Source organism: Macrosteles quadrilineatus, unplaced genomic scaffold (assembly GCF_028750875.1).
Source record: "Macrosteles quadrilineatus isolate MER2022 unplaced genomic scaffold, UCM_ALF_1.0 Scaffold_9__3_contigs__length_116548681, whole genome shotgun sequence".
Lineage (NCBI taxonomy): Eukaryota > Metazoa > Arthropoda > Insecta > Hemiptera > Cicadellidae > Macrosteles > Macrosteles quadrilineatus.
Genome location: NW_026542602.1, coordinates 19,929,460 through 20,073,638, shown reverse-complemented (window position 1 = coordinate 20,073,638; position 144,179 = coordinate 19,929,460). Strand labels below are relative to the sequence as shown.

Genomic DNA, 144,179 nt, shown 5'->3' with positions numbered 1-144,179 from the left:
CCCCTCAACTACAAGTGTAACCAATCCTATCATTCTACTACATTTCTTAGGTCTGTTCCACGGTCATAGTGCTGGCCACCTACATTAATATTTCTTGAATTCACTCAACAACTTTTTGCAGTTTTTAATCCCTCTGTACCCCCTATGTATGTATCCCTTATACAAGCAAGATAAGTAATTGATATTAAATGTATCAAACGATTTGCCTCAATCGTGACTATTGGCTACAATTCCACCAATCACCTGTGAGGTGATCTTTGGTAACGATCTTGATTACCGCGTCTTCTTCGTAATCAACTCAAATACTCAGTCCGCTCCACGAGACTACGTTCGCTAGGTTAGTTATAGTTTATTGATCCGTCATTCCGTGACAAACGAGTCCCTTATTAAGCTTAGACGTTTCTGTTGACAACAAAATATCTATCAAAAATATATGTATTAAATGTGAAATCTAATAACATCCCTATAAGAGTCAGTATCATCGTTCGATTGCCAACATGCCAACAACGATGTGAACTGTTGTCTATGAGTATATATCAAACATTTATTTACTGTACTTTCATACTTATTGTAGGGTTTACAATATAAACCTAAATATTATTCTATTATAGATATCCAGACATGGATTTAGAAGCCCAATCCGTGAAGGTTTAAACTCAATCTTCTCCAAATTGATGACATTTATTCTGGAACGACGCATTCCGCTGGGAACCAATTATGGAACACTCACCGGTGTAAGTAAACAAAACAAGGTTCTTTAGGATAAGTTCACATATTGAAAGTGTACATTTTTGTTCGAAATCTTTAAACAGAAATCTGTGATTTATATTTCGTGGGTTAGTTGTTAATTTTATTAATTTCCTTATCAGTGAGGTAGGTAGTGGGATAATGCGTGCCGTAAATTTTAAACAAAACACCGTGAAATGGTTGTATGCGTTAAAATAAATAAAGAATAAAGTGTTATTAAATTGATTTTCCTTATTAGATATCCTTCATTTTTTCCCTTTTAGCATAAATATTTCTATCCTTGGATTGTTAAAACGGATCATTATAAGCCTAGTAGTATTTATGTTTAGGTAGAAGAGTACAACGGTGTCATAAAATAAATTTACATAGTCAAAATAAAATTGTCAAAATGGAGCCATTTTAGTTTTTATAATTTAATTTTTCTAAACAATAAAACAATGACTAATTTCTACAATTGTGTGAACTTCGTGGGGATTTATGCTATGATCCTTAGGGCACATAAATACGAAAACGCTCTTAATCCAAATGGACGCCATAATTCAGTCCTTATTCATCGATTTTATGAAAGATCCGACCAAGGAATATTGAGAATAAGTCAAAGTTCCGGACAAATAGAGTGGGTGTGGGAGGAGAGAAAAGGTTTAAACTATGTCTGTGACCGAATCTTTAAATATAATCCCTCTTAAGTTTCGGTTCCCAGAGAGGTGCAATAGCGGCGTTGAATGAAAATCATAATTTTAAATATTTAAAAACAATAAAATTAAAACTGATAAACACAGTCAAGTAAAAAGGGACTTGGCCTTTTGCCTAATCTAAGATCTATATATTCTTGCTAGTCTTTATTTAGAATAAACCCAGTTTAGCTATTATAGCAAAAATACAGGAGTTTTTGTTTATTTTTTTTTCAAAGTATACTACTAAATGTTATAAAGTGTTATACAGTATAATTATTAATATGTTTGTTTACGTTGTTATGCTTTACAATTTAAGAAATACAGTATAATATGTTAATGAATTTGTACCATATGCCACAGAATGAATATTGTGAAAAAATCGAGAGATTTGTTTCTACATTGAGTAAATTTATAAAATTCGTGGTTATTTGTATTCCTGATAGCCTAAGTCAAAACAAAGCGGACACACGTCTCTTTCAAGTTGTTGTCTTTTTGACTCTCGTTGTGTCGGTGATGTGGCATGGCCAACTACTCCCACCACCCTTAGACGACCTGTCGCTGAAAAGTGCATTGCAGAAAATAGAGAGTTTTTTCCGTACCCTGTTTTTTATAAAATGATTGACATATCTTAGTTAATCCCTTTGCACGAAGAAAACTGATAACACTACTACATCGGGTACAATGGTTTTTAAAATTAAAAAGTGTTCTTTCTAAATCTGAAATAAATATGTCTTTAAATGTTTTAATTAATCCATGGTATATTGGTAAAAGTTACCACCAAATTAGTAATAGCAAAAGTGCGATTCTGGTGAAAATAAAATACAGTAATAAATACAACTCAGGCGATAACCAGCCCTTTGGCTTCATATTTGGAATACTAATACAATAATTTACTCTTGATGTGTTGGGTTGTGGGAGATTAATTTAATGGTAATAGCAATCCATTAGCTGAAACAGGAGAACGAGTCTATTTAAAGAGTCGCCCTGAGCCAAGATTTCAGTCACCCTCCTTTGGCTCAAACTCATATGCGCCCGGAATGTCCCTGGTCCGCATCTTTCCGGACATTGTCATAGAAAATATTTGTATTTGTTCGACCTAAGAATTACGGAAAAGTCTCATCTTCAGTCAATTTAGGTAAATTTTGTAATAGTTTAACTATACCGTGTGGCTGGTTTATAGCTTCAAAACCATTGGCCTATAAGTTTATACAACATGCATTTAATGCGAGGAAAAGGGTCTCACGTTTTGAAAGTTACCGTTATCCTTTTTAATCTAAACCTTCGAATATATTTTTTGTTTTAAAAAATCACTTAAGATTTACATTGAACTTTTAAAGGGGTTTCAATTTTTTAAACCGTAGACATTACTCTTTTCGATTAATATATAGATTTAAGTCCAAGTCATTTTTGTATCGTTTGATGTGATTATTACAGCTTAGCTTTGTAGTTAGTATTTCTATTATGTTAAATATTTCGTGTAACAGATGGGTGAAAAGCTAATGTTTCACATTGGAAAGTCACTTGGTACTCGCTACAAGAAGCTAAGTTCCTTGAGCACTGTCGAGACACAGTTTTCATCTACCAAGGAGTCTGTAACCATGCAAAGCACAAAGTGTCTGGCATCAGGATTCTATGCTGATGAAAATCCTACAAACTCAAAGGAGAAAGGCTCACCATGCAATAGACACCAATATATCGCACAGGCTGACTACGACAAGTTCTATGTAGGTTCCAAGTAATTGTATTTCTTAATTAATTCATTAAATTAAGTTTTTGACAAAGTACTCAAAGTAGAATATTTAGTAGTTCATTCGTCCTTGGAATATTTTGTGTATAGGAATGCATAAGATCTAGTGGTTAAATGGGTTTCCAAAATAATTCTTCAGGCCAGAAGCAACCTGACACAATTTGATGAAGTTGTTGCTGCGATGAATTAATCGGACTATTTTGAAAAGATATAAACAATAGACCCACCAATACACACATGTCTACAAAAACAACATAGCCATGTGAAGAAAAATTACTTTCCACGCTGTAGCCCGTTCAGGGTAGATGTCTAGACTGACCAGCGGCCGTCATCATGTCATCCTCCCCCCCCCCCAATTTACCACTTGCATTTAGGCGTCTGCGTGGTAGATGCGACTCGTGCCGCTAGCGACCCAGCAATTTACAACCGTGTCAATAGCGACCCAAACATTTGGACTAGGAGGTTAAGGGATGTAACTTTCATTCTTGATATAATTCTTGATTGGCCTGCTTCTTTCAAAAGGAAGAAATACTCCAAGTAAGAAGATAAACATAAATTTTGTTCAAAATAACGTGTAAAAAGTGTAACAAAATAAGAAGAGTATTATAAAAAGTTCGACTAAAGAATAAAGTTTTTTTTTTAGTTTTAAAATAATTTTGAAATTGTCTTTAAAACTAGTAAAATATAACCAGCTGTTCCCTTTAATTAATAGTGCAGATTCAAAAGTATTTAAGTTGTTTAAACGTAAACAAATCTTTTCTCCATAAGGTTAATATGGGAACTTTAAAAGCCACTGGGGCAAAGCTCTGATGGAATATCTCGGAAAATATGGGGTCACGGAGCTGAATGTAAACAAAATAATGCAGGTTCTCGCCTAGTTATAACCTTTTAGTATGATGAAATAACAACAAATCTGTAAAAAGAAATTAAATAAGATGGAAACAAATGCATTTGTCACAAAATGATTCAATACAGTAAATATATATTTTTTTAACACAAGGAATATTAATTAATTAAACTTTTGGTTCTAGATAGCGAAAGAAAGTCTTTTAGGAAGGTTCAAATGTCCAGTGTATACAAAACTGAAAAAAGATGCAAGGCATAAAGAACTCAAAGAGCTGCCTTCAACAGAAAAATATGACGAGCCACTGAAATCTCGGATTAATAAGCTTTACAAAAGAGAAATACTCAGCTCTAAGAAATCCAGCTACTCTGTCTATGACACGTTTCTTGCATGGGTAAGATATTTCTTTCTTTACAAAAAACTATTGTGAATTCATACCTGTAAAGAAAAGAAATTAGATTGCATCTTTTACGATTCCACTGATCTTTTAATCCTTCAACTTAGCTTAAGAGTTTACAATTGTTTCGTAATATTATAATGCTTTGAAGTTTTATAATTAGGATTATTTTTTTACTAATGTAGATTTTTTCTGCAGGTTCTTTACAATCACAATGATGTTATTCAAGAGTGCATTTCCAATGTGCTGCCAGTTATGCAAAAAGCGTTTCAACTCCGCTTATGGAACGACATTCACGGAAAACTCAACATGGCACAGTATTTTACCGGTAAAATACATGCATCCTTAATTGTTGCGCTAAGTGAGCTGGAAAGAGGAATCTTTTTAGGAATCCAGTTAATAATACATAGGATTACTGTGGTTGAATGAAAGGCTTTCTTAATAAATGTAAAGTATTTTTTTTATTTTTCCTCCATTTCATTAATGTATTGATTTATTTGTTTGAATTTTAATTTAATTTAAAGCGTAATTTTATAAAATAACCTCTATGTAACTATAAATATTAGAATAACTATTATATGCTACACAATGTAAAAATTGTCAAGAGCAATAAATAAATAAATTAATTAATTAATCTAATCATTTTGTGATCAATAACTCACAGTAAAATATGTTTTTCTCTATCTGCAAAAAAAAAAAACAATACATCATCTAAATAGGATAGTATCATGCATATGTTTATATAGCATTTCCCATCTTTTTCTCATTTTTAAGAAGCCGGCGGCCTCTTTCAACCATGCATTTGCCGTACATATGGGTCACAGTTTCTGTGCCTGGAAAGTATCCAGAAAATCAAGATGTGAGTCGGTACAGTGCCAGGGTGAACTGTACTGATGAAAAGAAGTGACAGGTACCAGGATGCAAACCCACGACATCGCGTCCTTGGGCTTACAGTTCGTGGCACCACCGACACACCTATTGACAAACCATTGTGCAATATTAGTTCTTCATAAATAGGTATAAACTTGTACTAATCAAGCTTTCACATTCTAAATTTTTTTTTTTCTACGACAGGGCCAATTCTTACACAGATTTTTGATGAGATATATTATGCGCGGGAAAAAAGATGGTTGAACTCAAAACTGTCCAAACTTCATTTCCACGGATCTCATGATAACACGGTCAGTCCTCTATTTTGGGTCATCAGCAAAGAAGAGACAAAATTAGCACTACCAGGAGACACACTTATCATAGAGGTGTCAAATGATGACTTTATCAAGGTAAGTGTGACGCTGTCCGGGAAGGTAGTATCAGAAAATAAGGGGATCAGAAAATCAAAACATAGCAGGTTCCACACACTCAGGTGAATCCAAAGGCCCGTCTCAATCTCAAGGCAAACCCAGAAATAGGGGGGTCTCCACAGGCTCCGTAATATACGTAGGCAAGCATTGAGGTGCTTCTGTTTAATCGTGCAACATTGTATCAACGGATGATGATGCTTTTGCTGATGTTGGTTTGTTGTTGGCTATAAGCTCAAGCTGTAGTGAAAATAAAGTGAGAATGAAGTCAAGGAAAGTTAAGTAGTTAAGGAAAGTTAATAATGCAAATGAAAGTTTATTCACATGTTACTTTATTTAATGATGTGAGGTGAGGTGGTCAGTTATCAAAATAAAATATTATCAAATATTACCAATTCTCAAAACATTTTTATAATAGTTTTTGGCAAGCCGTATTCATTCTCCCCCAGTCATGGTAATCGTTTTATGTTGGCAACCACAAACACGACGATATTGCGGAAATATTGCAATAAAATCCTCCAGGCTTTGTTTTGTTTAGGACAAAAAATAAGCAAACAAACGACCAACGCACTGTGTTCCATTACCATATTCTATTGATTAGAAAACAAAATTTTAGTAAAAATAAGTTTATTATTTGTTATGTTTCAGGTTTACTATTACAGTCTTTTTGGAGCAGAAAACACTGATAGATTCAAGCAAATATCCTTAAAACCTTTGCTTGGTAAAGAGGATTGCAAAGTGGCCGAGTTCAGAACAGCATTAATGGAATTTTTTCTTAGTGAGCTGGATTGGGAGAAAAAGTGTAGGGATAAAGAAATGCTGAGCGGTACCTCCAGAACCTGGCCCCAAGCTGTGAAAAAGGAAGATTTAAATATAGCGAACACAGAACTGGATTGTTTGCAACACAAAGTAAATGTAGTAGAATGGTGACTTCAACAACTTTAATCGTCAAAATGGATACCGGGTGTTTTAGATTAAAGCTTATTACAGAAACTGCGACATACAGTTCTTGTGGATTTTTTAATTACTAACATTGAGCATACTTAACTACATCTTGTCCTTGGCCAACGCTTTGCCTCATTCCGTCAAATTTCCCATTTTACTCATTTAGCTCTAGAATCATTATTTTAGAAATTACGATTGCATTATTTTTTTAAGGCTCTCTAAACATTTATTTATATTCTTGTTTCCAACAAACGCGCGATTCACTGATACTGTAGCGACTGAGCTTACGCACAGTCGTGCAGCCCATGTAGGCTTATTTCCTAAACATCCATTTAACTCAGCTTTCTATGAAACCTACTATTCTTTGTCATTATTATAAAGTTTATATGTATTTTTATTATTTATTTAATGCAATAGTAAGTAATATTGAGCAGTGACTATGTTCTACCGACGAATGTCACGACTCATTTTGTGTTTCGAGTGTGCAAGTGCTTCAAGTAAATTTTGTATAGTACGTTTTTTGCCAGTGTCTATTTTAAGACGTCCCCAATGAACCAGTGCTTAGCTGGCTCGGGGAGATTTTCAAATTACTCCTGCCTATCAATGTGCTATAGTAAGGCACCACTTCGGTACCAGAGTAAAAAGGTAAAAGGTGATAGCCCCTGCATATCCAAGAAGAATTGTGGGCTATGGCCGTTTTTTATAAATAAATGGTTTGCGATTACTTTATTAAAAAAAAAAAAAAAAAAAAAAACGTTTCCTTCATTTATAATAATTATTTATCAATTTATCTTGTTTTAAACTAAGCAGGCTATACCATGATATCATCCAATTCCCATTCCTCATGTAATGGTCATCTTCCAAAATTCATTGGATCGTAGAAATTGGGCATAGCATTTGTTTAAACCCAATAAATCTTTGGCTAATTTGCCGTAGATGATCATCGTTGTCAATTATATATATAGACCATTCAGTTGGGTTCTCCCACACTGACTAAAACATCAACTCTTAAGTCAATTACAGTGCAATAAATACAATATAATTTACGTCATATAACATACATTTTTGTAAGTAAAGCTATAATTTAAAATAGTGGTGTTTGACTTTAAGCTACCTGTAGTTTAAATTCATAAATAAATTTGAAGCTACGCAGGAAACTGTGTTTATAAAAACACGCATAAAGTATATAAAATAAAATATCAAAACTGTCTTCAGAACATCAGAATACTATAACTGTTAATTATTTGCACTGATAGTATTGATGCAAAGTTTTGCTTGATCGTTGACCTGTGAACTGCTAATGTAGAGTTGGTCTAATTATAACTTTGCAAACCAACTCCAACATTTAGTTAACTGTGAGTCGCAAACTGCCACAACGTTTAGTTTTCTCATACATTTATGGCAATTTCCATAAACTTTAAACAAAGTTTATTATTCTTTGATTATTCTTATTTTGCTTGGATACTACACACTTTTCAAGAGAATATTTAGAATTTTACGATAGGTACTTATGCTTCACCAAAAGCACTTGGATGACATTTTACTTTAATCCTAAATGCATAGCTTTTAAATTTATTGAATATGGTTGTTTACATGCTTACTATGAAATAAAATATAAAAAAATGCTCCTTTATTGAGGATAACAATATTGTATTAGCTGATTAGTTAATTTATTTTAATTGTAGTTATATTTGACTATTTTATAGTTATACTAGCAGTTACCCGGCACGCGTTGCTGCGCTTAACAACTATTATTTTAAATGTTATTTGTTCGTTACAATAAATTATAAAAGTGTATACCAAAAATAAAAATAAATATTTTATTTAATTGTCAGTGGAAAGACAATGAAACAATGTTTTTTTTGTTTTTTCATTAGGTGTATAAGTATAAAAAAATTAGGCGTATCTACCACCTGAAGATAGTCTGGGATTGCCCTAGTGCCCTTTAATAGTGGTTGCGAAAGCAAAACACAAAGGAAATTGTACTTGCTTAAATTCAGAGGGTAATTCGGATGAAATCATCAGTATTCTTGGAATTAAGACTATTTCTCATTTAAACTTACCACTGATAGTTTTTGCTTCAATAAATTAATTTTGGTGTCATTTTTTTAATCGTCAGTCTGGTTCTGTTGCTAAGTTTGGGTGGATTTAAGTTTCGCAATAGGCCTAGTATTATTGGAGTTTCTTCTTTTAATGACACTATGTGGTGAGTTGATGACAAATTGATAGGAATTTGATTATCTGAGATAGCACACACGATTATTATTTACTTAATAATTTATGTTAGATTGTGTGGGTATAGTACAATAGATGAAAATACTAAGGAATCGCCATTCCTTTTATTGTTTATAATTACTTTGATAAAGGTTTTTATGTTTACATATCTGACATTGGAGAATTTAAATGTTGTTGAGTGCACAGGTCTGCTGTGATTGGGGTTTAATATATTTTTACATATTGAAAAGTAAAAAAGTTGTTTGTGCCGTATACCACAAAACATTGTGGCACTATTTCAAATCATGACTAATACAGCATGTTGTGATTATTCAAACCCACAAAACTGTTGCCGGCTAACAGCTAGTTTTATTTATTTGTAAACATTTTAGTTCAAAAAGTCTGACATTGGCCCACTTTAAACCCTCTGGGGCAGAGCCATTTTGAAGGATCTGCACCAAACTTCACTAACTCTCCTTAAATAATTCTTAACAACGCCTGAAAGTTTCATTACAATCTGCCAAGCGGTTTCAGAGTCCGTAAGGTAAATACATATATACATACATACATAGTCCCTCTTTTATATATATAGATTTAAATATATTTGAAATTTTTTTAGATAAATTTAGATAGATACAGTAGATACAGTAGAAAATAAAGTAGTGATGTATTTCCCAACTAAAGGTTAAAGGATTGCAAAACACAATCCCTTTCCCTAAAAAAACAAGGATAAATAACCTATTCGTAAGATCAATAATATAAAAAGTTGTATGTGACATAAATGATGAATTGAATAAATACTCCCACTGCAGAAAAGCTGCAGACCAAGTGAATTTACATTATTGAACTAATTGTATTCTGAATAACATATCTCCTTAAAAGGTTCATGTTTACTACCTACATAAATAAGATTAGTTTAGCAAGTACTTACATATATTGCTATAAGGAAGGTAAGAAAATGTTTTTATTGTTAAATGTGAATGGTATAGTATAAAGTAAATAAATTTTCCAAATGTTATAAAAATATTTTTATAAACAAGTAAACTAGCTTTTTCTCTATAAGATTAACTTGGGAATTTTAAGTTTTTCAATTTTCTGCTTAAACATTTAGCGCAAGAAAACACTACTAAATTGAATACTGAATTTAATTGAGTTTTCTTTTTAAATTTGGGGACCTCAAAACAAAAAGGTAAATCAGTCTTGGGTCCAGATCTCAGCATGAGCCCTACGAAAATAGCGCATTCCCTATTTGGGAAATTCGCTAAACAGACATATATACAAATGTATTTATATAGACTATTCAAAGACCTAAAAGGGATGTGAAATTTGTTAAGGTTAAAAAGGAAAACAAGATCGTTTTTTACATTTAACTTCCAAACTTAGAGGTGGAACAAATATCGTATCCTTTATAAATAACACGGCTTTCATTTTGCAGCATTTACCTTTGTATCTGAATTTAACAATTGAGTATGAACAATCTATTTTTTTTATAGGACGCTACTTTTAGGCATTGCAAATTTAAGTGTTTGGCTAAGGCTACAGCAATCGAAATAAATATAGTTACCTAATCCAAAGGTTTGGATACTACACAATGTTATAATTTTAAAAAGTTGGGGGGAGTGATTACCTAATTTCATGATAATAGTTTTGTATGTGTGTCATGGAACTAAATCTAAATTAAAAGCTTAAGGTATAGTTGTAGAGTGTATTGGTTATATTTTTGTATTGGTTGAAATTCAATTCCAAATTACAATTACGCATTTTATTTTAAAATTTCCCCTATTTGATACTTGTTATTAGAAAGTCGAACATTCTTTAAGCTACATTTCAGAAATAACTAAAACTAAGCTAACCGAAACTCAAAGCGTTCCGTAATTTTTTGTAAGATAAGTTTCAAATGTAGTTATTGTAAACAAAATTATATCTCTACTTCATTTCATACTCAAAGTTTGCTTATGGAGCATTTAGCATGCTAAAAATAATTTATGGATATTTAATGAATACTAGCTAAACGTGCTTTTAGCCTTGTAATTTTTACAAAGGTAATCAATTTATTACTTTAACTAAATTCAGCGTGATATTTCAATTAGCAATAACTTACTTTAACTTACTACTATATACCTTGGTAAGTTTTACTTCTCGTATTTATATGACCCAATGGAATAGCATTGTAACAGTATACTTGTGGTTTGTTGGCTAACTGTTGACTGCATCAAAAGACTACGTCAATGAACGGACATCATCAAACATCGATGTTGACTCTCTAGAGGCCGTATACCTGCATACACTTGCATAATGTATGACATGGAGCTCAAACAATCTATATGTGTCACCTTTGCTGATAAATAAATGGGATGGAATATACTATTTCCAGCGATGTATGACAACTATTATTAACTAAACAACCAGTAAACCTTAGGTGTTTGGACCCAAAGGTAATAATGTTAATGGAGGGTATGTCTCAAGGAAATTTGCAAAATATTCTAATTGCTAACTCTTTGGATTTAAAAGAATACAACTATGCTGAGAAAATGAAGATATTAAGCACATTTCGAAATGTTTGAAGTGCTTATTTTCATATCTTATTTCTTGAGGTTTAGTTTTTCATAAGAAAGTTACCCTACCAGTTATTGCAATTACCCTGACTAATTTAGTTTATGTCAAATCTATGACAAGTGTGTCTCCTAATTCTGCTCCTATGCTGATAATTCTGATTTAAAAGGCGTATATTATGTCTTCGTCAAAGTAAGGACTAAAATGGACTATTTATAATTCAGATTAAATTAATAATAAAAGCTATGTAAATCATACTTTTAATCATGCATCAATGACATTCAATATCTTTCAATTGTGTTCTTTACAATATACCTTAAAACTATGTTGAATATCTGTTTAGCTTCTCGTAATGTAAAACTCAAATGTAAAATGGTTATTGCCATGTACAAATAAATAAATAAATAACTGTAATTTATAAACTACGAGACATAGTGCTATCAAGATTTAATGTTAAAACTAGCTACTGACCTTGAATGTTATGAGCTTCGGTCGTAGTTTCAAAAGTAAGAAGTTGTTGGTAATTACAAACTTATAAAAAACTATATCTGGTGAAACATTTTACAAAACTTAGGTAAGAAAATCGTGCAAATCAAAACTTAGTAGTTTCGAGCTTTTAGTGTTGAAAGTGTTCTGATATACAGGGTGAATAAAAAGTCAAGACCCCCCCCTCTAATATTTTTCCAAGTAAATATACAGAGATATCCTTTTGGTGGTCGAGCAATCTTAGCAGGAAGTTTCATTTTATCATTTTGAAATTTTTGAGTGTCCCCCCAAAAGGGGGGATTTGGGGGGCAACTCAAATATTTTAAATGTAAACCCCCTTCAAGTGACACCTCATTTTAAAGTGTTTACAAAAACTTAAAGAATGGTGAAAACTAGAGGTCGCTATCTCTTCTCTATCCAAAATGGTAGCCCGTCAAATGTTGTGGAAAATCAATGGTAAAATTGTTGATATTGGCTGCCATTTTGGATAGAGAAGAGATAGCGACCTCTAGTTTTCACCATTCTTTAAGTTTTTGTAAGCACTTCAAAATGAGGTGTCATTTGAAGGGGGTTTACATTTAAAATTTTTGAGTGTCCCCCAAAAGGGGGGATTCGTGGGACAACTAAAAATGTTTCAGTAGAGACCCCCATCAAGTGACACCTCATTTTGAAGTGTTTAAACAAACTTAAAGAATGGTGAAAACCAGAGCTCGCTATCCCTTCTCTATCCAAAATGACAGCCAATATTAACAATTTTACCATTGATTTTCCACAACATTTGACGGGCTACCATTTTGGATAGAGAAGAGATAGCGACCTCTAGTTTTCACCATTCTGTAAGTTTTTGTAAACACTTCAAAATGAGGTGTCACTTGAAGGGGGTTTACATTTAAAATATTTGAGTTGCTCCCCAAATCCCCCTTTTTGGGGGTCACTCAAAAATTCAAAATGATAAAATAAAACTTCCTGCTAAGATTGCTCGACCACCAAAAGGATATCTCTGTATATTTACTTGGAGAAAATATTAGAAGGGGGGGTCTTGACTTTTTATTCACCCTGTATAGTCAAGATGAACAATGGGTTACTCTGCTTCAATATCTTAAGGCTACGTTATTGATGAATCAACAAACAATTGGTGAAAAAGTTATTACGGTTCTTGGTACAGTACTATCAGATATTAATACAAAATATTTTTTGACTGTTATTTAAACAAGACTTCTAATGCACTAGTCCTTACATATCAATTTAAATAATACATAATAAATTTAAAGAGATTGATTGAATAATTATCTTTGCAAATGATTCGGTAATTTCTTCAATAGTTCCTTTATTATTTTCATTTTCAAAAATTTTATTTTAGACATCATGCCTATAGTATTTATATTATAAAGTTAAACCTATTACTTTTAAAACAAATTACTCAAACTACTTTTAATATAATTAAAATATTTGTTTTATACAAAATACAATGTTCTTTCCAATCGCATTTAACGTTTAATCTTATGTGCTATCAGTTTTAAAACTGCAAGAAAATGAAACTTTCAAATTCATAATGTTATTAGGTTTACTCTACAATTACCTAATCAGTTGGTCTGAGATAAAACAGTAATGCATTATTGGCCAATTGGTCCGTGACAGTTATCGTTCTAATTGAATAGCCTTAACGAGATGCATTAACGTTGCGTTTATAATTCACAGAAATTATACGTTTAGTCTATGTGTATTCTGATACAATTATTGGTTTTAGCGAATTTCCCTATAGGGAAGTAGCTATTACCGTAGGTGGCACGGTAAGACCTAGACCCGGGACCGATTTACTTTTTCATTTTGATGTCCCCAGAGGCCAAAAACACTATTCGATCAAATTTTTATATATGTATATATATATATATATATATATATATATATAGACTTATATATATATATATATATATATATATATACGTCCGTGAACGCGATAACTTGAGTAATTTTTGTCCGATTTTGATGAAATTTGGTTTAAAGGTGTAAAGCGGGATAAACTTGAATGAGTTCGCGAACCAGCACGATCGGACCATGGGAACTGGGCTTTATGGGGGTTTTATGGGGTAAAAATTGGTTTTTCTCACTTTTGACCCTCAAAACACAAAATGTACCGATTTCTCTTTAGACATTTTTAAAGAGCTTAAAAAAACAAATAATTTAGTATGTAAAAGTATTTTTGTTCGATTATTAGTAACGGAGAAAATAAAAAAAAATTGTAAATTTAAAATTCCCATGTTAATCTTATGGAGAATATTGTCAAATGTTGTAGTTTGCTTGTTTATGGATATATTTTGATCAAACTTGGCAAATTTATTTATTTTGTACTAAGCTATCAATATTTTACTCAAAAACACACTTTATTAGTTTCCTTGTAGCAGCAAACCTAGGTACTCGTTAAACCTAATGTTATTAAAATATATTTAACTGAAAATCAATTCAGACAAATGGAAATTTGCTTAGTCGGCAGGTTTGCTGCGGCGGGGGTATTTAATGTATTTAATCGAAATAAATATCATTACACTACATTTTTTGCTACATTTTTAGAGTTGTGTCGTCAAGACAGATAAAAATCAGTTCAAATTACATTTGATCACATATTTTTTCATATTTTTAAACCCCATCGTAATTGAATATTTTATTGTTAGTTAGAAAAATTATAATTCTAAGCTTAGTTGAGTTATTAATTTATGGTACAGATACGGAATATTTCCTAGTCTGTGAATTTGTTCATTGTAATATTTTACGAATAGTAAGCTTGGGCCCAATGTTCTTTGTATTATTATGTACCTGATTTTGATAAACCGTTGTAGCATTATAACCAAGAAATAATTTGCAAGGATGACACATTCTTTCGTATCATCTTTTTAAATTAAATAATTACAACACTTTCTTTCAGCCGATAGATTAATTGAAAGGTCAATCTTATAATCCTAAAGAAGCAACATCAGAGCCAGAAACATACGCCAAGTGATAGGAATGTATATTAATATTAAAAAAAGACCGAGTTATATTCAAGTAATGTTATTTTTTCAACTTTCAACGAACATTCAATCGACTTCTAAAAGCGCCAAGAAATAAATGCTACCTTCTTTTAGATGTGTTTATCACGTTAAGCCATTTGTTGAATGATTCATGGATAGATAAACTTTTAAGATATTAAAGCAGAGTAACTCATTGTTGATCAACCTGTACATCAGAACGCTTTTAGCACAACAAGATCTGAACTACAAAGTTTTCTTTTCATTTGTTAGCTTTCCATAACCAAGTTTTGTAACATGGCTTCACCTGTACGAAGTTAATGTATTAGTCTATTAATATTACACTTAAGAAATAATTCTCAAAATAAGGTCGGAAACTTACCACATTCATTATAAGATCCAGGTGTGTTAACTACGGTTTTACGAAATTTTTTAATATAAAAACGAGAGAATTTTTAAGAAGTATTTTAAGGTTAAAAGAGAGAAAGTTCAAAATAGATGGTTTTCGATATTAACTTCGTTTGGTATTCCAATGAGAATCGTCGTTGTAAACAGAATAATAAATTCAAATAGTCGTTTGAAGATTCTTTATAAACCACTTTATCATAATTTATATACATCTTAATACTTTCTTGTTAAGAAGTTTAAATCTACATAATTCTAATACAACGACTTTTTTATTCAATTTGCACCATATTTTATTTGATAGTTTTTATATTGCGAAACAGTTTTGTTATTAGAGTTTATTGCAAAGCCTGTCATTGATATAATATGATAATTTCCTTGTACGTTCTAAATGTAAATTCCTTTACTAATACCTAATGCAATAGGTATTTTAGAGTGATTATTGTAGTCACAACAAAAGGCATTACTTTTTTCCATGGAATGCTTAAGAACGGACAATTGTGAACTCAATCATAATGATTGAGTATCATTATTTAGTTAATATTTGGAAAATTATTTTATTTTTATTTATATGGACAGTTTTGACCGATGACTAATGAAAACAAATAATTTTTCATCAACTACAATTTACCGTTACATAGTGATCAAGGCTTTTGAATCACGCCTATATCAATAAGTTCTGATTTTAAATATCCTTTTATTTCCAATATCCCAAATAATAAATAACATATTCAGTATTTAAAAATAAATTTAAAAGTTAATTCATTCACAAACATTTTTTTTTACGTCACATAATCATTATAATATATTATTTTTAACGACAGTAAATTATTGTATCTCCAAAAATAAATAACAAGTTTAACTAATACATGTGAATATTCCAATCAATTTAATAGCGGTAGAGTAAAGCAAATAAGGAAACTTTCACAGCACGTGGTTATTCTATTTACTCTATGTTTAATTAAACCTTAGAAACAGGCTGCAATTTATTTTATGAAGTTGCTCATCAAAATTAAAAAGTTCCGTAAATATACTTAAAGAGTTTATAAAGTCGGTCGTAGCTATGTTTTATCTATATACAGGGTGTCTCACGAGAGGTGTCTCAAATCGATTACGGAAAAACGGCTTAACGTACAAGGATGAAATTAAATTATTTCCCACTAAATCGACCCCAAGGAATAACGTAAAAATATTTTTAACTTTTTCCCAATACAGGGTGTGCCACAAACTGAGGGTCACTAGATCGAATCTCGGAATTTTCAAATGTAAACATATGTCATGTTATACATCATTTTAAAGGTATTTGATAGACAAACATTTTGGCGAAACAGAAATTAGTTATCTTTTTCCGTTTCAAAATGGCGGCAGTTTTTTTGGAAAAAATCTATATTTTTTTCATACTCTGTGTTTCCTATACCAATGCATTTATCCCTTCTCCGATTAAATTTTCTTACTCGTTATGAAATTAGCTTTACTTTGATATGCTACAAGTAACGGTTTTTTGAAATTATAAAAATGAAAAAAAAATTATTTTTGAAAATTTGCAAATGCTCATTTTTAAAAAATTTCAAATAGCAACATTTGTCAAGTGGCACATCATTTTATAGGTTTTTTAATTCCTAACAACTTTGTAATTTACACTAACTTCGTATCTCTTTTAGTGTTTGCGTAAATAACAAAAAACCTAATTTTCCTATATCAAATGCATGTTATTTGGGTTTGACGTGGTTTAACACTTCATCAAATTGGACCTTCAGTGTTAAACCCAAATAACATGCATTTGATATAGGAAAATTAGGTTTTTTGTTATTTACTTAAAATCTAAAAGAGATACGAAGTAAGTGTAAATTACAAAGTTGTTAGGAATTAAAAAACCTATAAAATGATGTGCCACTTGACATATGATGCTATTTGAAATTTTTGAAAAATGAGCATTTGCAAATTTTCAAAAATAATTTTTTTTTCATTTTTATAATTTCAAAAAACCGTTACTTGTAGCATATCAAAGTAAAGCTAATTTCATAACGAGTAAGAAAATTTAATTGGAGAAGGGATAAATGCATTGGTATAGGAAACACAGAGTATTAAAAAAATATAGATTTTTTCCAAAAAAACTGCCGCCATTTTGAAACGGAAAAAGATAACTAATTTCTGTTTTCGCCAAAATGTTTGTCTATCAAATACCTTTAAAATGATGTATAACATGACATATTTTTACATTTGAAAATTCCGAGATTCGAACTAGTGACCCTCAGTTTTTGGCACACCCTGTATTGGGAAAAAGTTAAAAATATTTTTACGTTATTCCTTGGGGTCGATTTAGGGGGAAATAATTTTATTTCATCCTTGTACGTTAAGCCGTTTTTCCGTAATCGATTTGAGACACCTCTCGTGAGACACCCTGTATATACCCTTTTATTGTATGAGTTTGTTTTTTTGTGTTTTATTGTTTGCAGTTTAGATTTAGGTTACAGCAAACATACATAGGGCTTACGCTTAATTTATGGAAATTAATTTATATGAAAAACGTATTCCCATAAAAATAGTATTTGCAATATTGTACTAACAACAGCATTGTGTAATGTTTAAGCTCTTGGCATACTTACTACTTTTCATCTATATTTACTTTTACATTACTTTTTTCTTCTTTTTACCTGTACCGAAATAACCAACATGGAAATGAAACTAGTGTACTCAGTGTAGGAACGTCCTTTAACCAAAAACATAGCTCATTAGAGTTACACGAAAATAAATACCAATATTAAACGGTCCCATAACATGAGATAAGAAAAGCGGTGAAACTGACATGATAGCAGCAGGACTACCATAGAAAACTAATAAAGAGTTAATTCACCTCTGCAATACACAACACCGTGTACAATGCTATTAAAATATTTTAGAGTGAAAGATATGAGACAACAAAGTGGGAATTGGTTTTTTCTGTCCAACACAAGTTGTCGACAAATACAGGCTATGAAGAAAATATGAATCAAACCTATAAGTGAAATATTTTCTTCCAGGTAAAAAGCTATATCCAATGTTTAAAATATTGAGATTCGCTTTCACCTACCATCCCAAAAATTTAATTTATCCATTGAAACTGTTTTGGTGGCTTCCAGACCAACCCTTTTGACAGAGAAAACTGGACAAAAAGAAAAAAAATGTGTTATCGAGTACTGTACCAGACCACCGGAGTATGAAAGTAAATGAAGGTCAAGGGTTCGAATCTTGAAATTTCCTTATTTCAACCTATATATCACATTGTACATTTTTAGAAAGGTGAGCAACATTTTAGTGAAAGCAGAACTCAACTGTTATAATTGGTAGGCTCCCTGAATACAGGGTTAGGCAAAAGTCTGGAACCCCCAGTTAACTTGTTAACGCGTTGCATTTTAAAAACCAAACTCGGCTCATATTTACAACATAAGATATTGCACTTTTTCATCAAAGTTACAACTTTGCCCCAGCCCCCAAAATGGAGTATTTTGGGTGCTGCCAAAATTTTCAAATGTAAACACCTATCATGGGACCCCTCATTTTTAAGAGGGTTTATCAAGAGAAATTGAATGGTGCAAACCAGAGGTCAATATCGCACATCCAATCAAAGTTGCAGCCAATTTAATTATTTAAGATGAGCAAGCAACATAAAGTCTAGAGACCCCCAGTTAACTTAAAAAATTTAGTATTTTAATACCTACTCACCAAAAGGTGAATTCTCTTTTTTATAAGAGTATGCTGAGTTTAGATTTCCTGCTATAACTTGTTTAAAAGGTAATAGGGGATATTTCAAAACGACTGTCATTTTGATTAGAGGTGCGATATTGACTTCGAATTTGCGCCATTTAATTTGTTTTGAGAAACCCTTTAAAATGAGGGGTCACATGATATGTGTTTACATTTGAAAATTTGGGGCTGCCCTCATAACACCCCATTTTAGGGGCAGGTTACAAGTTCTGACTTAAATGAAAAATCGCATTTTTTATGTTGTAAATATGAGCCGAGTTTGGTTTTCCTACTGCAACGGGTTAAAAAGTTAACTGGTGGGTTCCAGAGTTTTGCCTAACCCTGTATAAAAAAATAAACGGCAACATATGTCAAAAAGCATACCATTATAATCGTCTTGTAAAGATGAACAGCTTTCCCATTTATCTATTATTTTAAGTATTTAAGTAATAAATCAATAACTTTCTCATATAAAAAACATCTTACTTTCAAATCCTTAGACTAAAAATAAAAAATAAAATATTTTGCATTCTTAAGTATACGCAATGTTAACTGCCATTTTGAAACGAATTGAGATAACTGAGTTCTATTTCTCCAAAATCTTGCTCTAAGCAAAACCTTACTAAAAATGTACATTAGGTTGACATAAGGAAATTTCGAGATTCGAACACCTGACCTTCATTCCTGGAACACCCTGTGCTTGGATCATGTTCTAAGTATTTTAAATGGATTATTCGTATGTGATTTAGGTGGATGGATTATATTATTTCGCGTTTCTAGGTGAAAACGTACTCGCATAAAAGTATGTGTACGTTGTGATTCACAATGGATGAATGATACTGGCCTCAAAATAAATTGTTATCGTCTGAGGTAAGGAGGTTTTAATTTAACTCATGATTACGACATATTTTTAGGATATGTAGCATTAAATAATTAACAATAAGGACATGGCTTTTTTAAGCAACTAACGCCTCTGAAATGGACAGGAAATTGATAGCTGTGACTGTCAACCCCAGACATTGAAAATAAAATGGTTTTCCATTATTACAAGTCAACGATTATTTACTTTTCCACCTCTATATTCTACATCAAAATATAATGTGCTGGATAATATGCTATCTAAGAAACACGTACAGAAAAATATATTTTAAAGAAAGTGAGTATAAATTCAAAAAGCTAACAAAAAATTAAATCTGTACCTATTTAGTTAGCTCCATATAGAATTCCCCTACAAACCAATGTGAAAATAAAGTAGGTACAGATAATATCTTTAGATATTTGCATACTTTTATTTAAATTCGTTTGATAACTCTAATAACACCTTTAAGGATCAGTTCTATTCTAATTTCTTTAGCAAATACAAAGAGCCATAGCTCAGGCTTGTGAATTATTACTTGTTTAGCAATTTCATATTAAGGCGATGTGCTATATAATTGTAAAATAGAGCAAAGATAGGTCACTGTAACATACTACTACTACTCACTATTTTACTTGAATACTAGGAGATAAATGTATTGCATATATGTATGAAAGTTTAGTTGATAAAATGAAAAATCATTGCTTCAATCATCTCATTCCTACGAACTATCACAATTCCCCTAAAATGATGAAAACAATTCAAAATAATAAACTTTAGTTTATATTTTATTATTTCTTTTAAAAACTTTCTTTGAAAGTTGTAAAACTAAGTTACGAATTCTGATCAAGGGGAAGCTTACAGTTTATAACAGCAAAGTGCTGAAATCGGTTTGGTTTCTTGGGTTAGCGTTGAGTCAGCTGAATTATACAGTTCTCCGCAGTTCTTTTTTCAGATGGGCGGACAACAGCAAATCCACTATTTCGAATGTTGAATTATAACTTACTACACTTTAGGTTGGTTGATAAACTGTAGTAATTTACTTTACTAGTTTTAATAATAAACCTATTGATTAATTAGGTCAAAAGCTTAACATTGTAAAAAGTTGCTAAAAGTGTTAAAAATTGTAAATTGTGTTTTTAAGTTGTTGATATAAAAAAACTGATTGATCAACTATTAAAAATTTCATTAGAACTTCACTCTTACTATCTTTGTTGCTTATATGTCTCCACACATTAAGACTAACTCAACAATTCATTTTTCACTATGGCATTCTACTTTATTTAAAAGTTATTAGCGTCAGCTTATGAATTTAAAACGATTTTGGAAAAAGACCTAGCTTCAATAATGTACAACTTTAGCATATTAGTTGTTATTTTTTCATCATAACATTGAGAGCTATAATCATACTGTACTAATTGTGCACAAGAAATTCAATTTGACTTAAATTAATATAGCGTATATAATAACTTATCCCACCGAGCATTTGTCGTTTTTCACTATATATTTGTACTACATATTTATTGTTTAATATATTTTATTCGTCATAACATTTAGTAAAAAAATATATAAATAATACGTATAATTGTTATCCACGTTTAAACAACTGTAATGCATTAATAATTAAGTTATTAGCAACTGAAATCATCAAATTATGTAAGTAAAACACCATTATAGTAATAAGTTTCGTATAGTAGGTTAATACGTACACAATGAAGAATTTTAAACCATTTTATTTGTATTATACCTTCAAAATGGCCAAGTGTATTTGATAATTTCCTGTAAACTGTATTTAGGAGTCCCCTTTCATATTCCCAGAAAGATATTATTTCATAACCATTTGTATTTTTTTGTTACTATTATCGATTTATGATATGATGTTCTTTGGATAGATTAGTACGATATATTGGTTGGACGGAGGGCAAAAACTTTAAGTATTGTTAAGCTTCAATATGTTTGCTCTTTCCATGGACAAATTAACAACTAGTTTTAGTGAGCTTATACTACTTTTTATTTCAACGAAATTTTTCTTTTTTGTTTGTAAAGGTTGAGTGAAATGAATGTAGCCCATGAAACCTTCTGGGAATACCTCGGATTGGATAAAGTGACACTCTGTGAAAGTCGGTGATGTATCCAATTCCTATCTCAACTTTTATTCCACATTCTCTAATCGATTTAGAAATGTAATGCTCAAACATTGCAGTTCCAAGCTGGTTCCAAGAAGGTTAAACCAATGTGGTTAATATTAATAGGTATTAATAGGGTAATAATTAGCTACAATGATTGTTCATATTATTAATTGCTATTTTAAAAGGTTAAATTCATTCTAGACAACATAAAACATGTCTATAAAGTGGAACCACCATCACTTATTTGATATATTATTAACTTTTGTGACTTGTACGTTTACTTAGCTGTATTGTTGTTGAAAAGATCCAATAATCATGGACTAAAACAATGTTTTTTTTTTTTTTTAATGAAGTAAAATTAATTTTATGTGATGCTTAGAATTCAATATTAGCAAGTATGCATAATTCAACAGTAATTTTTTGCATGTGGCTACTTTGCTACTCAAGCTTTTTATTGGGAGTTCAGAAGTAAACGTTATATTGGTACAGTAATTTAATGTATGTAATAGCACGCTTATAATTCTTGGTCTCTCTAATATGTTAAAAGTCAAACCATTATTTTTTTAATACATTCATCCTATGATGCATACATTACTTCCCTTAATATGTAACCCATTTAACATCTTGGTTGCATTACTAAATTCTTTATATATGAATGTTGCTTATATAATGATGAAGTGTTTCTCTTGACTTCCCAGTAACAATTCGCTGAAAACGGTTATTTTTTCATGATGCTAATTCCTTCCTATAGCCTTATGGGTTGAACTGAAATCGGAAATGCAAGTGAATTTTCGTCGGAAATTGGATGAATGCTAGATGATGTCGTAAATTTTAATAAGCAGGGAAAAGTATGAAATATTTAAATCAAAGGCATAAGAGTAAACCGCTGCACCGTACATGTATCGAGCTAAAATCCCTCATTTAGTGGTTCTACATTTTTGTTAACTTTCATAAAACTCTCATAGACAAATTATATTGAGAAGACCAGGGAATTTATACCCATGTTTATTAAGTATTTTTTACCGTCTCAATCTACGAAAAATATTTTAAGAGTTTGTATACCCCTTTATATGGCCTACCTATGTGCACACGACTTATATTATATTGTCAATTATATTTTATTATGTATAACAATGATTTTTAGTCATAGAAAATGTTTTTGAACAAACCTATCAAGGATGGTTAAAATTTTGAGTTAAACGAATCTTTCACTACCAAAGTAATTTTTGAAACACCCTGTACATAATGGACTATAGAACAGAACAACAGTTACTTCTAACACGCATCATAAACCTGAGGAACTTCCGGTTGGTTTACCAACTTTCACCGTAATTTGAGGCCAACTTTACAATTCTATTCTGGATACAAATTAGCCATCATGTAAGGTAAGAGTTTTAGTCTGTATTATTTAATGCGGAAAACATTTAGTTCCCCTTGAAACAAACTGTGATACATTTTTCACAAAGCGTTTTGGATTGGTGTTCAAAGCGAATTTGAATTAAATGTTTTAAATATGGTTTTAGAATGAAATGTGTTATAAAATAGAAATGTTCTATAAATAGACTTAAAAACGACTTTAACAAATGTTATTTTAATTTTATAAAACGAACAAATCAGTTATAAATAAATGAATAATGAATTTGTTTCCACAAAACAAGCCTTTGACAAAAAGCAATTTAGGAAACGATCGCGTAAGGCTAGTCTTTAAAAATTTAAGCTACGAACCTTGGCAAGTGCCTTTAAAACTTCTACGAGTGTCGTAAAAGATAATTACGCAAGTTGGGTACACTACTTTACCTTAATTTAGAAACAAATTTCTAATTAATAAAAAGGTTTCTAAATTAATAAAACCCACTTCTCACAACTACCAAGAGAGGTTACGTTTTTGGGTACAACCTCTTATTGCCACCAATTGTGATGCAATGACTTATTTTCCTAACAACTCACTCCTCGTTTAACTAACTGGTTATAAAAGCTGATAAGTTTACGTTTGGAATATTACAATTTTACTTCTTTTCCCCTATTTCTTGGACGTCATTGGTCCAAACGTGACCTGTAAAGTAACAAAACAATACTGTGAAGTAAGTAAACGTTACTGTAAAGTGAATCTTCTCAATTCTAAGAACTGAATAAAGAGGCTGGTTTAAAAAACGGTCGTAAGTAAAAATATATATAAAAAAACGGGGAAATTTCTGAACCACTTAGTCAATTAGTCGTATCTAATCCTCATCAACGTAAACATACAGTTTATGTTTTATCATCCCGTTACTAAGATTGTCACTCCTGGTGATATCTGTCGCATTGCATAAATTAATCTATTTAACGAATTAACTAAATTAATTTATAAATACATTTGTTAAGTCTACTTGTATAATCTAAAAATTATAATGTTCCGATATACTTGGTGTACAAGTCATAATAGGTCTATTTCCAATATTTGATTCAGGTCTAAAAAACTGATTTTATGTGTATGTCATTTTTATGTGGCTGTATACTGTACGGACTAATTTACCTTATTCATTTCATAAAAAGTATAGGGTTAGATACAGTCTTTCTTAAAATTTACCAAGCAAATACCAAATTTGAGAAAGCTTTCACAGGTGTTCAATGTGAATGATATGAGAAAACTCAGTTAGGAAAACATCTGGGTTCCATCGATGTAGAGAAAGTAAAAACATTACCTTCGTAGCTTTGTCAAAGCCATTTCGGTTTAAATGAATGAAGCAATTTAAATAAAATGAATAAATCGTGTTTAAAATATACATCAGGACTACCTGATAATATTGATTACAGTAAAAACAGTAAACAGCTGATAGTATTCTTCACACCTAAAGTACGAGCAGGCAAATTTAGTCCTTTTAATGAAAATAAAATAAGTATCTTTTGAAAGTTGAAGATTATTATATATATTTAACAATAAAATAATATAAATATGAGAGGATTTTTTTAGTTATATTTGAAATAATATTTTTCATTTATTCCCATATATATGAGAGGATTTTTTTCATCTGTAAAGAATGAATGAAATATATCATTTCAAATATAACTAAGGATTATGTAGGTATGAGTAATAAATTAATCACTTTATATACTAAAAATACATTTCAAAATATCCTTATGTAAGAGTCTTTATCTAAATCAAATAAACTTTAGTCGACAGAATAGGAATGCGACAGGCTGCAATATTGTCCTGGGCTCGGAAATATATTGAAACTTAAGCTCATAAAAATATATGGATAAATGAAAATAAAAATGAAAAAAATATCACCATGAGTTATTATCGCATTAACATCAACGTTGCTTGTCACAGTTATCTTTCGGTAGGACTCAAGTTCTTTTAAACTCCGAAAAAGCTACTAAACTTAAAAATAGCTCACCAAATTTATTAATATTTTAATGAGAAATGAAAATTGAAATAACTATGTGTATACAACCGCAGTTGAAACACGTGGCTTTATCGTTTAGGAAAACATTTCTTATGCTAATTGGCTGTTTTAACAGGAGTATTTTAAATCTACCTTACAATAATGCCAAAACAGTTAGAACCTTTACTCATAGAAATTTTTAATCTTGCATATAAATATTTTAATAAACTACTATTGTGTGTGTTTTAATATTTTTATTATAAATAATATTTAAATGTGAAGGTTTGACTTAATAATGTTATTGTTCAAAGTATTTACTCACTATCACAAAAAATAAGTTTAAATAATAGTTTTAATACTGATAAAGAAAAAAACACTCTGAAGTCAGTAAAACGTTTCTTTAAAATCAATATAAATCAGATAATACTATGACACCATTGTTAGCCATAACCAAAAAAGAAAATTGGTGAATGTTTCCTAAATTGTTATACTGAATTTCGGGTATATTTATAAAAATGTATTTTTTCCTACAGTTACCTAACAATGTACATGTTCTCTCACTGATTTGAGAAAGCAAAGTGGCCAATTCGCTCATCAGTGAGACAATTTTAACATTGTCTCACTCTAATTACTTTGTCTCACTCCAGATTTGCAACGTGAAGGCACGAAATAGTTAGCGCGTAACATGCAGGCCACGTCGTATGCGCGCGAAATACGTTGGCAGCACTGGCTGTAAATCAGCTGGTCAGCTGTTGTACTGTTGTATTTGTCACTTCACATTAACTGTTTTATTAAAAGTTCACTTCTGTGTAAAAATAGGTTATGTTTCTTCACCAATTTATTTGTTTTATGGTAACTGTAGGAAAAGTATAATGTGCAACTCGAGTTCAAAGTACAATTGCCTCACTCGAGAAACCATTCCTCACTCGCCTACGGCTCATGAGTAAGGATTTCTCTCGAGTGAGTCAATTGCTCACTTTTCTCACTAGTTGCACAAATAACTATTTTCCATCATATGTATTTTTTTAATTCATACAATTTAAACCTATAGTAATCATAAATATCTAATAAATCTATAGTAAATCCTGTATTGAAAGTTATATAACAAAAGTTACCGGATTGTTTTTGTCAGTGTCTTTCACCATAGATATTTACATCATCTAAATAAATAATCATTATCTCCTTAAACTTAATTATTCAGAAAACCTCTTGTGTTGAATAGCAATTGACACAAATATTAGTACCAAAATATGTCCATGTTTTTTGTTATTGTTACAACTTTTGGATTACTACAGAAATAAGTTTGCCTTTGAACCATAAATATCATGAAGTCGGAAAACCTGCCTAAGAAGACGAGGATATTACAAACTTCAAGAGGACTTGAAGATTACTGAATGTGGAATCAACCTTTGAAAACTTGAAACGGAATGAAGTAAGAAGCAGTGAACTGTGCACGCATTCAGCTTTCCTCTCTTTGAACTGTATACCATCCATGCAAATAAGTTTACTTTTAAACATGTGAAGAAAACCCCCTTTAGAATAGTGCCAGAACTAGAGATGTGTTAGTTTGCGTAGAAAAATGATTACTGGTTTTCTTATGATTTTGCAAAACATTTAATCAAATATATTAAAGATTATGTCGTAGAAGTGACATAATACAATTTATTGTTTACTCGAAACAATAAATAATAGTTTAATAGATATTTATATACATTCATGAACTACAACGATTGTCAATCAAATACAACTTAGCCAAATTAAATGTTTGTCTATAATTTTATTAGATGTGGATAAACATCCAAAGAAAATTCTGCATAATCTAAAAGCTTGTGCGTCAGCTTGGTCCCTATCGATCACTTGCTTTATTTGTGAGAAAATGTAAGAATATGGAAAACATTAGGATTAACACTCTTACAAACGTGTGGTAGTTTGCATATTTATAAATTTGAATCTAAATGTTTAAACTGAAACAACTATTTAAGGGGAATGAAGTAAGTCGGATAGGCAAAAGGACGTTGACAGATTTTTATTACTCAACAAACCTGTATGTGATCCGCGCATTTACACAGTAGTGCTTAGAGAATAAAACAATTGATTAGAATAACAACAAACAGTAAATTGTACAATATGGAAATTTTAAAAAGTGAGATGTATTGTAACTTTTTGATACTTTGACTTTTGAAAGACAGTTAGGTATTCCTGTTATATTTAGGGATTATAGTAGACCAAATACTGCTTTTTAATGATAAAACATTACATTAAAAGTAAAATAAATTGCTAAAATACATTTGACGTATAATAATACATTTTTATTTACCCACAAACATGATAGACGGTCAGATGATATTGAAATAAATGCGGCACTGATATTCCTTCCACTATAATATACTAAGGGTGTAATGTGTTAGTTTGTTTACAAAAGTTCTGATCTTTCCCAACTCTTAATGATGTAAGTTTCTGTTTTTTTTGTAAAGAGTTACTTTTTTAACCCATTAACTAAGTTTGAAAAGGATCCATTGTTTATGGCATATCCCTATCGTAGCTACAAAACAAGGGAAAGTTTTAATTAAGTAAAAGTAAGAGAAGCTTTTTCAACTCTATTATGCTTGGGCCTAGAGATTAATTAAAGATTGTTGCACAAAACATACCTCTGTTATATTTTGCTTCTAAAATCACTACTAATTTCATATTCACAACCAGGGCAATGTCATGAAAACTTATCTGTTATCATTCGTGAATATATTTTCAATAACGACCGAAATGTTGAAGCGGAAACGTAGCCCAAGTTCCGACGGAAGCTGGTTGCCGATTATTGTGGACAGTTGGAAACATGACTTCCTACGTTAATGGACGGTTTGTACACCAGTCAACACCATTCTGAAATGTTTTAATTTGGTTCCGTGTAAAACCAAAGATAATTTGAGTGAAATTAGTTGTTATATATGCATGAAGGAGTCTATGTGAAAAATGCTCAATTTAATACTGTTAAAAAATAAATTCTAAAATAAAAATATTATTTATATAAGATGTATTTTGTTCTACACTGTTAACATTTTAGTCAAAAAGGATAGGTGAAAGTAACCTACTAACTTTTACTTTTCCTTTGTGACTAAAAAGTTATAATTGTAGAAAAAAGATCATCACATTTAAATGATATGTTTGTTTTAGAAACTTTCTTTTGAAGAATAAAACTAATAATTTACAATATTTAATATTTAAAATACTGTTGATTGTTGATCCATACATAAAAAAGTAGAATCACTGAAATCAATTTTTGTGGGGTGAATGATGGGAATCAATTATTTTAATTATGTCTATATAAATGTACAACATCAACACAAATTTTTAATTTACATCTCCAAAAATAAATAGCAAAAAAACAACATCATAAGTGACAGACGGAACTACGCTCCGGGAACCTATTAGCGGGCATGTAGCGCGAGCGGTACACTGCCCGCCATCTATATAACGAATATTTCACAAAAATAAATACACCCGGAGGTAAACTATGTTGTGGCTTCTATGCAGGGTTTTAAAGAAATATGGTCAGCAACACAGGACTTTTGAAAGTGCTCTCTAAAAAAAATCAAAGACTAGACCAGTGAAGCCCTTAACAAAATTACGGATTTTGCTTGCTATTCGTTCTTGCGCTAGAACATAATCTTCAAATAAATTACACTTCGTTCGTAAAATCTGTTAAGTACAACGATTGGAAAAGGAATTTAATAGAGAACCCCATTTTTGTATTGAGTATGTGTCATTTTATCAACCGAACAAAAAAAGGGTTCTTCTTTTTTATGTAATTGAATTTTTGTCAATAGTAACCTAACCTAAAAATGGTACCTAATAGCGGCCATTTTGACGCCATCTGGGATTCAAATAAATACACCCTAATTGTTTTGCGGTTGCTATATCATCTTTCAAAAAATATTAAGTTTTTGTCTTTAACAAACAAAATATAAAAAATAATAATTTTATTACAAATGAGCGAGCACTATAAATGCTTATCTTTTCTTTTTATTTATACTTACCTCCGTTTCGCTAAGCCAAATTAAATTACTAAAGAGGTTTCACTTTATATTATACGTTATAGATTTTAATTAGGATATGAAAGTTTCAAACTTTTGAAAAGGAAGAGTAAAGAGTAATAATATTAGCCAAGATCAAAGGATTGTTATCTGGATTGCCCAGCATTTTAATTTAATTAAAAATATCATTTCAATTTTTCAGGATCTTTTTAAATCTTTCGAGAAATGACTTCAACTATGAGCTGTAAAAGATATCGCTAAATAAGCTAAATAGGTTTTCTTTGACATTTTAATTAAAATTTTTCGGGTTCTTTTCGTATATTCACTATTCACAACCATTACTTTTTATTGCGATTCCGATATGTTTAACAGTTAGGGAAGTCTTTGTGTATATCAATTATTAAATTAAACTGTTCTAAACTAACCCACCAATCAAACTTGCTGATTATTTAAATACAGTATATTCCGGTAGTGATTAAAGTGAACCACAATAAAAAATTAGTGATAGTGAATTAACGGAAAAGGACCTTTTTCGTCTCAATCTAAAACTTTGCCAAATCAAAATAAAACAGATATGCTTCATCCTGTTTTATCAATCTGTGATCTTTAAAAGTTCGATGTGCATTAAAATATACTTTAATCATTCATTTGATTTGTTTATGGATTAGAATGGGTTTGTTATTTTTTGACAACATTGGACATTCGCGGAAAATTAGGCCTATAAAGGTATGTGAAATTTTCACAACGGCAGTGTACAGTGAAAGGGGATCCATTTAACAAAAAAAAAATTTTAAATCTCTGTCAAACATATATTTGTTTAGTAAGTCTTTATTTTAGCGAATTTCCCATTTAGGGAATAAGCTATTACCGTAGTACTCATGGTAAGACCTAGACGCGGGACCGATTTACTTTTTTCGTTTTGAGGTCCCTAGAGGCCAAAAAAACTATCCGTTCAAATATATATATATATATATATATATATATATATATAAGTGTCTGTTAGCACGATAACTCAGCAAAAAATTTCTGATTTTGATGAAATTTTTTATAAACTTGTAACCAACATTTATTCGAACGAGATCGCGAACTAGCGTAATCGGAATATGGAAACGTGAGTTTATGGGGGTTTTATGGGGTAAAAATTTGTTTTTCTCATTTTTGACCCTAACACCATAAAATTTAGCAATTTATTTCCAACCCGTTTTGTAGAACTTAAAAAACAAATAATTTAGTATATTGAAGTGTTACTATGTGCCTAATGGTTACGGAGAAAATAAAAAAAAATGTAAATTTTAAATTCCCATGTTATTCTTATAAAGAATAAGTAAACATTAGTAGTTTGCTTGTTTATAAACATATTTTGATCTACTTTAGGCAACTCATTTATTTCATACCAAACAACTAAAGTTTAACAAAACAAAAAAAACACTTTTTTACCCTCCCTGTTTCAGCAAACCTAAGTACTCGTTAAAGTAACGTTAGTAGGGAATAAATGTTACATTTTAAAGGGGACATTGAAATGTTAATCCAATCAGGCAGATGGAAATTCGCATAGTTAGCAGGTTTGCTGCGGCTGGGGTATGCCTACTCCCATCCCTCGAAAATATGTAGAACTACATTATTTCTGTAGGCCAATTATTAATTATTAAGTACCGGGGGACCGAGCCTTGCTCGGATTGATCAGACACATTTTATCATTTACAAAAATATTTGTATTACAAACCGAAAAAATGTAATCACTGAAATAATATCAACTGTCTAAAGTCCCGTTTCATAGATCATAGCATTTAGATTACTGTATTTGCAGTACCGTGACTTGAGTTATAACATTTCGTACCACTAACGTAATAACTGTACACTTGTTTAAACTGAAAGCTCTTAGTTTTTTTACGTTTTGAATTTATGGGCAATACTAATTAAATGCTACGGAATAGTGTGCTCAAGACTACCTGTATGCTACGGGGAGTAGAGGCCATCCTCCATGCCTCGCGGATAAAACTGGATGTTTCAAGCGAACCCATTTTCTACCTGCCACATTTCAGGATCGGTTGGATGTTGAAGAACTACCCTCTGACCGCGGATCAGTTCGGACACACGTCGTGTGCATTCATGCTACGTCAAACGGTTCCAACTGTGAATATTCCAAATCCGCTGACATGGCAACTTTAGAGGGTTGAGGAATTGTAGTGCGCTGACGTTCTTCCAAACGTCGAGCAGCGGTTCGTCGACACTCTTGCTCAAGATGATCGGTCTGTTCTTCATTATTTTGCGCAGCCATAAGTTCTTAAAAAATTCTCTCATTTTATTATTCGATAAGCGACTTGGTCGAGGTTTTGAGACATTTAATGAGACGTATGAGCTTGTTTGAACTGGCTATGTTGTAGACGAAGAGGTGAAATTTGTTTCCTGATGATCTATTCAGCTTCTCTCCCTTTCGGATCATGTATAGTCGCTTAAGAGGTCTACCGCGTATCATTCCTAATATTGTAAATGGACCTTGAAATTATTTAACAGTAATAATGTGTACCTTTGAATCATTAAATCATTAATCATCATATCATTTTATTTAGCCATTAAACACACATTGTACAATAGGCTAAGTTATATCAAGCATTACAATTTACCATGCACAAGTCAAACTACATCAAATAATAAAAAGCAAACACGCAAGTATACAGAATAAAATCAAGATTATAGGTTTGGTTACCTATGTAAACCAAACTGAATATAACTATTCTTTAAAACGTTTAGTCCAAACTAACCAATACAGTTATTTTTGTTTACAAGTAAATCAAAATGATGACAGTAAAAATATAATCTGTATCAGCTTTTTTTGTTAAATTGAGCTACAAAAAGGTATTGTCGATAACATGCGCACTTGCACGGGCTGTAGGACGAAAACTGGATTTTTCTCAGCCTGGTGACCAACTCCAATTGATTCCCTGTAGCCAAATACCCCACATTGAATAAAGAAATAAAAAATCCTCGGACAGAAAAAAGGTTTTCTCGTGCATACACTTGTTTTAGATTATAGGATTAACAGATTCAAAAATACATTGACCAGTTATCGGTATGAAGTGACAGGGATTGTAACAAACAGTGTACCAGGGACTGAGCAGGGTACCTCCCTAAAGACAGGAACTGCTTTACAATATCTATTTATGGATTGCAATGCGGTCACTCCACATCCAAAAATATTTTAATATTGACTAAAACAGACATATTTTAGTGTTTTATAAGGAACTGGTTTGCGACGAATAAATAGACTGACTTTCTCATTGATGCATTTTTTTTCTGCAATCCTGATGTTTGCGAAAACCCATTGTTGTGTTCATTGTTGTGTTTTTGCTGCGAACCCATAAAATGCAACTGATCAATCCTGAAAATTATAGAAACCTGAAAGTATATTGCTTGGGTGCCTAAGAACACATTTTATAAGAGACAACGTGTTTTTTACAACTTAAAGTTAATTTGGGTGTTAAGAGGCATTAGGAACGAACTTATTTAGCTATTTTTTTTATTTCTAGACCCAATAGTTTCGACCACAGACTGGTGACGCACGACGCCTGTCCGGTGATGTGTGACCAACCCTGCCATATGTCTCATTCTCCTAGATATTAATTACAGTTAGGGCCCTATTACACTAGGTCACCAGGCGACGTCACCGGTGGCGTCACAGGTGACGTCGCCGGTTACTGTACGGGCAGCCAGCCTCAACACCAGAGAAGTCACCAGGAGTGAGACCAACCCCCAAATTTCCTCCACTCCATTGTCTGCATACATTCAGCGCTGTCACCTCGTCGAAGGACAAAAAGTACCTTCGCGTCTTCTGTTCTCTTAAATTACCCTTCAGTTTAAGTTATATAGTTATAGTTAAGTTATATAGATATTTCAGTTATTACTCTTCAGTTTAAAAAATGTGTAGTGCTAAAAAATTAGTGAATAAGCGGGGAAGAGATGGAGGGAAGGGAAAAAGGGAAGACGACTCAGTGAAAGAAAGCCAGTCTAGTATAAAATGTAGTGGTGAAAAGATACCAAGAAAGGGAAAAACCAAGAGGATGGTGTTAAAGAGCTCTGCTAGTCTCCTCCTTTTCCTCAACAAAAGAGCAATAAGTAGCATTTCTTCATATTTTTTTACATTACGTCTACTCACTACACTGGCATTAAACAATCTGAACTTGCAGAACACAAAAATACAGTGGTGACGCAACCGCGGTGACAGTGTGTAATATGTGCCATTTGATTCAATACCCAGCGACAAATCTTGGTCACCAGTGGTTACTCGTCTGGTCACGGGGCAGAGTCACCGGTCAGTCACCAAAGGCTGGTGACGCAACCGGTGACCCTAGTGTAATAGGCGCCATAAGAACCAATGCCCACCAACCAGTCAGGTCACCGGTGACGCCACCGGTGACGTCGCCTGGTGACCTAGTGTAATAGGGCCCTTAGTGTTCAAACTTTTTTGGTGACTCCTTTTAGCATGAATTGCCATCCATTTGATTTGACATATATTACATTATTCACAAACAAACGCATGATAGTTTGTATTATAAAGAAAACTCAACATTCTTTCAGTCATAATTTATAGCCATAATAAACTTGTTCCTTCAACAACATATTTTCTAATTACAGTATGTCAATTCATTCAGATTTAATTAATTCATTAATAAACTTTCACATAACCCAACACAATGAGTTTTTGGCGTGTTTTCATGCGTGTTTATGTTTGAGAGTCCTGATGTTTACTCTTATTTTAATTTGCTTAGGTTGCACTTGAAATCACATTTTTTCATAAATTTGAGTACTATAAAATATGGCATGGATAAAGTGACACTTATTAGATGTAATATATTAGTATAAAGGAGCTGTTCGTATATGTTTTTCTGTATGTTTTTATGGCTGAATTATTTTTGATGAAAGGGTTGTCTTAATTGACAGATTATACGAGTATGTGTTTCATAGAGGAAGTTTTGTATGTTCAAGACTGTAGTTAATAGTGTAAATATGCGTGTGCGTAAAAATATTCCAAATCTCATAGTTTTCAAAAATAGTCTGGAATCTCTAGAATGTTACATCCTTCCAAATGAACTATACAAATGCACAATTGTATTTGGTTAAGAAAGTATATTGAAGAACTTTCTAGAATTTTCTAGATGGTTTTCTACAGTTCTGTTGATATTTTGTAATTGTGTTTTAGCTGTCATTGGAAGGTTTAAAATACTCTCGATTTTTTCAATGACATTCAAGATTATTTGAGAGAGATTAATAGTTTGAAAAAAAAACAGCTATAATACTAAATGATTAAAAGTCTATGTTAAAGAAGTTATTATTCGCACAATGTTATGTGAACTTTCAGAAGAAAAACCAGTGTGTACAAATGTAACAGAAGAACATTGACGGCTTTCGATTTAATATATGGTAAAGGAGTGCAACAAATAAGAAGATATCAAAGTGAAGAGCTAAAGAGGTAACTAACAGATTATTAATGAAAATATGCCGAATAAAATAGGATCTATTCAACGTCCTCATCCCCAATCACCTAATCGAACGAAATAAGAATTAGACAAAATAGTAAAAAAGGATACACTATGCCAACAGCCTTTTCCCCTAAATATGGCTACTTAATCTATTTTAACCTACGAAACAGGTTAGGTAAATAACGAAGTAACAATTGATAAAATACAAGATTCTGACTATTTATTCAATATATTAGACATAGTTTAACAATAACAAATAACAATAAATATTAACTAACACTTGTTTACTATTAGAATGGGTAACTCGATAAATTATGTTTTAACTAAATTGCTAAAACTTACTATGACGTTTTTAATTCACCCTGTATAATAAAAATTTCTGATCAATTGGTTTTACGGTGATGTTTTGTTGAAATTAAAATAACAGCTATTAGTATATACAGTGTACAGTATTTCTAAATAACCCTAATAATGGAAACAAACGTTTGTTTTCTATAAAAACTCAAACAATAAATGGATTATTATTTTTTCTTCAATTCAAAGTCTTATATAACATTTATTTGCAAGGAGTTGTCATTAAAAGTTTTCAATCAATCTTTTAAACGTGTAATCACAAAAATACTAAACATATTTTGGAAAGTTAAAATGAAGTAAAGAGTAGTGTATATAATAGTCAAGTTATAAAATGTTTGGTTTAATTATTCTCACGTATGGACCAAACGTTGAAATGTTGTTATTACTTTACCTCCAGGTAACAAATGCGTAAAGTAAGAGAGTTTTAAAATAAACTTGTTTGATAAAATTTACATTGTTGCAGCATTAAAATAATAGATAATAGTAAGTATACAAAAGGTTTACAATTACCTAAGAAAACCCTAACGTCTAGTTTATACAAGTACTAAAATACAATCACAATATTAAAATTATGTTTCATGTTTGTATAAAAAAACTAAATCTTATATTACAAATATCTCATGGTGTGACGTGATCATGTACAAAATGGCTTGTAGAAATCAATAAGGTAAATCTGAAATATTCTCCTCAATCAATGCCTTGGGTGTACAATTTTCTTGTTTTGATTGGACTCTACTTTTGGTGATATAATTTCAATTCATCATGGATTACATTTTTACAGCTACAGAACTTAACTTTCAACATACACTTTCACTTTAGTTTCCAGCATTTACTTGTCAACCACGATGTGCTTTGGAGCATTCACTATATACACTAGAATTATGTAGTTAGATAGTGTACGGAAATTCGTTCAACCATCCATTACCCTAATCTAATACGTAAGCTATCATGGTCTTTTTCAGGCTACCTTCAAAGTTCAAGCTTCTGCAAAACGAATATTCTGAACTATCTTTTGCATTTTTCCACACAGCTACCGATTTTATGATATAAAAGCTGCGTTTTTATTACAAAAACTTGTATACATTCAAATACAGTTGATATGGATATGAAGTCATGAATTTTAAAAGAATGTGTCACACATTTAGTAAACCATTGCAGTGCAAGCAAATTGGATTGATAAAATATTAGCTATGCAAGAAGCATAACAACTTGAAGAGCCACATTGGCACCATTGTAAGAGATATATAACAACTTATCTTTTGAATCTTACAATACTTAAATACAGAGGTAAGAAATGCGAGAGACAAAGTAGAAGTTGGCCGATTTAGCCAGTAGAGCCTCGGTCAAGATAGAGGTTCGCGCGTAGTGTTAGGTAAGAGCAGACATAGTAGTCCTCCTCCTGTAAATAAAACACATGATAGTTTGAGAAATATAATGTGTCAAAAATAAAGATGGTTTGAGGTAGCTTGGAGATGATTAGATAGAAAAGAATTTACAAGAAGGCTTGGATGAGAGCAGGCATAACAGTCCTCTATCAGTAAATGAAAAACATGGACAGATAGAGAAATCATTTTGATAAAAGTAAATTTAGCTTGGTTTTCTTTGAGATATTTTGCCAAATAGAGTTTCTTGAGTAGTCTTAATCAAGAGGAGACATAATACTCTTCCTCCTTGAAATGAAACATGCGAACATTTGAGAAATTATTGTGACAAAGTCAAAGTTGGCTGTTATTGGAGATATTTGGTCAAAAAAGGTTCACGAGTAGTCTTAGCTGAGAGCAGTCTTATAGAAACACATGAAGATAGATTTAGTTGACACCATTCAATGTACAACACTGTACTTTATGAATAAAGCATATTTGATTTGATTTGATTTATGTTCTCCTAATGTAAATGGAACAAGTGATCAGTTTGAGAAATAATGTGGCAAACTTGTAGTTGTCCGAATTCGCTACTATAGTCTTGATCAAGAAAGGGGTTCACGTTTAACATTAGCTAAGAACAGACATAATAGTCCCCCTGTAAATGAAACAAGTGATTGGTCTGAGAAATAATTTGACAAAATTGTAGCTGGCTGATTAGCCAGTAGAGCCTCGATCAAGAAAGAACTTCACGTTTAATATTATTAGGTAAGAGCAGACGTAACAGTCCTTCTCCTGTAAATGAGCCCCATTCAAATTTCGAGGAATATCAGAGACAGAATATGATATGTTGACTTTAAGGTGACGGTCACCTAGTATATAACAAACACCAACTACTGTACCTATTATGTATACACTTAAAGCTCCTCTTTTGTTGCATTAGACAGAAGGGGTATAAGGGAAATACACCATAGGCTTATTTTTACTCTTTATGTTTATCTTAATACCTACCTATGAGAAGAGCCGCCACTATAAACGTAGGTGCAGGGCAGTACAAGTCCAGCAGAGTTGCTATAACTATGTTTCCCACTATACCACCCAGTCTGGCTGCCACCATGGACACTGCCACGCCGGTAGCTCTGGATAACACAGGTACAATATGTTATCAACGGTTCGAAACTATTTAACCACCTTAAATATCAATAGTTTCAAATATCTTTATTATGATCTGAATTTGTAAAACTCCAATTAAATATTGTAGTAGGCAAGATAGTTGCGCCTAATTTCTTGCCGAAAATTAGAGTTGTACAAATTAAACAATATCTCATTGTTGCGTGGTTTTTTGTGGAGAAAGATCTACAAATCACAGTCATTTTTAGACGGATGAAAGAGTTGTTTTTTTATGACTACTACTATATAAATGATAAAATATGTAATATTTTTTAAACAATTTAATACTATTTATGGCACACGTTTATTATTAAAATCATTCAATTGTTTTTATCATTATTATTTAAATACATTTATAAATTGACCTAATCGTTTGTACAATAAAAGGTAAATACTTTTTTCACGTACAATCTGTTAACATAGGTATAAAACATTACATTTCAGAGAAATGAAAAAAGAAATTCTAGGTTTTAGATTATAGAGGCCTGTTAAATATCTTCAATTATACCTTTTGTAAGATATAAAACAGTAAATACATTTGTATACATAGGCCTATACGATTTAATCTAAAAACCCAATATGGAACCTTAGGCTTAGCTATATTGTAATTGCCATATTTTTGTTTCTCATTTTACTACCCTGCATCTTGCCTTGAATTCATTCATGCTAGCACAATAGAAAGCTTTTATACCTTAAGTTTGTTGGGAATATTTCCGTGATAAGACAGTCCAGAGCAGCGTTACCGCAGCTGATGACACCGCTGAAGACTGCAGAGACAAACAGATTCTGCTCTTTGCTGCGGACGAAATACATGGCGGTGGAACACAGGCCAGAGAACATCGTGCTGAATACTGGAAAGAATATAGTATATTTTATCACTAGGGCGTAAAAGTACTCTTTTCGACACGAGCTTAAGTTTAACGGAAGATGCACTAGGGCTGTAAAGACACTTTCTTTACTCTGTATTTGAAAATAGTCCATTTCCATACATCTGGGATCTTCGAAAATCTTCAATTTCCATACACCAAAAACAAATCGGGATCAGCTGACTTTTCATTACATAAACATTTCCTTCGCTAAACAAACAATACTTTTCCTGACATCAACAAAGTTATAATCAGCAGAATTTTTTACTAAAATTACTTGTACAGCCGTATTGTGTTTAGGTTATAAAAATGAATAAATTACGAAATATAAGATATTTTTTTAAAGTTTGATGAAGTAGGTTTTTTCATCGTGATAAATGGTATCGTTCAATACCCGTCCCGAAAGTCCCATTTCGTGACTAATAGTGAAATATACTATTTATTGAAATTCTTAGATATTCACGGTAATCTTTTTCCCTTCTTCTCAGATGCAAGGTAATAGTATATTTCGTACCTAGGGCCGAAAATGAGGTTTTGCCGGCTCGAGATAGTATTTAAGTTCGAAACGAAGTCGAGAACTTAAATCGATCGAGAGCTGCAAAACCATTTCGGTCCGTGGTAAGAACGCTATTTTTCACCACACTATACCCTATTACCACTATTCACCACTATAATAATGCACACTGATAGTCAACTCAACTACAACTTTAAGGTTATGTGAAGAAATCATTTGAGGAATCAGCAAAAATAAAAATAAATAGTTGCTAGGCAACGGTGACAATAACACAATTCTATTGCAATGCTATGGATTTTGATTGTGTATTTAAAATGCATTCATGTTTTAAGTAAGTAAGCAGACAGCTGATTTTGCGGCCCCGGCCTGTAAAAACCTGCTCGGTCCCCAAATTACGATGACAGCTGGCATGGCCAGCAAAACGTAACTTTCAGCCACCAATTAACGTATGTAATACAGCCAAAAACATCATAGTGTGGTGAAAACTAATTTAATATCCAGTCACAAACTATGAAATAAATAACTAAATCGTTCTAAAACTTTCGATACAACCAATATTTTCTAAGTCATTGATTTCTCACAATCGAGGTTAACAATTGAACCAAATGAACTGCTGGACTCATCGAGTCTAGCTCATTTTTACTCCCTACGGTATGCATTGAAAACACCAGCTTTTGCTGCAGTATGACGAATAGTTATTTTAAAAGTTCAATGAAAAAGAAGATTATGCAGGCTAACTAAATTTAGTGGTTTTGTCAAACATTTTCCAGTTTGTGAACATTCACCATTTTGAAGAAAAATACGGGTCACTCACGAACATATAGGTTCTTTGGAAAAAACAGAGTGGGAACACACTACTAACTAAACGAAACCTATTCCTCCCCCAGAATTCATTTAGTTAGTAGAATGGCTTTTGTATGTTTAAGTGACTTGCAATCATTTTTACACCCTCTTTCATAGAGTTCGTGAGAAGAAGTTACATCAGTTACTAAGTTAAACTTGTGTTTGTGAAACAAATGAAGCCCTCTTAAATGTAGAGTTAAATAAAGACTTTTACCAAAATGAGAGTTTTGAACGTAATGACCAAATTGCAGCATTTTATAACAGTGAAACCACGTTGTTAGTCACATGGTAGCTTTCCTATTTTAATCTAAAACATATTTTCTATTAACGAATTTGTAAAACTGGGTGTGGTTTAAAGTTTTAACATTAAAAAATGTATTATTGTCACCTACGTTTAGAGATGAACCGCCTTAAGTTTAAATTTAATTTAATTAAACTAAATCAATATGGTTTAAATAGGTATCTATAAATGGAAACGATCATCAAAGTTGCAGTTTCAACAGTGTAAATAATTGGGTGTGATTTTTTTTTTATCGCATGGCGTAGCAAACTCGGGAAAATGTATTTGTATGTGTTTTAAATACTTCAGTTGAACCCTTTTTAGTTTTAATGTATAGTTTATTTTTATTAGTATATTTTTAATCTGCAACTTTATACAGAATGTAACGGAACTATTATCAGAATTATTATAAATTCAATAATTCATATATTGAATATGAATATACAAGTTTTAAATTATTGACTAAAAATAAATACAGATATATTGAAAGTTGTGAGTACAAAAATTAAAACCTCCCAACACAAAGTGTAGTATTATTTTGTTTAAAAATACCATTGTATCTCTGAAAAACACGTAATAATTCCAAGATTAATTTGTTAATGTTCAAGGACTGTAAGTATACAAACCTAGGAAAAACTTGCGGCCAAGCTGGTCCATGAAGACTACCGCAATGATATTTCCGGGAATGGCTGCAGATACTGTGATGAGCGACTCTAGGAAGACAAAGCTTGGTATCTTATCGTTGCAGGGACCTCCTGACTTGGACCCCTTGGTGACCACGTACTCTGTCACTTCACAAACCGAAGCCGAGATGTTGCCTTTCTCTCGCGAGAACTCGTCAAAACGATTAAACAACTCAGGGAACCACATGAGCAAACCGTAGTATCTGGAAATGACAAAAATGAATGGGTATGCAGTAGGACATTACATGAACTATAAGTAATTAATTTAACTAAAAGGCGTTAATTAATTGGCTTAGATTAACCAAGGACACACCTGTTTACTTTTGATTTCAAGCATGTTACATGTTAAATGCATGTTAAATGGCAATTTAAAACAATATTACTTGAATTTAAGCTCGATTCATGAACGCTGTGTTTTAAAAATGCATCATAAATGTAGATATATTACGGATATGAGAGCAGAAAGCAATATGTATCATAAACATAAACAAATTACGCCACTGGGGCGAATCTTACTCTTTTACATCTCGTATGGAAGTTTTTTTTCCTATTCCATTGAAATACTAATACAAAGATTTTTTTTACTTTCTGACCAGTGACGTCATTTTTTATTTTTCTAATTCATAAGGTTTCATGTTCTAATATCCCTGATGTAAAGTAAGTTATGTATGGATACCAAATCGTTATTATATCTAGACAAAAATTAAAATAAAAAATATATTTAACCTTGTGAAAAAAATGTTTGATAAAAACTATTTTATTTTGAACCAATTTGAACAGTGAATACTTACACGATAGTAAACTACTAAAATATAAGAAAAGATCAGTCGAATTATTACATTTTCTATTTCTGTCTGAAAGTGAACGAGGAATACCCAGCATGAAACAGTCACTTACCCGATGTGAAACGTGAGGTTTATGCTGACGGAGATGAGTGTTAAACGTAATATCGGAGACACAAACAACGCCTTAGTGTTCTCCCCAATCTCCTGCATCATTGTTGTAAAAGCGTTGAAGTGCTTGCTCGGGTCTCCATTCCGTTCGTTGAATGAATCCATTTGAATAAGTTGTTTAACCTGAAAATGTTATCCAAGTGTGAAAACCTAGTTGAGAAGTATTGTTATGTGCTTTTCTTCCTTCAATTTAATACACATGTTGAGTTTATTATTTTCTTAGTGGTATTACTCAGTATGTTGTGATATGTTCATTATCATATATTTTACGTAATATAATGAATTTGACTACAGGAATACTGAAAAATGTTTATTTAATGGTATTCAAAGACTTAAGTGCTTACAGTGACTTATAACATTAGGCCTGTTTTTAAGAATATCATTTTCACTTTTTTTAAATCAATTCCGACTAGCAATAATCTTATATTATAGGCCTACGTTTTCCAAAAATAGTTTGTAGCATATAGGCTACTGATATAAACTGCGTGGTGATTTGTAGTTCAACAATGTTTTTGTGGTTTGAAAGAATATTAAGTAATAGCAAACACCTAGGTGTAGGTTGACTAAGGTAAAAATTCTATATTATAATATTTTATAATTTATAAACAAACTTGGTTGTCCATTTCCGTTCTTAATCATTTATTATTAAATGTATATACATCTCCAATATTTTTTACTGCTGAACAAACGTTTGCTTATAGGATGAAACAGGTTTTTGGGAACTCTAGTCAATGAGAGTTGTTTTTACAAGATAACATTTGATAAATATTGAATTATTTCTGGTTCTACTACGTGTTTTATCATAGAAATTATATTATTTTTTTGTTAACGTCTTAAACATAGTTTTGATATCCCACAGTCACATCCTAGGCCTGCACTGTGTATGTGATACTCTCTGGTGTAGATTAATGTCCGCACTAACGAGTACTACGACTATCCACAGTACTATCCTGATAATTAGACAAATTATTTAATTACAATGTCAAAAATTTGGTTCTGATTCCACTATCAACTGTAGTGTAGGTCCCTTAGTTGTCATTGGCTGTATGGGATATTAATTAACAGTCTTGTCACAGGACAACAAGATCGCGCCACTCATCCCACACTCATCTCCATTCATAATCTTCTTCAAATATCTACATTCGATATGCTTGACATTTCAAAGTAAAGTATTAAAGTACAGTATCCAAAATCCCTGTTTGCATTACTTCCGGCTCACAGTAGCACTTAGCCTATGTGATTGCAAGGATTTTAACTGAAGCTCTCAGGGACCGATGTAACATGTATTAAAACAATAGCAACTCGCTCCCCAAACGCATAAAGATAGCAACTCATTATTCAAGCAGAACATTCATCACTATTATTTATACCATAGAGCTCTTCATCATCAGATAATCTACCCACCGGATATTCTTCAGGACTCCGGTTGGTGTTGATGGAGTAGATCCTCCGGAAGACGGCCATCGCTTCCTCTTCCTGTCCATGAGCCAGTAAGAACTTCGGACTCTCGGGGAGGAAGTAGAGAAGGATGGCGACGATGAAGGAAGGCATTGAACAGATCATCAAAAATACTCTCCATGAGTTGTACTTAAACGTGGGTGACGTGTAACCTATACTACTAGGTATCACCAGCCACGCAAGACCTGTTAGAAATTAACTACATTAGATTAATGGGTTTAAGGACTAGGAATACGGTTTCTATTTAGTGGTTTTTGAATTCTAATAACTTCGGAGCTGTTGAAATTATGGACTAATTAGGCTTTGTTGATATCCATCAGACAACAATTTAAAACTTCTAGTCAAGATTTTATTACTTAATATTCGAATGGATTTACTTTCTGATTAGTCTATTTAGAATATTTAGGATATCTGATTAGAATATTTAGTCTATCATGATATGACCTCAAGGACTACTGTCTTCCTCATCCCATTAGATGCCCTGGAATTAATATATTAAGCAACTGTATTTCATTGAATTTGTTTGTTATTGTAAAATCGTAAATTCTAAAATACGGAAGTAAATTCAAATCATAACATTGCCAAATAAAATCCAATTAAAACACCATGTGTATAATCATGATTAAACTTAACTTGTCACACTTTTTCAGTTGAATATTGTAAATATGAATAGAGGACCATTGAATAGCACAGTACAAATGTATTAAAAAGTTTGTCATAGTAAATGAAAAAGCTTATGTATGCTTGTTAATATACATGCATATAATTGTAAAATACAATTAAAAGGCTTCCTTCGTAACTCATAGTAAATAACTCAAACTTTCACTAAAATACTACAAGTATATTTCTTCATCTTATAATGTTTACTCTACTCACAAGCCACGAAGAGGTTTCCAAGAGTCCAGAAGGCAGCCATAGAACTCAGCATAGAGCCTCGTTTCTTTTTAGGTTGGAACTCGGCAAAGTATGACCAAATCACAGGTCCACTTCCACCTAACCTACAAGTCACCAGTTTACAGTTTTTAAGGGAAGTGGTATATTCGTATGACTAACTACACTATCATTATTATAATTAGTACCTTCTGGTGAATATTGGTGACATTTCTCACACGAATATATACTTTTTTACCTAGGAAGCTAGGCACGAGCCCGGAATTGTTTTTCGCATTACTTCAGGCTAGACCTAGGGTTTGCGGCATTATCACATAGATAAAACCCATTGGTGATTTGGTTGGATTCTAACCCGGGACCTCTGGAACCGAAGTCCCACGCTCTAACCACTAGACCAGCTCGCTCCCCACACGAATGTGTACTAGTAAATAGGTCAAAAGGTGTCAATTATAGATAGACGAGTGGTTACAGTGAATGTCTAGTAATCAGAAGGATGCAGATTTGATTCTGAGTAAAGTCAGTAGATTTATAGTTCGAAAATGAGTCCAACTATCCTTGGTTATTAGCATTTAAAGCTGTAAAAGTAGCATTTCACAGTTTAAAATATGTAAAACTTTTTAATTAAAGAGAAAGCTATACATATTAACTACCCACCTTATCTTAATTCCATATTAAGCCGTAAATGTTTTGCGAGCTACCTTGGTAAATTGATTACGTGCCAAATAAACAATAAAATGCCACAAAAGTCAAGGGTGTAATAAAACATTTAATTTCACTCAAAATGTTTCCATCAAAAGAAGACTCAAATATCAATTAACTTTATAAAAGGAAAACATTAATTTGAGTGAGAACAAATTATACAATCCAACATCAATAGGATCAGGCTTAATGATTTGTCTCATCAAATCAAAATTAATTAAATTCTTCATACAATACAGTTTATCAGTGAATTTAAAGAATTCTCAGTTTGGGTGAAGTGGTTAAACACAATTAATTCAATTACAGATAAGTGACGTAAATTGTCCAGAGATTTCCCCTTGCTCTCGCTGCGATTAATAGTGAGTCTTTTGAAAAATAAAATCAGCTTAGGTTAAAATAATCTGTCACCTTTTCACCGGGAAAGATTGTTCTATTTATTCACTTTATGCTTGTTTCAGTAAGTAAGGATTATTATTAGTATGTTGTTTTACGGGTTATTTGTTACCAATATTGTTGGAATTTATTTACTTTTAATTAAGTCACCAAAATAAATTATAGCCAATATCATACAGTGAACTTGCATTAATTACTGACTATAGGTACTTAAATCAAGCCAGTTTCTTAACAGTCTTTACTTAATAACAAGATACAATTAGTTAAAATTAATCTTTTTAAAATGTCTGCAATTATCAAAACTATAAAAGACAATCCTCAAACCTCAAAAGACCGCAAAAAAGGTGGATCTGTGGCATAATTACTTGTACTATAGGTTATACATCATAATGATAACCCCTTTGTTAGTTTTCATGGATACTGTATTAGCTCAGAATTCTCTTTTATTACAAATATTTCTAACTAAGATGTATAAGAATAATAAACTGAACATTAATTGTCTGTGATAACAAAATAATATCAATGATTACAACTTACGCAGCTCCGTTGAGAAACCTGAATATCATGAAGAGTGCGTACGACTGACTAAAGCTCGAGGCGACTATGCAGAGGGCGTTCATGAAGGATATGACTATCAATACTTTTCTCCTACCAAGCGTATCGGCAACACTACCCCACACGTAGGCACCAGCCATCATACCTAGAAAATAATATTGATTTATTAATGTTTTCATTAACAGCTGATTGCAGACATAGCATTTACATTGCACTATCTTATCTATCCGCCCTACTGCCAGTAGTATGTGAAAATTTAGTATCGGTTCACTATATGTTACTTCATTTTCGTACCCCTAATGCATGCACTACGGCCAGGAACAAAAGTAGACACTTCGATGCACATTTTTCTTTTATTTTGCTAGTACAGTAGACCCTCTCTAATCCGGTACAGCACCACTCCGGCACCCCAGTAATCCGGCGTCTTTTACCGGTTTACTGAGAGTCTACTGTATAGAGTTTGTGAGTTCCAATGTCTATACGTGCATATAAAACCCAATAGGTTGTACAATAATGTATAGTAAAGTTGGTTATTTGAAACAATAGTTGATTATTTGAAACAATAGTTGATTATTTGAAACAATAGTTGATTAACAAGTTGTATAACATAGTCTATAATGAACGACACGAATTTATTTCTTACTAGTGAACATGTTGCTCGAATTCGAGCAATTGCAAAGTATTACAGGAGTTATTTCAAAACGAATAACAGTCATATTTATAATGAGTTTAAAAGATTCAACTCAAAGATTATCGGTGTGTAACTCAGACCATGTTTATCTTCGTTATTGATAAACCTAAAGCATTCCGGTCGGTTTTCTGCTTCTCAAAATGCTTCGCTGTACACAGATCATTGATAGAGGGCCAATTGAGAACGAAAAGTCGATTTGGGGTAATGTTAGGTCGCATTTATAACCTAACAGTTGAGATTGACCATGGTCAGGTACTGACTGTGATGAGTTAAGCCTATTAGGTGCCACTGTTCTGTAGCTGCGGTCGTTATTACGATTACGCCTCCTGTCTATGTTTCGTTGTCGTCGCGTTGGAGGCATTTAAAAGAAAAAACATCAAATAAACGAATTATAGCGACAAAAAATTACGATAAATACACAAATTTAAGATACAGCCATACTAACACGATCCGTCTTGGGGGTTATGTTGACAAAAACTCAAATAGTAAATAAATGTACTGAATACGTTCAAGGCCCCACTAGAAAAAACAGGCCATGCTGCAGCGCGGGTAGCACAACACTACATCACAGTGGTGGATAGTTGTACTAAACTCTTACCATCACAATCTTACAAACAACCAGCTTGTTTATTTACCTAAAACATATGGGAATGGTGACGGCAATGAATTTATCAATGAAATCTATCCACTAGTGTGACGTCAATACGTTTCATTGAATCGAAAAATAAATAACAGCAACTAAATTATACAGCTGATCAAATTGTAAACAATTATGTTCTCCATAAGGATAATATAGGAACTTTCAAAGCCACTGGGGCTGTAAGGTCCGTTTGCAAATCTACGCGACACGCTCTTTCCAATGAGACGTCAATGGATAAAATCGGTTAAGAAATGGCGGAGGAGTTCAACCGACAAAGTTTCATGTAGCATATTAATTATATAGATAGGGAAATCGTGAAAATATTTTTATCGTGTAAAATACAATGTTGGTTCGCCCTAATATGACGGGCTGTTTGAAATACACAGAATATCCAGGAGTAATTAGAATACACAGCAAATCAGACTGTTTACTATAAGAGAAAATTACTTATAACAGATAAGAAGTAAAACTATTCAAAACCCCAGACGTAGTGGGTTTGCCAAATATCGAAAAGTACTCGTATATTTTAATGCGGTACAGTTACAAAATATTTAGAAATTCTATTACTGCCACTCTATATATTAGTGTTTCTATTGTTCGTCAGTAACCGGGTTATTTTATTGTAACCATACAATAAATAACTTTTAAATTTTAACCTTCAACGGATTACCTCGGCGGTATCTTTAGACCATAAAAACCTACCTTAATTAGTTATAGTTGATACAACCTATAAGCTTATGAAACTTTGAATAAAAATCATATCATTTTATTTTAAATCAAATACCTTAGTATTTAGGAATCACTATGAACAAGTTCAAGAGCTGTACTGACCCACAAATATAATACTGTTGAGCCAGCCCTTGGTGTGAGTGTTGAGGTCCAGGTCGCACTGGGAGGAAGGCAGGATGAAGGACATGGAGATTACGTCCATCTCCTCACTGGTGCTGACAAAGCCACACACGGTGAGCAGGAAGTAGTGAAACTTTCCATAGCCTGTAAACCATCGTCACAATTATAGGCTACTATAGTCCGTCCACAAAACGTAGGTAGTTTGAAGGAAAGTTCTCCCACCTACACATGTATGTTGCTGCTGATTGATATTTTGGCAAACCTTATCAAGTAGCCTTATACCTTATTCAAAGGTAGGATCACGTGGAGGGGATAGATTTATTCTCCTAAAACCCCCTAAATTTTGTGAATTTTGCGAGTTTTGTGAATTTTGTAATTGGTATAAATGAAACGAGGTGCCAAAAAGATAAGGAAGCTTAAAAACCCCCACTGTTGTAACTCCGTCCCCATGTAATATCTGTTATGGTCTAATCATGAAATGTTCGATTCCCTAGTTGAGTGTAAAACAGTTTAAATATAATTTTATAATGATTCAGTATCTTCAAGAGGTACTCATTGTCATTTAAACAATTTATAAAACTCATTATCTTGATCAAGTATTTTTTTCTGGTTCAACATGCTCTCATGTTTCTAAGGATCTATTTGAGGGTCAATTTAGTTTTGTTTAAGGTTTGCACTATAGTAATTAGAATTTTCTTTCTTACAATATTTAAATATAAATTACCTTACCGGTTTGTTCAATGGCTCTTTCGAAGTCAGCCCGGCCTGTGCTGTGAAACTCAAGATCTGCTTTTTCTTGCAACGCAGCCACCACTGTAAAAGCATATCGGAAATCAATTATAATACACAAATATCAGACTATTTATTTTGAAATTATACATAAGATATATGAAACATTAACATTCAACAACTAAATTGAACAAAAACACGTAATATTTATATTTAGACATTTGGACACACTCTTTTAGTTTGTTGTCAAAATTGAATTGAAACAGCAATATCGCATTTAGTCACCAAGTATTCTAAATATACAGGGTGAGTCTTCTAAGCTATCCTAAACAGATTACAGACGAACGGCTTGACATACAGAGATGAAACAAAACTTTTCCCCACTAATTCATACCCAAGGAACAACATAAAAATGTTTTTACCATTTTTAAAATACAGGGTATTCAAGAAACTGGGGGTCATGGGTTCGAATCTCAGAGTTTTCAAATGTAAACAAATGTCATGTTATGCATCATTTTAAAGCTCTAGACTAGACAAACAAATTAGTGAAAACAGAACTCATTTATCTTTGTCCATTTCAAAATGGCGGCCATTTTTTTAAAAAATATTGATATTTACAGAATACCCTGTATCTTGAAAACCACTAAACTTATTTTCGTTCTGTTTGAAAATTCTTAATCCTCGTAGGTTCAGCTTTAATTTGATATACGACAAGTCAACATTTAAAAAACGAAATATTTTTTCTATGATTTAATTTTTTTTTAAAGTTGGTAGCCTTGTAAATGAACATTTTTAAATGGCAACATATGTAAAAGTGTGTATAATTTTGAAGTTCTTGTAAAAACAAACAACTTTTAAATTTAAACCTACCGTCTATCTTTGGTCGGTTTATAGTAATTAACCAAAAACTTCAATTGCCCATATAAAACCCATGTTAAATGTGCAGTACTGAAGATTAGTGGATGGAGATACACTATTCCCATGGTACTGCGCGTTTAACATGAGTTTTATATGGGCAATTGAAGTTTTTGGTTAATTACTATAAAACGACCAAAGATAGACGGTAGGTTTAAATTTAAAAGTTGTTTGTTTTTACAAGACCTTCAAAATTATACACACTTTTACATATGTTGCCATTTAAAAATGTTCATTTACAAGGCTACCAACTTAAAAAAAAATTAAATCATAGAAAAAACATTTAGTTTTTTAAATGTTGACTTGTCGTATATAAAATTAAAGCTGAACCTACGAGGATTACGAATTTTCAAACAGAACGAAAATAAGTTTAGTGGTTTTCAAGATACAGGGTATTCTGTAAATATCAATATTTTTTTAAAAAATGGCCGCCATTTTGAAATGGACAAAGATAAATGAGTTCTGTTTTCACTAATTTGTTTGTCTAGTCTAGAGCTTTAAAATGATGCATATCATGACAATTGTTTACATTTGAAAACTCTGAGATTCGAACCCATGACCCCCAGTTTCTTGAACACCCTGTATTTAAAAAATGGTAAAAAAATTTTTACGTTGTTCCTTGGGTATGAATTAGGGGGGAAAAGTTTTGTTTAATTTCTGTATGTCAAGCCGTTCGTCTGTAATATGTTTAGGACAGCTTAGAAGATTCACCCTGTATACATATAGTTATAAAATAAACCTATAAAGTTAAAACAAAACAATAGTTTTCAATCCAGGGGGTCAAAGAATTTACTTATGCTTCCTTAACAAAGGAACAAGCTTTAAACCTAAATTCCTGTGAACTTTTGTGAGTACTAAAATTCCTTTCTATATTGTTAACAAGCTATGAGGTCAGTCGTTGGGGGTTTTTCCATTGTATCAAAGACTATGGGAATTGAAGTAGACATTAAATTTGTATCAACCGGCTTTAAATATCTTTATATGTACTAAAAAAGGACATGAGGCTCTCATATCAAGTGCTTGCCATTTTTTAACATCCCTTTCTATTTGGCTGCATAAAAACCAAAGTATAACTCACTCATTTTCAGCGTGGATCTAATATCAACAAATTTACTGTGAATTAATAGTTCTATTCACTGTATAACTTTTCTAAACCAAGATAATCTTAAAAAGCTAAATGGATCTTCTTCAAAAACAAGTTTTGCCCCCAATTAAACTGCACGGTTTTGAGCACGGGTCCCCTCTTCAATTATATTTCACGTTTCTGGATAATAAGTCTTTTAGTTATTAAACTGCCAATCGCTACAAATTAAATTACAGCTAGTACTTAATACAGCAGATTATGCATTGAACAACGGAATGTCGGTTAATAAGTGTCTTACCTCCAGTTTCAAGGTCCCTTGCTGCTTTTCCATTTAGAGATTTTCCACCTCCATCTGAAAAATAATACTGTTACAGATTTACTGTGTAAGATAAGATCATACATTGGACAATCGACATACAAAGCATGTATGTCCCACTGATATTTACGTACGAAAATATTAAAAGAATATCTGGGAGACCTTTTATTACTAAATTGTACCCAGAACACCAATAATTAATGTTTACCTGTTAAACGTAAACATAAACTTTTAAACTCCTAACGATTTACCTTTAACCAAGCTTACCTTATGTTTACTGAAGTATTAAGGTTATGTTTTGTAATAAAGAAAGATTCTGGATCCACAACTTATGAACATAAATAACCAGAAATTTTTACAGCCCTAATTTAAATATGGAAATGTAAAATAGTAAAATCTGTTAGCTAGGACAACTCATCGATGTATAATAACTCCGTAGAGTTATTATACATCGATAACACACAACAACTAAACACACGACAACTAAACTGCACGGAAAAATGTTATACAAACATTTTTTTTACGCAACTACAACGATTGTTGTTCCGTGCCGCTTCAGCGACAGCGTTTTTCCTTCTATTCGTTGCACCTATTGAATATTCAAGGATTCATCCGGTTTTGCACTTGTAAAAACCTTAACAGTTTACTGCTCAACTACGTGTAGATTTACGTGTAGATGTGTGAGATGTTTACCCTACACATTTTATAGACTATAGTGTTTTGTGATCGGCTCTTATTTCCATGTTGTATCATGACTTGACTGCTATACAGTACATATTTGTTACTGCTACTTTTTGTAGTGTATTCCAGGCGTTTATGTATTGTTAGTTGTAATGCGTTAGTTAAGTTTTTTTATCGCCTAAGGGCGGGATCAGATTCCAGTTCCCGAAGCGTTGTGTATTTTTTTTACCATCGTGATGGAAAATGTCCGCAATAATTCTTTGAACAACAAGTAAGTATGATCCTAATAAAATGACAGCAAATACAATTATTTGACTACAGTACAAATGAAATTAAAAAAAATGCAAGTTATGTAAGAAGCTTCAGTCAACATGTTTGCTTATATATTGTTGTATTTTAAATAGTGTATGTAACATGTTTCACACAAAGTTTCAGATTACATGTGCGCTGTGCATGAGGTATGATACAGAAATATGAGTACGTAGGAATGTGCAAGTGATGACAAGGCCCGGCGCCATCTCTCATTGTTAAACTACGTCTATTAACATGACACAGGGCCTCCTCTAATCCTGCATCCTTTACTGCCAATCAGGTCATGTCCTAGTTAGTAGACATCTAATTGCATTGTGTAGCGTGAAGGCTGAATTCTATCTAGTCAGGGAGATAAAATAACTTCAGAATCTGGTTGTGTGGTGTAGATTTACTTTAAGCTATCACAGACTGTTCGATAAGTAGAACAAATATTAGTTCCAAATCAAACAACTGAAACCTTTGCAATAAAAACACCACAAGAAAATAATTCCAAAATCGATATGTTAAAAAAGTCAATTTAAAGTTAATAACAAAGTATTCATTCTGATAGCCCCTGGACTACATATGAATTGTATATTGTGGCTAACTTCAATTATTATTCCAAGCTGAGATGTTTCGTTGTGATGCAGCATCTTCGGAGCTTCACGTCAAAAACATCAAAATGTACAAACAAGACAGTTCTTATACACACGACACGGGACACGGGACTTAAACACGAAGCAACACGATATCGCCATCCACAATTTTTGACTACTGATGGAGATAAGCCTATAAAGTTAAATAACATTTTCAAACCACTAACGCAAGGATCTGGTAGTAAAGCTATTTTGGAAATGTTTTTATTTAATTACGAAAGCCTTTGTAATTTCTAGCTTTAGTTTCTAAAGTACATTACCTTCTTCTCAAAACTGATCCAACTAAGCGTTACTATATCATCATACGTTAAGTCGATTTTATCTATGAAACGTCTTCTTTTCCAAACAATAGCCTCCGGGTCAACGCTCTTGCTTTTTAACTATGGACTATCTTATGTGGATCCATTTTTTTAAGCATTGGGAAAATTAAAGGACAAAAGTCTGTTTCCATTTTTTTATTTTAATTTTTTTATTTTTATTAAATATTTTGACTGATAACATTTGATTTTACGAAACACCAACAATACTAACAGTTTATGTCGATTGTAGCATTTAGGGATGGAATTTTTAGTGGTAAGAATTCTTGAGTGTGCTTGCCATGTTCTTCCTGTATTGTTGGGATTTACAAATTTCAAATTAACAACTAATTTGAGTAGTGGCGTTTAGTTATTGCAAATTCTTTAAGATATTCTCAATGCTGTGTTATTGTTTTCAGTAAGCAAACCTAAACACTGGATAAGGTATCCCAAATACATAATAACTTAAGACATCACCATATTACTTTGTATGGACCAACCTTGTATTACCTTGAATATCTTGCTAATTTCCAGATTACATGGACAAATATTAGAAACCTTCACGAAGCCTCTAAGAACAATTTGTATACTTTGTTATTTTCATAGTATTACCACTTCAGTTATAACCCATTTACCATTGGCAAACAACACTACGGACCAGAGCATTACCTGGTTTCCTCACCTATTTGTTTCTTAGCCAGGTCGCTTTCCACCATCCTCCGACTCTGTCCTCTCTTCCGCTTCCTGCTGGGGCTGGACAGCAGCTCCGTGTACTCGGTGTCGTGGTGGCGGGTACCTGGAACATCCGGTCAACTGTTAGGAAACAGTACATAGATCAGAGGACAAGGAACAGTATGAGATTGAATATCTGCCTGGAGGGGTGGTCTACCCTAGAAAGTGGAATGGGAGGATAAAAAAAAATTAAGAGGATGGGATGACCTAATCCAGGGGAATTGAAATCTTACTAATATTATAAATGTGAAAGATTGTGTGTTTGTTTGTTTGTTTGAAGCTCAATCACGCATAAACCACTGGACGGATTGGGCTCACATTCCCGATTAACATATATAGGCATATTCTTATCTCAAAAATCCTTTCAGGCTCCACCCCAGTGGCTCTGTAGTTCCCAATGTTAACCTTATGAGTATTCATATTTAAAGGTAATTAAAGAATTTAGTCAGCTGTTTCAACTAAAAAAGATGGCTCTGTGATATGCAAAAGCATTAAAAAGTTATAAGGTGCTGCAACAGAGTGCAGCACAAATTTTTTTGCATTTATTTAATCAGCTAATTTGAACAAAGCAGCAACAAAAAACTGTGATACTCAATGAGAACTGTCAAAGTAGGATTGTTTTCAGTTATGTTTATGTTTTTAATCTTTAATGTGATTAATAATTTGTGATTTTTTGAAAATTTTTAATAACTTATTTTTCTTTATTGTTTAGGTGAAGTGGTAGAACATTATGGCTATAGTAGATGTGTAACACCATAGTATACCGTAAATTTAAAGAAGCAAATTTTATCAAACTGTGTCCTCCCCCATTGCAAACGCAAAGCTTGAGTATAACTGCAATAAGCATTTTACCAACTTATTTATCAAACCCCGTACGAAGGACGGGTACTCTGCTAGTTGGAAAATAAATCAGTAACTGCAAATAGGGTTGTAAAATCTGTGAAATGAGAGAATTTACAATATAATACCTCGTATAAAATCTCAATGAAAGGGAATGACTAAATGTGGCAAAATATAAATGAACTAATGACGAATTAGACTGGAATGCAATATAAAACGAAAGAGATATAATAAGGATTATACATAGTGAAGTAGATTGTTTCAAAGACAATGAAAGCAATATCAGAGGAAAATTAAGAATATAGAGATCAAAGTGATTAAATGGATAAAAAAATAAAACACATTAAAGACCATTACTGAAGGAAATCTGATACTTGATAGAAAAATAATGCAATGTGATAGGAAAGATATCTAATCGTAAGTAAAGTGAGTGAACCATGAAAGAGGAACAGTTAAAAACCTAACAAACTTGGATAAGTGAGAGTCTAATGAAATCGAGGTTTGCAACGAAAGATTCGTTACCGATTATGCAATTGATATAAAAAATAGGTAACCAGAAGAACGGAAGAAGAATATATATATATATATATATATATATATATATATATATATATATATATATATATTGGGAGGGGGGGTAAATCTTCAGAGGTTACTTAAAACCCTGAATTAATGCATTAATTTGACTTGCTGACATAAATATATGCGTAATATTTTAATGAAAATCTGCCCCCTTCAATTTGTACAGTATTTGAAAAAAAAAAGTTTTCTCCGGAACCCCATTTTCCAATTTGTGTTTAGTATTCTGTTTGTACAATCTTTAAAAACTGCGTTTGATACATCTTAAATAAATAGCACGAAGAGTTTGTGGTTAGAACAAGTCTAAAAACTCAAGATTAAAATTAATAATCCATCATGATCATTGATAGAAGCTATTTTAAAAGGAGAATTATTGACCTCGAGTCCCTCTAAATCGATGTATTTAAAACTCACTCACGACATAGTTGCAAATTACTTTCAACCTAACAACGGGTAATGATACAATTAAAACTGCACGTTTAGCACACGAGCTGACCGCCGCGCCGACCACTTGACTGGGGCAATTGTAGACCAATCAGAGACCAGCTGATGTTCATCAGTCAATATTACGTCACAACTCCCAGCTGACACGATTGTCGCGAGAGTAGTTCACTGAAGATAGTTTAGTTTTAACGTGTATACAACCTGGGTTGAATATTATTGAATTACTCTAACCATTGACGTTTGCATACATTATACATTCTTACATTGCATTATATTATATCGCTGACCCTTAAGGATTGAATCCAGTGTCCAACCATCAAATAGCTACTGCAGTCAGCATAGGCCCATCTATAGCCAATAACTAGTTCAATAAGCTAATTAGTTTATACCATAAAAAAATAACTACTAAATTAATGATACAATAGTATATTACGTTACTAGCCCAGTAAGTGGTGTTTTACCGTGTGAGCACGACATTTTCGTGCGAGTACGGTAAAACTTACCGGGCGAGTAACATACGATACTTTACATCATACATTCTGTGTATACTACACAGAAAAATTAGTACAAAACTCATAACTCGATTTATTTATGACATAAAATAAATTATAATATTTTTATATTTCAGGAAATAAAATAGGTAAAAGTAACAAAATATTATGTAAAAACACTTTACGATTCCTACTACATGTTTTATTTACATTATCTAACCAAATCCGGAATTTCTTTGACTGATAACACACGATGACGGAAGTAAACTCTAGTCTGCAAACGCAAACGTTGTACAATGATAAGTTATCAATAGTACACAGCGATGTTGCAGTGACAAGCAAAGAGGTTGTACTGGTGAGGACTCACCAATTGCTGGAATGGACGAAATGGACGAGACCTTAAAAATGTATTTTTGGTTTGAGCCTAGTTGATGTATTAACACATTTTCAATATTATGGACTTTACAAAAAGTTTTCTTTGACCGTTCAGAACTCCTCTTTAGTTTATGTTTTCATAGCTACAAAACTAAACCCGAATCTCTTAAGCAGATTCTTTTCTTCAAGAAATAAACCTCGTTTCTCAATCTTAGCACATTTGCACATTTAAATCAATGAATATCTATTTCATTCTTCAATTTTTTGTTTGTAACAGAGAGTTTGAAATGATTCTATCGCTGTGACTGCATTAATATTGCTACAAATGTTTTCTGATTGCCCATACATTATTACAGCTAGAACCATCTAGAACGTGATATCTGATTAATTTTTACCGTAGTAACCTAATAGTGTTGAATGTGGACATGCCCCAAAATCAACCTAACAATAAGACGTAACCCTAAAAACTCTGTTTAAAAAACTAAAAAGATTCTACGTGTACTGTTTATTTGGAGCGTGAATTAATACATTTTTTGAATTAATATTTTTTTTTTTATAAGGATCAATTCGTGCAGTCAGTAGGTACAAGACTGTAGACCTTGTTTACAGGATCTTCGTTTGACCAATGAGTTAAGTCAAGAAATGTGCAATGAGTCACTTCCAAGTTGGAAGTGTTAAATGACTAATTCTTTAACTACCAGAGTCCACACGTTTCTTTTTATTTTAAAGTTTAAATTAAACGGTTCAACGTTATAGCTTATTTGAGTTTAGAATGTTTAATTACAGCTTCTTCAATCTACCGTGTGTGTTTTAAGAGATGAGATCTAAGTAAAAAAACATATAAATAGAAAACACCAAACTACGATGCATTCACAATTAGAATTGAATTTCAGTGAAAATATAGAGCTTGCTTTAAATCCTGAGGTGTAATGGTGCAAGAATAAATTAAAATCTTTCCACTAGACAGAGCTAAAATTGAGTTATATATGTTACACTCAAACTCCAAATTCGGACAATGTCCAAAATCTCTACCCACTTCGCGACGCGTAGTAGATAGTGTGAAATACCCAGTCACGGAGTGAGCATGTTATTCGAACATTGGCCGAAGCGAAATGCCCGGACTGCGGTGATTAAACTGATTTACCCAAATGCCGAAGTCAAAAATTTATTCGGCGTTTGAACAAATCCAAAATGTTTACAATGCGATGTGAGGAAAAGTGATCGCCCACGTGAGGGGAATAGCCTGAATAAAATGCCGCATTTAAAAAATCTACATATTAATTCACAATCACTAGATAAAATAATAGTTATTTGTACAACTAGTGAGCAAAGGGAGCAATTGACTCAATCGAGAGAAATACTTACCAATATGGTTTCTCGAGTGAGGAAATTGCACTTTGCACTCGAGTTGCACATTATATTTTTCCTACAGTTACTATAAAACAAATAAATTGGTAAAGAAACGTGACATATTTTTACACAGAAGTGAACTTTTAATATGACCATTACACAACAGTACAACAGATTTACAGCCAGTGCTGCCAACGTATTTCGCACGCATACGACCTTGTCTGCATGTTACGCACTCACTATTTCGTGCCTTCACATCTGCAGTGAGTGAGACAAAGTAATTAGAGTGAGACAATGTTAACATTGTCTCACTGATGAATGAATTGGCCACTTTGCTTTCTCAAATCAGTGAGAGAACATGTACATTGTTAGGTAACTGTAGGAAAATAAATTTTTTATTTTGAATCATATTTATCCATTGTACGAGTATAAATAACATTTTAGAAAATTAAAGGTTAACACCGAATTACCAAATAGGAAAAATATATAAAAAAGCCCATTACAAATACACAGACATAATTGTTTCCCTTATAAGAGCAATCTTAAAATGGCCTATTATACAGTTCTTGTTACATTTGTATTTTACTTGTTGGCACAAGATGTGCTAAAGAAGATGCCGTATAGAATTGCATTTTAAACAATTTATAACTTAATACATTTTCACGATTTATTTAAACAATTCCTCTTACTCCTCTTACATCTAATGAAACCTTTTTTCGATCCGGTTGACACAATTGCTGTTTTGCGTACATTTAGTTGGTAATCAGGTACATCTTTGGTGCAAAAATTTATTTGGTGCCATCTGTATAGCTGTTTTTGAGAACTGTTTGTACAGAACTTCATGTTTTGTATCAGTACCAAGGGCAAAGGCGTCATTGGTCCTATAAACAACAACTGCTATTACAGTTCTAGGAGCTAGTCGTCCCGGTCAACATAAGGAGAACTGACCATCACGTAGTCTCCGACTAAAAATGGGGTTAATTTTCTTTCCGTGTTCAGACTGTTAAGTCTGTTAAAACTGTCAAACAGTTTTCCCGTGTTGCATCGATAGCAGATTGTCTAGAGCAAAAAGTGCACAAGGGTAGGCCCAACCGCTGTCTATTTAGGTCTTCATAATGGATGTCCTATACCGTTGTAACTTAACGTTACTATAACGTACTAAACGTAAGTTACTAAAGTTACTAAAACGTTCTCCAGTGAGAACGAGGATTTGGCATTTGCGCAAACTAGAACTACCCATAACTCGACGTGGGCAATTTCTTTTGCTCACATTGCACTCTGGATAGTTTTAGACTACCCAAACGTATGTAGCAATGACGATTGTATGACTTTATATGAAACAGTAGGTAAACTATTGAAAATAGTAAAGGACCTTAACCAAGACCATATCCAATTATATACAAAAATGGAATCATTATCTCAACATAACATTAAACTTGAATCTCGCCTAACCTCAATTTTGACAACATTACCGGAAGTTCCAAATCAAAATATTTCTCAAGCAGACGACAACGTCCAAAACGGCAACTGCGACCTGACCACAGAAACTGAATCCACTTCAGACGAAGAAACTGACGCGGGTGTAAACCCTAAGATCATGACCGTAGAGAATGATATGACGAAGTTAAATGGCTCTGACATGGACAAAGCCAAGAAAAAAATCAGCAGACGACATCGCTCAAGCAGAAGAATCTCTAGGCACAAGGAAGAAGAAGAGAACTAACGAATCATCAATCCCTTCTACCTCTACGACTAGTCTTCTAAGCTCACAAAGAGGTGACTTAATCCTAACATCGGATGTTATACTTGACGAAACATCAAAACTAAAATCTTCTGAAGGAAATCTACTGTACAGTGAAGTTTTATCAAAAAGAAATAAGAAAAATTCTTTGAGAAACGTACTATCGAAAGAAAATACCTTCACAAGCCAACAAAGACGAGTTTCTCAATCTAGGCCTTCATCTAGAAAACCGCTTGTTGCGATCGGCTCCGGCGGTGATGACCTAGTTGGAGTAAAAAGAGCGTGGTTTCACCTAAGTCGACTAAAATCTGAAACTACTGAAGACAATATAAAGGCTTATCTTACGAAGACTTTTCCAAACAACAAGAAGTTATTGTTGAAAGATTTCAAACCAAAGGGTTAAACGCAAGCTTTAAAGTGGGGACGGACTTCCAACTCAAGGATGACATGATGAACGGATCCTTCTGGCCTAAAAACGTTGTAATAAAACGTTTTTTATTCTGGAGGGAGAAAAACCAAAACCCAAACTAACACCTAACCTAACCTCTGACCAGGTAAGCCTAAGCCTGAACAACTCTCCGTTAGATATAAACATAATAAATACTATACCTCAATCAGCAAATGATAGCTCTATGAACATTTCTATGCTAAGTCTGAATGTGCAATGCCTCAGAACTAAGTTAAATCAGCTAATCTGTTTTATAGATAACTCACCTCCTGACATTGTTTGTTTATGTGAACACTGGTTGGATAAAAATGAAATAGTACACTATGCCAACATAGAACATCTTAATTTAATAGGCTCCTGGTCGAGAGAGAAGCACATCCACGGAGGTGTAGCTATTTATGTAAATAATTCAAATACTTTATTCGAAGCTAAGGCCTTGGATTTTGATAGTTACTGTAAAGAATTAGACATCGAATTAACAGGAATTACTCTGATTAAATTAAACTGGATTGTGGTAGCTGCCTACAGGTCACCTAGCGGCTCAGTGGAGACTTTCTTCACTCAACTGAATAGCTGCTTGGCATATCTTTCTAAACAAAACAAGAAAATACTGCTCACAGGTGATTTCAACCTCCATCTCAATGAAAACTGTCAAACCACTTTAAATTTTATAAATCTAATGCTTTCTTATGGTCTTTTCGTAGCGAAAACCTACACGTGGAGAAAACTGCCTGGACACTGTTGTGACCGATTTGCTGCCATCTGAATTCAAGGTAAACATCGTAGATCCTTTAATATCCGATCATAATGCCATTATCATGAAAATGAAGACTCCATTGGTAAGTGACAATCATACATCTCATCCACTGTGGTATAATTATTATAGTTTCTATAAGAGGCCTATTGACGAATCCAACTTTGACGTCCTCAATGAGGAATTATCTAACATAAATTGGGATGGAATTATTAGCGATAAGTTGCCAACTAATGCATTTGAAGGTGTTTTCTTAGCTTTTAAGGATGTGTTTGACAAGGTCTTCCCTGTAGTGCCAAAAAAGCCCCCGAATCATAATTCAAAGAAAATTCCCAAGACTAGAGTTAACAAAAGCTAGTACACATCTGACCTGGCCAATCTGAGGAATAGAGTTTTATTCCTAAATGACATTCATAAATCTGCAATAAATCATACTGATAGGCAGCACTATTATCATCTCTATCTTTGTGCCACAGGAGTAAAGCTTACCAAAGCTACTTTACTACAGGAGTCAAGTAACCAAAGCTAAAAAGGAATCAAACTCAAACTATATCACGAATTCCCACAACCCGAACAAAGCGGCTTGGGACCTTATAAACCCAAGCAGAAAAATCAATACAATTTGCAAAAACAACAATAGCCCAGATAAATTCAATACCTTTTTCATTAACAGTGTTACTGACATCGCTTCATGTTTCACCAATTGCAATGTTGATCCAGCTGACAATATCCCTCTAAACCCCATGAACAAATTAGAAAACTGGAAACTCGTAACCCCAAGTCAAATTGAGTCTATTGTTAAGAATTTCTCAAACTCGGACAGCCCTGACATGTATCGAATAAATGTGAACATTCTAAAGAATACCATCCACTGTACGTCCAACCCTCTAGCTACAGTGATCAATATATGTCTTAGAGAGGGATCTTTTCCAAGTTTTCTAAAAATAAGCCGAACAGTCCCCGTATTTAAGAAAGGTGACCAGGAAGAACTATCTAATTATAGGCCTATCTCCCTGATACCAATGTACGCTAAGATTATGAAATGCATAGTCAAGGACCAACTGGTTGAGTTTTTTGAAGGCTCGAATCTTTTCACCAATGATCAACATGGGTTTCGAAAGGGCAGATCAACAACCACTGCGTTGCTAAATCTAACATCAAAAATAAATTATGCTTTTGACAACAAATACCTGACAAACCTTACCCTATGTGACCTCAGCAAGGCGTTCGACTGTATCTCACACGACGTCCTGCTGAGGAAAATGGAAAGATACGGGATAAAGAACGTTGCACTAAAAACTTTTCATGACTATTTGAGAGACAGAAAGCAAGTGGTATCTAAAAGGGGAGCTCTCTCCAGTGACCTGAATGTCAGCTTAGGGGTCCCCTAGGGTTCTATCCTGGGGCCTGTTCTCTTCCTGATTTTTATCAACGACCTGGGGACTGACGGGAGAACCCTGTTCTTTGCTGATGACACCACCCTCATCACGAGCAATAGTCAATTGGACCAACTAAAACTCGAAACAGCTGAAATCATGGACGAGGCAAAAGCCTGGTTTTCAACGAACAAACTTAAAATAAACAACGACAAAACCCAAGAACTCATATGCAGTTTAAAACCCCAAACTCTGCAACAACAACCTGTCAAACTACTAGGTTTTTGGCTGGATATCAGGTTGACATGGGACAAACATATAAATGAGTTGGAAAGCAGACTTTCCAGAACTGTTTTCCTCTTAAGAAAATTAAAAAAATCTGGTCACAGATGCATACTTAAAGCTGGCCTCTTCCACAGCTTGATGAGCTATGGTGTCATTGTCTGGGGACACGCTTCAGAGACTAAGAACATTCTGATAGTTCAAAAGGCTGCCATAAGAGCCATAACGTCCAGCGAAAGACACGAACATTGTAGGCCACTTTTTCGAGCCCTAGGAGTAATGACTATCTACAGCCAATTCATTTATAACTGTCTGGTGCAGACCAAGGAAAATATAGATAACCTCAGCTGCAGAAACCAGCTACATCGTTATAATACGAGAAAAGGAGAAGATTTAAACGTTCCTTTCAGCAGGCTTAGTAAACAAAAAGACTGTTATCCGGTCCTTGGCATCAGACTTTATAACCACCTGCACCAGGACATAAAGTCACTCCCTCTTAAGAGCTATAAAAAGACAGTAGAGGAGCTACTCAAGGCGCGGCCCCTGTACTCCATGAAGGAATATTTCACAGAGGAAAATGGTGAATGGACCTCGTAATCTACAGCCATGTTAACCGCATAAATATATAAAGTATCATAACTTAAATGTTTTAAAATGTTTTTTCTTTGACGAAATCTATCCAGTCTACTACTGGTCATCGATGGATACATGGTATAAAGTTATAAAGGTATAAAGGTATAAAGAAGAACGTGTTGATTTCGGCAACTGAGTAAATCAGTTTAGGCTACCCACAGCGCGGTCTAGGCATTTTGCAGGCCAGTGTGTGAATAAAATGCTCACTCCACGACGTTGGTATTTCACACTGTCCACATCGCGAAGTGGGTAGAAATTCCGGATGTCCGAACTCGGGGTTTGAGTGTATATGTATTTATTTTGTATATATCAAGTACTCATGTACTCCTTAGTGTCTAAAAATGTGTCATATATACCTATTGTTCACAATGTTTACAGTATAATCAATGCTAGCAAATTTCAAGCTAGAGTTAAAATTAAACAGTTTTACAAGACTATGCTGTAACAAAGGTCTTAACTAACCACCTAAGATTTAATTCAAGACATAAAATTTCCCTTTTTTGTTACTCTGATAATTATGATACATGTGTTTGCAACGAAAGTTTTTTTTCGACAAATATATTATAATATTAACGATAGAAAATCAAGTTAACAGTTCCATTAGTATCTTTTGTGCAACTTAGACGTGACCTATTTATAGTGTCTCAGTTATACTGATATTTATTTTACATCAAGGTAACCTACTAACCTTCCTTTCCCTTAGCAACACTGTAAAATGCATTTGTTTCTTAAGATGTTTTGTTTCATTATACTTCAATACACTGTTTACAATTATAACAAATACACTCGCCATGTAATGTAATGTACTAAGTTAATTTGGAGAAGGCATCGAAGTCAGGAAGCATATTATAAAATATATTCACTGATCTTAACGGCTTTACAAATCATCAAAGTTTACTAGCATCAGCGCATTACCTACCAACTGTCTCTTTTCTTTGATATGTGTAGAATTTGTAGTAGAATCATCCAAAGTATTACAATGTAATACTGTAATACTATAATACCGCATATGTAACATTACCGTAATAATAAAATAGCACTGTTCTTAGATAAATTAATTTTGAAATATCAGGTAACATTGTTGGTTATTTATGCTATACTATATATAATCTGCCTAATTACCACTAGTTTTTGCTACTAAAACATACAACTATCTATAGTAAAACTTTGCATCTACTAAAATCTTTACTATCTATTAATTGCAGTTTTGAAAATTAAACGACTTTAAGCCCTGTAAACTTGCTAACAACGACATTTTAAATCATAAAAAAATCGGTTTCTCATTGTCAACGAACCTTTATAAATAATACTTACAAGATAAATCATAGGGGTTGAACAATGCCGAACGAAAACAACAATGGAATACTGAGTTAGTACTTGGAAAAAACGTACCGACTTTCTTCACGTCTACATCAACAATGGCGCTTTTTCTTGCGTCGGTGATGTTTACTTTGCGAATGTAATCAAGTACCATTTATAATTCTCTGGGAAGGTGTACTGTAAATATTTCAACTTTTTCTGAGGTGAATTGTTCCAACAAAATTGCTTTGCAGGTAAAGTATGCAAATTGCACATAGGGGTTTTTTATTGTAATAAGATATTTCAAAGCTAACACCTAATTAAATATAAAACCAATTTTAAAATGTTTATAGGACTTGGAATTATCAAAGATAAAATCTCAAAATAACTAAGGATCTGTGTGCCATATAAGTATCGTATTGTACTAAAAACATTTTATGGAGGTTATGGAGGTTTTACTGAGTTCAGATCGATACATATCAACTTTATGAAATAATTCATCATTGCAATTTGCCAAAACTGTTTTATAGTTTAAACAATGGTTAGCGGTATATTTTACTAATCGAACAAAAAAACTCATTGAAATTATAACTCAATTGTGATTAACGCTAATATCTGTAGGCATTTCTCAATGAATAACGTGTAGACTTTATGGCCGTAGAACGATTGGCACACATTTTTGGCCGATTTGGAATAGCACGTCTGGCACAATCATTAGAGAGGATTAAGAAGGGTCAACCTGTAAGGTTCGGAAAGGCACAATTGGCACAACAGACCGGTAAGAAAGTAGCAGGCAGGTAGCCAGAATGCGGGAAAATGTAAATTTTTTGTCCCCACAATTTCCCTGCTGTAGGGCTTATTAGAGTAAGCAAGGTGTAAGTTTGCGGGACAAATCTGCAGCTACGGTCACTGCACTTGCTGGATCCAAATAAAACTACACTAACCTAACCTAACCTAACCTAACCTAATCTAACTTAACCTAACCTTACCCAACTTAACCTAACCTAACCTAACCTAACTTAACCATTGAAAATGCGCGATATTACTGGCAAATGACTGTCGTAGCAGAGATGACGGGGAATTTTAAACTTCCCGTTTTCCCTCGTTCGATGGCGTCTACCTGGTCGAACGGTTGTGCCAATCGTGCCTTTTCCAAGCAGGCGAGTTGTCCCTACTTATTCCGCTCAAATGATTGTGCCAATACTGCCATGGGCAGAAGATCCAAATATGTGTGCCAATCGTCCCGTTCCCGACTTTATAAATTCACTCGTGTCAATCGGGTGCTCAAAATAAATGTTTGATTGTCTTGAATTGAGAAAAATAGTATATCCATTTCCAGGATTGCTTTATTTAGAATTGTATTTGATCCTAAAAATGTGGTAGTAATTGAAAAATTTCTCAGTAAACAGTCATGGATTTTACAAACGTACATTATTGTTATCATCCATTGTATCCCATAACATTAAGTACCACGTCTGTGTAAAACTTTGTTTGTTCCAGATACTGTTTTATACTGCATTGTGTATAAAATGAAATTGTTTAAATCATAATAAGAGTAATATTCAGTTATTTGGAATGGTATCTGAAATAGCCGTTGAACACTACTCTTGTTTTATTAATGCATTGTGTTGACATATCGCTAACAATCCATGGAGCTTAGTCAGCATTAATAGTTACACAACTACTTTGAATCGATAAAAATGGCTTATTTTTGAAGAAATGATGTAATAAATATTTGTATACTATGTGTCCGTTTAATGTGTGTTGGGATGAAAATGTAAATTATGTTTTAACTAGCAACAGAAACAGAGCCCGTTGTGGTTAAATACAACGGGCTCTAGTAAAATGATGGTTGTGAAATCCATGCACCACTTTACTCACTAATATTAATGGTACAAATTAAGCAGATAACAGTGGCGGTTCCAAGGGGGGGGCTACAGGGGCTAAAGCCCCTCCCTTGGACCCTGGAAAAATAAATTTAAACGTACATTTCGTCCTTAAAATACGTAATCTCATAAAACAGACATCAATGTAATTTTCATTAAACTTAAAAACGATGGCAGGAGTAGTATTAAGTCCCACATAGATAAACTTTGTGGACACTAGCACAACGAATAAAATAATATTACGCTTTGGAAAGTTCTACGCATCATCAAATTTTACAGCAGTCAGCTGCAGGTCAGCTGTTGACATGCTAGGGCAAAGGCAAGCGCCGAGCGTACGAGCGAGGACGGGGAAACAGCTGATTTCCTGATGTTCCATAGTTAGCTGTCAAATTGTCTGCTAGCCACTAACTTTACACAGGCATCAATCAGCAATCAGCGGTAGCACCAGTAGCCTATTACCATTGACTATATAAACACTAATGTTAAAGTTTATATATTCAATGCTATTACTGAATTCGATACTATACATATTGTGACAGATCTATAAAATGGAGAAAAACGTAAAGTTAAAAAACGTGTCTACTTGCTTGCATGACATTTAACAGGTAAAATGGGAGGTTTTAGGACAATTGGGAACAGTTCTAGCCGTTAGAAATGGCTTTATAAAGTCACCAAGCGGCTTTTAGGAGATGGCTTCGTAGTCTACAGTAGGCCTATGTTTTGAAATTCATGAATGCAAGTTCGTCATAGTTTGAGTTTAAAATGTCTACTTGCTCATGACAAAGACAAATAACAGGCGAAATGAGAGGTTTTTGGACAGTTGGACAGAGATATAGACATTAATAATGGCTTTAGAAAGTCAGTAAACATCTTTTTTAGGAGGATATTGCCGTAGCCTACAATATGTTTGAGATTTATGAATGCAATCGTCATAGTTAGTTTTGAAAATGTCTACTTATTTAATATTCATGACAAATAAATGGGGAAATGTGAGGTTTTGTACACAGTTCTAGACACGTTAAAACAGGCTGTAGAAGGTCACCTAACGGCTTTTAGGAGGATATGGCCGTAGTCTACAGTGTGTTTTGAAATTCATGAATGCAATCGTCATAGTTTAATTTTTTAAATGTCTATTTGCTCATGACAAACAACAGGTGAAATGGGAGTTTATGGACCATTGGGCACGGTTTTAGGTGTTAAAAATGGCCTTAGAAAGTCACCAAACGGCTTTGAAAATTCCAAATTTCAAAAACCCCGGACCCCCCTACTTTATTGGGGGGTGCTCCCCCTAAGCCCCCCTTGACGAGGTCCTGGAACCGCCACTTTCAGATAACATTAAAATGGCACACTTAACATAAGAAAAACACTTTAAACACAAATGCAAATTGTTAACAACAACATTTAATCAAAGAAAGATATATTAAAAAAATAACAATAAGCTGTAAAATTACGTTTCGTACGATTATATTATGCATACTTGTAAACCACTTATTGCCATCCATAAAAATTATTGGTTTTTCTTTTCCGATTCGGGTTAGCTCTTCTACCCGACCGATTTTCATAATTTTGGCCATAAACTAAAGGTATGGGCGCACCACAGATTTGCCATCAAGCATCGGCATTCTTATGCGTATATTTCGTGGTATATTTTTTCGAGTTATGCACAAACTGCCTCTCTGTACAATTCTTATGGGAGTTAATTTTTTTTCGAGTTCGTTTATATTGTTATATTTGTTTATGTCTCTTCTACCCGACCGATTTTCATTATTTTGATCTTAAAATAAAGCTATGCAAACACATATTTCTCATCAACCATCATCATTAATTTATCTAATGTATTACTCGACAAAGAAATTTAAATTAGATATTTTAGATTTTTTACTTCAATTAAAGATGTATTCCAGCAGGTCTAATTACATTACTCTATATGTTTTGGTATAAAAACCTTAAGTGAAATACCAGCTTTTATTTGAGTTATTGATTATTAAGATCGGACACTGCTGAATCACGAATCAACACTAATTATAATCGTTTAAATACTTATCTGCAATTATATGTTACTCTATTATTATTTTGGCTATTTTATATGTCTTGGTCTTAAAATACTTCTAGAAATCAAGGTTTCAATATGAGATGTTGATAGTTTTAATCAGTTAAGTTCAAGATACTGTATCATTCAATCATAAAACATAAATTTGATTATATCTTGGATATGGAATTTAGTTTTATATATATTTACTCAATTTTACGTAATCCTTAGTTTTGACCGAAGAACCTTCAGTTGTTTCCATTTAAATTATTGATTATTAAGATCGGTCGTTCCTAAAGCTCACTGCTAAAACACGAACAACCCAAATTAGTTAAACAAATTGAATTATTTATCATCGATTTATAGTCAAACCTCTTATGCTTGCAACCTCAACAGCAATTGTTGACTTTGGTGGGTTATACCATGGTTATACCTTGTAAATCTTAAACTAATGAAACTTTCATAATTATTAGCTATTCTACATGAATTAGGCTTTCCAATAACCAATTAATTAATAAAATCGGTTCAGTAGAACTTTTAATTGTACAAAGGTTAACAATAACGTCTTTAATTCGGGATTTTCTCATCAATATACATTTGGAGGTTGCTTATCGTTTTTGCAAATATCATTGAAATGGTGAGGAAATCGACGAAAGTGGAAGGTGATATTCTGATAGAGAATAAAATTTACTACAAATATAATTTAATGTATTTCTTGAAAATACTCAATATAAGCAGCCCAAAGTTGGCTAAAAATATAAATTTGAAAATATAAACTTGAGAAAAAAGGTGTTTTAAATGTAATATTGTTTGTTTTGTTTCACCTCAAGTATGTAATTAAATCGAATTTTCATAATTACGAACGGTCTAGTAGAAGTCTAGATTTAGTTGTATAAAGTTTAACAAAAATATCCCTAACTCAGTATTTCCTCATTACTATAAATTCGGAGGTTGCTTAGCTTTTTTGCAAATAACTTTTAAATGGTGAGGAAATCGACAAAAGTGGAACGTGATATTCTGAAGGAGAATAAAATCTTCTACAAATTGATACCATGCACTTCTTGTAAATACTAAAAAAGGCAGCCAAAAGTCACACCCAATTAAATTGTGTGAAAAACGCCGTCTTCAATGTATTTCTTATGGAGAGATTTTTTTAATTATTTATTCACCATAAATCATAATAAAACAAACTATCATACCTATTTGCATATCTGCACGACTTAAGCTTTCCAAAGACCCATTAAATAATGAAATTGGTCCAGTAGAACTCTAGATTTAGCTGTACAAAGATTTTTAAAACTGAATAATACATAAGTAGATAAAATAATATATTTTGGGTAGAACATAATTTACACAAGGAGTAATTCGACTATTGAATGGTTAATACAAATTTCATAACTAAGGCTACAATAGACTAAAGATCATGTCAATTATATAGATGGCATGTCGGATTAGTACGATAGAAACAGAAAAATTACCCAATTTCCTTCACACTTCCTATAAGTATATTAATTAAGATCTCATAGCAACTTTACATTACAACAAAAGCAATATTAGTTGCGAAGCGTTTTGATACACTTGCGCATCCCGCTCTCCACTGTAAATAGTACAATATTTTATAGTCATTATTTTACAAGCTTCAGTATTACACAATGAACATGTAAATGAAGGTACTTCCAGTAAATATTACAAGTAAAATATACTAACATTATAGCCCAAACCAACTAAAAATGTAAATAATACTTGAAGTACAAACTTTCATGTAGCCTATACTCAATGATAGGATCGTTAGGTAGACTTATTTATTTACTGTTTATACCATCCTTCACTTTCCTTTCCTTCTGTCAGTTCAGAACGAAGAGAGCTGGGACCATTTAACTTTTCTAATACTCTAAAACTTTCCAGGATAACGACTTTCTTTTTATTAAATTTTATTGTATTAAATAAATATGCAATGGTATTCCATAATTCGTTGAAGAAATCTGCAAGAGTGATATTGCAATTGCACAGCGTCGCGTTCAACAGAGTGTGAAATTGAACATCGCTTCAAAGTGTACAATAAGGTGTGACGAGGCATGCAGCTACGACAGAGGTATAAATGGAAATCTTCCGAATTAAAGGGTCATTGCTTTAGGGCTATTCATCGTCATTGGGAATTATAAATACCGATGTTCTGAAATATAAGTTATTGGCGATAGTACTTATTGTTATCGATATAATCTCTCAACTCAATAAGTTAAGAATTCTCACAGAGAATTTTGTGATAATACTCACACTTCCATCTCTCTTTATATTGGAATCTGCATTGCTCGTTGAAGAATCCTAATATTTTTGTAACTAACAGCATGGTCCACAATTACAATACAAGAAGAGCAACAAATCCTCATGTACCACAAGTAAATTCCACCCTTGCAAGCAAGAGCCCTTACTTCAATAGTATAAAGATTTACAATAAATTGCCTCAGTACATCACGCAAGAGCCTTCTATCAACAAATTCAAGAACCTGCTAAAAACATTTTTAAGTCATGCGGCCTACTACAGTGTTGATGAAATATATGTCTAGGCCATGTGCATCCCTGAAGAGGAAATGAATCAATTTTATATAAATTAAAAGCAAGAAAAGTATAAAAACCTGACGACCACGTCGCTGATGCGATACCAGTGGGAATTCTCCAAGTATCCAAGTATTCAAGTAAGTATCCAAGTATTCAAGTAAGTATCCAAGTACAGTGTTTTGTAAACCTAATTTAGTGCGAAGTTGAAGGAAGGCTATATTTCACAAAGTATAAACTTTTAAAAGAAGCTATTCTTTTAGACTTTGATTCGTAAACGATCGCTCTTGCTTCCAAATAAATATCACCTCACATTTATTTAGAAAATGCAATATATAATGTCGATAAGTTGAGTAATTGTGTCTGCTACTTTGCTTTTGATAAACGTTTAAAATGTATCATTCAAATGTTTCTATATCACTGGTATCAGTCTGAACCCCTTTTTTAATATAACGTTCAAATTGTTAAATTGCTTATAATCTAATATAACAAACCTTTATTGTGGTCAAGCGATACAGTAGAACATTGATAACAAGACTCTCATGGGGATTGTAAAATAAGACTTGTTATCAAGGTTGACTTCTTATCGAGGTATGTAATAACATGTGATTAAGGGTAAAATAATTTTAAGGGGATTTGAAAATGACACTTGTTATCAAGGGCAGCTTGTTATCGAGGGGCTTCTTATCAAGGTTCCACTGTAGTCATATTATGTAGTAATACCTCTCATTTACTCATGCTTCGACGTAAAATAAACGCCTTTGTGGTACGTAACTTCCTCCTTTAACTAACGTCACATGAGCGTTGTTTGATGTTTATTTACTTTTTTCGCTGTCACTGTTGCGTGGGTCTTTATAAAGAACGTGGTTAATATTTTGTGTACTGCAAAAAATTCCCCGGTGCCTGTATTGTATATGAAATGGTTTCATCAACCTATTCATTAAAGCCTATAGGCCTAATAAATGACCTCTTTATTATAAGTAAATCAAAAGGAAAATCTTTCAGATATCAAGCTCAAGGGGTATTGAAGTTTTCAATAATCATGGTATTCTTTTACCAAAAGGTTGATCTTTTTTAATTTGCTGGCGATTTATAGAATTAACACAACCGATTGATAATTGTTTAATGTTTTTTCTGGTTTTCATGAGTATACAAAAGTTATACTTATATATTCAGGACACGCTATTGTTATTGTCTAAAAAACATTTTGTTCTTCAATGAAGATACACAATTGATGATGGAAAAAAATAAAAGGGATTTACAATCAGGGTTTACAGTGTGAGGAGTTTAATTAACTTGAAGTTGCTTAGAGCTGTAGGCTAATACAATGTTCTCAATTTAGGCTCAGGGGTTTGTTACATACATGTTCTCAGGTTGGGGTGATCGGGTGGAGGTGGAATTTAATCTTGTGATTTGGTTATTTAACATTCATCAATTGTCCTGGAGAATAAAATATCTAGGCCTAATAAATAACAATAAATTGTAATCAATATTCAATAGCAAGTTATGGCTGAAACTTGAGATCAAGTTGACTGTTCAATGTTCTCGTTGATGTAGTAGTTGATCTTTGGATAGGCTATCTTCACATAAGGATAAAAAGTTGAAATTAGGTTTTGATATAATAGATTATTTTAAATTCTTCTTCTAGTGAAATTGATGTTCTGGGATTGGCTTCAAATAGTTTCTTCATGTTAAAATTTAGTATGAAGGTTCAAAAGGTTATGACCTAAAATGTTCTAATGGCTTCGAGGTAAAGGTTTTACAGGAGTAATCACACCCAATTTAGATGTCTTCTTCAATGGTCAAAATACTCTTTAAGGGTATAAAAGGGACATTATATGACCGTGATGTGAATCTTCTTTTATTAAATTTTAATCACTTTGTCTAAATATAATTGTATAGGAAAAACTTTGATGTAACAAAAAAGTTCCACTTTATAGTATGTTGACAGCCCTCTTGGAAGTGGGGAAGGTTTAGGGCATTGTTACACTGAAATCACATGTCAATGCTGACTATATCACTGTAGACTTGTAGGTCACTGTTCACACACCTACTATAACAACTTACATCTCCTAAAGAGCCAATTTTGAATTTGGAGAAGTTATTTAAGTAAGTTATATTCAATTTGAAGACATTTTGTTACAAAAGGCTATAAGCTATTACGTATTTACATAATTAGGCTATTTGAAAATGTTCTATATTACATTATATTGAATTAGTTGTCTATTGATCTACTTGGATAATGTATTAGACATCGATTGGAAAAGGGAGATGAATTATTATATTGATATACAGATTAAAAGATATCAGTATATGAACAAATATCAGTACAAATATGCTGAATTAGTACAGTTTCTTGATTTGTTAACTGCGTTAAAGTATTGACACTTTTTGTTAAACAGCTGTTAAACCTACTGAAGTGTTGAATAATATAGCTTGCACCATAAAATAACTACTTTTTCAAGCGCAGTTTCCTAAAACAAGAGGTCAAACAATGAGTTTTAATATTAAACAAAGGGTGAAGAGCTGTGTGTGGGATATCGCTTTTATTAACGTTTCAGAATTGGTTGGACGAATTCAGATTGCCTACCAACGTGTTGAACGACCTAGTTGTCCATCAGTAACTACCGTAAGTGGACAAAATATTTTATTGAACTGTATTGTTACAAAAAAAGATTCCTGCGACAACGTTGCCGCAAGCAACATCCCTGAACAACACTTAACCTTTATATTTAACATTAGAATTAATTCATCGATCTTTAGTTTAATAATAGTACACTTCAGAAGGTTAATTTAGTCTTTTTATGGTTTAAGCAATACTCTTAAATTAAAAAGCTTTTCAACAATAGGTGTCAAATGTTATTGCTGTAAACAAAACAAATCATGTAATAAATAAAGTATAATCTTTATAGGAAGCAAATTAGTAACATTTTGAATGTGCTACTATTTAGTTTGAACAATCTTTGGCGATATATTGTGTAAATTGTGTAAAATATCAAATCTCTTGTTAAATAAATGAGCAAACATAATATATTACATATATTGTTGTATATTTATTGTTAATATATTGCAAACATGAAAGATTTTGTAATATATTATCGTCCAAATGAAACAATATCACATTTCTCCGCATTTACAAACAGTACCTTTAAATGAACCTAGCTTTGAGTTTTGTTTACATCACATCAAAAGGTAAAATATTACATAGCTTCAATCAAAATAGGTGTGAATTTGTTAACACTTGAAAGTGGAGGAAATACGTCAATGATAACAGTGGTAAACCATATTGTTTACAACATTGAAATTCTCTTACTTTTTAATCGCTACGAATCTAACTTGTTAAATGCAAGGACGGTTTCATAAGACGGTAATGTAATATTACGTTACTAGTCCGGAAAATAAATGTTTACCGGATGAGTATGGTTAGTCGAGTTCGGTATTGACTTACGAGTACGTAAACCACATTTTAGACGAGTGACGTACGATATTTATTGTCATTCTAAACTAACATGATAGTAAAACATCCGTACAAATCCGTTATACACCCACTAAATAATGGACTAATCACTACTCATGACTTCTAAGAGAGGTTATGTTTAATTTATAATCTCTTATTCTCATTGCAGCTTAGTGTGATGCAACGATTCATTGTACCAATCACTCATTGTATAATCAGCTGGTCTCTGGTAAAAAATGCATAACAGTAAAGTAGTAAGTAATGAAATGCATTTTGATATTTAGTTTGGTGTTAAGCAGGTGGCAAACAGCTGTTTTCTGGACTAGGTACTTGTGGGGAAAGTCCGTTAAAACAGTGTAGTGTGGAGGAAAATATTTTATACAAAACAACTTGTTAAGCATTAGTTAAGGTTTTAGTATACTTCGATGCGAATAAATGTTAAATTTTCCATTGAAAAAAAAGAACATTGTTGAATACACAACCCACAGAGTGCACTAGGGTCTAATGTAGAATTATATATTATGGATTATTTTTGTCACCAAGAAAGATTATGTGACGTAAAATTTGGTATAGCTTACAATTGATCTTACCAGTTGGATTTGGTAAAAAGTTGGAGTATTTAACTGAAGATAGTTATTTAACCGAAGTAAGTTAGTAATCTACATCAGCACACCCGCTCGGCTCGCCCAATCTGACTTCCAATTCGATTCGAAATTTGATTGGCTCAAAAACATGGGAAATAAACAATGTCTATGTATTTTCAAGATATCTTCAAGGTAAAAAAGATAAAGGATTAGAGGCTTACTGGAAGAGGTCTTTTTCCTTCCCCACATCCATCTCTTCAGCCTTCTCAGGAAGGACGTCCTCTCCCGAATCTTGCGATACGAGGCCATCATCCTGCCCCCCATCTTGCCACCGACACTTCACTACTTCTACTGACTTTATCTCTCTTATCACAGTTCAGATTTATTGTCCCTATAAACGATAGCATCTGCCAGCGACTGGGTGAAAACAACGTTACCTTACCAGAGCGCTCGGTGTTTTTGTTTGTACTCTGTTGGGTGAATTTTGGACAAGAGTTCGATGGGAAACTCTTGATTGTAATCGGGGATTGGGAAAGTTTAATAGTGCATGTGGGGGTTTTTAAGAACCTTTACCGCTTTACTTGTGTCAGCAAATAGGTAGTTTTGCTTATTAGTCGGCCAAACGAGAAATTATGGTAAAATGTTTTTAGCGTAGTTTTCTAAATATTTCTCTTGTTAAGTATACCATGAATATGTACTCGATCGATTTTTGTTTGTTGAAATCGAAAAATAACCGATTTGATTACCTTTTTTATTTCCTAGATATGGCAACTAACTGGAAACTAATAAATTGAGTAATAAAATTGACTAACAAATTGATCTTAAATGAATTAACTTTTCAGGATTATCTCAAAACAGTAAGAAAGTCTTTTAGTAATAAAGACTATACAACCCTTGAGAAAATTATAGCAACAGTTTCTGATTTGAATTGTTAGAAATCTGCTCATAGTGCTAAAGAAACTTGAACAAAAAAATCATACTGTGAATATTAAATGCATAATAGGGCACTTTTTTACGAGTATTTCTTACAAATATCGGCTGTGCTAGCCTATTTATTAAGCTGCAAAGATTAAACCATCATTAAAGAATGCATATACATAAGCTGTTAAATTTTACAATTAGTTACGTAAAACTTGCTATTTTTGTCCCAACCAATTATGTTACTTCAGAAACATTATACTGTGCAGACCTTCAAGAGGTAATCCATATTCATAAGAGATTTTTCGTCGCAAAGTTCATTAAAATGTCAAATGCACAACGTGGGTGCCACAACCAGAAGTGGGGACCTGTCTGTTTACTTAACATGGTAATAGACTTTACTGGTAATACATTTTACGACAAAAGTTCATTGCAACAGTAAAGAGGCTGATGGCGTGAGCGAAAATAAAGTGAAGGGTAGACAAATATGACAATTATTTATTGAAAATTCAATTAACTGACTGAAAATATGGACCTATAACTTGATTAGGAGCAAACTGTTCCTAACTGTGGTTTACACACACCTAACTGTGGTAACACACTGTTAGTTTAGCGTTAAGGGTTAACTATTAACGCTGTCATCAACGAATAACCTAGCTTGAAAATGAGAAAACAAATATAAAATAACATAAGCAATAAAAAAACTTAAAACATTCATTTTTGAAAGTTAGTGTTACGTATCAAATAGCTTATAACATTCATTGTCACTAACTTTTTACTGAATAAAACTTCTCATCATTGATTCGTATTAAATATTGGTATTGTAGCGCTTAACACATTTAAGAGTCACAATAAAAATCAAGACAAATGTAATTTGTTGTCAATAAAGTAGTCTATTTTTAACAAGGTAGGTTATATTTATTTTGTATTAGTATTGGTATTACTAGTGAGTTTTCTAAGAAATTATTAAAAACATTAAGCAAAAAACTAGCATTAAATCACAATAATTAGAATTTAGAAAACATTCAAAGGTTACAGTATGAACAATACTTAGTTTTCTATTTTACCTATCTAAAAATTCGCGAAACTCACAATGAAAGTTAGGTTATGAATGAAACAGTGAGAGAGAGCAAACAATTGATGCTGAGACTTCATTAACACTTGTTGACGGTTGCTTGTAAACCCTGAGCTATGTTAACGGTCTCTGTAGTGGGATTGTGTTGAAACTTAGTTCACTCTTAGTCCACACAAGATTCAAACGTGCTATCGGTATATTGTGAAAACTATGTTAGGAACAGTAATCAAAGTTCTTCATTTTATAAAGTTGTTTTAGTTCCATTAATTCTACACAATTCTATTACTCTCCAAATATCATTCATTAAACATAACTGTTTTTTTTTTGTCATATGTCACAAGGCCTTTATTCAAAATGTTACAAAATGTACGTGGTAAAACTACTTCAAACCACGTGAATAATAAAATGAAAATCTGTTGATCTAGGTAAAAAAAGTGTTTGGTTAGACCTACGGCAGCCGATTTGATTAAATTTGTTGGACAGCGAATGAACGAAATTGATTTAAAGTGTACCAAAACAAAACGCTAACCACGAAAGGTGAATACATTTGTCATTGGATACATTGTACAGTACATACCCCCACCACAGCAAACCTGCAGACTAAGCAAATTTCCATTTGCCTGATTGGATTTAGAATAAAACGTCTCCTTAAAAATATCACATTTGTCCCCTATTTAAAAGAATCAATTTAACAAATGCTTTAGTTTGCTGCAACAGGGAAAGTAAGAAATTATTTGTTTTTGTCAAATGTTAATAGTTTAGTAAGAAATTAATGTATTTGCCAATGTTCATAAAGAAGCAAACTACAAAAGTTAACTTACTCCATAAAATACATGCGAATTTTAAATTCAAAATTTATTGGAATTTTCTCCGTAACCATTATGCGCATAGTAATGCTGTAAAGTACTAAATTATTTGTGTTTTTAAGCTCTGCGAAATGGTTTGGAAAGAAATTAATAAATTTGATGTTTTTTTGTCAAAAATGGGAAAAACCAATTTATAACCCATAAAATCCCCAAATAAACCCCCGTTCCCATTTTCCGATCATGCTGTTTCGCGAACTCGTTCTAATAAATGTATGTTCACGCGTTTATACCAAATTTTCTCAAAATCGGATCACTTTTGCTCGAGTTATCGCACTAACGGACACACACATAAATTTGAACGGATGGTGTTTCTGACCTCTAGGGACCTCAAAACGAAAAAGTAAGTTGGTCCCGAGTCCAGGTTTTACCAAGAGTACTACGGTAATAGCTTATTCCCTATATGGGAAATTCGCAAACAGTGTGAACTACTTAACTGTGTCACCACGGGAATCTCATAAACTATTATAGCCTATTTAGAAAAAAAAAAAAAACATTAAAGAGAACTTTAACTTGTTATAACATTAAACGAGTTTACATTCCACTTATTCAAAATTCCTCGTGATATACCTCGTACTTAAAAAAACTTAAAACTACTTAAATGCTTTAAAACTACTTAAACGGGTGTTCCGTAAGAAGTTATAAAGTTTGCTACAATTTTAAGGGACGTTTTTGAAACGGTGGAATCCATATTTTATGACATTCTATGATTGTTTTGAAGAATGTGTATGCAGTGTTAACAGTTATTTTACTCTTAGCACTTCCTCTCCAAACTTATTGACTTATTAGTGGCTCTCCGTGATAAGAATGGTGCACAGGTAAGTCGTTCACTCTGTATATTAAACGCATTCAAAAGAAATATTACCTATTAATACGGCATAAACACCCGCTTGACATTGAAATGTTTCCCCAGATGTTTTTTGCAGTCTGATTGAAGTAAGATCTAGTCATTCTTCTTTCAAATTGAACTTAATCGAAAGCGTACTACTCATTTTATTCTCGTGGGTTATGTTATCGTTAATTAATTTTATTGTTAATTTTAAGGATATTGAAACAGGTAATGATAGAACAAATATAATGAACAGTACTACATACATTTCACGTACACGATTTGTAAGCTATATTAAACTAGCTGTTACCCACGGGCTCCACCCCATTTTACTACATTAGTATTAATAAAACAATTGATTGGTTAAGTTAAGATGAAATAAACAAAGCAGAATACAAACAAATAATAACAGCTGAGGTATTTTTAACATTAGGTAAATGGAAAGTTCCCTTTGGAAAGCAATTACGACCTTATAGGGCAACTTATGAAAAAATGGATAATTTTGCGCAAGGTTTCTCGTCATGACGAACATTTTAATTATATGGTTTATGGGGGTGTGACTTGTAGTTTTCTCAAAAGTTCATGGGTACTTTTGGCTTTATATAGATTACCTCTCTAAAGAAACGCATAAACATAAAATCGGTTATTTCTTGACTAATCTTTTTCTATCAAATTGTAAGGTGAACTTGATTACGAACACCATTGTTACAAAAGCTCTGAAATGAAAATTCATCCAGAGTCAAAAAAAATATATTTGTACGGGAATGAGAAGAAATATTTGTCAACACTCATATTGTGTTTCTGATCAACAGGTAGCACAGTCAAGTCATTAACAGTTCTCACATCTCAAATCAACGTTCAATAAACTATCTACTACACAGCAGTCATTAACTGAGACAACAGTGTTGTAGTTGGAATCACAGTAGCAACAGCAATTAGAAGTTCAGGTCTAACATGAAACTGTTTACAGGACAGGCTCAATCTGTTGAAGCAGGTGGTACGAACAAACGGACGTGAGTACACATTTCAATACAATAGCTGGTTCACATGGGCTTGTTATTAAATGCCTGGAACAAGCATTGTCAAGGGCATGGTCAGGAGAGCAAGGCGCTATAGAGTTTGTACGAATGAAGATTATGCTGAATGTGTCGCTGAGTTGATAAACTGATGTTTATAAAATACATGCTGCAGGAATCACTATCACATGTTTATTTTATATCATGACTGGAGATAATTTTATGGTCCAAGCTATACGCTACATTTTTCTTTTTTCTTTGATCAATGCCAACCGAGCCAATGATTTGATATCAATGCACTAAATGTTATTTTGGGCCCAGAATTCCTTCTGCGTGTTCAACCGATTTTAAACGATAATATTTGTTGTAAAGCTAATCAAGTGGAATTTTGTACTTAAATCTTATTAAATTAATTAAATCATTATTAGCCTATCGTCACTTAAAAGCCGGCAACAGGACTGGGAATATCACAAAAAAAAAAAAAAAAACAGGCTAATTACAAAAAGTGAAAAAATTATGGTATATAGAATAATTTTAAGATCGGATTGAGCAAGTGCATGTATTAGCTAAATGCGTCCTATTTACTCAATATCAATGCGGTATTAGCTAAATGCGTCCTTAAGTAAGTGTATTTGCTGAATAACAATGCAATATGAGGACAGAATGGAGTTTGATGATCTTTGAGACTATTTTACTGACTACCATTAGCCATCTATTTAGGGATGACCATTTTTTCCCCATTGATTAAGGAAACCTGTACGTAGTTTAGAACCATTGATACAACACTGACTTTTTGCAGGATCAAACACGCAACGATTGTCTATTCATTCTCCCAGTTTATATGGTTGACCTTGTAGTTTTGCTCATATTTTTATGATTGGTCATCATAATACGAAAAGAAATTTCGCATACTATAAGTCGCCCAGTCGAATGCTTACGTGCTGAAATTTTACTGTAAAGAACAGATGTATTATCTACCCATAATTTGATGTTTTATTCGTAAACCAGCGCATCATCATCGCAGCCTCCAAAGTAATCAAGCTGGTTATGGCTTCTATCCAAATCACCTGATGAGGCAAGCATTGTGTTCAGAATACCAATCGACTTGGCTTCCGAAGGCTCGTTGTCTTCGCAATAAAAATTGCATGCAAAATAGATTTGTAAATTTATAAAGGGCTTTTCCCTAATAGGCCTCATAAATGAGTCGGTATATGCGGCCTAATAATAATTATTTATTAATTAATTAACTAAACAACCCAATTAAGTATAAAAAAGGGAAAAAAATTATTAACAATAGTATTATTATTTTTATGAGCTGCTTTCACTCCTAGCGATGAAAACTACTATTATGAAACGTATTTGTTTTCCAACGGTATTAACTGAGCAGCTGTCATAAACGTATTAACGTAAACGTAACGTATAAACGTATAAACGTATAAAAAAAAAAAAAAAAATAGGCCTAAATAAAAAAAAAAATAAATAAAATACGGTTATTTGTGTAACTAGTGGGCAAAGGCAGTTTGCACTCGCGTTACACATTATATTTTCCCTACAACACTGTCAAACACTGTAAAACACGTTTTAGGTTAGGTAAATCCAAATATTGAAAGAAATGAGAAATTTTGCACCAGCTGATCGTAGTCGTAATATCTTTTTTTGTTTCCAACTTATTTTCAAGTGCTATAATCAGTGCAAGGAAGCCCACTTTGTCGGTTGACTGTAGGTAAATATATAGTCACTGAGTTTGTTTTAATGAAAATAGGATTTCAACTAGTGTTTACGAGCTTGAATTTGATTTCAACATTAAACTTGAAACATCCGTGTAAACCCCACTTCGAGGCTACATTTTTGAATTGTCATTCGATTGGGCATTACGATGAACTTACCGGTACTACTAAATACACGTGCAACCACTCGACTGCAATCATTAAACTAATGTTGACCTATCGATGCTGTAAGTATTATTGTTTTGTATTAGAACTTAATTTAGTGAATTCCTTGCCAGTTGATTGTATTGTTTATTTAAAACCGCATTTAAGAAGTGAATATATTTTAAATCATCAATCCAGCTTCATCTTTAAATATTACCTTAATTAAAATAAATAAATAATTTATTCTCTGATATTGGCATGTTTAATTAATAATTAATTAATTAATTAAATAATTATCCAAGAGACATAATAAATGCCTAATCTTTCTGCTACGGAGGATAATATTTCTTTAATTTCACCGTTCTATTATAACTCAATCGTGATAGTATGTTTATGAAACATATTGAGGTATCTAAGAACAAATTTCTTTTTTTTAACTCGATACGAGTACTTCATCGTTTATGTTATGAAAATGTTAAAGGCGTAATATTTCCTAAAACCCAGTGGATACTGAATGATTGCGCTTGGCAAGCAGCACAAGGAAGTATGTGTGTATATAATTTATTGAAGAAACTCAAGATCCACTCAGTAAATACACAAAAGGTCAGGGAAATCAAACAAAGAGACAAAAGATAAGCCAAAGTTGTCTTTGGAACGCTGCCTGACGAGGAAGTATAATATCTGTTGCTACATACAACCACTACTTAAGTAGACTAAAGGACAGGATTCACATTAGACTTTAGGTTTCTTTCAGAGTACTTTTTATCAGATTCCGATTCTGAAATGGAAAGTGTGCTCGATACGACGAATAACTGAACAAACCCACGTTTAATATTATTTGCTTGGACGATTACTCTTTGGTAGTATTAAAGGCATTTAAGGCATTCTGCTGACATTTTCCGTCCTAAAAATTAAATCTTGGATCCTTAACATATCGGGATCATGAATCTGGATAAAAAGCCGATCTTAGTCAGTAGCAAAAATACACGGATCATCACACTTCCTTATTCACTCATACTTCACTCATATTCGGGTTCGAAACACACCTATGTGGTGGTCCACAACTGAATCGGTAATAATTTGTCAATACCAATGACTATATTACGAGATAAAAGCTTACATTACACACGTACGAAGAATATAAATATGATGTTGTAAAACATAGACAATAGAACATAGTTAGCATGAGCAAAGCATAAATTAGCTGAAGTATAACGTTAGCTATGGTAACAATTTAAAACTAAAAAGTGAAATCGAAACAGCAACTGAAAGTTAACTGTGGTATGAGTTATGCATTTATGTTGTTATGTATACGCTACATTTGGTACGGGTTCTTAAATTTTCATCCGTATTTATTTTTGGATGGATAATGTAAATGGGACTATAGACTATAATAGAGCTCTTCCCAAATTAAAGTTTGCCCCACTGGGTCAAAAAGCCTGTGACATTTACACATTACGTGTTAATTATGTTATTCCAATATTTGAAACCCCTATGTAAGAAGTAATACCAACAAAGAGTAAACAAAAATGTGTATATCTATTATATGTTAATTTTATCAGTATAATGTACTTGTTTCATAAACGTGCCAGGCAAATAGAGAACATATGACACTGAATTTTAGAGTTCAGTTACGCATCAAAAGTCATGTTAACTGCAGGAAAAACGTATTCTGTTTCTCGTGTTTAACCTCAAACATATAAATTTCACCGGAAACATTGTTTTTGAGCAAATATTTGGTGTACACTCAAAACAACTAATTTGGAGAAACCACAGAGTTTCCGGTTGACAAATATACGACTTTCATGGCTTCGGCTCACATGAGAGTACTTACAAGTTCTCAACAAAGACATTTGATTCGGATTAATATCGCCTCGCAAAAGAGAGACTGATATCGATGTGGGTTGTAAAATTGTTTTCTTCATAAATATTTTGCAAACCAATCTTAATATAATAGATAACACTTGTATAAATCACTAAAACTATGGAATAACCAACAAAAGTAGACCTCCCATCCCATTGTAAATTTTGATGCTCGATTTTCGTGTCTAGTTCACATCCGGAGACACTTATCACTAGTGTCGATGAAATGTCGTTTCTGCGATTTTAGGGCTAATCTAATGGTTTGTGCTTTACTGTTTGGTTTTATAAATAGGACACGAGTTATTGTTTATGATTAGATCGTTTTATTTGGTTTGAATGGGTTTTAAATTACTGAAACAACCAGAAACAAATTTTAAACAAAACACGAATCTACGGTGCACCGGGCGGAACGAACAATATAATGGTCTTCATCTGGTCCAAAAGCATGAGTAATCTACTGAGGGAGTATGATGTTTTGTCTATGCTAAAACCACGAATACTTATAAAGAACCAGTATGAATCATAAACATAAAAAATAACGTTTTGGCAACTATACAATAAATGTAACTAACATGAGATTGCTTTAGAATCGTTAAAGAATTAGGAAACAATACATTAAGCAAAACCGAAATCATTATTAAGTATTTTTTTGTATCACTTAAAGGTTATCAAATCATTACGAGTTATTTGTTCTAGGTGAAACTTAAATATGCTAACTTAAGCATTTTCAGTCTGTTAAACCCATTCGTTTCCAAGAGTTTTTATGTCTCAATACAAAAATATAAGGAAAATGAGCACTCGAACTTTCATCTGGCGATTACATTTATTATACGATTTAAAGTAAGCCGCTTGGATCTCCCAGTACTAAACCATAATTATTCGAGGTATACTACAGTTTATACTGGTATATGTGATAGTAAGTTTTTTGCAGTTTTGCTAACCTATGATTCCCTTGTGGAATATAAATACATTAGTTCTAGTTTGTCTTTAAGAATTACATTTATGCGAATTTGTATTACCTAAAGGATTTTCTTTAAGTGGCCAATCGTAAAAAAACAATTTGTTAATTGATAGACTTGAGACATCATTATGCTGGTAATGCATGATTTAAATAATGAATGCCCAATGAGTAGGATAATCATAATGAATTGCCAATGAAGTATACAAGCTTATTCCTGAGATATTATCATCAATAGAGTTCAATGTACAATAGCATCATCTGTAGTGGCGTAAATTCTTTCTTCGGTAACACTGGTATCATTTGAACCTTAAATACATAAATCATTAAATTTTAAATTAGATAACGTAAGTTTGTTTATCACTACATGTGGATGTAGGTATCGTGGATGAATGTCGATACTTTCAGGTATAGTTATTCAGTTATAGGTATATTATTCAGGACAGTTACTCTAAATGGGTGTACTATAATTGGGGCGTCATATAGCCGGATAGAACGAGTTGAAATCAACTGTTATAGTTATGGTGTTATTATATGAAAAAAAAGATTACCAAATAATTTATTTATTTACCTTTTGAGTACCGAAGCACATTTAAAACCATTGAACATGTAGATGTATTCTACTCCCAGATGTCATTTGTCTTTGAGCTATCAATCAATGATTTTATCTAACCTAAGGTCTTAAATAGCAACAGAACCTTGGTTTGGACCGTTCCCTTGTAAAAGAAAACATAAAAAACACTGGTATGGCTTAAACAACAATAATAGAACGTCCCAAAATGAACATGTGTAATTTGATAGAAGATATGCTAAAATCACCGCCTATAGGGTAAACTTTGCTTTCCTTTAGAGTGAGATGAACTTGGATCAGTTGATGTTTTCAGCTCTGTCAGACGCTTGTCAGCGGCGGCACCGTCAGACAGCGGCTTGTCATCTTGTCAGCTTGTCAGCTTACAGCTCTTCAATTGGATGAATGGTTGTGTCAATCTTGCATGAGCACTTCGTTCCCTTCTTGTGTTCATCATATCTGGGGCGTCAATTACTAAACAGTCGCAACGCGAAATAAACCGCAAAAACACACATAAAATGTGCAACCGATAAGTGGGTAGCACAATAAACACGTTCACAACGTCTTCCACTGTAAACAAGCTGCAGATGTTATGTTTTACCCTCAGTATTACTTGAATCGGTGGAAAGTGATGCTGTTGAACGCTGACTGAAATTGAAAACGTATGTGGGTTTCAGGAAATGATTGGTGTAAGTGTACGAGAAATTGGTTTGGAAACACTTCAGCAGATTTACGGGTTCCATACATTTTCTACTAATCGTTCTTGATCTAGTATTAGATCACAACAAGATTTATATGAAAATCTGATCAATGTGGAACCCTTCAAGAAACTACATGGCAAAATCTTATGCAAACTCTATCACTTTTATCTGCAGAAAAACTATTGAATCGCGTGGGAGTTCACTTTTGTTTCAATACATAAAATATTAATAAAGCTTATAAGTAAAAACTCAACGCAAATATTAAAAAATAACAACAGGTTAAACCACGCCATGCTGGCTTGTGAATAATGTCCTAAAAACGACCCCTTGTTCAAAACACTACATTTCCATCGACGGATCAAATATGGTAAAAAATGGTTAAAATAATCTAAGATAATTGAAACATTTAGTTTCAGGAATGTATTCTGTTAATAACATTTTCAGTAAACACTTTTGCACACCAAATGTAACTCGTTTAAATCGCATATACTATGAGGTATTCCACAACCATTTGAACGGCACCAATTCTTTTAAATATTTAAATAAATCATCATAGTTTTAACAGTTATGAGTGGTTCATTCCAACCGTTCCTTTATTATTTTCCAATATGCAATAATTATAGATACTGTTTCATTGTTGTTTACTATTAACGCATGTTATGTAAGTACATACATAGCCTCGCAAAAATTTAAATTTTGTAAATTATAAATAATGGATTGATCAAACGAACGAAGCATGTGAAGAGTAAATAGATGGTTTTGATGTTAAACAAATATAATTGCTTAACGAACTGATATCTTGAAACCAAGAAGAAGATAAATGTTATTGACTGATCAAAGAACAAAAAACTCTCTGAGGCTTTCATTTCCTTTGCTCGTCGCTTAGGCCTTCAGAGAAAATTAAATTTCCCTTCGTTAGTAATTTTCAATGTAGAGGTTAGGTAAAAGATCCCTTATTTCAATATTTTCATGCCAACCTTTTGTACAATTTGTATAGCACTTATACGTTGAACTATTAAATAGAACGTTTAATTAATAATACGCCATCTTTAATTTTGAATGCATTTGCTTTACATTTATGATAAAATTTATCTCTGCTGTAATTGAACAGTTAGTGCATTGTTGATTCACATGTAAAACCCACGTTCAATGGCATTATAATTCTGACGTTCAAATCACCACTTTCCTGTTGTTTTAAGTACATCCGTTGCAGCCCGAAATAACTTAATAATGTCATCAAGCGAAATGACAACAAATTATCCCTCAGGCTTTTAGCACGCTTTTAGTCACAGGTAAAACTATGTTTACAAAATAATTGTGTACTTATTTAAAATATTTTAATCGACTATGAAAATAGCTTGTATTATATTGTAATGATTTATGCTTTCAAATTATATAAATGGTATAGGTATATTATGTATATTCCTTATGAAATAAACTTACACTGTTAACTTTTAATATTAAATATATTACATAGTTAATTAAATAGCTTGTTCCAATATTTATTTTAAATTAATACAACTACATGTATTTATGAATCCATGAGTAATAAGATGCGTTCCTTATCTTAGCTATCACTAAACTTAGTTATAATATATGATATATAATCATTAAGTTTAACCATCCCTGTAGAGCAAGATTTTAGTGTAAACTACTAATTGATGCTCAATTTATAGTCAATGTAATGGTATCAGCATCAAATGTTTATCCTAGCAACAGAATAAATGGCAGTTACTTTTCGATTAAAGAAGCTGTAATTTACAACAGCAAACGAAAATGAAGACGTCCCCATTTGACTAGAATCACGCGTGAAACTTGGATTTATTCAAATTGCTCATATTATAAACATAGACTAAAACTTCCTTACAACTGAAAAATACCATAATTGTGTTAACTAAGACTAAATCAAAACTATAAAGCCTTTCACAGAAAAAAAGAGTTTTCGTAAGTTTAGAATATAACATTATCTATTTAACCTTTACTTTATGATTTTAAGCACAATAGTCTAGTCTCTCATAGAAAACCTTGGAGGTTTCTAAGTTCAAAAAAGTTGATTTTCAATGCGAAATAAAGGGGTTTTAAATATTAAATTATTATATTATATTATTAAAATAAGGGGTTTTAGTGTATATTGGACACTGTTGCATGCAAAAAACTACCACGTCATGTAGCTACGAATGTGCTTTAAGAGTTATGGCAGAAGAAATCATAGACATTTTCTCACATTGAAATTTTAAACAAATTATAAAATTTCAATTATTTTTAGATTTCTTTATTCACTAAATGTGCAAACTAATTTCTTCTCTAACACAATTAAACCGTATTCTACCCATATCCTTAATTACACCAGTACATAATTAGTCAACAATTCAATATGTGCATAACGTAGAGGTTGAATGGTTTGTTTATCAAAATACTAACAAAGTTGTGAACGCACAATTACACAAAATTAGCGCACTTATATTAGGAAGTCAATAGTCGAGCGATAGACCTATCGGTAACGAATAGTTAAATAGTTTTTCAGGACAAAAAACTTACTATTGACTATCAGAATCCATAAAGGAAGACCTTCGCAGGAGATAGCCTTGTTCAATAACGCGTTTGTGATTATGTGAGTAGGATAATAGAATGTGTGCGATAGAATAGTCCGTGGTCATTACCTAGCTATAATTGAAGCAGTGTAGATATGTTTTTACGTTATAATTAAGCGTTAGTAAGTAACTGTTTGCGAGCTTATCATCTGTTTCGGGGAGCTAGCTGGTCTAGGGGTAGAGCGCGGGGCTTCGGAGCCCAAGGCACCGGATTCTTATCCCGCCAATTACCAATAGATGTTTATCAATGTGATGATTCCACGACTCTTTATGACTAGTCTGAAGTAATGTTCAATTTTGTGGCTTGACGCTTGTTATTCAATGTGAAATTGTCACGCAAGCTTATTAATTAATTATTATTATTACTGTATTATAATGATAAGTGAAGCAGTTCCAGGCTAGAACATAGCGTCCTAGGATGAGAATGTGGTACAAAAAAATATAAAAAAATACCTGGTAATAACCGTAAAGAGCTTTTATTGGCTTAGGTTAAATCGTCATTTCATAATATCATCTTTAACCATGCATAAGGCTGTGAAAGTTCTATCGTATGAATTCTTTACAGAAAAATTGCTCACGGAAAATGTTTATATTTGTTACGTAATGTATTTAACAACGATATTAAGTAAGATTTTTCTAGTCGTCGTTTGAGTGCGTAACTTCGGTCTTTGAGTAGGATTTAGCCAGTGCTCGGTTTTGGATCTGCACAAAAAAATTTGAGGCACAAGGACCTAAATAATTTATTTTTTATTTTTAGTTTTATAATACATTACAACTGTAAAATGTTTTATATTTGCCATTTTTATACTATATACTACCCCCATTGTCAACCCCGTTGAAGAGCTAAGTAATAACGTAAATATAGCGCTCGCCAAATATCAGAGAGTCAATGGTTCGATCCTAAGAGAAGTCATACAGGCATCGGCCTTTTATTGGTTCGAAACTGGAGCGACGTGAAATAATAGTCCTGGTAAGAGAGCAGCTGATCTTAGTAACACATCTGTCTTCTCACCTACTTCACTCATCTTTGCCGTATAAAGCATCCCAATGTGTTGGTGGCGTATAAACCGAATCCAATCTACTCCGGGTGTGATAATGTTCGTACAGTAACATAACTACTGTAACTCTGATTTTACTAACAGCACTGTTCAATGATAAATCAAGGGATTTATCTCAAGGATTTGGATATGTTAAGATTACCTAACAACATCCGAAACAATGGCTTTTACTCTAACATTTGCTTGAATCCACTTTTGCATGAATGTAGTGTGACGCATTCATGGTTTTACCAAGTCTTGATAATGTTAGGCATATCATAGGACGAAATACCAGCGCCGATAACCAAATACCTGTGCAGCTTTATGATCATTAAAACTGTTATCTTAAATAGTCCCCAAGGAACGCGATTATGCTGCTGGTTTAATTACAATAATTTCGCTATTCTGAGAAAGTAACAATAGTCACTAGCCAGAATCTTGGGTTAATTAACATAGTTTTGATAAAAGATTAACAATCATGTTAAAGGCATTACGTAATAGCATATTTCCGATGTGAAATATGCGGTAAAACTATAAAAGTACAGTACTGTACTTCACCAAAAGCTACTCTGTAAACAATTTGGAAATGAGCATTGATATATGTGTTAGCTACATGGTCTTCTGTCATATCCTATTTAAAGGTACAAAAAACTGACCATTTGATGAGGCCGATGAATTTACTGTTATAAATTAATATATCCTACTAATATTATAAATGAGAAAGTTTGGATGTATGGATGTATGGATGTATGGATGTATGTTTGTGACAAGTGAACGCAAAAAATACTGGTCGGATTGGGCTGAAATTTGGCATGATGATAGCTCACATTCCCGATTAACATATAGGCATATTCTTATTTCAAAAATCCTTTCGGGCTCCGCCCCAGTGGCTCTGGAGTTTCCCATGTTAACCTTATGAGAAATGGAATTATTGAATCTTAACAGCTGTTTCAATTAAACAAGTTGGTTCTGTTCTATGATGTTCAATAGCATTAAAGTTACAAGGATTGCCAACAGGGTGCAGCACTATTATTTATTTTACATTTATGACAACAGCTAATTTGCAACCAAAAGGTGAGTGAGCGTAGCGAACGAACGTCAACCTGGAGGCAAGTTAGCGTAGCGAACGAGCTAACCTGAAGGCAAGTAAGCGCAGCGAACGAGCTCCAACCTAAAGGTGAGTGAGCGTAGCGAACAAACTTCAACCAGGACGTGATTGAGCCATGCGAACGAGATAATCTTGAAAATTAAGAGGTTAAACGGGGCAAAGCCCGCGGGTTACAGCTAGTTATTGGATAAATTTCACACTCAAAGTAACTCAAATCAAACTATTTAACTTAAAAAAAATAAACAACACTGGCATTATTACTAGACCCTAATAATAAAAAAAACACTATGACTAGTGACACTGCTTCAAGGTTAGGTGTGTTGAAAATAAAAAATAAAACGCAGGTCTAAAGGTGAATTAAGCTTCAACGACTTGTTTACAACAAACGATTCCAAAGGATTGCAGACTGTAAGGGGCTCGAGCTAAACTGATGACTGTAAGTCCAGTTGATAAAGCTAATAGCTCACTTTTCCCTCAAGTAGCCTAAATAAAAATAGCTGAACCTCCCCTTTGGAAGTCATCAGCTGTGGCTATTGTTACATGAGAACCTGACAAGTAGCATCGACAAAAGCCGTGAACATCGCAGTTGTCTGAAGATTAAGGACAAGGTCAAAGTTGAAGGACGAAGGAGAACGCTGTTGTAGGTCAAGGATTTCGCATCCTGCCATCCTGCATGCAGTACTAAAGGCGTAGTTACAACTGCATTCTCCAGAGTTCGAGCAAGGTTCAACTACGCCCAAGATAGAAAGGCTTGAATTGCATAACCCATGGGACACCGAGTGTATTTGATAAAGGTGAAACGGAATATTTGTAAGGTTAAAACAAAATACATATAAACATTGCTGTAAAACGAACGTAATAAACATTAGAAGACAGTGTATTATAGGCGTGGCCAAACAATAGTCAAGAGACTATAACACGAATAAGATGTAAGTTACAGAAAATTAAAATGCTCTCCATTATTTCAATTTTATGTGTTATAACTTTTTAGGGTAAGTCAAATTTGCATCTATAACCCCAGCTCATTTTATTTTGACCATTTCTATGACATGTTGTCTATACAGAAAGGAATATAGCTATTGCAAAGCTTTTACTCTCCTCTCTTACGAGAGACAGATTAATTTCTTTGGTAGTTGAACCAAAGCTTAAGGTGGGCTCCAAATAAGTTGGTCAAAGCATTATCAACTTAACTAGGTTTTTGATCAACACGAGGTCAACTGATATAGTATAATAATTATAGAGTTCTAAACACTGTACAAGTCATGCAACCGTTTTGAATCTACGATTGACGAGACTTACTTCCTTAGCCTTTTAAGTGTTGAAAGGACTTCAAATTCGAATAATCAGATACTCAGGTTAGTGTTTAAAAATAGAACATCGCTCACGGGTGAAAGCAAACTCACAGTGGTAATCTTAGAGATTACAAGTCATCCACAGCATTGGCAAGCTTGTAGTACATATTAAATTTATCAACCTTTCCCTATTCAAGGCTTTTAGTTCGATGAACTAATACTGTATTTTATTTCTTGTATATATTTTTACAGCACATAGGTATTGATGGTGCAGACTTACTTTGGGCCAAGGAATAAGCTTTATCTAAACATTGGTATAAAGGAAAAAGGCTAGTTGTGGGAAGTGTAACCCCACCACCCTCACAACCTAAATTAATAGAAAACCTACACATTATTCTACTCTTGAGGTAATCAATTGCATTTTTATCCAAGCAAGTACCGGTAAATAATTCAAAATAAGTGTAAGCTGTTCACTTAGATTTAACAGGTATAAGACGAAATTGCATCAATCCTTACTGAAATATACAGAAACTGCAACTCGAAAAGGAATAGTTTTGGTAAACGTGAAAATGATATGGTGGATTTTAAAACCAATATCCATAAACAAGCACTCTAAAGCAACGACTTAATTCTACCTAAAACTAATATAACTATGTCTTTTTCACTTTTAGTTATGGTTTCCAATAGTTGTGAAATACCTAATGTGAGTATTTAATTATTTATCTTTCGAAGTCATTTTAACAGAGAGCAAAGACTTTTGGCAATTTCTTATTTGTGTTCAAATTAAAACTGAATTTTTTCGTGTGAGCTCTCCTTCCCATGATTGGATTGGAATAGTATGTACACTTTTTCCAAAAAAGATGTTGGCTTACATGTTGTTGTTTTTTTTTATGTTTCATAAAATTCGGCAAATATCTAAATAACTTACTTAATAACGGAACATTGTTTAACTTATAATATTCTATCATATTAATGTTTGTACAAGTTGTATTACTGTATTCACATGGAATAGCCTATCAAACTTTCGGTTTTAAAACTAACATTACTTATTACAGACGGAAATCACTTCAACAAAATATTCAGTTCAAAAAGAAATAATTTGCATTTGTTAGTGTGAAATGTATTACAGAACTAACTACAATAGCTATAGCAATTTTCATGTTTTTTAACTTGAGATAATCTTTGGACACCTGTACATTAGTAAGATTACGTTGTAATTAAACGCTTCTTTGAACCAACTAATGATACTACATGAATGATTGACTGTTCACTTTCCTCATTGTCATGGTCAGTGTTTTATTGCAAAACCGGCCCTTGCATTTCAAATCAAGTGGATAACGAAGAGTTTTCAATTTTTTCTACTTAGTAAACAAATTTACCTGGAATGTCATAGACGTTTCAACAACCATTTTTAAATAAAGTGAGTAATAACATACTTTTTACAAGGTGTTTAGGCCTGCCAGTTACCTGATTCGTTTGAACAACACAAATCCAAACGAAAAATGTGTACAGGGTTGGTATTTTCTTCGTTATTTAGTTGATAAAACAAAAATCTTTAATACTCTATAACTAAAGATTCATTACGTGTGCCTTTCTTGCTTTTAGTATCTGTAAGCAATGTACGTCGAAAAATATTGTACTGGTCTCCAACAGCTGCATCACCAGGGTTTATTGCCACAAAAATTATTGGCCTCAAGTGAAATATATTTCAATAAGCCCTTTACCGATTCAACAAATATTTACGAGCATTGGTTGTTTCATTCAAATTATACAGATTTCAACACGTAAAATATACACACAGTAAATTACTACTTGGACGGATGAAAAGTCTCATTGACATTGTATTGGTTCAGTATGGCTGCTTTATAAGTCATTTCAGATAAATGAGGTTACGCCTGAGTGAAAGTATAGTCAAAGGTAACACCGTTGTGAGGGCATTGAGCCCAAATACTTGACTCTGCGAAGGTCATCTTCACGTTTAGGTCGAGATTTTAAACTACAGTATTAGTTTTTTTCTTATCTACAAACTTGTTTTGAGAAAATAATTTCAGAATTATTCTATGGTTTGTCAACGTAGATAACACCATTTATCTTCTTGAACTAAAAGAAGTCCCTTTTACAAATAACTAGTGTAAACTACAAAAGTTCTACTGCATACATTTTCTGGAGTGTGTAATTGTGGATTTTATTCAAAATTCTTAGCTTCTGATATTATAAATTAAATGTTTAACCTTTTCTGCCTTTGTGGGAAAATCTCAGCGTAGTGTTTTAACTGTGACCAATGATAAAAATAGAATTCCTGGAAATGTTACTCTACTATCCCTATCTTTAAAACTAATAATTATGAATAATAGTTTAAGTTTTTATCATTTGGTTAATTTACCACCTAAATACAATATGACCAATCGTAATTCGTCAAATATGCCAACGGCAAACATTTATTTAAATAATTAAATATTTGACGAAATGCACGTCACGGAATTAACATCTCATAGACCATATAACATCAAATAAACAATTTATTGTAGTCCTGGCAGTTATGGAGTTTAAAGGTTATGCGTAAATTACCACACTTACTATTACATAAGCTATATTTAATATTTGAACTAGTTACCTTAAGCCTTTGTTCTTGCAGGTAGTACAAAAATTTAATATTCTAGTTCTTATTGCCACTGGGAAAATACATAAAATCATCATAAGCTATATGTTCATGTTTGGTAAATATATCGTACGAATTGACACTAATATGTTTATAACATCCAATGTTTGCTGTAGGAAACTACCGGAGTCAAACAATAGAATACAAACATAAGAATGATTAGTGTGTGTACTTAGTGACCAATTTCTATGATTTGGATAATCTGCTTATCGAGGTTTCAATTTCATCGTAGAGAGGTTATTTATTGAATACCAGTATTTTCTTATTTTTTACGTACTAATGGAGTAAAATTTTAACAGTTTTGCAACCTCAAATACCTTAACAAAATATTTTAACAAGTGTGGACTCAGTTTAAATTGAATTGAATTTACTTTCGAAAATAATTATTGAAGAGAAGCTTGCTTGTCCGTCTCAATAGCAAATTGTTAGTTATCATTCACGGGATTTTAATATCTGAAAGTACGTATGTTGTGTTAATGATTTGTAAAGCGAATTATTCTTTATTATCTAAATAACGTCTTGATCAGCATTGTACAAGTTATTAAATTTACGGAAAGTAAATAAAAGAAACGTATTATAACACTTAAAACATATATTTACGCTTATACTGTTGCTCACAAGACGGTAAATATGCAAAAAAGATAGTAAGTGGTGATCGATTTCGATTGAACACTCCAATCATCATCAAACCCAATAGGCGAATGTTCGAAAATAATTATCATTCGCCTATTGGGTCTGATGATGATTGGAGTGTCCAATCGAAATCGATCACCACTTACCATCTTTTTTGCATATTTACCGTCTTGTGAGTAACAGTATAAGCGTAAATATATGTTTTAGGTGTTATAAGACGTTACTTTTATTTACTTTCCGTTTATTATCTGTAGGCTAATTAGTGTCGTGTCTATTTAACATTAATAATGACAAATACAACGTAAGCATGTGCACGCATCGTGGTGGTTTCTGTCAATACATACTTCGTAAATGTAATGAGTTTTGTGTTCGATATTACCTTTAAGTGTATTTAAGTATCTTTCTTCGAGGATTGACCTGATAATGTGACCGTCATCACGAAACCGGTCGCCAAAGTCATAACAAAATAAAATGATTTATAGAACAGGTAACCTAGCAGTTTATTTAATTACAAAGAGAACAGTGGTTTTTAACATTCAAACAACACTCAATCGTAAGCAGAATCCAAAGCAAGCGTCACTCAAACAAGCAAACACGCTGGTAATAGGTCTATGTGTGCACTCAATCCATGATCAAACAAGATGGACTAGTTGCATTTGATCTTATGTCCATAAGGTTGGATCATATTAGGGGACGTGTCCTGAAATGATTCAAAAATATGGAACTTTAAACGATATTAGGAATTGTTGTAGTGTAACCTACTTAGACCATCAGCTAAAGCAATAGATGGCAAACCCCCCATGTCGCCAAAACATAGAGCATGATAAGTACTGTACTTGAATTCAAGGTACAGTACTACGAGTAACCAAAAATCAAATTTTCTAGTATTACACTCGAAAAAATTAATTTAGAGCAAACCCGTTTAAGTGTGTGTTTTTTCTGTGTTACATCCTATTCCTAAGTCTTGCCTGAATCCTAGGGGAAAATATATGACCAAACTTATAAAAAAATATATAAACGGTAGTTATACGAATCATTCTGTGTTAACTGTTATTGATAATACATAAACTTGTATGCTGCTTGTAAAATATGCAAATAAATAATCAAGAACGTCTTTTGAACAATCCTGATACACATTTATTTGCCAAATAGTTTATGCGTAAAATTGATGAAATGAAATTACAAAAAAATAAAAATAGCAACTTAAAATTACTGCGATTTTATTCCCCTTTTGAATCATACGAAAATAAGCAAATGCTGATAGGGCGACTCGTTCTTATTAAAGATTGCTCGAAATATTTTCAGGTTTTTGAGTTATTCCCAACTATTTCCTGTCTTTCATTATTTTACAACCCCACAGCAAAACTTACAATAACCTTATTACAATCTAAAAACATAAATACGACCCAAAATATGTCTAACTGAGGCAAAATCGAAGCAAATTAAAATGCCCAACTTGGCCGCTCCTCAACTTTCCCTAAGTTGACAATACTTTGCATACTTTCACTCACCAGGAGTTGCGGTTATCCAGTAGCAGTAGCACTGATGACTGTTGAGGTTATCCTTGTACCTAGGACCGCGCGGTTACCACACTGACGATCTACTGGGCTACTACTGGACTACAACACTCCCCCCACACTACACTCACTGCCACTTGACTACACAATTGTACTATAATAGCGATCAAAGAGGCCGTGACAAACTTATTAATTGTCATTAAGCCCGTGCGGTTTCTGCAAAACAGTTTCATTTACTGGACGGAACCGGTTGGTCCCCCCACCACGCTTATCGTTTCTCTAATGTTGTTTTTGTCCAGGGGTCAAACTAGATACGCTGTAGGGAAATCTATAAGGGTTGACGTCACGTGGTTGATCGTGTTGATATAGAAACTTGGGAATGGGATTGAAACTTTGACTTTGTCCCTTCAAACATGATTTTATGCATTATTTGTTTTCAACCTCAAAACAACGAATACTGGTCCTTTTTTGTGGTTGTTTCGTTACTCATTTTTTTATAGGGTATTTTTCCTGGACACATTTTGATTAAAATATTTTCTCAAGTAAAAAAATATCAAATTGGTCCAATTTACAGTTTTCCTGAAAAATTTTAATTTTATTTGATATATTTGTTTTATTCGTCCCTCATAAATATCCTTGTTATAACACGCAAAATGTGCATAATTTTCAATATTTGTGGAAAATGTGTTCTACCTCTAAGTCCGGCTAGAAACGTCTTAAGGTTATAATATTCCTACTACGTTTGTAGAGTGGCTATGCTCTAACGTAGCCATAACTGTATGTAAACAAAAATGACGATTCTGAGTTGTTTGGTGTTGTCTAGCACCTAGAGTTGTGTATTGTTGGTGTTCTATATAACCTAAAACATGTAAACTACTGGTCTACTTTAGGAAGTATGAATATTTTTAGTTCTTCTTCAAAACATTTAAACATTTGTTTAGGCAGTCACCATTACAAACTGTGTCCTTCCGTTGAATTCCTGAAGGTAATCACACAAGATATTTCCGCATACAAACCGAGACAACTGACATTTTTTATAGGAACCGGTCCTCACTCCTTGACCTACCGGTACTTCAACTTTATCCTTTGTCCTTCAACTTTGGCCTCGTTCCAAACCCCAATCAAGTACTGCGCGGTCGTCCGCCTCGTATTTTCTAAGTCGTTTGCAAATATTTGAAATTTTACCTTCCGACCTTCGATTCTCGATTGCCTCTAAAGTAATAAGATTTACCTCGATAACCTCAAGGTTTGATATGCAATTTGTCTTTTACTTATATATTAAATGATCGATAAAGTTCTTCACGCTGGAGAACGCATGCTTAAAATGAATTAGGATTGAAGAAATGGGAGGGGATTGAAATGTCTTTAAGTGTTCAATTTTAAACTTCAATAAAACACATCAGCACGTATGCTAAAATAATTTACATTATCAGATGGATGTTGCGTCAAAGTTTTAAATCTGGATTATTATCAAGACGTTCAATGAGCCGGCAATGAATATTTTCAAAAATAAATACTCAAAGTTAAATAGACTTATATGGCTCAAAACAGCTAGATTTGTTATATAGTACTCGTAAACGAGTTGTTAAGCCCACTGACGTTAACCTTTTCATAATGATTGTTTAAAAAGCGAACTTTAAATATTACCAACATATTACCTACATTTATAACGTAAAATTATGTAGCGAAAGTGTAAATACATCGAATAGTGTTTGAATAGATATTTCATTGAATTTTAGTAAAACAATATCTTCTAGTTTAGTATACAACAAGATTACATCATAAACAATGTGCGGTAGGGATTTTAATACTATAATAATTAATTGTTAATCGTACATAAAAGATAATACATATGTTTAAAGTAAACGTCTATCTTGTATGCAAGCTGGTTATGTTATATTTACAAACTGGACGTTATAACCAAATAGCACCCTGTATCATCAACGATAAGTCATAACAGTGACGTTCCACGCTGCCAACGTCAGCTGTGATAAGCGCTGCACCAACTTTGTGATAACAGTTGGGGATGTTACCGCACGAACCACCGTTATCAATCCAGCCGTGCATGGGACGAGGGTAATAAATTTGGTGATGAATTAATCTCTACAAATGTTAAATGTATATCATTGCTGTCTAGCCAGGTTTTGTGGATAAGAGGTGTGGTTTCCAGCAATTTATCATGAATAAAGTAAAAATATATTTTCCTAACACTGCATGGAAATGATCACATTACCAGACTTGTAAACATAATGCAAACGATCTAATTTCCTTTTTATTGATTCTCGCTCGCTAAAATCAGCTGATTTCACTGATGGAATGTTTATAACATTAGGTAAGCAAATAATATAACGTGAAAACACAAACATTATATAAATAACATTTTATATACAACTAAAAATGTTGTCTGCGTGTTGTTATAACAACTTAAATATGGTATAGGAAAATCTTGTGTGTATAACGATCACAAACTGTCTCTCTAAAATGTATATCTAACGGTAATCACGTGCCATAGATTAAACATACTTTTTTAGGCTTTGGACGAACTTTGCGCTCTTACACAAATAGCTGCTGGGACATCCAAAATTATGTGTAACTAATACAGTAATCTTGAGCGGGTGGTAAAATTATTTGTTTATACGTTGGACATGTAGCAACGCTACTCATTTCTCTACTTAATCGATACTTTTTCTTAAAGAAAATTACCTTAACGCAAGTCATTCGTTGTATGCGTTGTTAAAGTAATATTACATTCATAAATTAAAATGGTATATTTTTATATTAAATAGCTGTATTAACGTGGATAATTTCAATCCAAATATTCAACTCGTTGGACCCAGTTGTCTGATTATGAACTGTTAGCAAAACATTTAACTATTAAAAGTATACACCGTATGAAACGGCTGAAGCCAGTTATAACTAATAATAAACCTATGTCGATAAATACTAAAAAGTACTTATTTAACCAATGAACGAGTTGTTAAGGCTGTTATGGAGCTTGGAGGGTTAAAATAGTAATTTAAGTTAATAAATAATACCAATAATAATAAATATTAAATAATTAATAATATAATAATAAATAATAAGTTTCCATGTGCATATTATTCCAACTTCTTTGCCCCGACAAGTTATTTTGATTTCCGACTTTTTTTATGTTAACGTTCACAAAATAATTGAAAATTTAATTGGCGAGTCAACATTCTGTTTAGACGAAATATTAGTGAATAACATTGACTGGTAAGTTTGGTTTACGAATTATTGTGGATTCCTCTCTCTGATGCCATCACGTCGTTGACTTACGATTTAAGTGAATTAGACTTTTACACGAATGGCATTTTTCGAATCCAAACGCAACGATGTCTTGGATGCAACTCCTATACAAGGAAAGAGGGACTATAATACACTGCTGTAGAGAAGGCTTCCAAAGAAATTACGAACTAAGTTCCTGTTTCTGTAAGCTACAAGCAAAGATCCATTGACGTTAGCCTCCATATATCCCAAGGGTAAACACCTGGTAACATCGGGGCCATCGGGACATCAAAACAACACCCGGCTCATCAGGAAAAGGCGCTAGTAAATGCATCCTTCCTTAAAAGCCTCAACTTTACTGAATACTCGTATTTGTTTATATTTTATTTTAAGAATACTTTAGCCAATATTTCTATCCTCGCCACGTTTCCGATTTCGCTCCTAGATCTTAATAATAATTACCATCTTCCCATATATTCCAAAACGAATTAAACCTCAAAGAAAAGTCTTGGTTACCTGAAGGCGATTTAATACAGGGAAACGCAAGTGACCTTGGGAATCTGTTGCGTCGCATCAAGTAATAAAACCACGATCGAAAATGCCAACTATGTTGCCGTGATCGCAAGGGAAGATCGTAGATGATGGAGTTTTTCGCAGTCACTAGATTTTCACGAAGCTAGAATTCACACACCATTTCCGGTTTTCCCTTTTGGATGCACTAACTGGATGGAAATAAGTCGATTTCATTTACGATAAAAAAAACTAAAATAGGTACAGTCCTTTAAAATACAATTCTTCATTTTATGGTTCTCAATTTTCTTAAAAATGGATCGCCAACATATTTTTGAGATATAAAAGTTTGGTATGAATATACCAATTGCTTGCTTTTAAAGAATATGACCAAGTTCCTGTGATCAGTTACCTAAGTTGCCGATACCGAGAACCGGGAACCAATTTTGGTCAGGAACTATTTAGCAGCAGTAGGTACCGACTTGGAAAAAGTGATACCGACACATCACTAGTTTTAAGTCCTTTACGTTGAATTGCTCCTCTTCATATAGAGGTTTAACTCATACAAAAAGTGCCAGGAAATGTTTACTTATGTAGCTTGACTCCGATTTATAAAAAAAGTATTAGCAGAGGCTAGATTGGTAACTTAAAAAATTTCATCTCAACACTAACTTACTAGGACTAATGCTTTAACTTAGTAGATTTTTTTATTGACAAGAATATGAGGAAGAGTGTTCATTTTCCTTTGTATGTTGGGTTTTCAACCGTCGTGTCTGCATATAAATACATATGTGCTTGAAAGAAAATAACTTTGGCCTATATAGAGATTCCTTAATACTGTATACTGTACAAAGAAAGTTCGCCACTTGAGCAACCAATTATTTTGTGTTTTGTAGGTAGGTAATTTAATGTTGGCACTTAACCATTGGAATGCGGCCTTTTTTCACTTAAGTTAGCAAATTCAACTACTAAACTAGCAAACTAGGTTATGGTGATTGGATAGAAACAAGGGCCTCCCGGAGAATAGTAGAGTGAAAATTTAAAAACGTACGTTTTCATGTCCCTGGCCTTTTACTTCGTAGATACTGGATTTGTAGTTTATTATTATGTGTTTTAATATTTTTTGGGACGGGGGCAACATGTTACACACATTTATTTGGTTTTAAATAGGTTCTAGGTATTTTTTTCGTATTTTTAAAGTCTCGAAATTCACGACCATGACGTGTCCCTAGGGTACATTTTCCAACTTTCACGCTGTTTTTAGACTAATTATTCATGCCGAAATATATAAAGCCATATTTTTATGTCATCAATGGTTATTAAACTCACAAAAAAGGAGCATAATATAATTTTATTGTCATTGCAAACTGACTACCATGACAAAATAAGTCTGTCCCTCGATTTGGCGTCACGACCATTTGGGAAAAATTTTCAACTTTGGAGCACGACAGTGGCAAGCCTGGCGTCGATGGAGTCAGTTGGTTTTAGAGACTAGTTCGGGGTGTACGTCAGGATTGTAGTGCCGGCCGTTTCGAGTTGAAAGGAGGAATTACAAGATTAATAAAGGAAAGATAGTGTTTTTTGTAATTTTGTTGTGTCCATGACCGTACGTAGTCATTCGATGAAGTAGACATGGTGTTAATTTTTGTTTATAAGATATTTCAATTGCTAGATTAACCTAGAAGTCCACTTTGTATCCTCGAACATGAGGTGCAGGGCTACCGCCAGAACAGAGCCAAATAACACGTAATTTCACGACCAAAGTTTCACGACCATCGCGGGTTTTTTCACGACCAATCCAGCCTTATGGATTATAGTGTGTTTGGTCGTGACAATAACTTTAATATAATTGTACATTGAACAGTTTAGTTCAATTGAAACACATATTTTTATTATAACTAACAGTATAATTGAAGGATTGTTTAGAAAGATTTAGATTATTTCAGAAAATTCACGACCGTACCGCTTGTCCCTGACCATCACGTTTACGATTTCTATCATAAAAATTTCAAAAACTAAAATATCGTCATATTTCAATGTTTTATACACAAAAGAAGCACACCTCTATACAAACATAACGATTTTTCGGGTCTCAGGTAAGTTTTTTCGGAGTTATACAAACTTAGAAAGATTTTATTGGCTTTTTTCAATTTTTTGAGTTTTTTTTATTTTTTTATAGAAAGACCAAATATACCAAAAGCTCAGTGACCTTTTTATTGTATAATGGTCATAAAAGTAAATTAGTTTATAGCAAAACATAGTTATAAAAATAATATTAACTATTTTTAATATTCATTTAAACGTCTGTTATGGTCGTGACAGGTTTTGTGTTTCTCCACTAAAGATGCTCTTTTTTAAAAAAACTACCAAAGATATTGCGTTACCATAGACATTTTATGAAACTTCAAATGTTAATGAAATAAAAAAAATAATAAAAGTTTTGAAAAAAGGGGGAAAAAATTTGCAAAGTGCTTTTCCTGAAAACGTACGTTTTTAAATTTTCACTCAGTACCACCCCAATAACTAAGACTATGAACCTGAAACATATACATAAATAAGTTATTTGCTAAAAAATACCGACAATAGTTCCCGAACATCTCTCTTGGGGCGGCTTTTTATTTACATTCCCACAGACTTGCCGCAGCTAGTTAACGTATAAAACATCCATTGAACCGTTGAATCCCAGTATTGTGGGAGTTTACAATCACACTCGGCCGTTCAACCTATTTCCTGTAACACAATCCAGACTTGTCCAACTAATTTTACTTGACATGAGTGATTTGTAAGCAGTTCGAGCTGGTTTGGTTTGGGTGCATCTGTGCACGTTTTGTCTATTTGCGAAACGATAAGATTTCCGTGTGGTAATCTGTGGCTGAGTCGATGTTAGTTTTGTTCAGATTGTATTCGTTTGTCGGTTTCATTATGATCAATATCGCAGCAACATTTGGTGTGCGTAAATGCTGCAAGTTATCTAGTTGAGCTGATTTTAGATTAGATTACTGTAAATTTGTACGGTGAAACACCAGAATGAGGATTTTAAGGCGAGAATGAATGGAGGATGGATGATGAATGAATGAGAGGAAGGGTTTGTTACTGACTTAGATTAGCTATACTTATCAAGCCATAAAAGCCCAACGATCAAGGATAGCTGGTTCCAGTATCAAAAATCTAAAAGTGTTGACTTTTCTCGAACCGGCAATATTTCTATTTAGATTGTAACGTGAGCTCTTCAACTATTCGCTACTTAGAGTTATAGCTATATTATAAAGCTATAGGATACTCAGTTTAGTCCCCCTGGATTTTTACCCCCTGGGCAAAGCTGGCGTCACTATGACGTAGTAACCTGGGCGCTCTAAAGTGCATGGTTAAAAGAGGCCGCCAACCTCTTAAAAAAATATATATATTATTCTAATTTATATACCTAGCCACGGGGTAAAATCCAGGCCTTATATTTTGAGCTGATCTCATGAAGGTGGTAAGTCCAGAGGTAAAATTCCGGCCCGTACACTCTAGGTTTTATAATTTGATGTGTTCTGATTAAATTCACAACCGTGAAAATATACGTTTAATTCCACCTTTAATTTATTGAACTGATGTTGTGCAACTAAAACACCGATTAGCTTTTCAACAACCTGTGTAAGTGGTGGGAGTTTACCAATGATATTTTATAGGGAACATCACAAAAGTTGCAATAAATTTTGAACCGTAATTTTTACAGCAAATACTACTAACTTAAAAAAAATACTACTACTTTTATTTTTGTAAAAACCGGCACTCTTTTCGAAAATCCAGTTTTTCGTTATTTTATGGGTTTTTATGGGAAAATACCATTAGTTACAATAACTTTTGAACCGTAATTTTTACAGCCATGGAAGTTGTACCATTTTGTTCAGAATTTACAGGACTATAACATACTAAATGTTTATAAAAATCGTTCAACTTTACAGCTATTTTATGCGTTTTATGGGAAAATCACAATTAAAAATCAAAATAAAAAAATTCCTTAGGATACCATGGATTTAGTACATATGTACGTACAAAATTTCATCAGAATTGGACTACAGGCGTGGTCTGTAGCTCTGTGCACATCCACACATACAGACACACAAACACACCGACATCACCTCGAAAACCACTTTTTGGGTTCAGGGTTTAGGGGTACCCAAAACGGATATATCCACTCAAAGCTCAATCTCAAAAATTTGACGAAATACTTTCTCCATATAATTATGGTATAGGGGGAGAAAGTAAAAAGAGAACTCACTGTAAACAGCATCTACAGTAGCACACTAGCGGCTCATTTAACACACTTTTAGTTTAACAATGGCGAACCTGATCAATATTAATAGGTTATGTTCTTCAGTATTCAAAGTCAATGACAAAACGTACAAAAATGTATTTACAAATTTTATCTCTCTAGTTCTCTCACATAGATCTCGTGCAAGATCAAACGAGACATCCCAGTCAATAAGATCTCTGCAAGTCACACGGCGGCACAGCTGTTTTCCCGCCAATTGTTTCCAGTTAGAGCCGGCAACGAGTCAAGGCTATTCCAAGATTTATTGTTTGTGGCCAACTTTAGGAACCATTCGGTATAATTATAGTGAGAACTTACAATACGGCTGATGAGCCACAGTTATTTGTTTAGAGCAAAATCTTTCACCAAGTCTGCATGGCCTCTGGGTGAGTTGAAGGTGGATTTTCTGATCATCCTTTGTGTTTTGTGATATGAATGAAATGTGTGAAAAATGTACGATATAACGAGTTTTGAAATTATAATGTACGATTATTCATAACATTTCTTACGCGGTTTCAAATTATTAGGCCTAGTGATTCAAAGATTTTTCCAATTCTAAACTGTTTGTTCTTGTGTATCAGATTCATGAATTGTGGTCATTTTGTGGGGGGGGGGGGGGAGAGAAAGAGGAAAAATTAAATATTTCACAAGTGAGTCAAAAATCCTACAGGTAGGAAATAGAAAAGTTTATAATAATTTCTAAAAAAAATATGAAACAGGGGTTTGCTATTTTTTTTCAAGTGTAGGTTTGGTGTAATTTAACCGACATCAGTGGGTTTTACTTAGACCAATAGACTCTGTGTATATTGCAGACAGAGCTATAAAAGCAAGGTCTCTGTCTCACATGACTCAGCACTCAGGAATGGTACTCTAAATGGCAGATTAAATTCTGCATAAGTTACAGTAGCTGAAAGGAACATCGTGACTTTGAAAACTTATATTAGTGTAAAGAACAAAAAAAAAGTCAAACCAAACTATAATTACAGGAAATATACCAAAAATAAACACACTGGAAATATATACAGGGTAGTTAAGGAAATTACACAATTAAATTAAGGTCATTACACAAAACCAATGAGAAAACTTATTGTAAAATTATGGTATCTTTTATCATGACAGTTAGGCCAAAACTAAATACGAGAATATGTGAACTTATTGAACAGGATACACGAAGATATAACAACTATGTATAACATTTAGTTTTTTAGATAAGATAACCAACTTTTCACCTCACCAGGGGTAAGGGACCGCCTTCTCTTTCCTTTTCATCCCAGATAACTCAGTTATCATAACTGTCTCTATTACCATAGATTAAAAGAAGTATACATACTCTATAATCCTTTTATCTACTATACAACTAAACGGATGCAAATCCTAAATGTAACAGGTCATATTTACCTAAAGAAGTAACTAACTACATTGATTGAGGATCCACAATGGAGATATAAAAAAACACAGGACATAAGGATAAGTCTGAGGAGACTGCCGACTATTCACTTTATGACCTCAATGAGGTAAAGGGAACACTCTTGGTGAGGGTCAAGGGGCAGAAACATGCCTCTGAAAGGGCGTATAGGCAAAGATGCCACAGATCATGGATTATCCAATCAAGATGACACAAGTTTGATGGGCCACAAAAAACTAGAGAGAAGGTCCTTCCTAGGCATGCATAGAGGACACCTAGAGATGACACGTTCCCTAACTCAATTAATCAATCCTTGCAGAGCTAAAAGAGAAGGGTCGAGACTTACAGTATAACAACTGTTTACTTCAGGATTCAATAGTGGATAGCCTATATCCACAACAACAACATAATATAAAACAAGTTGTGTGTATATATATATATATAACAAGTTAAAGAAACATTGCAAAACAACAATGTGTATACAAATGTCCTTCTAGAAAAAAACAAGAAATATTGACAAACAAAAAAATTTGCAAACAATTAATTAAATACTACTTTTATGATGTGATTAATAAAAATAAAATGTCTGTGTTTTGGCAAAAATCTATGAGTTATTTATTTTCCAATACTGTTCTAATATAATTTACTAAAAACAAAATCCTGTTTCCATTCTACTTTTTTCCATCTTGACATGACTACTAATTATAAAACAAACCCAAGAGCCTGGCACAGCATGTTGTGTTGGTCTCAACATGATGCTAACACTTATTAACTATCAACAGAACAAGTTTAACATTGTAGACTTGCTTACTGACTCAGTAGATGCTAATGACTTCTCTGTACACTGGGCTTTCTCTACTTCTACATCACAACTGTCCTTGGCAAGTTTTAAAATTTCCTTTGTAGAACTTATCCAACTTAAGTTGAAAAAAGCATTATTACTTGGATAAATTTCTCAATCATTAATCACACCATTAATATGTTCCACGGAAGGAGTCACCCACAAAGAATATGAAGAGTTTGCGTTTCAGAGGAGAACAAGCGAGGCACTGACTGAAAAATGGAGAAAACCATACTAACAAATTATTTGATGGTTAAGGATCCAAAGCCAGCTTTCCATCATTCGAGCAGTTTCGCTTATGCTTCAAGGAACAAGACGTAAAATTTGAAGCATTCAGTTTGAAGATGGTGCCGCAATTCCTCCATTGCTCTATTGAGCCTTTATTTTTTTATTTTATACATATAATTTGTCTTACCAATATTAATTGATTTGTATTAGGGAATTATCAATACAAATTTTGGGTTTTGTATACAATTTCTCAATTTGTTATTCCTATTTTCCAATCAAAATAAGTAGTACAATCATTGTTTTCGTCGTAAAGTCTATATACAGGATCCTGTACCTTTATTTTAGAGTAAAAATTGCATCTAGATTCAAGACTATAACATACATAACAAATATTGATTCCATTGTTTCAAAAATGGCCACCATTTTCCAAAATGGCAGGGAAATTTGAAAATAGGAAAACTGTGTATGTTATGTCCTTTAAGAATCTAGATGCAATTTTAAGACTTTTTTACTCCTTGCATTTTCGCTCTAAACATACTCCTTTAGAAGCTACATGATACAGAATGTACACAGCAAGTCACTTTTTCTTAGTTGTATTACGCTCGAGTAGCTTTAGAAAAAAAATTCTAATAATAAAAACGATTTCTAATTGCATTTACTTTCTAAAACAATCATAAGATATAGGGTATTCTATAAGAAAAATCAAAGTTGGCAGCCATATTGGAAAAATGGCAGCCAAAATTATTTTTCAACTTGACCAAAATAAAAATAAAAGAATTAAAGGCAGTTAACAAGTTCACATTTTGTTATCTCTTTTAACTTTCAAATAAAATAGCTCGCACACTTATATCAATCACCCTGTATATGGGCTATATACATGCACAAATATGCGTTTTTAAGGAAACGGTGAACGTAACAACCAAAAGTAGAGTGCTGACTTTTATCAGTTGTTAACAAGTTCAGGTGATAACTAGTACATCTTGTTTGCATAAAAAAACTATTTGTTGCCTACTTGACTTTAACATTGAAGGCAAGGACCAGTTTTGTAATTAAATACTGGCCATGACCATGACTGTAGGATGCATGAGGAAAAAGAACAGTGAATCATTCATGTAACATCATTAGTTGGGTCAAAGAAGCGCTTATAATGCCATCATACTAATGTGCAGGTGTACAAAGATTACCTCAAGTCAAAAATCATAAAATTGCTAGCTCGTAGTAGTTCTGAATAAGATTTCTCACTGAATCTAGACCTTTTTGTTGACAACTTAAAAGTGTGTCAAAGCGTTATCTAATACATGTTATACAACTTAAATACCCCTGCCACGGAAAACCTGTAGCCTAACTAACTACATTTCAGTTTGTCTAATTGGATTTTTACCCAAATATTTCTATCAAAAAGTCATGTTAATTCCCTATTTCAATAACACAAGATTTAATACGCAAGTTACTGATCTCACAAATTTATGAGCCAATTAAAAATTTTTTTTTCACTAAACATTTTATTTTTTCATGCTCTTTCATTTGATATATCACAAGGGGTACCTTGCTATTTAAAAATAAATAAGTTGGTGGCAGGGGGGGAAAGGGGGGAAATGTGAATGTAACGTTGAATTCAAAACAATTGGGCCCCCTACATCAATAGATGATTCCCGCAAACTGCATATTTCTATCTATTGCTGTTTATACATAAATAAAGATGCAAGTTTTTTAAAAAAACACCCTGTATGTAATATAAATAACTATTTCCATGTTTTACGGATAACATAAAAAAATAGGCTTACCAATTTAAAACAATGTTACAAAACACTCTGTCCCCATAAGCCGATTTTGTTGGTCCGCAAATTCGACCAAGTTTATCCAGCTGTACACATTTAGGCTGAATGACATCAAAATTGTGCCAAAATTACTTGAATCATCGTGTAAAAGGATGCTCATATAAATCTGAACAAATTGGGGACATTTAGATGAAAAAAATATTTGGTCCCAGGTCTAGGTATTTTTGTGCCACCTAATGTAATAGCAATTAGCTTCTTCCCCATAGGGAAGTTCACTCAAGTATGAAAATATATTGGCCTACTGTGTAAGGACAAGAAAAACTCTACCAACTAGGTACATTCCCTCCATGCATAAGAAATTGTCAAGGATTAAGGAAATTGTAATTCATTAAATCATAGAAGTGAAAAATATTTATATTGAAGAAACTAAGACTAGATCAATCAAAAGTAACTTTCTTTCCTTGGAAGGGAATGATGGCTGATTGTTTTTTCTTTGCTTCCCAGGAGGGATGGAGTTTTTCAACTTTTTCTTCAACTGGAGGCTGGAGTAAAGCTTTTCTTCTCTCTTTCCGATTCCCAAAAACAATTTTTTCTCTTTTGGTACCAGCAGGATACTTATTGGAAGGACTTGGATTTGATTTTGTATATGGAGCTGTGTTTGCCATTTTAGAGAATTTCCTATCGTTATTTGTTCTTTCCCATTTCCTATCAGAGTCGATATTATCAAACTTTCTAAAATGCTTCTCCTCAAAACCAGATTTTTTATATGAAGAAGTGTTTTCGTTAGAGAGTGGAACTTGACTTGTTTCATACTCTTGGTTTGTGGTTGTCATAAAAAATGGGTCTACAACTTTAGTTAGATTTTCTACAGGTTTAGGCTTAACATGTGTTGAGCTAAGATTTGCATTGTTTATTAGTTTCTTGGATTTACTTGCATTACTAGCTTGTTTAGTCTTTAAACTGGAACTGTCTGTGACTTTGTCAGGTTCTTTTAAATGTTTCCTCTTTTGTTGGACAACTTTCTTTAAACTAGTTTCTGACATTTCCTCATCTGATTCAGATTCATCTTCATCTTTTTCTTCCATAGACATTCTGTTGATGTCATCTTCAGATTCCTCTTCTTCGCCATTTTCTGAAGAACCACTGTCTGCGTTGTTTTCATCATCTGAAACCTCAGATGCACTTTCAGAATCTTCACTAGCCTCACTTCCGGAATTTTCACCATCACTTTCAGCATTTGATTGTAACAGTTCGCTAGATTCCTTCCTATCTTTTGTTTCTAGATTCAACTTCCGTTTCTTGCGTTTCTTTTTCAAAAGGTTTGGTACAATCTTTTCCCATTCAGGATACTGTGATTTGAAGCTGGAAACATGTGCAGCTACATACTTGTAAATTGCAACAGTAGCCAATGCTTGAGATATTGTTGGTGCTTTTATCTGGAAAACATAGAAAATATGTTTAGTAGATCACTTATTTATATTCAATAAGGTTTCCTTGCTTAACATAGGCTACCATGGAATAGCCAAAATGAAGTGTTGTACTGAATACATCAGTCAGGTTTTTTCCCCGTTTTGCCACCAGACCTGTATTTAACATCATTTTCAATGCTCATCAACCAGTGTTGTTCTACAGTGACACCAGAAATTTGTTTGCTTACAGAGTTTGGTTCTAGTATTATTTGTAGTGAATGATACAAACAGAAAATTGGCTTTAGATTTATAAAAAATGCTGAGGAAAAAGATACTATCCTAAAACAGTTAACAAAAAGATAATGAGAAAAACTAAAACTATTGGTATTAAATACGGTTAAATGTTGCTCAGTGATATACTTTGTTTTAGCCAACCATCAGCCACTCTTATGGACCAAACATTTCTAGAGTTAGTCCTAACAGTCTGTCAATAGATTATTGATGGGTTAAGAGATTTAGACGGATGTGTTAGAGATCCTTAAATGAAAAAAAAATCTGCCATTTGATTACAACTTGGACCAGCAACTTATTTAAAGACAACTTTAAAATTAAACATGCTTTGCTCAGAAAAAACAACAGCACAGAACTGGTGCCTAATCTCAGTGAGGGGTTGTGGGGAATGGAGGACAGCCGACAAGATGGCGGCGATTGAACAAAAGTGCTACTGTGGCTCCTGCCAAAAAGTGGTTTCGGATAGGCATAATGCAGTTTTATGTTTCGGAAAGTGTAAAAAGTGGTGGCATATATCGTGTGCTAATATTATCAAGTCTCATTACGATCATAACAAGCGCATCGCCAATAAAATGCCGGGCCTACTGTGGCTATGTACGGAGTGCGTGACGTCGTCTGACACCGGTACCGATTCTGTGTCGAGAACGGTTACCTCCGCTGATATTGAAAACGATCAAAGCGATAATACCACAATACTTATCATTATTATTACAGAGTTAAGTGAGATAAGTAAGAACTATTTATCCATGTCGGAAAGACTTTTGGAATTCGGGAGTGAAAATGCGGCAATCAAGCTCCAGTTACGTGATATGACAGATCATTTAACCTCTAAAACAACATCACTTGACACTAGCAGATCAGTTATAAATCAGATTTTGATGCCTACAAACGAGATAAATAAGCCTTCCTCATTTGTAGAAGCCGTAAAAGGCGACAAAACTAATTGAAACATGCATCTGCATCGTAACCTACAAACTCAAAGTACTATACCTAGCCCTTCTAAGCTAGGCTCCAAGCCTGCTCAGCTTGAGCCTAGCCCTGGAGACAGTGCAGATCCTCTAAAAAGTACGCCTATGCCTGATTGGAAGCCACTGCCTAGCAGTGATGCTAACAATTCCATTGAAATTGAAGGTGAATTAAATAATGGAGAATGGCAAACTGCATAAAATAGAACTAAAAAGAAGCTCAAGCTTGGAACCTCCCAAAACCAATCTAGGCATAGGCCTATGCCAAATTCAGCTGGAAACCAAGTAAGTCTCAAGTTATAGTTCTAGTAGTAAGTCAGGTTCTCAAAATGCCAAACCCAAGAATAGGCCTAGAAATAACAACAAAAATCTGACAATTGTAGGCACTGCTACTTCGGAAAATGGCTCTAATCTAGGGTTGTGTGGAACAAAAAAGGCTTGGTTTCATTTGGGGAGAGTAGCTAAAGGGACCAGCTCAAATGATGTCCAGAATTTTGTTAATAAAACCTTTCCTGAGGTTAAATTTGAAATAGAGCAGCTTGAAAGCAAAAGCCATAATGACAGTTTCAAACTTGGCGTTGACTTTGTACACAAAGATACCGTAATGGACAGTAATAAGTGGCCAAAAAACACCACTCTGAAGCGTTTTTTATTCTGGAAGATTCACAAAACAAGTGTCACTTAGATTTCTCAAATGATCTTAGTAGGCCGAGGTCCAGGCTGCCTACTCCTGAATCAGGGCCTAGGCAAATAAATGTAAATAGTTTCAACTCTGACATGGTGATAGCCACCGTGAATGTTCAATGTCTTCGAACTAAGTTAGCTGTTCTTGACCTGTTTCTAAATGAAACCTACTCCGATGTGTTATGTGTAACTGAGCACTGGCTAGGATTGGAAGAATCCAAATTTTACTCCAGGATAGGGCCTGATCTTGTTCTAGCCTCAATCTATACCCGACAAGAATTTATACATGGGGGCTCAGCGATCTTTGTAAATAGAAATATTACTTTTAAGGAAATCTGTGCAAACAACTCTTGCATAGAAAAAAACATTGAAATTGTAGCCATTGAACTGCTAGATACTAGGCTAATAATAATATCGCTTTATCGCTCTCCCAATGGTGATTTCCCACAATTCATAGAACGGCTGAATGATTGTTTACATTTCATTTCTTGTTCTGGAAAACAAATAGCCCTGGCCGGGTACTTTAACATACATCTTGAAAAACAGTCAAGGTGGGGAAATGTATTCTCCAATCTGCTCCGTACTTATGAACAAGCCGGAAACCCACCAAAAATACTGCCTGCCTCGATACCATAGCAAAAAATCTCAACACTTGGGAATACAGAACGTCTGTCATTGACCCTACTGTAGCTGATCACTCTGCAGTGATATTGGAGATAAAACCAAGTGCTGACCCTGACCTAGTCAGTGGGCAACCTAAAGTCCCATGGCAGGCCAGTTACATTGTTTCCAAACAGATAGTCAGAGATGAGCTCCTGTCTATTCTGAAGTACGAACTGAGGAAAGTTGAATGGGTAAATGAAACAAGTATAGGCCTACCTCAGTACTAAATTTTTTTTGATAGCCTTATCAGTATTTTCAACCATAAATTCAATTCTATTTTTCCTACAAAAATGTTCAAACAAAAGTCAAATAGGCCTAACACCAGGACTGGATGTGCGCAGCAGGATAAATCTTGGTATTCACCTTCCCTACGTCATCTTAAAAACCTCGTTAAGATTATCAATGACCATGTTAAGTCCACCGAGTCACCGATTGAGAGAAATAAACTATTTGCCTTACATCTTAAAACGAATAGGTTGTACAGAAATAATGTTTCAGAGGCCAAAAAGGCCTTCAATGTTAATGTCATAGAGCAGTCTTCGCACAAATGTAAAGCTGCCTGGAGTATCGTGAACCAACATCGACCAAAAAGGCCTAAAGTTGGCTGTTCTGCCAGCCCAGATGACTTCAACAGCTTCTTACTTGATTCCGTGGATGAAATAGTGGCCAGCCTCCCCTCCGTAAAGCTTAACCCTCTGAACAACGTACAGGGACCAGGTCTTCGAAACTGGTGTGAAGTAACCCCAAACGAGATCTGTCAGATTGTTAAGAACTCTAAAAGCCTGGACATCTATGGGGTCTCATGTAATGTTCTCAAATCTGTAATCAGTGATATTGCCTCTCCTCTGTCATCGAGCATAAACAGCTGTCTCAGGAATGGTTTTTTCCCAGATTCCCTCAAGATAGCACGGACAGTTCCAGTCTATAAAAAAGGTGATACCGAAGAAATTAAAAACTATAGGCCTATATCTGTGCTGCCAGTTTTGTCTAAAGTAATCGAGACTACAATCAAGAACCAACTATGCAGCTACTTTGAGTCGAACAACTTACTGAATGATGCTCAACATGGTTTTTGTAGAGGGCGTTCCACAACAACTGATGTTTTATCCTTGGTTTCCAGAATAACCGACACCTTTGAATCTGGGAACTCACTGGCTCTCACCCTCTGTGATTTGAGTCGTGCGTTTGATTGCGTGCCACACGACATCTTACATAGGTCCTCTTCATCGCAGTCGTAGAGACTGGAGAATCGTCATTTAAGTTCCTTCTTTCTCTTCTTATAATAGCCCTATGTGGTAGTTATGATCTTCATAGAACTCTTTGATGGTGTAGTATGGTCTTTGAAGGAGGTAGTTTTTTAGTGCAGCAGTGAATTTTTTTGTGTTGTTTATTGTTTTGAGTTGTTGTGGAAGTAGGTTGTAGAGCTTTGCTCCCATTGCAGTGGGAGTTTTGTTGGTTTTGTTTAATCTGTTTTGTTGGGTGTTATAGTTCGATTTTGATCTGGTGTTGTGGTTGTGGCATGTTTGTCTGGTTTCAGGCGGATTTTGTTTTATGAAATTGATGGTGTCAAATATGTATTGAGAGGTTAGGGTTAGGATTTGGTGTTTTATGAAAAGGGGCTTGCAGTGTTCGAGGTAGTGGGATTGGTCTATGATTCTGGCTGCTTTCTTTTGAATGATTTGTATTTCTTTTAATAGGCTTTCGCTGGCACTTCCCCATGCAATTAAGCCGAATTTCAGGTGTGAAGAGAAGATTCCATGGTAAGCCATCTTAGTAGTTTCTTCGTTGGTGATTTCCCTGATTCTTCTGAGGGCATAGATAGCTGATGAGAGTTTTCGCTGGAGCCTTTCCAAGTGGGGGTGCCAGTTTAGTTGCTGGTCAAGAATGATGCCAAGGAATTTGGTTGTGGGGTTGGCATTTGTTGTGTCTTCTTGAGTTAGAGGTTTGTTTGTTGGAGTGAATTTCAGGCAGACAGTTTTAGATTCGTTGATTCGGAGATTTAGGCTATTGCAGATTTTTTTGCTGTGTCTATTGTTTTTTCTGTTAGATTAGGTGTTGGTATGCCCGGGACTATAATGGTCGTGTCGTCAGCAAACATTATACATGTATTGTCTGCTGGTAGGAGGGTGGGGAAGGTGTCTATGTAGATCAGAAAGAGTAGGGGTCCCAGTACTGAGCCTTGAGGTATGCCTTGAGTGATGGTTTGCAGTTTTGATCTGGATTTGGTAATGAAGTTTCCACTTTGGTGTTCAATTTCAATGAGTTGTTGTCTATTGTAGAGGTAGCTTTTTATCCAGTCTAGAGCTTTGTTTTTGATGTTTAGGGCTGATATTTTTTGGAGTAGTAGTTTATGGTCTAGGCTGTCAAACGCTTTCTGGAGATCCAGAAATACGCCGTTTGCTGTTTTTTTATCCTCCCAGATATTGGTTATGGTGTTGCAGAGTTGAGCCAGAGCGGTATTTATGGATTTCTTTTCTCTGAATCCGTGCTGGTTGTCGCTTAGGAGGTGGTTGTTTTCCAGGAAAGTTATTATTTGGGAGTTGATTATTTTTTCTAGATATTTGGATAGGGCCGGTAGTATTGAAATTGGTCTATAGTTTTCGGTTAGGGTAGTATCTCCTTTCTTGAATTTGGGGTAGACCAGAGCTTGTTTCATGGCTTGTGGAACTGTGGCTTGTATTATGGAAGTGTTGATAATATTTGTCAAAGGAGGGATCAGTTCATTCTTGCAGTGTTTTAGGATTTTGTTTGGGATTTCGTCCAGTCCGCACGAAGATTTTGGAGGAAGGATTTTGAAGAGCTTATCGAGTTCATGTTCGGTGATTGTTTTGAAGGCAGATAGATGTGGTTTCTGTGTCATATCAAGTGGGGTTGGATCAGGTGCTTTGCTGAGGTTTGAGTTTCGTAGTGCGTGGTTACCGATGTTGATAAAATAGTTGTTGAAAGTGTTGCAGATCGATGTTGGGTTGGTTATTTGGTGTCCATCTGAGTTGAGGGTGATATTATTCACTTCATTGTCCGTATTTTTCCTTTCTTTATTTATGATGTTCCATATCGTCTTATTTCTGTTGGGGGCATTGTTTATTATGCTCATTGTATGTTCAGACTTCTTCTTTTTTACATCTAAGTCGTATGCTCTTTTGAAGTTACTGTAGATTTTTTTGTCTTCCTCACTGCCGCTGAGCAGATATTTGTCATGGGCGGTGTCAAGTAGTTTTTTAAGTTTGGCTGTGGTTTCATCCCAGAAGGTATAATTTGTTTTTTTTCTTAAGTTTATGTAGATCTTCGGCATAGTATTATTTATTTCATATGTTAGGATATTTACAAGGGCATTGTATTTAGCGTCTACTGATTGAGCAGTGTAGATTTCATTCCAGTCACATTGGCTGAGATTTATTTTGAGCTGGTCCAGTTTGGTTTTTGTGATAGGCCTGACTTGTTTCTTGATGGGTTGGTTTCTTAGGTTGTGGCGGTTGTTATGGTGCAGCTGATTCCCAGATGGTCTGAGAAGGACATTTTGTGGGTTTTTAGGGCGGTGTTGTGGAGTCCAATATTTGTAAGGCAGATGTCAATACTGCTGACCGAGGTGGGGGTGATTCTGGTGGCCAAGATGTTTCCGATCTCTAGGTTGTGTTGGTCTGCAAAAGCTATTAATTTCAGTGTGTCCGGTTCGTGTGGGCGCAGGATATTTACATTTATGTCTCCCAAAAATATAATATCCTTATTTCTTTTGGAGTACATTTCCAGAAAGGGATCTAGGTGTTTGGTGAGTTCTTCGATGGGTTTAGAGGGGGATCTATAGGCTCCAATGACCGTTAGTTGTTGTTTAGGCAGGTGTATGGCAACCAGTTCTGAGGCAAGTTCCTCGCAATGTGGCTTGGTATCGATTTCTGAGTAGGAGTTGTTACTTGATTTTTTTGAGAAGATGGCTATTCCTCCCCATTTATGTAATATCCTTGAGAAACTCGTAGACAGGGAGTAGTCAGGTAGATTAATTTGCTTTATGTGTTCTTCTGTTAGGCCGTGTTCGGATATAATGATAATGTCTGGGTCGATTAAGCTGATTTCTGATTGTAGTTTACTTAGTTTACTGTGGAGCCCTCGTTGAATGTTGAGGTGAAAGATTTTTATTTTTTTGGAGTGATTTTTTTGGTGGATGCTGTTTCTTGGATGGTTTTGGGGTTTTTGGCGTTGACATTCTGACATTCTGCTCAGCAAGCTAAAATCATATGGGGTTGAAGGCACCACGCTACAAACAATCTCCAGTTATCTAACTAATAGGAGGCAAATTGTATTCCTGGAGGGAGCAAATTCGGATAGTAAAGAAATCTCCTACAGTGTTCCCCAGGGCTCTGTCCTAGGGCCTCTTCTTTTCCTGATATTAATCAATGACCTAGGAATAGACGGGCAGGCATTACTATTTGCTGATGAGTGATGACACAACATTGGTGACGGAAGGTAGATGTGTTGAACGGGTGAAGAGGGAAGCAAGTGCATGGCTGAAGACAACAATGGAGTGGTTCGCTTCAAACAAATTAAAATTAAACGAGGACAAGACCCAACTCCTGATCTGCACTCTTAGGAGACAAATTGCTGCTGAAGAGAATCAACCAGTAAAACTGCTTGGTTTCTGGCTTGACCAGAAATTGAACTGGGATCACCATATAGCCCAGATCTGCACCAAATTGTCTAGAGTGATTTTCCTCCTGAGAAAGCTACATCATGTGGTCACTGATCAGTATCTTGTTACTGTTTACTACTCTCTGTTCCACAGCCATATCTTGTATGGTATACTCCTTTGGGGTCACACTCCCGCATGCAATACATTGTTGATACTCCAAAAGGAGGTGTTGAGAGTGATAACCTCTACTGAAATAACAGGCAAACATTTTACTCATAGGCCTATCTTTCAACGCTTTGATATCCTGACTGTTTATGGACAAAATGTCCTCAACTGATACTGATACACGTACGCCAGAACATCTCTATGTATGAAAGAAGACAGGACATCAGTATAACACCAGGAATGCTAGAAACCTCGACACCCCTCAATGCAGACTGTCCAAATCCCTGAATAGCTTCCCAGTGACCGCAATTAAACTCTTCAATCGTCTGGCTGAAGAAGTCAAAAGTATGGATGTGGCTGGGTTTAAAACCTCAGTGGAGGAAAAACTTCAAAATAGGCCTAACTACTCATTCAAAGAATTAGATGACGTGCCACTTTTTTAACTCGCCGCCATCTCAGTTCAGTTTGACGCAGTCTATCCGGAATCCCAGGCAGAGACGAAGCCTTCGAGTATTCAAGTATGTAAGTAAGGGGGACGAGTTTGAGAAACACTAGTGTACATGTTTTACAGGAGTTATTTCAGATTGAATAACAGTCATATTTACAATGAATTTAAAAGAGTCAACTCAAATATTGCCGTTGTGTAACTCAGACCCTGTTTATCTTCGTTATTGATAAACCTAAAGCATTCCGGACGGTTCTCTCCTTCTCAAAATGCCTCGCTGTACAGGCAACACAGGTCATTAATAGAGGGCCAATTGAGAACGAAAAGTCGTTTTGGGGTAGTGTAAGGGCGCATTCGTAACCAAATAGTTGAAGTTTTCCAGGTTCATGTTGAGACTGTTAAGCTGATGAGTTAAGCCTATTACCGCCACTGTTCTGTAGTTGCGGTCGTTATCACGATTGCGCCTCCTGTCTATGTTTCGTTGTCGTTGCGTCGGAGACATTTAAAAGAAATAAACAACAAATAATAAACAAATTATAGCTACACAAAACGACGATAAATGCACAAATTTAAGTTACAATCATGCTAACACAATCCATCATAGCGACACAAAACAACGATAAATACACAAATTTAAGATACAACCATACTAACACGATCCGTCTTGGGGGTTATGTTTACACAAACTCAAATAGTAAATAAATGTACTCAATGTGTTTCGTTGAATTGAAAAGTAAATAACAGCAATAAAATTATACAGCTGATCAAAATGTAAACAATTATGTTCTTCATAAGGATAACATGGGAACTTTTAAAGCCACTGGGGCAGAGCCCAAGGGACTTTTTCAAAAATGTAAGGTCAGTTTGCAAATCTACGTGACACGCTCTTTCCAATGAGATGTCAATGGATAAAATCGGTTAAGAAATGGCGGAGGAGTTCAACCGACAAACTTTCGTGTAGCGTATTAATTATATAGATTTAATAGACCATATAAAATTATAGCCACTTCAAATATATACAAAGGACTTTAATTATTAGTTTTTTTTTTTTTTTTTTTAATAGGGCCTAATGCAAAATGGTGGATTATCACAATGCTGAAATAAACAAAATCCAACTTCATATTTTTTATTTATATACGGTAAGTAGGTATGAAGATTCTGGTTCTGCATAGTTCGCTACACATTTTTTTTAACATTCTGCATATTTCTAGCTCTGAGTAGTATCATACCGGTACCAGAAACATATGTTCCACATGAAAAAATTGCCAAATTGGTACTTTCCTGTTAAAGGGAGCATTCATTATTATCGATGATATCTTTTAGATAAATCAATATTTTTGTTTTCCTTCTTACGATCCATATTTCTTTTGTTTCAATATCTTCAAACGCATTTAAATTACAAATTAAGAACTAACCTTGTTTAGGCAAAATTAAAAGCCTACATTGGATTGAGAAATGAAACTATTCTAAACTAACCTAACATAACTAACCAAACTTGCTGTAGGCTAAGTTACCATTTCAAAATTACGTTTGATAACAGAAAAGGCATACAGGAATAGGCTATGAAACGGAATTTTGAAATGTTACAGCAAGTTTAGTTGAATAGGTTAGTTTAGAACAGTTTAATTCCAATCCTATATTACAGTACTTTTAAATTGTTTGTTGATACTGAACATTGAACAGTATTTATTTATTCTTATATCATAGTTGTCAGCTGATATGTTTCAATTTGTTAATATCAATATATCGGATAAATTAAAATATCGATGTATGGAAAAGAAATTTTGTGATATATGGAAAATAAATCATCGATAATAATGAATGTTCCCTTTAATACTTTACTTTATAATACTTTAATACTTTTCAATGAAATGGCGACCATACAAAGTAGGCATTTTAAGCAAAGTATGGATGGAGATGAGTGTAGGATGAGTGGCACAATCTTGTAGTTTTGTTAGTGACTAAGGCCGAATTACTCCTTAGACACAGCTGTTAATTAATAACCCATACAGCTAATGGCAACTAAGGGACCTACAGTTTATAGTGGATTCCGAACCACATTTTTGCCTTGGTATATACGAATTGGTCTTATTTTCAGGATAGTACTGCGGATAGTCGTAGTACTCACTCGTGCAGATGTTAATCCACACCAGGGAGTATCGCATCCACACTGCATGCCTACAGGAAAGTACCAACAAATCTAAGTATTTTGTTGCTTAGTATCAGTGTATCAATGCTAAGTATTTTGTGTCTACTTATAATAGTTATTGAGAACCAACTTACATCAAATGCTAGTTGATTTACATTTTGTGTTGTTGAGAGAGCGAATTTGGAAATCTCGTCTTCATGCAGCTCCTGGAACACACAGCTTTTATAGGATTTGTACTATTTTACTAAGAATTAAGTGGATGCACTGTTTTATGTCATAACTAGCTGTGCCCGTTCTACGCACGGGGATCTTATAGTGGTCAGTTGAAACCTTCCTATAAAAAGATCAGCACTTGGTTTGCATATTTTCAGATATGCTGGCCAAAATATAAACAAATACTATATTTCTGACAGTTTCAAGTAAAAAAATGCGTAATAGATCTATGAGGGGTACACTTCCATATCTGTTGGCACAAACAACCCAAATGAGTAATATTGATTATTCGATTTTTTAATTCGATATATCGTTTGGTTAGTTAGGTTAGGTTAACCTTACCTAACTAACCAAACGATATATAGTTAAAATACTATACCTCAACCTCGCCATTAAACATTCAGGTTGAAAATTTCACTATCAAAGGTGCTCTTGTCCTGTCCGTACAGAACATTGAGTAATATGCGCTACCAACTTATGAATAATTGTTTAGGCCTACGAACCAAAGAGATGGGCAATTGGTCTATTGGCTTTATGGTCCAGCAAGCAGCACATAGCTTTGAGAAGACACATTGGAAAAGCGATTTGAGCATAATCCGTAAACCTCTGTTTCAATCACCCACTGCAATTGTCACTTTACACAACCACCATTGAAGTGCCGTTATTGAGTTGAAACCTTCTATGTAAGCTCTGTAACGATTAAAAAATGTAAGTTTCCCAGCCATATACAACACTGATTCAAGATCTTTTCCCCGGTTATCAAAACTCAAGAAAAATTTTATACACAAAGAATCTCTATTTTCATTTACGGTTACCCTACACATTATTGCACTTGCGATTAATTAAATCCGTTATGTAAGGAAAAACTGTTTTAATCCAACTTGGTTTGGATTTGCTTTTGAAATGTGATCGGAAATGATTGAGGTATTTGTATAGCTGTATAGCCATATTTTAATAGCTAAAGACACTCTCACCAATCCAGTGAATACATTAAAATGATTCGGATCTTGATAGGTACTCTCGTTTTTCAGGAGAAGGCCGCGTAAAATGGCTCTTGGGCCGTGACAGATGGAAGACAGCAGACAGAAATTGAGATGAGACTTGTATCAGCTTCTTTAATGTATAAAACATAAAAATAACCTAAAATCTTATGATTCTGAGCAATGTACAGACAAAACTCTAATTATATTTATATAGACTCAAACTCAACTCTATTTACCTTTTTCAAAAATAGAATAGCAAATAAACATATGATTATAATTAACAGAAATTAACATGTGTTATGAAATAAACTGTTCTCACAACATCCACCCTTTTAAGTTTGAAAGTTCTTCAACCAGCTTGGTTTGTGTATATTTCTCCTTGGGCGGTTGTATAATTCTGTTTGATTAATTGTTAATTGTTGGTAATGGTGGTAGCACTGGACATGTAGTGTGGAGGAGGGGGGTATGAGCGTGTTGCCCACGGAGAGAAAAGAGAAGTTGGTGTCGTGGAGTTGACGAGTTGAGGAGTCGGCGGGTGGAGCGAGAACAGACGAGCCAGGAGGACCGAGATGGTCGACGCCGCAGGATCAAGGACCCACTGACCAATGCCACTATCCCGGGAACTCTTGAGGGAGGGGACAAGTGGTATGGAGAGGCGTTTTTATTCATGAAATAAATTATAAGGTAAGAGATTCAATTTGGTTTTTATTGAGCTACACCCCCCGCGCCTAGCCTGTGAGGGAGGGCAAGACAATATTTTGAACAAAGTTTGTAACGCCTTGATTTTAGCACACAGTTTAAAATTTAACAGAAGCATAAAAAATATTTATAATCAAATGTTGAAATTACATGACCACGTTTACAATGAACCTAACATTAAGCCATAACACATTTCAGAATTAATGATTGGTTCATTAAAGAATTTCAGTCTCCCGATCGTATTTAAATACTAAATTTGAGTAAAATACCTGCATCCATGCAATCATGAGTGAGTTTGGTATGGCAACTAGTATTGACTCACATAAGAGTCATCCTCAGGCCAGTTAAGATGTCTTCCTGCTTCATTTCAATGTCATCAATTAATAATAAATTATTTAATAAATTACATGTCTTACTTATTATCAACTGACGACCTTGAAATGAAGCGAGAGGACATCCAAACCGGTTGTCATACTGCAACACACATCACATAGATGCAGGTATTTCACACCAATTTATAGGATTTCTTTATAATTTAAGTTTAAGGTTCAATGCAAGTGCGGAGATTCCTAAAAACTTGTACTTTTAAGGGTTTTAAATTATATAAATGCATTTTTGTGGTTAACAGCAAATTTTTGTTGTTACCACATACAATAACTTAACTAAAGTAATAAAACTTTATTTAAACTAGTTTCAATTTATTTTCGTTTCAACAAAATCTGATGATTCATCACAGAGGTATTTAACCTTAAACTCGAGTCCACTTTGCCTCGAATCGACAGTAAGATGCCACTTCATTGTGTATCTTTTAACACTCTAATTTTCTCTGGTAGGCTAGTAGAACTTTATCTATTCTCAAGCAATTAATGACTTACAACAAGTTAAGAATTTTATTACAAAGTTTTATGAACAGCCCTTTGTATTATTTTGTTTTATGAACAGACCTCAATCAATTTGTTTGTTAAGTTTAAATATTTACCTTAATATGAACAACTTTTTTATGTAATCTTTCTGCTTTGTTTTGAAACTTGGCTATCTTGTCTTCTTCTCCTTTGATTTCACGTAATTTCTTTATGTTTCTTGTTAGTTTGTGAATGACGTGCACCTTGGCTCTTCTGACATCCTTTCTCATTGAAACAATCTGCAACATAAAGAGAACCTTAAATTTAAAAGTAATTTTATTTTTGTTTTGTAATTTACTTAGTGAGGTTGGTTATCTATATGGTAAACAAATACCTAATACCTTACCAAACAAGGCAGAAAAAACTTTACAAGAACTAGAAACCTAATCATGTTGTGGAGAGATTTTGGAGGATCAGAACCAAAAGGCTACGTTAAGAGTTTCTAGAGAGAATTTCATGTATCACAATATTTCATACGTAATGGTTCGCCAATCCATGTCACAGACCAGCAAACAACAATCCTAGCTTAGCTACATCCTATTCCTAACTTCACAGCAAGTGTTATGTGTATAATACAGGGTGTTCATTTGAAAACTTTCCATATCTGTTGTGTGCAAAGGTAAGGCTTTTTACCCTTGTTTGTTCTCATTTCCCCCTAATTTGGACATGCCAAATCCAATAAAATTATTTTCAATTTCGAAAAATGCCCCAAAAGGGCCCAATTTGGGGGGTAGGGGTGCTTTTTGAGAAATTTTCAAATGTAAACATGGGTTGTGTGATACATCAATTTAAAGGTCTAATCACCCCAACTATTTTGGTGCAAAAAAAATTTAATTATCTTTAACCGTATTTACAGGGTGGGTCAAAATGTTTTAAAGAAGGACTTTGAAGTTAAGTACCGTATTACCCGAACTACTGAACGGAACAGCGCCAAATTTCTTTCCAAGCTTATCCTTGATCTACTCTTTAAGATAACTTGTAATAAGGGCATTGTCAGTGTTATTTTCTATTTTTTTAAAAATCTCAAAGTTGAAGAATTAAAGAAAGCTGAAAACTCAAAATTCTTAAATAGCAAGGTATAGCAAATTTCATACCACATGAAAGGTCCTTTTTTAACAAACATTTTACGTATTTAAGTTTTCTTTCTATCTCTTACCGTTTAAAAATTGCAGTAGAAAAACTGAATTTTCCATAGTAATATTGTAACTAGTTTTCTAATAAAACGGCCAAAATTCGTCTCTAGACACATTTAATGGTGCATTAACTGAAGGAAACAATTCATAATTATTGATACCCTGATTGACAAACAAGTCATCACGTTTTACTTTGTGAAAAACAAGTCTTATAGCTGATGAGGACAACCTACATGTGGGCCGCTTTCTGTAGTACCATTGACTAGTCAATGGTAGTACTAATTTCAAAAAGTACTATTTTCTGTAGTATCTAATCGAATATGGTGTACACTTAAAAAGAAATAGACTTTATTTTTACTTATTGGACAGAACAAAAGTGTTTCAGGATAACTGCAAAGTGTTTAACAATAAATATCCAGGTAAGACCTTAAGTCATAAAGCTGTAAATGATTTACTTAAGAAATTTCTTAAACTGGCTCAGTTACCAATGAGAAAAGAACAGGATGAAGAGTCCAAGATGAACTGACACAAGTAAAAGTAGTTGATCAATTTGAAATTAATCATAATACATCGTAGAGCAAAGTGCAATGTGTTTTGTTAGAAAACTAGTTAAAATTTTACCATAGAAAATTCAGTTTTTCTACTGCAATTTTTAAACGGTAAGAGATAGAAAGAAAACTTAAATACGTAAAATGTTTGTTAAAAAAGGACCTTTCACGTGGTATGAAATTTGCTATACCTTGCTATTTAAGAATTTTGAGTTTTCAGCTTTCTTTTATTCTTCAAATTTGAGATTTTTAAAAAAATAGAAAAAAAAGGAAAATGCCCTTATTAGAAGTTATCTTAAAGAGTAGATCAAGAATAAGCTTGGAAAGAAATTTGGCGCTGTTCCGTTCAGTAGTTCGGGTAATACGGTACTTAACTTCAAAGTCCTTTTTTAAAACATTCTGACCCACCCTGTAAATACGGTTAAAGATAATTACATTTTTTTTTGCACCAAAATAGTCGGGGTGATTAGACCTTTAAATTGATGTATCACACAACCCATGTTTACATTTGAAAATTTCTCAAAAAGCACCCCTACCCCCCAAATTGGGCCCTTTTGGGGCATTTTTCGAAATTGAAAATAATTTTATTGGATTTGGCATCTCCAAATTAGGGGGAAATGAGAACAAACAAGTGTTAAATGCCTTACCTTTGCACACAACAGATATGGAAAGTTTTCAAATGAACACCCTGTATATCAAATATATATGTTGTCTAATGGCGTATCAAGCACATAGGCTTAACTCATAACAATTCAATCAACTCTGGAATGTCCTCAAATGAAGGAAAGTGTTTCAACAGGAATATAAAAAATACTAATAATATTTTGCCATTAGTTGCAGCTACTAGTACTTTTAGAGCCTGAAAACATAATGTAAATTTATCACCTCTGCTAAAAGTCTTCTAAAACTACTTGATGTATTTAAATTTAAATTTAACCATACTATGCTTTTTTGTAATACAGTGAATAAAAGAATGTTAGAATGACTACGGTCATAGCGATCATCATCAGGTACAACAGTAACTTCAGACTTTAAAAAACACTTACTTTATTGTTAAACGTGAATTTGTTCAAAGTAGAACCACCAGATTCTTGTTCATCTTCACTTTCAGACCCAGATTTTGGTTCTTTAGCCTTGGTCAGTTTCTGATTCAACTTGCGAAGATGAGTTGAAAGAGGTTTGTGAGCAGCCACTCGAGCCTTCATTCTCTCTTCTCTTGGAACCCTAATCTAGAAAAATCAATTCCTTATGCCTGGTTCATCCTTCAAAACATAACAATTTACACTATCATGTTTTCTTGTATGGTCACCATTTCAGATAATAGTGTCTAAGTATTAAGAACGAGTGTAGTTGATGATGGTAAGATTTTGTACACAATATCACTACAGTCAACATGAAAAATATGTTTGTACAAATGTGAATTGTACGAACTTCAAGACTAAACAGTTAACTTTGATCATGGAAGCCTACCTCCTACTGAAAACATAATATTGTTATAGGATTAATTTTAACCTGTTCATTAACCAACTCCACAGAAATCCTGTGCAGTAAATTTTGAAAATAAATTATTTTATTATTTTTTTGTGTTTTGAATATATCATAGCTTCCCTCTTGTCCAGCCACCTCATTACTAAATGCTTCACTGGAAAACGATTTGACCGGATGAATGAATAAGCTCTATACAAATCATTATATTACAAATAACTTATAAAAAGCAAAAAAATACCAAATCAAAGCAATACCTATAGCTTCTTTTGCATGGAGGTCATGATTGAAGTCTCTTTTAGAGAATAATAGGCCTATCCTCAGCTTTACATCTTCCAGCCGATATTGATCATTTAAAAAAATTGTTATAAAAGGGACCAGTTAATAGAATGAAAATGTTTGGACAGCAATGCAGTCTAAAGAAATGTATTGGTGAAAGAGGTTTAAGGTACAGTATAAGAGGGACGCTACGACCTAAAATGATCATTATAACTTGTAAATAAAAACTAAAGCTACAAGCATTAATGAAAGTGTTTCCTCTGAACTTACTATGGTAAATAAATAACAATAGGCTAGTCGAGTTATGCTAAGCACCTATGGAGAAAAAAATACCTAGGTGCCTTGGGTGGCACCATAGGACGGCCGCCTCCATCTCTCCAAGACTGAACAGTAGGACATCGCCCACCCTTCCGAAATCCAGCATCGGGCGCAAATTGTGAGCCGGGAAAAAGGACTCGACTATCCTCTACATAGTGGTCCCGTCCATGGCGGGAGTTTGAGAGTGAGTGCCGAGTTTCTGGGTTATAAGTTTATATCCCAGGCCCCTCGGATCGGAATCAACATTGTCCCTTAAATTCTCCCAGCCCGGCAGAAACTTCCTCGCCACTTTGAAAGCCTCCAACATACAACACCTGTCTACAGGTTTTATGGCCCTGGTAGTGAGTTGTCTAGCTCTCAATGCAGCTTGACGCAACTATACAATCTCAACAGTCCGCCAGTATAAGGGTTGCTCATCGCACCGGGATCTCCTGTGAGTCATAGACTCATCACAAGCTGAAACTATCAGCACCATCATAGATGTAGACCCCAAGACCGCAGAAATCCCATAGACTCCAAGGAGACCAAAGATCATCTACTCTATAATTGTACAGCTAGGTAAGGGAAAGCACTATTGGAACAATGACAAGGGGCAGACACCTTCGCTCCTCAGGAGGAGCTCATAGATAGGATGCTGCAGTTCATCAAGCAACTCAGGTTTGACGGGCTCTGACGCACCAAGTTGGGAGCACGTAAAGCCCATCTGTGGCCGACGTGCATCAGGACAAGGTCCACAACAACAGAATCAATCAATCGAAACAGATGTTCCCCTCTGCGTGAGCCATGCCAGGGGCGAAAGGAACCACCAGCGCTCCTCTTAGGATGGCTTCGTTGAGTAAGATAATAGTGGATGAAATGAGGAACACGACATTAGTCTTCTAGATTTAGATCAGATCAGAGTAATATTCTAGGCACAGTAGGTGGTTGAAAATATAACCTCTCAGATAAATTGTGAGTAGTGATTGTTAAGGACTTGAATTGATAGGACAATTAATCTAGCAGATTTTTATAAAGTTACCAGTAGTATGGAAAAAAATATCGCATGCCACTTGACCAAAAAGTGTTTACTGTTCTTGTATTGTAATCTAGCGTGAGGTAAAGTCAATGTTGATTGTATCCACCATGCTCTTCCAGTAGGCCAAGCGCCGATTTCCCAGGACTAGTAACATATTCTGAAAATGTTTATAGTACAGTACCTCCAAAGAATTACATTTTCCATCTAATTTTTTCAGCCTATTGCTTAGCAGAGGTACTCCACAGCCTAGCTTAACCAGAGATGTGTAAATCATTGAAATACTAGCATACCTGGTGCATGGAATCGTGCAAAATCTAGACATATGAGAAGGATTTATATTGATTTTTTATTGGAGCTTTCAGATTTCTTGGTTTTGTTGTTAAAGGTGGAGATGGTGAAAGCAGGCCCACTTTTATAAACGGGCAGACTGGGCACATGCCCAGGGGCGCCGGTGGTTGGGGGGCGCCCGAGGGGCGCCCTGAACCACCGCCCGCACTAGGAAAAATAGGGTTTTATCAGCCGGGATTTCAAAAATAAAATGGGTTATTTCAACTTCTAGTTATGTGATTTTCCCTTATTGCAAAAGTAAATAAATACAACAAAATTGAAAATACTCGACCTTTAGGTTATACCTCGTGTAGTCAGGGAAAGGCAGGCAGCAGCGTGAACCGGGCGCACTCACTATACTATCAGAGGCAGGGAGGCCTGCATGGTGGAAGGAAAATACATAGGTGTGCTATTCCCACTGCTGACGTCACTCAGATTGGAAACACTATTTTACCATTTAGAAAAATTGTAAAACAGTAACAATCAAATCAAAACAAATATATATACTTATATGGCAATACATCAGCAGAATTTTTTTTGTGACATCAGCAAATTATGGGAATGTACAGTAGGCCAGCTGTAGTCTACAGGCCTACGGTTGACGTGCCTCTCCTCTCCATCCCAGTCCCACCCCCATCCCCACAAGTCACAACTACCAACTACCGCGCGGCGCCAGTCCAGTACAGTAGTACTCCTTCCTCAGTAGTCACTAGTCAGTAGGTTTTGTTCGTATTGTGCCTGCTGCACAGTCGTCAAATCAGTCACAACACAACCTAAACTGTGACAGTCACTAGTCAGTGTTGACACTCACACTGCAGTTAGTGAACCAGTAATAAATAAATAGAGAAGTGTTCATACAATTAAGTAGGCCTATAAACAGTGAAAAATGCATAAAAACCTAGTGCAGCCGAGAGCCGCAAGCGGTTGGCTCAAAGAAAGCAATCTCAAGAAGCAGTTTTAAAGGAAGTGAAATGTATTAACCAGTATTTCCATTGATACGGAATTGAAAAGTCCCTCCCGAAACAAAACTGGTAAAAAAACACGCTAATGTATAAATATATATATATATGCATAGGCCTATAGTAGAACCATGGAAAAAACATACTCCTTAGTGGAATCTCGTTCAGTACGTGTGTCATACAATGAACTGCACACTGTACTGTTCTGAACAGTAATCAAATCACTGCGTAGTGCATTAAGCTATTGGCGCAGGGCAAGAGGCATTCGCATAGCAACTACTGTCAAGTTCATTGCACTCACCCCAACCCACCTGCAGTTAATTTCGGCGAACTGATGAGTCAACCCCCCTTCCCTCTTCCCCTCCCTACACTGCTGTGGTAAAAACCTTTATATATATATAAGGGGGGGGCGCTGCTTTTGGGTCTGCCCAGGGCGCCACTGACATTTAACGCGGCCCTGGGTGAAAGGTCTAATTGAGTTCACAGTTTACATGCGATTTTTTGAGTTTGTTGTTGTTTGTTAAGGTCAGTAAAAGATTCTCTATTGATTAATTTACGATAACCTAAATGACAAACCAAAGCCCCTCATTCCCACCATTACCCCTGGCTTAAATCTGGGACTTATTCGCCAGGCCAATTTCCCTGAAAATCTTCTTTCTTCTCAGGCTTATGCCACTTTCAATCCTCGTCCAGTCACATTATGTGTCCAAAAGCCTAACAGCACGACTCTCTTCCCCCTACCGCCCTGAGATAAGGATCATTGGGATTCGATATATAACCCTTCATGGGGAAGTTTTCATTCCTTTTCTTTCTTAGTTTTTATTTATTTCTTTTTTTTAATTTAAAAGCCTGTATGTATCCCTGGTTCTTCCTATTTCCCTAGCTACTTTCCTAAGCGTCTCAATTGTTTCCTTGTCCCTCATCTAGATTTATTTCTCATCTCAAGACCTTTCCTATCCAAGACTTCTTCCTTTTATCTCCTATTTGCCTCCTGAAGTGGACATATTATAATCACATGACTTGTGATCTTTATTTCTCTTTATCTACATACTTCCTCTTCCATAGGGTTTTGACCGGAGCCATACCACTCAACCTGCTCATTGAAGAAAGGATTAAGATTTAGGAAGACAAGGAGGCGGGTGGGACTACATAGGAAAGCAAGAGGGCCAGAAGAAAGGAGACATTAGATGAGTGGAAAATGTGCTGCGAGCAGGGTGAGGAATAAAGGTAAACGATCGGATATATGCCAAATATTAGAAAGAGACTGGAACATGATTGGGAGATGGGCCATTATGAAACGCAGTTTGTCACAGGACATGGAAAATTGCAAGGCGAATTTGTGGAGATTTAACCTGGTGGAAGAGGAAGTATGCAGATGTGGAAATATAAAGACAGTGAGTCACATATTTATGACTTGTCCACTTCAGGATGCAAATAGGAGCGAACAGGAAGAAGTTTTGGATAGGAAAGGAGTGGAGATGAGAAAATAAAACTTGATGAGGGACAAGGGAAAAATTGAGACGTTTAGGAAAAGTAGTTAGGAAAATAGGAAAAGACAAGGTATACATACAGGCATTAAAATAAAAAAAAGAAACAAACAAAAAATAAGAAAGAAAAGGAATGAAAACTTCTTCATGAAAGGGAGAGGAAAGGTTACAGTGAATATCAATGATCCCTATCACTCAGGGCGGTATGGGGAAGGGAATCTTGCTCTTAGGCTTTGGACACATGATGTGTCTGGACGAGGATTGAAAGTTGCTGAAGCCTGAGAGGAAAGAGGATTTTCACGGGGAGTTGGCCTGGCAAATAAGTCCCAGACTTAAGCCAGGGGTGGTGTTGGGAACGAGGGGTTTTGGTTTATTATTTCTAAAAAGAGAATCTTTTACTAACTTTCACATTTGAAAAACTGTAAAAATGGCACATAAACTGTGAACTCAATTAGATCTTTTACCGTCTCCACCTTTTACACGTTCACTGCGGCACGTCAAATGGCAGGCGTATCCCCAGTGCGGCGCAGCCCTCAGTGTCGAACAAACCTGATTGTTGTGTGTGATTGGCTTTCCAATTTCGGTCTGACCAATAGCAAATAACCTGCGGGGATGTCCTGCTTTACGAGAGTACACGTAGTTCGCTAAACACCAATAGATAGCAGCACTACTCGGAACGTAGCCGGTCCCATTGGAATTGTATTGCCAAATGGAGGGGAAAAGACAGGACAAAAAGTTGATTTTTAAGCTTGTCAGACGGGGATTTTACGGGGAAATTTACTACCAACCTACACTACGACAAAATGCAAGTCACACACTACACGCTAACGTGATATAGGTCCGCTTTCGACCGAAGCTAGAGCAAAAATGAAGATAAACAAAAGGCATTGTCGAGCTTTCCCGATCGGTTACGGACGCACTGTACGGGGGCCGAGCACTGTACCTGATCGGGAACGGCCACACTCAACATGTTAACAACAAACGCCAAATAAAAAAAGATTAATATAATATTTTTCTCCTATGTCTAGATTGCCCACGAGTCTGTGCGCCGGGTAAGCTAGTATTTTATAATTAGGCCTGCAATGTTGTTTTAGAGTAGGATACTTACATTTGATGCCAATGACATTATCTTGTTGGACATTAAAAGTGCAAATCTAATAATTTCATCATCTTTCAAAACCTGTAAAATAAACATTGTGATCAATGATTATCTGAGGGTGGAAAAAAACTGAGTAAAAATCCAATCGTGAAAAGATATAAAGTAGGCTACCATATGTTAGATTTTGCAGCATTTAACACTTGCTTCATTAGTATGACATGAAAAAACCCAATGTTATTGCTAACTTTTTGGGTAAAACTTTTTTGGTTCCAAAACCTTTAAATTTAATATCATATGCAAGACTAACATAACTAAACATCTACTTAATCTCATGCGTGGGATTAAAACTCAGCAACAATAATAGCTGGGTAGCTGGGTGATTAGTGCTCACCAACCAATCAAAAGGTTGTCCGCCTGACCCGGATAAAAGTAAGAAACCATTTGATTGTTTCAAACTGTGGCCAACTGTCCTTGATGGATTTAAAAAATGATCCTGCTAAATAAACAGCTGTTTTATACAGTAGCAAAGCTACCAGTTATGAGGGATGAGCATCAATGGGTCAACCATCAATGGGAACATCAGTATTAACCATCAGTGTACAGTACGTTCTGAAAACATCATCAGACATTGTTTTTCATCAGCTTTCTGCCTCAGCTAATTAACAACTTAGCTATACGTTCGTTAAACTGTTTACTATCTCCATGCCATTCATGAGTTTACTTACATTAATTTACACAAGGTATAAGGCAATCCTTAAATATATAATACGAGAAGGCGATTTCTACGAAACACTACTCCTCTGTCAATAATCATTGGAAAAAATCAATTTTTACTACTAACGTAATATACTATCGTTTTAACTAGTCCTAATACAATTTTGCTAAGAAAATACAGACATTTCTATGGTTGGTCAAGAACATGTAACAAAAATATCAGTTATCCTGCCATCAATTCAAAAAACATCGAACAGTGATAGAAAAACATTGATAACTTCTAAAATATCAGTTATCGATGCTCATCCCTACAAGTCATTTCACTCCATTCTACACTCAACCTTCACCCATATTTTAGGGCTAAAATATGCCCAGTGGTCCAATATCAATTAATTTAAAACTGGTAGTGGTTATCCTAGCCTCAATCGGTACCTAATGGTAATAATTTAGGTAATAAGTTTAAAAAATGAGCTAAAATTTATCTGGCATTTGCTGCATTCTGGGAGCTACCGTACCTATTCTTCAGTTTTTTGTTGAACAGTGCTGTTAGTCCAGTAAGATTTCAGGTATGGTCAATGGTTTGAATCCTTTCTGAACCAGGTCTAGTGTATAATGTAACTCGTGATAAGTGCCGCTGTCTGTGGAAGAACGCGGAGGGAAAGGCCTAGCCTACCTAAAATTCACCATGGATGGGGTACCTACAGACAGACCATTACAACCGCACTCAATGTGTTAAATAAATACTAGCCCTACCTTCAATACATCTAGGTCTTTGGATACTCTTTCTTTTTTCTTTAGCAATGCAGATTTTTTCTCTTCAGATATGATTTGTTCAACTTGATCTGTTAAGCGCTTTAGATTTTTTTCAAGCATGTTCCTAAGTGCCTGTTTGGCTCGCTTTGTTGGCTCCTTTAATCTGGGTACCTAGACAAACAAAATATTATGAAAATTATCTAAAATCTTTCTTGTAAGTACCTAGGCCTAACCTAAACCCTTGGTTTAGGCCTACACATAAGTTATTTATAGCAATAATGCTACTTCCTCTTACAACTTTACTTGTAAGCGCATATCAATAGTATCCTACTTATAACATTAGTAAAAGGGTTTGGATATTAATTTAGTTACACTTAATTTAGTAGGCCTAAGTCTTTGATTGCCCTACCAGTACAAATTTTAAAATGTTAACTATTTAACATTTATTTAAACTAGGCCTATTCGTTTTAGAGTTGTAGGAGTTAAAGGACTTGGCTTATTTAACTTCCAATAAGTTGTTCATTAGATTTCCTAGGAAAAAAATGGCACGTTGCCACTGATTGTGATATGATGCAATGACTCATTGTACCAACCACTCATTACACCACTCATTGTATTTAATCAGCTGGTGTCCAGTAACAATGCATTACATGACTAATGTACAGTAGTAGGTAATGCAATGAAACCCCATTAAACTAAGCAGGCTGTGGCGAATAGCTGTTTTCCGGACTAAAACCCTGCATATGGTAAGTCCATTAAAACCTAGGAGGATTAAACATCAAGGAGAAAGCACACGAATAGGAATATACATGTTTCGGTGAAGCCAGCTTTAGCAAAACACAATAGGCGAATGCCGAGCCGTAGAGTGGCAAAAAGCCGCAGCTATAACATGAGAGGGATCGGGAAAAAAATGACGCGCATTTTGAATTTACTATTCGTACATGAATACATTCTTCCCTTAGTTAGGCTTCTAATATTTTGATTCTAATGTAAGTTCTTAACATGATGGAGTCTTAAATAAATCTTTTAAATACTTGACGGCTGTTTCAGTAAACCTAGGCCTAACTAAATCTATAATATGACATTAAAGCCTAACTGTAAACTGATTGTTCGGTTAGCCTTAAAAATTTTGTTAGGCCTATATGTATGTTTTGAAAAAACCCTTCCCCCCACAAATACGCATAACGCGCGACCTACCTACCTCACATGTCTTTTCCATCATTTCATTTTAAGCAATTCAAGAAGTTTGGATAGTGAATAGTCAATAGTTGAATAGTCAATGGAGAGTGATTTGAGTTATTCCATCTTCAATAAATATAATATATTGTGATAGATTTCCTCAAAAAACAAAATGGCCAACACCCTAATTTTGGCTTACATTTTAAGTTAGTTAGACAAGAGGCAACAAACTTGGCATGCTTCACGGTTATAGCCTAACTGATAATTTTTTTTTAATTCAAGCGAAGGCTCAGAGGTCTAGAAGCACTCAGGAAATCCTGTAGACGCTTACAATTGCCGTTATTTTGGTTACTAAGTTATTTCAGCAAAACATTTTGTGTTTGTAAGTACCTATTTGTGTTTTTCATTAGGTAAGTACCTAACTTAACCTCCACATAGGCCTACTTCCTCTCCGGCAATAAATTATTGCATTGTTAGGCCTAAGCCTACTAACCACCAAATCAACTGTAGTAGGCATAATTTTTAAAAACTTATGAGAAAAAGTGAAGATGACCAAGTCTTGGCTTAGGATTAGGCCCTACTTACCCCCATGAATTTTCAATTGAGCCACAGAGATGTAAGAAACAAAGGATAAATTCAGTGGTACACATAGACAGGCCCGTTTTTGACACTGTCAAACCCCCCCCCCCCCCCCCCCCCTAGATGTTGTGTTTGCCCTAGGCACAGCTAAAAGTAGCGCCCCTTTGGAATATATACAACAGGGTGTCCACCGACCGGGAAATCAAATTAAAAGTTATATTTGACTTTTTTTACCGAAAATTATGAGAGAATTTTTTATTTCTACCTGAAATTTTCAATTTGCCGTCATTGTGCATGAAAAAATTGATGTTTCTGTGACTGCGGTAGACAATATAGATAATATGTCGGTAGATAATATGTCTACTCTACAAACGGCCGCGAGGGAAGATCAGATTTGTCCACGATCGCAGAAGACGATGATAATGTACACACGATTGCCAGAAAAGGTCTGAATTTTACCTTATTTGCGGGAGACGATGATGATCTCCACAAACCCGCAGGAGATGATTACCATTTTGCCGCAACGGCTGGAGGCGATTACTATGTCCACACGACCGCGGGGGGGGGGGGGGGGGGCGATAGCCTATTTAAGTTGTCTTCACGACCATGAGGGGTGATCAGAATCCGACCGCGATCGCGCAAGACAATGATAATGTCCACACGACCGCTGGAAAGGATCAGAATTTTGACGCAATCGCGGGAGACGATTACCATGTCCACACGGCCACGAGGGGTTAGCCTATATCAGAAGTTTACCGTGATCGCATGCAAATACAACCACCAATTTTTTCCCCTAATTTTCTTGGCACCTTCCAAAAAAGCCAATTGCCTCGCGCCCTAGGCACGTACCTACCGTGCCTATTCGGTAAATCGGCCCTGCACATAGGCCTAACCTACGTGGTGTCTAGCACCAGTCACTGATGTATAGAGGAAATTATATTTGTTGTCTCCTCCCGCTCCCTTTTCCCAACTTGCCATTAAGTTAACTTACGTAGGGTACTATACTGCGCTCACAGTGTAGGAAGATCCCGTAGCCTATGCTAAAACTGCTGTAGGCCTACAACAATGCTATGTGGCCATCACTGTTTGGGCTCTTCCTTGCTAGGTACAGGTACATTTCCGCCCCAACATAGCCTTGTCAGAGCTAAAATCGCACGGTTGTCTCATAAGCTTGTAGGCTATAGTCTGTATCTTTCTCCTCTGTTATGTAACCTAGGCCTAGTTAGGTGTGAAGTATGAAAACTGGTTTAAGTTAAATAAGCCTAGGCCCTAGCCTAATTGAAGGATGTTACCCAGATGTTCTAAAGTGGTTCATCCGTTTAGTAATTTATCTTTTTCAGAGCAATAGCCTACCCTACTGTACTCTCAGAAGTAGGCCTATATAACTTCCATATGCATAACTTATTTAAACTTACAAGAACTATGCCTAGGCTAATTGTAAAATAATGGCAACTTACAAGTTTATCCATTGTAAGATCCGCAGTTTCACCTATTTTATTCTTCATTACGATAATTTGATAATTAAGGCCTTCTCCCAAAAGTAAAACAAAATTGATTCTACAATAAAGGTTGACCTAATCCATGATCTTGTTTACCGCTTGTATGTATCCATATCCAACATTTTGCATCAATCAATCAATCACGACATACACTATTTACAGAACAGATTATACAGTAGCCTACATAGGCTACATAAAATCAATCAAATCAAAAAGAGATTATTTTATAGGTTATATGAAAAACGAAACACAAAACAAAACAAATCAACAACACATGGCACTCCATCCTCAATTTTTTTTTCACTCAGGTTGACAATGTTTATAAATTGAGGATTAGAGGTGGTCTGCATGTGTTGATAACATACAGCTCTACTATTTTTATCATTGGACAATTTACACTATCATTGAATATATGCCAGGGCATAAAATGGCATTATAATAGGTTCGCCCAGTGCAGAGATTTCGTCACCTAGTGGCTATGGATGGTACCGGCATATTTTTTTAATGATTCACATTTTAAAAGTATTTAAAAAATAACATTGTGTAAATATTTCTAGAAATCTTAATTAAGTGCGATTATATGGACGATTTACAAGCAAATATAATCGGAAAATTCATTACAAGATACGTATAAATGTGTGATTTTCACTTTAATTTATGAATAAATTTTCCGGGGTTCACCGGGGACCCCACTTTTTGACGGGGCCCCCCGATAAGTCCGGCGCCACTGTCGCCCAGAGGAAAAACCCTTAAAATATGCTTTGATATATGCAAATGTTTCACGTTGGTTGATTTTAAGTGAAGTTTTAGAATACTAATAGCCGGCCGAGTCAATCAAGGGTTTTATCCTAAACTAATTAGGGAAAAGCTGGATTTTCCTGACGATTGACGAATAATAATAAGAGGTATATTAAGTTGAATACACAATTTTGTTTTATCTATACCTATTACCAGGTGTCCCACGAAGAGGTCCATATTTTTTAATTAGTATGACAGGCGCGCTACACAGACTTGAAATTCTACAGTCGTGACTAACCCATATGTATAAAGATGTTGCCCCCGAGTCTCAATTAATCAATTGTGGGGAAAAAACAAGAAAACAACCAAATCAGCAGTCGTAGGCAGTTTGTGCGTTTATTGACTGGGCTAGATGCGACGACGCAGCATACTAGCGCAGAGGTGTTCAACTAGCCTGCTCCGCGCTCTCTTTGACACGCCCAGCTCTTCACCCGGTCACCTAGATGACTAACCGATAATATATTTTTTAAACCTTGAAAAACTTACTAAGACTTTGATTAAAAAACCTTTGCATATGAGGCGGGTCATAGCAAAACTGGCTAAGTGACATTTTTTTCGAAATTTAGATTTTGACGTTTTATTATTCTATGGGAGTCAATACACCAGACCGTGTGCTCACTTTATGTCAAAACTGGCTATTTCCTATTTAAAAATCGTTTTTAAGTATAGCGGTTGCAGCAAAACTCGCCTTTTCCATCCCGACTTTTGTAGCAGAACTGGTCATTTGCTTACCGACCAATGGTAGCGCAGCTTATGATCACGTGACTTTCAGTTTCTTTACACATCAACTTTTGAAGAGTTAGTCTTGATTTTTAAAATAATTGTTTCACGTCATGCTAATCTAGGGATTTAAGAACGTTATTAAAAGGTTTTATATGTCAAACCTATGCTTTTATTTTATAATTCTTATATACCATTTTAAAATGTTTGCCGAAGCAAAACTGGTTTTTTATAACAATGGTTGTTGCAAAACTGGTTATTTTTAGTCTGTCACAGCAAAACTGGCTAAGTGGTATGTTTAATGTATTTTTACTGGCTAGTTAATAGTAACAGCTGAAAAATATTTGTTTCCCAATAAATTTAAGTACTTAATGTACTTGTAAAAAAATTACAACTCAATAACTTTAACAGAACAAAAGATATATGTATTTTGTGCTTCCTGAAAAATCTACGTATTTTCACTTAGCCAGTTTTGCTATGACCTGCCTCATATAATTTCTATTTAAAAGTATATAGAAAGAAAAACAAAATTGTGTACTCTAAAAAAAGCCTTTAACAAATTGAAAAATTTTTCTCCCTAAATAGGTACTGGTTTTAGAAAGAAATGTTAAATACAAGAGTTGTAGGAAAACTAATCAGAAATACAAAACAAAAGAAATATTGCAACACGATGCATTAATGCACGATTGCATGCATGGTATTTGACTTGGTCAGCTAAGGGAAACACTGCAAATTCTTGGTTTTTGGTGGGGGGGGGGGGGGAAGCAAAAGGGGAGGATTAGGAACTTTTCAGAAAATGTACCTTATTATGGCCTCAGGTAAAAATCCAGCTTTCCCCTAATTAGTTGCGCATGGAGAAACTAATTAGTCTATATTGGCTACTGTTTTAGTCTATTTTGGCTGGGCTATAAAATACAGAGATAAAAGATTCGAGCGTACTTGTATTCCCTGTATGATATTTTTATTCGAACTTAAATATAGGTAAGTTAATCGTTCTAAGTTTAATTAAGTTGTTAATAAAGAAGATTGTTTTTGTTCAAATGTGCATAAGACGAAGATATATATTATGTGGAAAGATATAATAGCGATTTGGAATCGTCAAAAGTACACAATAATACTTACCAACATCTTTACAAATAGAAAATCTATATGTTTTTGTTTAATTTTCAATTGATTGATTCAATTGATCAGTTTGACTTGGTTGAACATTTTTCGTAATTTTGACAGAAATCAGTAATGATTAGTACACGCTGCCGGCCAACTCAACCAATAGACTAACACAAGAAAAAGTACCCATGTAAGATTCAATTAACGAATAATTAACGGTGTCCATTTTGAAAAAAAAAAAAACCGGAATCTGGCGATGACTTTAACATGGGGTTGAATGTATTTTATCATAGACAAATAGAATCGATAGCCAAAAGATAGTAAGGGCCCTATTACACTAGGTCACCAGGCGACGTCACCGGTGGCGTCACCGGTGACCAGACTAGTTGGTGGGCACTGGTCCTTATGGCGCCTATTACACTAGGGTCACCGGTTGCGTCACCAGCCTTTAGTGACTCTGCCCCGTGACCAGACGAGTAACCACTGGTGACCAAGATTTGTCGCTGGGCATTGAATCAAATGGCACATATTACACACTGTCACCTGTGTTGCGTCACCACTGTATTTTTCTGTTCTACAAGTTCATATAGTTGCCAGTGTAATGGGTGGACGTACTGATGGAAAAATATGAAGAAATGCTAATTCTTACTCTTTTGTTGAGGAAAAGGAGGAGACGAGCAAGGAAAATGTACGTGCACACCCAAGGAAAATGTTGTGGTATCTTTTTCACCACTACATTTTACACTAGACTGGCTTACTTTTACTGAGTATTCTTCCCCTTTTCCTTTCCCTGCATCTCTTCGCCGTTTATTCACTAATGTTTGTTCACTGGACATTTTTTAAACTGGAGAGGTTAAGACGCGGATAACAGAGCACTTTGTCCTTCAACGAGGTGACAGCGCTGAATGTATGTAGACACTGGAGTGGAGGAACTTTGGGGGTTGGTCTCACTCCTGGTTACTTCTGGTGTTGAGGCTGGCTGCCCGTACAGTAACCGGCGACGCCATCGGTGACGCCACCGGTGACGTCGCCTGGTGACCAAGTGTAATAGGGCCCTTAATTGATTGTTAACCAAACCGGCTACCATTTATATTACCGACGTAGAAAAGTAGATGAGCAGGTTTCCGAGAGGTTGCAGCACAGTCTTAAGAACCTGGCAACAACTTGAACTGTACAGTACCTCGTATGCAATGAAAACAATGGAGAATTTCCTATTACAAATACCTATTTGACAGCTTTACAATAGCCATCATTTTTATTTCAAACCAAACAATCGTAATTCATTTAACCTCATCGCGGCAGCAGACTTAATAGTTATTTTATAATAGTTAATTATACTAATAGTTAAATTAACTTAGTAGTTAATTTTACTGTACTATATCGAGTTTTTTTCCTTAAGTTTTTTTCCTTATTTGACGAAGTTTTCTTTCTAATTAAAAAAGACCAACAGATCTAAACTTACTTGAATGAGTTAGCAAATCAACTTCAATACTACGAGAGTTAGTTTTTAATACTCCAAATAAATAAGTTTTTAGCGAATTTCCCTATAGGGAAGTAGCCATTACCGTAGGTGGCACGGTAAGACCTAGACCCGGGACCGATTTACTTTTTCATTTTGATGTCCCCAGAGGCCAAAAACACCATTCGTTCAAATTTTTATATATGTATGTATATATATATCTATAAATATATATATATATATATATATATATATATATATATATATATATATATATATACATCCGTGAACGCGATAACTTGAGTAATTTTTTTCCGATTTTGATGAAATTTGGTTTAAAGGTGTAAAGCGGGATAAACTTGAATGAGTTCGCGAACCAGCACGATCGGACCATGAGAACGGGGCTTTACGGGGGGTTTTATGGGGTAAAAATTGGTTTTTCTCACTTTTGACCCTCAAAACACAAAATTTCCCGATTTCTCTTTAGACCTTTTTAAAGAGCTTAAAAAAACAAATAATTTAGTATATAAAAGTATTTTTGTTCGATTATTAGTAACGGAGAAAATTTAAAAAATTGTAAATTTAAAATTCCCATGTTATTCTTATGGAGAATATTGTCAAATGTTGTAGTTTGCTTGTTTATGGATATATTTTGATCAAACTTGGCAAATGAGAAATTTATTTATTTTGTACTAAGCTATCAATATTTTACTCAAAAACACACTTTATTAGTTTCCTTGTAGCAGCAAACCTAGGTACTCGTTAAACCTAATGTTATTAAAATATATTTAACTGAAAATCTATTCAGACAAATGGAAATTCGCTTAGTCGGCAGGTTTGCTGCGGCGGGGGTATTTTTAGAAACAAACCTAATAATTGAAAATGTTTCCCCCGTTTAAACAAATGTAAAATACAAACATTTATAGGCCCACGTGAATTTCTATACTACTTCTAGATGCTGTCGCTGTATTCTTTTTGGTGGACATCAATATAAAAATTTTCCGCCTTATATACTGTACCCTGAATACCGAGTTGTTATATATAAATTACTAAGTTTAGGCCCACGCCAGTAATTAAACTTTATTATTATAGGGTAAATCTATATCTATATCTATCTATATATTAATAGGCAAGCATGTTTCTTTAAAACCTTTTTTCTCAGCTTGTGTGCATCGTGGGGTAAATCTGCGCATACCGTTAGAAAGCAATTTTCCTGTAGGTGTGCAGAATCCCTTTATAAATTTAAATAGGCTCAAAGATAAGCACAAAAAATGAGATTGAAAATTTGAAAAAATTAACATGGATTTTATGCGTTGCCATGCTGGTGACGAAATAACAACGAAATATAAACAGAAAATCAAAACAAATGGAAGAAACTCCAATCACATGTTTTATTTACAGTGTGGGGTGAAAATAGAGAAGTGAGTACATTACATATTTTTGGTCGAGTTTCGACCACTGGACGACCTCTCGTACTTATTTAATACGCAAGCAGGATTTTTGTGACAATTACTCCTCTGAAACTACTGAACCGATTGACATTTTTTTGGTGTAATTGGAAAGAGCGTAACGTGAAGTTGTGCAGGAAACTTTCTTTTTAGGGAAATAATTAGAGAGTGAGGCCCTGGGGCCCTTTAAAGTTTCGTATTTCTCCATAAGATTAACATGGGAAACAAACATTGTTTTGAAACTTCAGCTGTTGTCAGAAATTAAATATTATTAAAAATCGGTTTCCATGGAAGCATGAGAAAATTCACAATGTTTACATTTGCTTTGACATTTAAATGTAAACAACCAGAACTGTCAAATGCCTATTTCACAATTTCAGACAGCTGATCCCAAAAAATTAAACAACTATGTGGTAGGTTTATTTAATCTTAAACTTTTTGATGGATTATTGATTATAAATCTATTTCAATGATTATGAAACAGATTTTTCCCGTTGCTAACCAAAAATTAAAAGTGAGAAGAAGAACATATGTTAATTGTAAACAGTCAATGTGCAAATTATCTAATATGTTGTATTAAAAATGGGTATAGTTTTGGATGTTTGTTTGTGTTTAATGATATAGGTAAGTTATTAATTATTGAATTTTTATTTTAATGATTTGGCATATGAGTATGCTTATGATAAATAACACCATTTTAGAATTCTGCCAGTTTTTGCCTAACTCTGTACTGTAGAGTTTAAAGTAGCCTACACCTTATTGTATACAAATTGGCTAAATAAAAATAACTTAGGTACGGTACATTATAAAAGCCATTCATTTCCATTCATTTCCACTCATTTCCATTAGTTAATAATCTTTTAGTCGACTCTTTTAAAATAATCGGAAATTATGACTGTTATTAATTTTTAAACAAGTCATTTGTTTATTGATAACTCCTGTACTTCTTTGCAATTGCTCGATTTCGAGCAACATGTACACTAGTTTGGGTAAATAGACTCGGAGCAACGTTTCCCTCCGCGTTTTCCCCGAAACGTTTCCTCTCCCAGCCCAGCCGAGTTCTAAGAAGACAAGGTCCATTTGGAAAGCAACTTAGAAGGAAATGTTTGCTAATTTGCGAACGCACAAGCAATGTGTGCAAATAACTGTCTTGCATTGGTACTTACTGACACTGTCACTAGAAAAGTTGTGCATTCATAAGCATTAGCAGCACTACAAAATGAGGGAGTTTCTCTTGTATGGAAACAGATTTCAAATGATTTTTTAAGTAGTATTTTTAATTAGATAGCATACAAAGAAGAGGATATACCAACAAATTAGTACGTAGTCTATAAGTTGCAAAACTTCTTATGTTATAATAAATAATTTTAGAGTATAACTTACCCTAGTACTACTGCTTAACATAGTATTGCTCTTGGATTAGAGTAGAATGATAATTTTGTTTCTGGTTTGAGTAACATTTGCAATAAAATAAAAATGAAAATAAAATGATAACCAAAAATGTATAATCTGTACGATTCAAATGTTACACAGAAATTCTTTATCTGTCTAATATTGTTGGAATTACAAAAAAAAACAAAAAAACATATGCTTTTATATCGTGGACCTCCGTATAACAGAACTATGTCAAGTGAATCTTGACCATTTTCAATCTACTAAAAATACCTTTGAACGTTTGCACACCAGTGACGGACGACAAATATTTAATCAGCAAGAACATTTTCTTTATTTTCATGTCACCAACATGAAACCTTATTAGGTTGGTTAGCTAAAGAAAATTCAACAAAGTAAACATGCCATAATGTTTTAGAACTATGGTGCTCATATCGGTTGAAACATTAATTTATGAATAAAACCATATATAATACACTTTAGGAATACTTATGTTTCCAATAACTTTTCACCACATACAATAACAACAACTATAGTTCGGCCGCTTAGAAAACGACCTGTGCGCTAATGCTAAACCAATGCTGGAGGAGGTCGCTTTCTAAGCGGCCGAACTATAAAAGGTCATTCTCAGTTGCTTCTAGAGAAATACAGATTTGTTTACTTTTCTTGGAAATAAATCTGAATGTGAAGTACCTCTCCTGCCTGTGTGACCCACACGGGTTTATCATGAATTCATCAACAACATATTATGCCGCTTCAGTTCACTGTTCACTGTTGTGACTTAATCAAAGGCGCATTCTAGGAAGTTGCCATCCTATTGGCAGCCGAATGAAGAGAAAGTGTTAATAGTCGATAGTAATTAACCCAAAACGTGGATTGGATAACGATTGGAATGAAAGTTTTACGTGTTACTTCTTGTACCTAAATTGTTATGTTGATATTACCACACTTTTATAATAGTCTCAACGTAGGGCCAT

The 144,179-nt window shown here is 33.9% G+C and overlaps 3 protein-coding genes across 4 annotated transcripts; 1 reads left to right on the top strand and 2 right to left on the bottom strand.

Moving 5' to 3' along the window:
• The first annotated feature begins 617 nt into the window (after positions 1-617).
• Positions 618-6,682, top strand: LOC129004242 (uncharacterized). Its single transcript, XM_054432731.1, has 6 exons — positions 618-734; positions 2,906-3,145; positions 4,200-4,406; positions 4,608-4,737; positions 5,484-5,689; positions 6,356-6,682. The coding sequence occupies exons 1-6, from the start codon at positions 675-677 to the stop codon at positions 6,635-6,637; spliced, it is 1,125 nt and encodes a 374-aa protein (XP_054288706.1). The 5' UTR covers positions 618-674; the 3' UTR covers positions 6,638-6,682.
• A 28,426-nt stretch (positions 6,683-35,108) lies between these two features.
• LOC129003872 (synaptic vesicle glycoprotein 2B) lies at positions 35,109-96,610 on the bottom strand. Of its 2 annotated transcripts, none has more exons than XM_054432199.1 (13): positions 96,405-96,610; positions 53,741-53,854; positions 51,117-51,170; positions 48,820-48,903; positions 48,073-48,234; positions 45,893-46,055; positions 44,249-44,370; positions 43,319-43,557; positions 41,859-42,037; positions 40,905-41,164; positions 38,467-38,626; positions 37,617-37,744; positions 35,109-36,643 (listed from the first exon to the last, which is right to left on the bottom strand). In XM_054432199.1, exons 2-13 carry the CDS (start codon positions 53,772-53,774, stop codon positions 36,588-36,590), a joined length of 1,641 nt encoding a protein of 546 aa, XP_054288174.1. In that variant the 5' UTR covers positions 53,775-53,854; positions 96,405-96,610; the 3' UTR covers positions 35,109-36,587. The 2 variants fall into 2 exon arrangements, with proteins under 2 accessions (XP_054288174.1, XP_054288173.1); XM_054432198.1 differs by lacking the exon at positions 96,405-96,610 and adding an exon at positions 75,133-75,210.
• Positions 96,611-109,108: 12,498 nt separating this feature from the next.
• Positions 109,109-136,514, bottom strand: LOC129004342 (serum response factor-binding protein 1). Its single transcript, XM_054432902.1, has 7 exons — positions 136,237-136,514; positions 133,022-133,192; positions 131,564-131,635; positions 125,632-125,814; positions 122,982-123,143; positions 120,242-120,313; positions 109,109-110,151 (listed from the first exon to the last, which is right to left on the bottom strand). Exons 1-7 carry the CDS (start codon positions 136,282-136,284, stop codon positions 109,153-109,155), a joined length of 1,707 nt encoding a protein of 568 aa, XP_054288877.1. The 5' UTR covers positions 136,285-136,514; the 3' UTR covers positions 109,109-109,152.
• Between the last annotated feature and the right edge of the window lie 7,665 nt (positions 136,515-144,179).

What these genes read in the sequence shown, in the direction of transcription:
- LOC129004242 (XM_054432731.1), top strand. Translation starts at nt 675, where the DNA reads ATGACATTTATTCTGGAACGACGCATTCCGCTGGGAACCAATTATGGA. An exon ending in ATTATGGAACACTCACCGGT is followed by an intron (nt 735 to 2,905) that starts GTAAGTAAACAA and finishes TTCGTGTAACAG; the next exon opens with ATGGGTGAAAAGCTAATGTT. An exon ending in CTGACTACGACAAGTTCTAT is followed by an intron (nt 3,146 to 4,199) that starts GTAGGTTCCAAG and finishes TTTTGGTTCTAG; the next exon opens with ATAGCGAAAGAAAGTCTTTT.
- LOC129003872 (XM_054432198.1), bottom strand. Translation starts at nt 75,160, where the DNA reads ATGTGGGGAAGGAAAAAGACCTCTTCCA. An exon ending in AAGGAAAAAGACCTCTTCCA is followed by an intron (nt 53,855 to 75,132) that starts GTAAGCCTCTAA and finishes CGGATGTTCCAG; the next exon opens with GTACCCGCCACCACGACACC. An exon ending in AACCTCACGTTTCACATCGG is followed by an intron (nt 41,165 to 41,858) that starts GTAAGTGACTGT and finishes TGTCATTTCCAG; the next exon opens with ATACTACGGTTTGCTCATGT.
- LOC129004342 (XM_054432902.1), bottom strand. Translation starts at nt 136,284, where the DNA reads ATGAAGAATAAAATAGGTGAAACTGCGGATCTTACAATGGATAAACTT. An exon ending in AAGACCTAGATGTATTGAAG is followed by an intron (nt 131,636 to 133,021) that starts GTAGGGCTAGTA and finishes TTTATTTTACAG; the next exon opens with GTTTTGAAAGATGATGAAAT. An exon ending in TAAATCAACTAGCATTTGAT is followed by an intron (nt 110,152 to 120,241) that starts GTAAGTTGGTTC and finishes TATGTTTTCCAG; the next exon opens with ATAAAAGCACCAACAATATC.